The sequence below is a fragment of the Ammospiza nelsoni genome, chromosome 10, assembly GCF_027579445.1.
Source record: "Ammospiza nelsoni isolate bAmmNel1 chromosome 10, bAmmNel1.pri, whole genome shotgun sequence".
Classification (NCBI taxonomy): Eukaryota; Metazoa; Chordata; class Aves; order Passeriformes; family Passerellidae; genus Ammospiza; species Ammospiza nelsoni.
This window is the reverse complement of record NC_080642.1, coordinates 3,333,746-3,445,124: the sequence shown is the minus strand read 5'-3', so window position 1 is coordinate 3,445,124 and position 111,379 is coordinate 3,333,746. Positions and strand designations below refer to the sequence as shown.

The 111,379-nt window shown below is 43.6% G+C and overlaps 3 protein-coding genes across 5 annotated transcripts; 1 reads left to right on the top strand and 2 right to left on the bottom strand.

Annotated features, from left to right (window-relative positions):
* Positions 1-9,495: 9,495 nt before the first annotated feature.
* Positions 9,496-20,135, bottom strand: LOC132077775 (uncharacterized). Its single transcript, XM_059479657.1, has 7 exons — positions 20,029-20,135; positions 14,387-14,537; positions 13,823-13,916; positions 12,722-12,840; positions 12,027-12,169; positions 11,282-11,479; positions 9,496-9,965 (listed from the first exon to the last, which is right to left on the bottom strand). The coding sequence occupies exons 1-7, from the start codon at positions 20,052-20,054 to the stop codon at positions 9,854-9,856; spliced, it is 843 nt and encodes a 280-aa protein (XP_059335640.1). The 5' UTR covers positions 20,055-20,135; the 3' UTR covers positions 9,496-9,853.
* Positions 20,136-36,265: 16,130 nt separating this feature from the next.
* Positions 36,266-81,856, bottom strand: SERPINI1 (serpin family I member 1). Its single transcript, XM_059479593.1, has 9 exons — positions 81,745-81,856; positions 57,219-57,486; positions 55,822-56,052; positions 53,250-53,444; positions 52,278-52,482; positions 44,838-44,935; positions 39,436-39,522; positions 38,192-38,281; positions 36,266-37,053 (listed from the first exon to the last, which is right to left on the bottom strand). The coding sequence occupies exons 2-9, from the start codon at positions 57,466-57,468 to the stop codon at positions 36,977-36,979; spliced, it is 1,233 nt and encodes a 410-aa protein (XP_059335576.1). The 5' UTR covers positions 57,469-57,486; positions 81,745-81,856; the 3' UTR covers positions 36,266-36,976.
* An 81-nt stretch (positions 81,857-81,937) lies between these two features.
* On the top strand, positions 81,938-94,143 carry PDCD10 (programmed cell death 10). 3 transcript variants are annotated; one of them, XM_059479272.1, is made up of 8 exons: positions 81,938-82,126; positions 88,334-88,540; positions 89,120-89,173; positions 90,504-90,621; positions 91,262-91,388; positions 91,691-91,769; positions 92,080-92,162; positions 93,658-94,143. In XM_059479272.1, the coding sequence occupies exons 2-8, from the start codon at positions 88,445-88,447 to the stop codon at positions 93,737-93,739; spliced, it is 639 nt and encodes a 212-aa protein (XP_059335255.1). In that variant the 5' UTR covers positions 81,938-82,126; positions 88,334-88,444; the 3' UTR covers positions 93,740-94,143. The 3 variants fall into 3 exon arrangements, with proteins under 3 accessions (XP_059335255.1, XP_059335253.1, XP_059335254.1); XM_059479270.1 differs by having other exon boundaries at positions 81,953-82,126; positions 88,326-88,540; XM_059479271.1 differs by having other exon boundaries at positions 81,971-81,994; positions 88,326-88,540.
* The last annotated feature ends 17,236 nt before the right edge of the window (positions 94,144-111,379 follow it).

Here is a 111,379-nt window from a genome sequence, read left to right as displayed (position 1 = left end):
GAAAAACAAGGAATCCAAGCCTTGCAGGAAGAGCTTGGTTTGCTTGGCTCCTTGTGGGTAGGGAGGAAAGGTCTGTGCTCATTTTGTGTTACCAGGCTCACACCCAATAACTGAGCCAATCCTTGCAGGGCAGCACCTCCAGCCCCTGTCAGGGTGGGCATTGCAAACCTGCAGGGAGTTCCCCCATTCCTGACAGGATTTGGGCCCTTTTGGGCATCACCTCCTGCAAATTGTGACGGTGCTCACAGGGGTTCTTGGATGAGGGAAGAGATGAGGATCTGACTCCATGTTTCAGAAGGCTGATTTATTATTTTATGATATATATTACATTAAAACTATACTAAAAGAATAGAAGAAAAGGTTTCATCAGAAGGCTGGCTAAGAATAGACTCAGAAAGAATGAAAACAAAGCTTCTGTCTCAGACAGAGAGTCCGAGCCAGCTGACTGTAACTGGCCATTAATTAGAAACAACCACACGAGACCAATCCCAGATGCACCTGTTGCATCCCACAGCAGCAGATAACCATTGTTTACATTTTGTTCCTGGGGCCTCTCAGCTTCTCAGGAGGAAAAATCCTAAGGACAGGATTGTTCATGAAAAGATGTCTGTGACAGCCAATGGATTTCTGGGTCACCCTCAGTGTCCAAACCCCTGAAACGTGCCCAGGAGGTGACAGCTCCTTCCTTGGCCACCCTCCCCAGCAGGCAGCAGCACTGGCAGCCCAGTAATGCAATAGCTAATAAGAGGATTAAGTGGAGGAATTGTGGTTAATATTGCATCAGCAGTGGCAGATCCTCCCCTGCCTGTCCCAGCTCCCTCACAGGATACCATGTCCACGCTTGTAAGGAAAGCTCATTGACATCTGAGCAGCCAATAAATCTGTTCTTGGTTTTTAATGACCCCAAGAGCTGTTTCCACACGCTCACATCATCTTACCAACAATTTACCCTCATTAATTAATTAGTTCCTTTAGGGCCTGTTAAACCCTACGACCTGCTTTAGCTCCTTTGCAACAATTCTCATCTAATTGTGAACCAGGGCTCGGGGCAGAGCAGGGTTAAACCTCACCAGCACAAACAGAGCTGGGCAAAAACAGAGAGGCAGAGACACGAGGCTGCTCTGGACACAAAAACAACAATAAAAAGCTTCTCAAAGCACCCAGGAGCCACAGGGGATGGAGAACAGCTGCTGTGAGGAAAGGCTGGGAGAACTGGAAAAGTTTGGGGTGATCCAGTTGTGACCTTCCAGCACCTGAAGGGAGCTACAGGGGCTGTTTGGGAGGGACTGGAGTGCCAGGACCAGGCACTCTCTGCCTCAGACTCATAGAGAGTGATGTTAGAGGGGATATTTGGGTTAAATTCTTCCCTGTGAGGGGGTGAGGGCCTGGCACAGGTGCCCAGAGCAGCTGTGGCTGCCCCTGGATCTCTGGAAATGTCCATGGCCAGGTTGGACAGGGCTTGGAGCAGCCTGGGATGGTGGAAGGTGTTGGAACTGGATGATTTTCAATGCCTCTTCTAACCCAAACCATTCTGTGATTCTACAGCTTGGGATAAGTGGGTTTGATTCCTCTGTTGCTAAATCCTGCACCTGACATTTACAATAATTTCCCCTTCTGTGCCTGAATTTTCTGCCTGTGTAAACAGGGGGGACAGCCCTCAGTTATCAAATAAGGACCTGATCAATAAGAATGTATTAAAGATTCATCCACAGGTGTATTAAAGCATCCATGCCATGCTAATGCCTCCCATTTAAATACTATAAAAAGCTCAGTGGGCTCTTGACTGAGCCATTAAGTGAACGATGGGCAAATTGGAAATGTCCAAGAAAAAAAAGGAGCAGAATTACGCTGTGCCATGAAACACCAGGCAGCTCCCATAAAAATCAATGGCACTGCATGGCAGTAAATTGCAGGGGAGATGAGCTTTATTTCATGGCTCATAAGTGAGCATGAATCTCTAACCACCTGTCAGCCCTGACAGCTGGGCCTCTGCAAGGAGCTGCATTTTTGGGAGCTGCTCCTGTGGGCAGCACTGCTCCCCAAGAGGGAGCATCACCCTGGAGAAGGGGCGTCCCCACAAGGGTTCAGTGCACGCTGGGGTGGCAGAAAGCTTCTCAAGCATCATCCCCCTGAGGTCTGAGCTGTGCAAACACTGCTGTTGGATTGTTGGGCTTGTTTCTGTGTGTTCTGCTCTTTCTCAAATGCTGGGGTTGTTTCTGAGTGCTCTGTTCTACCTCCAGCTTCATGCAGACAAGATATTCCCTAATAATGTTATGGCTGCACCTTAGGGAGGGAAGGAAAAGAAAAGGAAAAGGAAAAAGAAAGAGAAAAGGGAAAAAAAAAGAAAAAAGGATAAAAAAGGAAGGAAAGGGAAAGGAAAAAAGGGAAAAAGGAAAAAAGGGAAAAAGGAAAAGGGAAAAAGGAAAAAAGGGAAAAAGGAAAAGGGAAAAAGGAAAAGGGAAAAAGGAAAAGGGAAAAAGGAAAAGGGAAAAAGGAAAAGGGAAAAAGGAAAAGGGAAAAAGGAAAAGGGAAAAAGGAAAAGGGAAAAAGGAAAAGGGAAAAAGGAAAAGGGAAAAAGGAAAAGGGAAAAAGGAAAAGGGAAAAAGGAAAAGGAAAAAAGAGAAAGGGAAAAAGGGAAAGGGAAAAAGGAAAAAGGAAAAGGAAAAAAGGAAAAGGAAAAAAGGAAAAGGGAAAAAGGAAAAGGGAAAAGGAAAAAAGAGAAAGAAAAGGGAAAAAGGAGTAAAGGAGTAAAGGGGTAAAGGAAAAAAGGAGTAAAGGAAAAAAGGAGTAAAGGAGTAAAGGGGTAAAGGAAAAAAGGAGTAAAGGAAAAAAGGAAAAAAGGAGTAAAGGAAAAAAGGAAAAAAGGAGTAAAGGAAAAAAGGAAAAAAGGGAAAAAGGGAAAAAGGGAAAAAGGGAAAAGGGGAAAAGGAAAAAAGAGAAAGGAAAGGAAAAGGGAAAAAGGAAAAGGAAAAAAAGAAAAGGAAAAAAGGAAAAGGAAAAAAGGAAAAGGAAAAAAGGAAAAGAAAGGGAAAGAAGCCAGCCTGAAAAATGGCACAAAAACCTGTGACAAGGCTACAGAAGGGAGCAGGAGAAGGATCCCCACCTTGAAATGCTGTCCTGCTCCAGAGCAGAAAGCTGCAGGGTTTGCAGGCTGGATTTATGGCAGGGACATTGCCCACACCTGGCAGTCACCAAATCAGCTTGGAGCAGCTGTGGGGCCAAAACCCATGGGGAGGAGCAGAGCCAGGGCTCAGAGGGGCTTTGGAGAGGTGTGGGTGAGCTGTGCCTGCAGGAGGGGATGGCCTGAGGCGCTGCAGGTCACAGTGCAGGACACTGTGCTCCCTGGCAGGACCTTGCCCCAGACACAGCGAATGCCAATAAATGCTCTCCTTTCTCCTCTGAACTGGCTCTGCACAGCGCCAGCTCCAGAGCAAACAACAGGAACCAGCAGGGGATCTGCACAAAGCAGCACCTTGTGGCCTTACCAGCAGATAAAGGTCTGTGGGAACAACAGATAAAATTCAAATAAGTGACATGAATCCCTCAGGTTATGGGAAAAAAACCCCAGAGTTTTAACCATTGCCCCCTACTTCATCACACACCTTTTATATAACAGTGAAAAGCAGGAACTGCCAAAATACTGAGGCTGAAAAATTTTATTTTCCCTCAAGGCAGGTTCTTCACCTTCTCCTGTCCCCAGACACTGTCCTTGCCTTCAGATAAGGATCTGGATTGGGATCGGGTTCAGGGTTGGGATCAGGGCTGGGATCGGGATAAGGATCAGGATCTGGATCAGAATCAAGATTGGGATCAGGATCTGGATCAGAATCAGGTTCAGGATTTGGATCTGGATCTGGATCAGATCCCCCTTCCAGCTGCCAATCTCCTCACACAACCCGGGCAGGCACTTCCAGCTCTCTCACCCTCATCTTTCAGCCATTTCCCTTTTCCACAGTGTTTTAGTCCCCCTGATGATTTCCTATTATCCTCTAAAAGGCCTTTGAATCTGTTTTCCCAACCCGCCCAGCACAATAAATTATCAGGAATTAAATTAGCTATCAAAGGGCTAATAGACTCGTTCCTTCAGGGGCTAAATTAGTTATAGCAAACTTTATCTGGAAGGGGGAAGGTTTAAAAAATGTATTCTTCCAAAAGATTTTAGTCCTTATTATACACTCTGAAGCTTATCTGCAGCAGCCACTCAAGGGACCACAAGAATCAGCTGCTCAGCACAGATGGCCTTGCACTAAAGGTCAAAGAAAAGAGCATGAAAAACGTGGAAATACTTTAAAACCATTCCTGCTGGCTGGAGTTACCTTTGTGGAGAGGTTTCACTGCCTTTGAAAAGCTTCCTCAGTGCTGCTCCTGCAATTTCATTGTGCAAGAATTTTGTTCTCGTTGTTTGGCTTTGCTTTGTGCTTTAAGCAGGATTTCTCTTATCTCTCAAGAAAGCAAAATATATTTGCTTAATTGTGAAAGGATTAGGGGCTGAGATACTGTGTGATGTTAAAGCAGCACAGACTCTCCATCATACAATAAAAACTTAGCAACAAAAGCCCTCAAGAACTGATTATGAGAGCAATTTTCCCCTGTATATAACAGCCTGATCCCCTCTGGCAGCTGAGGAGATGAAAAAGCTGTACAGGACATTGTTCCTGTAAAAATGGGGAAATGCTGGGTAAATGAATACCTGCTGAGTAAAGTTCATGAAGTGGTACCTGAGCAAAGCAGAATCTGCCATTCCTGGGACAGAGCAGCCCAAATGCTGCTCCCAGAGCCCAGCCCTGCACTGCACAGGCATTTCCAGCACACCCATGGGGATGGAGGGGATGTGGAGGCAGATCCTGGTGGAGCTGGCACTGCCCCAGTGCCCCAGAACAGAGGCTGGACAGAGCTAAAGAATAAATTAGGGATTTATTCCAAGGATCTCCTCCATGGATGCACCTTGGGCAGCACCAGAGCCCAGCCAGGGCTGCACCCAAGATGACCCAAAATGGCCCCAAAATGCACGAGCGCTGCCGGGGTCTGTCCCTGGGATCAGCTCTGCTCCATTTGCACCTTGCAGTTCATTGTCCCATTGCAGCTTTAGCCCAGGCAGTCCCACCCTGCTTGTTTTTCTCTCTCCAGCCCACGGGGTTTGTGCTCCTGGGCTGAGATTTGGGTCATTTGTCCTTGGTGCCCAGCTGGAGCAGGAATTGTTTTGTCTCCCTGCTCTGTGCACACAGCTCACCATCCCCTCATGTGAAGCTCAGACCCACACACTAAAGCAGAACAGAATATGAAACAGAAAAGCCAAAAACTGAGGCACCAACCTTGAGCATTGCTGAGCTGCAGCAATGAAATCATTGCCCCACAATCAGTTTGTGGGGCAATCTGGGCACCTTTGGGTGCAGGATCTCCCCTTACCTGGGTGAGGCTGGTCCCGAAGGATCCATCCCAACCTGACCTGTCCAAGGTGGGCTCCATCCTGTCCATCCATGAAGCAGCACTGAGTTACCCCCACCTGACCACCACAGCAATTTCCAGCAATGAGAAACACCTGGGAGAGGAGCTGAACAACAAGGAGTGATGGCTGTGAGAGCCCAGGCAGCTCCTGGGGCTCCCTGCTAACACCTTCCCAAATCAGGCTCTGCAAATACCCACTGTGCCCCTGCTCAAGGTGAAATTATAGGTGGAAAACTTGAATTTCATAATTTTTATAAAGAAATGGTGAAACAGTTCCCAGAAGAAACAGCCTGGGAGGGATGTGTGGAGTGCTCTGAGTGTGCTCAGCCCCATAGAGAATTTTGGCAGTCTCTCTGCACAGAACCAGCCCATTGTGGCTCTAAAAGGGACCTTTAACATGAACATCTAGGCAATTTGAAGGAGCTCCATAATGAGGGGATGTAATCCTTTTAGAAATCCTGTGAATTGGAATTCTTTGAGGCCCGCAGGAAGCGCTGGAGAATAATTTGCACAACCCAAAAAATTAGCACAAAGAGGAAAAAAGGCCCTTTAAAGCCAAGACCCAGAGGCAGCTCCCTCAGGTGGGCTCTTTCAGGTATGCTGGGTACAACTTTCAGCAAAAACTCAACAACCAAGAGACCCAGAATGGCTTAAGGAAGAAAGAGTGGCAAACTGCAGCTGGTTATTATTGTCCAAAAGTTCAGTGTTTCTCTGTGAAATCTGTGTTTCTTTTGGCTGTAGCTCATTCCGGTGAATAAAAATTTTTTCTTTTTTCCTAATTCATTTGAACTTGTGGCAGCTGCACTTGAGCTGATTGGCCAGGGTTTTGTGGCTGCTCTGCTCTCTCCAGTGCTCATTGTTGGATGGTTCAGGTCATGTTATTTCACCCCAGCCAATATTAATGGCAGGGGCAGCTCCCAGGGCTCAGCCAGACATCCATCCAACAGATGAGCCCCTAATTCTGTGAATGGCTCCTCTTCCAATCCATGGGGTTTGCTCAAACAGAGAAAAGGAGACTCCAGGGAACAGCTGGAATTGGTTCTGAGGCAGGTTCAGAACGAGCCTTGACCCAGCTGAGTTCCCTTCACCCCTGGGACAAGAGCTGAAGATGTCAGGGCAGTGATTCCTCCTCTCTGGAATTGCAGCCTGGCCCTCCTGCAAGCAGCCCCATGCAAATTAGAGGATGCAACTCTGAGTAAATGAGGGAAATAATTTGTTTAAAAGAAAGAGATGAATTACAACTGAATTAAAGCAACATAAGGAGGATGGAGGAGGAGGGCAGAACTCAGGAGGGTGTTTGGCTGATTTGTTTAATCCCACAGAACTTGCTCCACCACCCATTTCCTATTGTCCACACAGCTCCAGAGACCCCAAATGCTCTGGTGGCCCTGGCACGAGCAGGCAATGGGCAAGGAGACAAAAAGCTCAGCTTGGAGGAAATTCTGTCCCAGGATGTTACAGCAAGACTTTGGGAATGCTTTGCTAAATTTTCATGAAATGTCAGGTCCAAAGGAATCTTGTAACTAATTGGAAATTGATTTCATGACACTTTGATACTGAGCTCACCAATGGCAGCTGCTGTTGTACATTTCAGAATGGATGGAAGAAATTCTTCAGGGCTGACCCCGGCACAGAGTTCTCAGAGAAGCTGCCCCTGGATCCCTGGAAGTTCCCAAGGCCAGGCTGGGCAGGGTTTGGAGTAACCCATGGCAAGGCGTTGATTTAAATGAGATTTTCTGTCCCTTCCAACCTAAACCATTCCGTGGTTCTGTGATCTCCTTTTAAACCTCTTCACAGCAAAATGCCTCACACATCACCAGCACATTCTTGCTCCTGGATGCATTTTAAATAAAATCAGAATTACCTCACATTTCCCTGGGATCCCAGAGCCAGAGCATTAAAATAATGAAATGAAAAATTATGAGAGCAGAACCAACTTCCTGTTTGGAGAGAATAAATCAGTGTGTGTGCCTGACCCAGCACTCAGGTGCAAACAGCAGAGCCTCTGAGCCTTTCCCAGGAGAGAATCCTGATTACAGCTGCAAGAGGTGGGTGGGAGCTTTGCCAGGAGCTGGGAACTGAACCCTCTGCCCAGGGGACTGGAGCAATTCCCCATCCCAGCCCCACTTTGTGATGCTGAGTTCGGGGAGGAGAGCCTTGAGTGCTGCGTGCTGTGATTCCAGCGCTGCTGCTCTGAGTGCTCCTCAGGGGCTGGCTGGCACTTGGGGAAAAGCCTGTCTGTCTGTCTGTCTGTCTGTCCTGTCGCCAGCCACAGCCCCAGTGAGGTGGTCACTAAGGGTCAAGTGGTCAGTCAGGCAGGTTCTTCAGGCTCTGTTTTCCCTCTGCTCCTGGCTTGGCCAAGGAAGCCTCAATAAGGTGGTCAGTAGGGGTAAGGTGGTCACTAAGGGGTCAGATGGTCAGTGAGGTGGTCAGTAGGGGTAAGGTGGTCACTAAGGATCGAGTGGTCAGTCAGGCAGGTCCTTCAGACTCTCTTTTCCCTCTGCTCCAGCTCCCTGCCTCATTTCCAAAATCACAGTGTTTTCTCACACATATCTTCAGCTGAAAATAAATATATTCCATCCTTTGTGTTCAACCTTCCACTCCCAGACACGACAGGGGTTCTTTATAAGGATAATGAGTTATAGGGTGTCTGGATTCACTTCTAGACCTGGTGTAGACCACCATCCTCAGTCCACAGAAAGCTTTCATGTTGTCATGTTGTTCTTATCCCCTCCCCAGCAAACATTGCTGCTCTCTGCACCCATTTGCCATGTGCACACACAATGATCTGTTCCCCTGCCCAAAGCCCTGGCTGTGTTGCTGTTTCTGTGCAAATCTCTCTGAACCTGTGAAAGCTCTCTGCTGCGTGTTGTTGACTTTCCCTCCTGATCCTGGGATGTGTTTATGGAGGGGTTTGCCCTGCCTGCTCTGCTCCCAGTGCTGGGGTAAATCCCACTGACTGATCCAGCCCTGTGAGCCCTGCTCTGCTTCCCCACATTTCAAGATTTCCTGAGGCTGACCACCAAGCTGTGCTCCACAGCCTTTTCCTGTCCCAGCTGTAGAAAACCCTCCGAGCCAGATCCTGTAATACATTTAAAATCTGATTTCATTCGTACAATATTTTGGTCCCCTGTTTAGGCTGCTGAGCTGTGGGAGAGGCAAGGGCAGCCCTAAGGGACAGCCTGGAAACTCTGCAAGCTGCTGATTTCTCCTGCCTGGGTGCAGCACAGATGCTGAACAGAGCTGCTGTGACCTCTGTGCTCCCAGCCCTGGCTCTGCAGAGCCCTGCAGGGCTGAGCTCTCATCCATCCCTGCACTGAACCCACCTGAGCTGCCCCTGCAGCCGGCACACAGCACAGGATTTATTGGCTGCCTCTGGAATGAGGCAATTCCCTTAATTGGCTTCATTTCCAGGGCTCTGTGCCTCTCCCCCTGCACTGCTGGTGGCACAGCTATTTCTGTGCTGGGGGGGAAAAAAACCCCAAAGATTGGACAGCAAATCAATCAAAGGAAGGACAGAGACCTCTCAGAGATAATTGCATCCAGAAACCCAAATCCCTGTCAGGGCTCTCCCTCCTGTGGTTTGCTTTCAGGAGCCTCTATTAAGCAACAGGGCATCCCCAAACAATGCCAGCAGAGACAAAAATCTCCTTTCCTTTTCATGATCTCCCTCCCCAGTGCTCTCTGGCCACAACAAACTCCAAAGGAAGATCTTTTCTAATTATTAGGGTCAAAATGGTTGGGGTGGCTGAGCTTTTCCCATGTACAAAGCTCATTAAAGAGCACTTGGACATTGGTGGGGCTTTTTATTAATTTGTTTTCCTTTTCTGTGGGTGTCCATCCCTGTGTCATTTCCCACAATGAGCTTGGGGTCTGAGCCTGGATATGTTCTAATTAAATGCAGTGGGAATCAATAATTGTGAGTTGCTGACACAGAGCTCCTAGATGAGAAAATCACACACTATTTTTAATAATAAATTAAAAATTTGCTATTAATAAATAATAATAATTAATTTTAATAATAAGTTTATTCAACTCGTGATATCCAGTGTAACATTACATCTTATTTACATACCCATACTTACTTGGCACACACTATTTTTAATAATAAACTTAAAATTTGCTATTAATAAATAATAATCAATAATTTTAATAATAAATTAAATAAACTCCATTAATTAAACTCAAAATTAAATTTAATAAATATCCAGTATAACATTATGTCTTATTTACATATCCATACCCATACTTGGTATCACAAATGCACTCAGAAGTGTTTTATTTCTGTTTCAATATATCTTTGACCAGTAAAATAAAAAAAGAAAAATAGAGCTTCCATAAGCAGGATTTACAGTCTCTTTTAAGCAAGGTGGTTGTAGCACAGCTGAGATCCTACAAAAATATTGTTTTAGAGTATAGTACACATTCTGTAAAAAAACCTGACCTCAGGGGGCGAGCAGTCCTCTGGCAGTTTTGGGATGCCATCCAGTATTTTCAGGTTTGGCAAATTGGAGAACACACTTAAAAAGAGACAAAAGAAAAGAACAGAAATTGAGAAAAATAATCTTGGGAAATGTTGAGAACAAAAGAGACACTGATAAAAAAGAAACAGTGGATTCAAACGTATCTAAAATGGATTTGGGTTGGAAATCTTGATTTGTCATTTGATGCAGAATTTATCTGATAAAGAGCTAATTCAAACTCTCAGATTTCACTTCATTGCACCACCTTTATATCCTCAGACCCAATAAAGCACTTCAAGAATCTGTCTTCCAACACTGACAATGAACACAATACCAGAGTTACACCAAATTGCACCAATATTTAATTGCCCTAAGAACAGGCAGATTGAGAGCAGAAACAGAATTAGGAATTGTTAAAAGGTGGTTTCTGCTTTTGTTCTCCTGGACTTGTAGATATGCAAATAATAAAAGGTGAAACCCATCATTTAAAATGTACTTTTTCCCCTTCCATGATGATATCTGCCTCCCTGCCTTTATCAGCACCACACTTCCAAAGGGATGCCCACAGGACTGCTGGAAACTCAGAAAGGTTTTCATTAAACATTTATTTTGAACTTCTCCTTCTTTTTTTCCCCCTCTCAGTAAGCAATGGGAGGAGGTATGTCCCATTTCAGACACACTCTGCAAGGTTTATCTTCAAAATATCAACACCTGGCTGCGTTTGTAGTGGGACAAAACATGCAACCATGCAGATTTTCTAAGAGAGAAGCTTAGAATAGATTATATTCTCTTTAATTTCTTGGATTGTTATGCCTTGGATTGGAATTTCCATTGCCAGGGTCTGAGGCTGCTCTGTTAAATCTCCAGCCCATCCCAAAGGCTGCTCAAGGGACAGAGGGAATCCAGAAAAATCAAATGAAGGGAACTTGATTTTCTGCTGCTTTTGCTCCCATCTTTCAAGATATCCCTCTGATTCCAGCTCTGACATGTAATGCAATTTAGGCAGAAGCCACCGAGGATGCAAGGAGGCTGAAGAGAGTTTGAGTTATAGGTAGTTTCTATTAATAAAAGGGAATCTAATTTTTCTGCCCTGCTCACTGTCTCTGAACTTGATCCATGGGCTTAGTTCAGTTCCAGAACTGCCAGTCATGCCATTAAAAAGCATCACAGGCAGTTTCTGAATATTTGGGGGCTTTTATCACATAATGGCTCACTAAGCCATGTTCCTGGAGCATTTCAGAGCATTAAAACCACAAGAAAAGGAAAACCTTCTTTAAAAAGTTTGTTTGGTTTGAGATCCCATTCCTTTGAAACTCTGGCAAACATTATTTTGTGTTTATCACTTTTGTTAGCCACGAGAGGGTCAGACTTACAGCTGCCTGTATCTTTCCTGGAACTCACAGGGATTCCTCCTGAGGATGAGGGATTCCAGTGGGGTGTGCCTGAAGTCTGAAATCCCACTCAGGCTCGTGATGTTGTTTTCAGCAAGAGATAAGTGCTGAATCTGAGGGATCTTTGGCAGCTGTTTGAAGGATGTAAAGTGGTTTTTATTTACATTTAGCTCTCTGCATCTGTAAAGTACAAAGTGTATGGCATCACTATCACATCTGGGACAGAGCCCCTGCAACAGGGATGGGTTTTATACACTGGTTTATATTTTATTCCCTTATTTCTTTATATTGTACAACAGATGCATCATTATTTCTGTTCTCCACACTGCAACTCTCCATACACCTAAATACACAACAGCAGAGTAGCAACAGATGGATTGTAAAATAAATTTACAGTTGTCACAGCCTCTCTGCTTGGGTTGTGCTCTCCCATCTCTTCACAGAGATTCCTTCTGTGTGCAACAACTTCCCCTTTTGGCACAGATCTCCCTGAAGCTGGCTGGAATCATTAATTATTCCCCAGGAATAAAAGGGTGTGATGTGATCTCCTCACTGGGTATTTTCAGCAATGAACTGATGGATTCTCACTCCAGCACCCCCCAAGAGCAGATTTGGCAGCTCTGAAGAGCCTGCTCCAGCTGTCACTTCAGGAAAAATTTGATTTCTAGGCTATTACATAAAAATAGAAACAGATTACATGAAAATAGAAGCAGGACATTTTGTCTACCTTGGCAACCTTATGGCACTGAGGTCTGTCAGGGAATTGTCCACCAACCAAAGCTTTTCCACCCGGATTAATCTGTGGAGGATTCTTTTGAGGTTTTCAATCTGGTAAAGATCACCCAGGTCCTGGAATGAAAGGTTCAGCTCCTGGGAAGGGAAAAATAAGAGAAATCACTTTTTTCCCCCTTGCTTTGCAATAGCTATATAATTAAATATAGAATTAGTCAGAGGCAGTTAATATGAGAACACATTTTATGCTGCTGCTTTTATAACAATTGGTGGTACCGAGTGCCAAATCCACCTCAGAATCAGAGTGATGGACTCCTTAATTCCTTGAAAGGAAGAAAGAAACCATCTCTCAAGCATGAATTTGAGTGTCCATCTCCTCCTTCCTCCATGAGTGGGGTTACCAGTGTGTGGGAGGGAGCAGGACTGACTGGTTGTGGCTTTTTGGTATGGCCTCTAAACCCAGCTGGCACCAAAGGTCTGTGCAGCAGCCAGATTTAAATATTCATAGAGTCCTCACAGAATGGACTGAATTGGCAGGGAATTCAAAATTCATCCAATTCTACCCCCTGCCACCACCAGGGACACCTTCCTTATCACAGGTTTAAATTTATTAAATGCAGTGAGCAGCCAGCACGTGATTGTTTGGCTTCTTTACAGCTACAGTCCAAAGTGTTAATGAGGAAGTTTTACAGCACAGTTTTCCCAGTTCTCCTGCAGCCTCTTTTCCCATTTCTCTGTGTCAGTTACTTGTTTTCTTCTTTTCAGAGTATATTCTTCTTTCCTGAAAAACAGCTCTTCTTCTGAGGGCCCTGGTCAGAGAAAAAGATTTACAGTTGAGGATTGATACAGAACTGGCACTTAGTCACTTGCTGAAAGAATATACATTTATATTGCTGGGAAGATTCTGTAATGAAGAAATATATATAATATTATAGGTGTGTGACTTTCCAGGCTTCTGAGATTTAAATTAATGGGAAGATTTTTCTACCATTCCCAGGCCCATAATTCAGCCAGCAATCTGCAGTCTTTGTGCATGGTTGGTAAATGACAGATCTGCTACAGATCAGAATGAAAACCATTTCTGAAAGGTTGTTCTTAAGGACCTGAGCTCTAAAATTCTTCTTATTCCTTGCCATGCTGTGAGTTAGCCTTTGATTTTCCTGAGAAAGGAAAATGTTTCAGCTTCCAGAGCAGTGCCAAAAACCAACAGCTCCATTCCAAACCTCATTTGTATTGAGCCACACACACACTAAGACTTAAAGTCTTAATGAAAAGTTTAGAGCTGTGGGCATCTTCAAAATCCTGATTAAAGCAAGGACTGGCTGGAAATCTTCCACTGTTTACTCCCAAACATGCAAATACTGGATTTTAAAACCCATCTGTTCTTGAGAGTGTCTGTAGATTGTAATTGAGCCAATTTAGTCTTAAAATACAAGAAATGTGCCACTGTTTGCAGGGCTGGGCTTCCCTCTTGTTTGGCTGTTTGGCACATGGCTACTGCATTCTGAACAGTAAAATATTAATCAACTCCTGAGAGAAGTAATCAGCAGCACATTAATACTAAAATTTTTCAGTTTGCAGTTCAGGCAGTTGTTTTTCATTTTGGAAATCACAAAGGATAATTTCCTAATGATTAAAAAAATAAAGCGAGCATGGGCACTATGAGTTGAAATCCTGGAGTTTGCCATTCTTTTGACAAGGGGCAGGATTTCAGCTCATCGTTTTTAAGGATGCACTCTTTGATTTGATGGAGTCAGGGCTGAGATGTCAAAGGGTCTTTTTGATCTTTACCTTCCCTCACTCGGGGGCAGAGGAGCTGATTCCCTCTCACACTGTGTTCCTCTATGTCACACCAGCCAAGATACTTGAAGGAGTCAGAGGGAAGCTTAGAAAAAGGGAAAAATAAGGATATAAAAATCAGTAAAAGCTCTTGAGGTTTTGGCACTGCATTTTTTCTTATTTCTGGCCTTATTACAGCAGAAATGCCCCAGTCAGAGCCACATGCAGGAGCTGGTGAATGCTGTGGGAATTCACTGCTCAGTGGAGGTTGCCACAGCTCATCCTGGTTAACTCCAATAAATTGGCTCAAATATTGGAGGGAGCCTCCTCAGGGCTCATTATCCCCCTGCCCAGAGCTGCAGTTTGGTGCTCAAAGACTGAGGCAAATCCCCTGCCTCAGTCCAAAAAACTGCTCACCCCAAAAAACCTTATTTACATTCCACCCCAGTTTTGGAGGATAGAAGGAGGTAAACAGAATCCTCTTCAAAGCCGAGGAGGAGATTTCTGCCTTAGCTCCTCTTTTTCAATGTCTCTTTTCCAGAAACCTTCAATCAGACTGGGAAAACCAACACTTACTGGGAAAGGGAGCCTGGGGTCCCAGCTCTGCCCGAGGGCTCCTCTGTTTTGGGGTAAAACCAGTGGAATATTGTGGGCATCCCTCAGGATGGAGCAGTAGGAGGAGTAGAATTTCAAGAACTTCTGGTTGCTTGTAGTCAGACCTGAGGAACTAGAGAGGAGATGTTGAGCCAGCCTAGGTTCTGTCCAGGGAAACGCAAATTTTGTTGGGTTTGTTTTATAATTACAGAAAATCATTACAGAAAATAAGCATAGCTCAGGGTAGGACTTGCCAGCAGGCAGGAGCCATATCCTGAGGGCAAACCATGGGCAGCCCCCTCACCTGAGCTGCATCTCCTTACACAGGTGTGTCCAAACACCAGAAAGAGGAATTTCCTGGCATTTTTTTAGAAATACTGAGTTTTGGAGAAAATGGAGAGCTGAAATTGTCCAACAGCATGATGTGGTTGTTCCCTTCTACCCAGGAGAACCCTGCTTTTATGGATCTGGGTTGGATGAAAAGATACCTCGTTTGTTTATTTTATTCCATTGTGCATGTGGTTTAACTCATTGTTTTACTAATATTAGTGTATTTATTTTAGTCTTTTGGATCTGTTCTAGGATCTGGAGATCCTAAAACATCAGAGATCTGCAGAAAAGCTGAACTTTGCTCAATAGAGTCTTCAAATCATAGAATCATTATGGGAAAACTCTCCAAGGTTACCAAGTCCAACCTTCAGCTTGAAACCATGTGTTCATGTACTCTCTTAGTCCCTTGCCTAAGAACACTTAAAAGTCACATTTTTACACCCCACTTGGGGCAATTTCTCCAATTGTGCTTCAGAGGGATTGAAGGATGTGCAGGCTGGCAGCTGCAATTTAGGAATTTACCACAGAACAGTTGAAAGCAATGACTTAATTTAGTCAGGGTGTGCATCCAGCACACTGTAATTTGATGTTTATTCTACAGGCTTGGAGAGCTCTTGCCAGGGAGCCTCAGCATCATAAAGCCACTGGAGTCAGGAGCAGAAATTAATAAATAAAACAGTATAAACCAGAATAAAAAATGCAGGTTTGGGGAGGGAGGCAAGGAAGGTCTCATAGTGGGAGTAACAGGCTGAGCAGAGCATTTGTTAAAATGCACAATGACAGATTATTGGCAAACCCTGGTGATGAAAGGTGTCCTGGTGAGCTCAGTGCAGGAGCAGCCCTGGCAAAGAGCTCTGCTCCCTTCTGCTTTATGTTGGGGTTTAATGGGGTCACAGCAGCCCCAGTGAGCTGTAGGTGACTCCCAGTGTCCCAGGGTGACGTTATGATGTTTGTATTCCCATCTGTGTGTTCTGTTCATGCTGGATATTATGTTCTGTGCCTTCAAGACTGGCTCTGAAGGGTGAAAGTTTTATTTGGGTTTTGCGATCAGCCGCTCCCCCACGGCTGGCAGGACACAGAGACAGGGCAGTACATGGTGCTGCTTTTGCTTTTGCTTGGCTTTTCACTTTGCTCTTTCTCTTGCTTCTTCTCATTAGCTAGTTTAGCTAAACAGTCCAAATTTCTTCCTGGATTGTTTCTCTTTTCCTTTTTTTGGACCTACTTGAACCTGCTCCAGACTGGGCCCTGGGAACGCAGAGTTTGCATCGTGTGGCCCAGCGGGGCCTACTCTGGGCAGCGCTGCCTCAGCGCCAGAGGGACTGAGAACACAGCGAGCACCCCCAGAGAGACTTTCTGAGTTTCTCATCTTTTTCAGAGTGGTGTCACTCAGTATTGTTCATTTTGTGTGCTGGGGGGTGCTGTGCCTGTTAAACAAACAGGTTCTTTCCACTTCTCTCTGAGGAATCCTTCCCGACCCGGTTGGGCACAGGGGCCGTGTGGGTTTGCTTTCTGGAAGGGCCCCCTTTGGAGATTCTCTACCAAATTTGCCCTGAACTAGGACACCCTGGAAGCTGTGTGGGCTCAGCATTTTGGAAAATAACAGATATTTACTGAGGGACTTTTTGAGGTCACCTGGAAGCAAGCAGCCCCTTAAGGTGTGTGTGTGTTAGAGAGCAGCAGGAGTTCACTCACAGCAGCCCTGGGAAAAGAGGATTTGCCTTGGGTAAATGGTAAAAAAACCCCAGAAAATAAAAAAAAAATGTGCTGGGAATTCTTGTTTAGTTCTATCTGTAAAAAAAACCCTGAAAATAATTTAAAAAAAAGTGCTGGGAATTCTTGTTTAGCTCTATCTTGCTGCTTGTTTTGCTTTTAGATCCTTTTATGTTAAATGAGATCAGAGCAAAGAAATTTGTAGAAATTATTTTGTGTTTAAGAAAAAGATCTATTATTTTGCTCAGTTTGGAAGTGATCTTTTAGATGTATTCAAATGACTATTTATAACTGCAAGACTTTTCAAAACCTACCTTCCTCTCAGCTAGATACTACCTCCTCTGCTGAGACAGGAATATGCACTCCCAGCCCCTGGAAATGTGGGATAAAACATTTCAGCTGAACCATTTAACATGATATCTATTCTGATCTCCTGGCAGGAAACCCACTCACAAAACTCTGTACTGGTGATGGCAAGTAAAACATAAAGTTCCAGAAAAAAATAAAGATGTGATGGATACAACTTCCTCAGTCAGGTGGGTAGTGAGATTTCCATGGGAAGGAGTGACAGAAAGAAACATCTTTCATCTCAAAACTGCCTGGGTTTAATAAGCACCAGCTGGACCTCCAGATTATGTCACAGGAGATTTTTCTGGAGTGCCACACAGGTTTTCCCTCCCTTGCTTTGTTTACCTTCCTGTTTTGCTGCAGAATTGATGCAAAAGAAGTGGCAATGAAGGAGGCAGGATGCAATTCCAAGCAATTACACATCTCACAATACATGAAAGGAACAAAATTTCCTGCCTTGATTGTGAGGCCCTTTGGCTGGATATGAATCTCCAATGACAGCTCTGGGAGCAGCACACTAGATTATGTCAAGCATTAAGGGAAAAAAAATTAGATTCATGATGTCTGTCCAGGCTGAGTCATTTCCTCTCACTTCGCCTGCAGTGAGAAATTGGTGGTTATCATAAATCATGGGCCTAAATTCTTATGAGAGAAGAATTAATTTCACTAATGGAAAACCTCTGTGGCAATTGCATTCCTCCATTCTCCCTCTTTTTGGGGGCTGTGGGGGACTATTTATGATGTCCTTTAAGCAGAGGTGCTTGACTATATTTTAAGAATTCCATCATAGAGGTTTGGAAAGGAAACTTCAAAAGGTAATGGGGGGAAAAAAAAATCTTGTGTGTGTGACCAGCTCCTAATTTCTGAGGTTGGCCCTCAGTCCAGTTCTGAACACGGCCATAGCTTTGCTGCTGACACCAAAACATTACAAAATTATTTTCCATCTCAGTAATAAACAAAACCCCACAAAACTGTACCAAACAATTCTTTGCAGGCACCTTGAAGTCTGCAGTGCTCCCTGTGAGCTGACAAGAGGGAGCACAGGCTGGGGGGTAACTGGAGGCACTTGTGGCCAATCCCTTGCATTTTACATTATTCTCCTCAGTGGAAGTCCCAGGGAGGAATTCAGTGCCTGAAGTGATTTGCAAACTGTCAGGAATGAGAACAGAACAGCTCCTGCCTTTTTCAGAGCATGACTGAGGAGATATCAGGCTGTACCCTGGAAAATCCTGCACTGCTGAGCTCCCTGATCAAAGCCCAGTTAATCAGGATGTGGGGCTGGGAAATGTTCTGCTCTCTCAGACACCTTGGCCAGGTTTGCAGGGAGCCCAGGGAAAGGTTCTGCTTTCTCAGACACCTTGGCCAGGTTTGCAGGGAGCCCGGAGAAAGGTTCTGCTCTCAGACACCTTGGCCAGGTTTGCAGGGAGCCCAGGGACATGTTCTGCTCTCTCAGACACCTTGCCCGGGTTTGCAGAGAGCCCAGGGAAAGGTTCTGCTCTCTCAGACACCTTGGCCAGGTTTGCAGAGAGCCCAGGGTGCTCCAGGTTTCCTGAGTGCAGTGCAAGCCCCTCTGAGTGCAGCTGCCTTTCAGGGCAGGACACATTAAAAGCCACGAAAAGACTTTGAAGCCAAAGCTGAGCTGCTTCTGAAACTGCACCAGTGAAAGACACTGAGTGAGAAACAGAGTGAAAAGTTCCTCCTGTGTATGTTTTAGCTATTTGGCTGTTAAAAAAGGAGTGTCAGTGAAATCCTTTCTCCTCATGGAACAGCAGCCTCAACAAACAAACATCTGAGACTGCAGCTCAGGTTCAGCTCTGCTGCACAGAAAATGGGGAGCTCAGCTAAAGAGGAGTGAGGATATGAGCAAACTCTTGCATTTGGGTTTTGAAAGGCTTTTGTCCCAGCCTTTTGAGCAGTTTTGGGGTCTGGTCTAGCTTCTCACAGCCTCATACCCAGCTGCTCTTCAGGAATCAGCATTCTCCAGCAGGCTTAGCTTTCACTGCTTTCCCCTTAAATCTGAAATCCCTGGATAAAAGGTTTGGGAACCAGTAGTAGGGTTATTTATAACTCTTCACATATCAGGATTCCCGTGGTGCTTGCTACATCCCACCAAATCACAGCCCACATCTGATGGAAGGGGCCCTGCTCCTGTGGTTGAGCTCAGGGAGCTCTGGTCAGGTTCTTATTTAGCAGCAAAGTGCTCTCAGATCATTCAGTCCTGATGCTGTGGGAGTGAAAAATGTGCACCATTCTAAAGGAAGGAACCAAATCAAATGTGTTTCAAGATCATCTTGAAGGAATAGAAAAAAAATCCAAACCAGAGAAACTAAGAGTGATAAATCCTCCCAAAGCAAAGAGTTTGTACCACTGGGTGAGAGCTGCTGATTTTGTAGGCTCTAAGAGAGGTTCCGGACCTGCCCAAACCACCTGCACACATAAGTGAACACTCACAGGTTCCAAATACCCAATTATTTATGTTGTCCCAGTCAATGGCAAATGCCAAAGCCATAAATGAGCTGCAGGGATAACTTACCAGCACACCTTGTGAAAGTATTTAAGAGATGGCAAACTCAGAATTCAGGCTGTGCTTCATTTCAAATGCACACAATTTACTGCTCCAGAGCAGCTCTGCTTGTATGCAAACATTTATTATGAGAACTCTCTGAACTTAGCAGAGTAGAAGATATGGACACAGTGTTTGCATGCTCTATTACCTTTCAATTATTTTTATAGGAGTTTTAGGAGACATTATGCAACATTTTGAAGCAGTTCTTCTGAGCGTAATTTAGTGACAAACACACCTGTAAGTTATGGCTACAAAGCATCCTTGCTGATAGCTGCAGCATCAATTATCTTGCTTTATGCTTCATAAAATTGCCCCCCCAAGACATAATTAACTTAATTAGGTCCCATCACCATAATGATACACTCTTAGCATATTAACTAACATTTTCCTCTTGGATCCAGCTTGCACCAACACAAAGCCCACTTCTCAATCCACATATTTTCACAGCAAACTCAACATTTTTGTTGGGACAGCTTTTTCCTTCCAGCAATCAGGCATTGACACCAAGAAAAACAGCTCTGTTTCAGCTCCTGTTTTCCCTGCACAGCAATCTCCCTCAGCAATACAGGCTGGTACATTTTAAAAAGACACTCAATCCTGTAACTCTATCTTTGTTGTCAAAGCATGTCAAGCAATGACTACAGGTTCGTGTCTCCTTGCACCCTCCTACCTTTCAGACATGTCTGGCTGCTGCATGAAATCCTCACATCTTGCACAGGGCTATTTGTCTACAGGCAGGGCTTATCTTCCCATCTCTGGCCCTGCTCAGGGAGGGAGTTCCAGGCTCTCTGGAGAGGGGGAACCTGCCGGGATCCCGATGGATGGATTCGCTGTCTCCAAGGAAACGCAGTCACCGCGCAACGCTGCCGCCGCTGTCACCTTAGGAGCTATTGTTACCAACCTCTTAAGCACACCAAACAAATTCCTGGGCTGATCCAGCTGGTATCAGTGAGCTGGCTCTCCAGAAGGTGCCTAAAGATAGGTTGGTGATACCTGTAGCAGGATACGTGATCATCCATTTGAATCTCTGGTCTGCGCGCGCCGGCCGCTTGACTTTCAATTCCTTTCACGGTTTTGCCCACTTGAAGTTGGTATTTTTGTTGCCTAAAAGATCTCCTGCTTCATTAGTGGCTTGTTAAATGCCTTATTAGTGTATCTATCTGTTGGATGAAAAGAAAATACTTAAAGAGGCTCAGGTTTTATGTAATGTTCAGGAAGGTTTTTTATGGGCACCTGTTCGCTCTGTTGGGCGTTCTTGCCTCATTTCAATGTACTCAGCCATTTTAGGAACCTCTTCTAGGCTTCCTTCTTCAGGTTTGCAGCTGAGAATGAGAACAAGAGATTCTTCTCTTGGTGGGAACCAAGAGGCCGGGTTTGTGTCTGTTTTTATATTATATTTTTCTTAGACCATTAAAGCTGTAGGTTCTGAGAATTGGCCCAGTGAATATGAGTTTGATTTTTGTTTGTTCACCCAGACAAGTGCAGGTGCTGGCAGAGCTCCAGGGTGGGATTGCAGCAGCCCAGTGTGGTTGTGGGCACTGGTTAGTCCCTGCTGAAGTTCACAGATGGCTTTTAAACTCCAACAGTGGTGGTGGGACCCAGGTTTTGGGGGAAGGTTACAATGGAGCTGTAAATTGTGCCCTATTGATCTGCAACTCCCGCACCACAGGCACAGCCCCTTCCCCACTTCAGGTCCTGGGCTCTATGCTGAAAAAAGAGGGGGTAAATAGATTAAAATCAATGTGGGAAAAGTCCACAATCCTCTCTGCCCTGGGTTATTCAGTTGGAAATACCTTTTAGTCAAAACCTCTGTGGTTTAGACTTCTACCTCGCAGCTTCTTCACATACAAAACATTCCTTATCCTCCTTTTCCTTCACATTTTTCTCTTTTAGGTCACTACAAAGGCCGATCATTATAAGGTCATTCTGCACAGAAAGGTCTGTACTTTCCCCAATGGTTGCTGAAGGCTCCAAAACCTTCTCTTAGAAATTCTGCTGGCAAATTTCACCGTGCCAGGAAAACAGAGGGGAATAATGGTAATTAGAGAATTTCAGCTCCATGCTCAGGCATTCCATGGTTCCAAATGTTGAGCTGACAGATCATTATGTGAAATTTAACAAAGTAGTCATTCCACCCAGGTTTCATTAAAACTTTATGTGCTAAGAACTGAGTTTATTACTGGGTGGGCGAGGACAGGGTTTTAAGAGATTCATCAGGTCACTTGAGCGAATCATTTCTCTGTCTGCTAAGAATAAAGAAATTAATATCTAAATCAAACAGGATTGTAATTTGGGGCCTTTCTACTTACCATTTTTTCCTCTGTCTATAAAATGAAAGGTATTGGTCCCCATCACAGCCTAATGGGCTTCAGATCTTTTATGGCAAATGCATTCCTCATAAAGCCCATGAAAAATTATCTCTGTGCTATTCCAGAGGAACGACATATTTTACATGGTGTCAGCCTTTCCATTATAAACACTATTTTTCAGATCTTTACAACCTGCCCATAAAAATGTGCTTCTGACAAGAAATTCAGCAGTGTGTCCCCAGCTCTGCAAGAAAGAAATCTTTTTTCCAACTTTATCTAATTTTGACCAGAAATTTTGTCTTTGAATTGGGTAAACACAGGGTGGGTATGGTGTCTCTCTCAACCCTGTGTCTCTCACATCTTTTTTTTGTCCCACTGGATTCTTCCCTGCTTGCACATGAAATTTGTAGGAACTGGGCAGAATCCAGCTCATCCTGAGGTCTGATTAATGACAGAAACAATCCCAATTATTCTCACTGCTGTAGGCCACCAGAGGCCCCGTTGTTCTGGGCACCACAGAAAGTCAGGAAAACAGAGTTTGCTCCAGAGGGTTTGTGCTCTAATTGAACAGAGCACACAGACAAAGCGTAGGAAGAAAGGAAATAATATTAGCCCTCCTCCTTTTATACAGAAATAACTGAGATGCTCAGACCATGAAATCCTGGCACTGTGGGAGCAGAAATTCTGTTCCTGTGCCCAGGGTCAGCATTCACACAGGATTCCCAGCCACTGACTTTGTTCAGACCAGACTGGATGAACAGTCTGGCTTTAAAGTCTGCAATTACTGGCTGAGTTTCTGAGCTGACATTTCTGATCGTCGTTAAAGGATACTTGAAAGAAATTTCTCTATTATAACATTTTTTCTGGTTCAGGGATAAATCAGTTTAGATAAACCTAATTCAGGGATAAATCAAATTATTGACATAATTTTATGTTCTTTATGTAAAATCCTTTTTTTTTTTTTTTTTTGGTGTTAACTTGATACAAATTGTTGATATCAAACCATCAGGTCAATATCACCAGCACAATCAGACCTAAACACAAAACAACACTTCAGCACCAGCAGAAAGCCAACTTTTATTGGTTTTACCTGCTTTGAACATATCCAGGAATCCAGGGCGTTGGTGTTGGATGATCCAGTTAGAAAGAGAGAATTTCTTGGGGCATTTCAGAGGTGTGATGTGCATGGCCCTGAAGAGGAAGAGGAGCTCACTTTTGGTGCTCAAGGGCTGCTCTGTGCCTCGACGGGCAAGCAGCACACACTCACTCCAACCAACAGGTTTGGGTTGTTTTGCTGAGTTACCCAGGCAACACTTTCCTTTCTGGGCTGCCCATTCAGGATTCCAGGAAAACATTTGATTCCCACTTGGAAAGCATTCCCAGGGAAAAGCCAAGGAAACAGAATAAAGCCTTGGGCAGGAGGAGAGCGGAGTTAGTGAAACACTTCATCGGGGTCACCAGACAAAAAGGAATCAACAACTAGCTGCATAAATAATTGAAGGGAAAGCTGTACATGCCTGCTTTTCTGAGGTGTTACAAACCCATGGGTTCCAAGAGGCTTGGAGGGGCTGTAGCCAAGCAACAGGGACTGAAATTTGGTTCTCTCTCCTGGAAAAACAATGGGCTTGAAAGTGATAATGACAATGCCTGGCACTGAAGAGTGAGCTCTTCCTTGGTTTAACAGCCTTTGGATGAAGCTGTAAGAAAAGATCATTGTGGAATGAAGAAAGCATTTTTGTTTTGTTTAGGAGTGGCCTATTCCAGTATCAAATCTACCTTTTTCTAAACAAAATTAATGTCAACAATTTCTGGGTGAATCTGACATTGAGGAAAGCACAAATAAGTAACATCTCAAGGTTTTCTTTCTCAAAACTTTCTTTTCTAAAGAAATAATGGACATAAAACTCACTGCCTCTTCATTTGCCTTCAAATTTCACCAATTTGTATGTAAGAGAAAACATGATTGTATCCCAAGTGGAGTTGGTGGCACACAACACTTCTGGTTGATTATTCTTCCCATTATTTACCTCACTGAAATGAGGTCTATTTTCCCTTTGACCTTAAAGCATGGCTTTTGCATTGAATGTGAATGTAGAAAAACCCCCACAGGGACCTGCTGGGAGCCTGCCAGACCTCCCCAAAGGGAATGAACCTCACACAGGCCATGGTCTGGGGCTCACTGCCACCCTTTTAATGAGTTCCCTGTCACCTCCACTCCCCCAGCTGCCATTCCTGCCCAATCCTCAACATTTCAAACACCCCAAGCTGCCAGGACAAACAGATGAGGCACCTGATGGAACCACCCAGGGGTGGAACCTCCATCCTGGGGTCAGCCCCATCTCCTCCACCCACGTCTTCATCATGGATCTCGTGTCTCATCTTCTCACGAGTTAATTGTTAATGATTCCCCATGGGGTGCAAGATTCATTAGGTACTTCCTAATTTATCCAACATAAATCTCATCAGGTAATTTTAATCATATGAAAATAATTTTAAATTCATTTTGATAGGCAATTTCCTGTTGCAGCCTCCTTTTCCCCTGTGTGGTTGGGAGCAGCATCTCTGGTTATTCTCCTCTAACTTCCCCCATTGCAGGTGCCATTGCACTTCCATAATTTTCTTGTATTTATTTGAAAATCCTGCCAGCTGCTAAAGAGTTATGTTTCCTCTTTTTTTTTTCTTTTCTTTTTTTTTAATTGATTACCTGAAATATATTGAAAAAATTGGTTTATTTCATCCATCAAACCCCTGCTGCCTTCTTGAAAATCAGATCTTGCAAATGTGGGAATACCTGGGAGTCATCAGAGCATTTCTTTAATAAAGTGGCTTTGCCAGGTTGTCATATAGAAGATATTTGAGACAAATAGAAAAAATCTCTTTAAGGATGGGATGGGAAAATAATTGTATTGCTGGGCGAAGGTGGACATAAAACTCACTGCCTCTTCATTTGCCTGTATGAAAGAGAAAACATGATTGTTTCCCAAGTGGAGCTGGTGGCACACAACACTCCTGGTTGATGATTTCTCCCATTATTTACCTCACTGAAATGAGGTCTATTTTCCCTTTCACCTTAAAGCAAAAAAGTAAAAAGTACCCAGCTCTGCAGGAGCTTAGAAAGGAGGAGAAAAACAGGAAAACACAGAAAAACAATGCACTTGAATGACAAACATAACTCAGTTGTTTAAAATTCAGAGCTCCCTGTCCCCATTCCAATCAAAGAAGGAGCTGAAAACTCTGAACATGTATTTACAGACAGAACTTGCTCCTGACATCTCCCATTTTTTTATCCCTATTATTTCCCTATTGCCAAAAAAATTTAAGTTCAAATGAATGCCTGGCTATTCACTGTCTGCAAGGATAACAAAGATGTTCTCTGGCTGAAAGCAGCAAGCAGGGCCTCCCGTGATGGTGGGGAAGAGAGGAGAGGAGCCTGATGAGAAGAATCAAGTGTTTTTATTAAAGGTGTTGTGTTCACGCAGCTTTTGTCGGGAAATCCAAATAATTTACTCCCACTTGCTTTCATTTGGAGCAGAAGGCAGCCTCGTGTTACATGAAAAAAGAATGAGCCTTGCTCCTCTGCAGTGCTTCCTTTCTGGGCAGGAGACAGCCCTGCTGTGGCTGCCCACAGCATTCCCTGTAGGTGCAATCCCTGCATTTACAGCCAGGAGCTGGCACGGCCTGCCAGAAGAAATTAAATGCAATGGAGATGTGTTCCTGCTCAAAGTCAGGGGCTGTGTTTGCTGTATCACATCCCTGTGCCCTGAGGGCTGCATCACCTTTCTCTCCCAGCAGGGCTGGGGGAGCTGAGCCATTCCTGGCTGGTTTTGCACCACTTTGTCCCACAGCTGTAATTATAGGAGTTATGGTAGGCTATAGATAAAAGTTAAGGTACAGATTGGTTCTACTGTATTAAAATGCTCAGCAAAGAAAAGTATAAAATGCACTGTAACCAAAACCAAAGGGTCTCCAGGCCTGCCTGCAGCTGGAGCTGACAGCTGTGGGCACAGCTCTGTCACCCACAGCCCTGGACTGCTGTAACACCTTGGATACAAAAAACTGCATTTTGTATACAATAAACTGCATTTTGGAGAGCCACCTGGAGTCCCACATCCCTCATTATGGCTCTTACATCACAGAGTCACAGAAAAACAAGATTGGAAGAGCCCTCCAAGATCATCAAGCAAGTGCCATGTCCAGTCTTTTTTTAAACACATCCAGAGATGGTGATTCCACCACTCCCTGGGAAGAGCATTCCGGTGCTTTATTATTCTTTCAGTGAAAAACATTTCAGTGGAATGACTTCAGCCAGTGCCTCACTCTGCTTTGGCTCTTTTCCGCCCAAAATCCCCTCTGCAGACAACGCTCTGTTTGCCAGAGGTCATTCCCCACCTCACATTTTTCTTTAACAGAGATGAGCTGACAGGAGAAGCAGCTTTTCTTTAAGGGAAAATAAAAGGGATTAAACACCATGCACTTCACACCCATCCAGATATTTGGGCTTCAAAGGGGCTCCAAGCCCACTGCTGGCCTGGAGGGGCTGTGGAGGTGCTGTTAAACCACTTTGTGTCACAAAATTGCCCAGCCACAGCCTGCCAGCTCACTGAACCGGTCCCAGCCATTGACCACACCATCTTTCAGCTCCATGCTGAACTCCCAGCAGGGAAATCAGAATTCTCTTTTTGCCTCGCACTGGGGGAAGAAGAGGGCCCTGTCTTCATTTATGAACGACTGAGTGGCCAGGTGTTCTTTTCTTGATTAGGGCAGGTTAATATTTCTGCTGATACCTGTTCTTCAAAGTCTCCTTTCAGCCCTCATATTTTGTTTTTGCAGTTGAGTTGTGAAGGATCAGCAGCTGAGCTTCAGTCGTGTTCCTCCTCATTTTTCATGCTGCCTTGGCTGTTTTGGAGAGCTGCTGAATACAGAATGAAGCTGCAGGAGAGTGTTTGCTCCACAGCCAGCAAGGCATGAAGCCCTTTTTTCTCCAGCTGTGGAGTAGAGCCAGAGCATTGCTAACAGAGTCACTGGGGATGTGACTCAAAGGGTGACATTTCCTACTCTGCTCCGTGACACCAGATGATGAATGCTCACAGCAAAACATGGGGCTGGTTTAAATAAACAAAATTAAATCTATTTCTGTGATTACAGGAATCGTGTTACATCTCTGAGGGAGCATCAGCTGCTGCTCCCAAGTGCTGCAGATTTGTCAGCTTGTTTAGAAATGCTCTGCTTGTTCACTGGGTTTTCCTGCTGCATAAATCCATTGGCATTTTGGCCCGAGCAGGCCGGGGAGGGGGGATTTGGCCAGTGGGGGATTTGGCCAGCAGGTTCATGTTCTGCACATCAGCCTTAATCTTGTTTTACACTCAGCAATTTACAGCCTCATATTGTTCCCATTTCCAGCATTAGAGAGACACCATGGGAGTGGATGGGAGCAGGGACCTCAGCCCAGAGCCAGAGCTGAGGAGATTCTCCCATTTCTGGATTCTCTCATTCCTGAATTCTCCCATTCCTGAATTCTCTCATTCCTGGGTTCTCTCATTCCTGAATTCTCTCATTCCTGGCTTCTCCCACTCCTGAATTTTCCCATTCTTGGATTCTCCCATTCCCAAATTCTGCAATTTCTGGATTCTCTCATTCCTGGATTCTCCCACTCCTGGATTCTCCCATTCCTGAATTTTCCCATTCCTGAGTTCTCTCACTCTTGGTTTCTCACACTCCTGAATTTTCCCACTACTGGATTCTCCTATTTCTGGGTTCTCCCATTCCTGAATTTTCCCACTCCTGGGTTCTCCCATTCCTGAATTCTTCCATTCCTGGGTTCTCCCACTCCTGAATTTTCCCATTCTTGGATTCTCCCATTCCTGGATTCTCCCATTGGATTCTTCCACTCCTGGGTTCTCCCATTTCTGGGTTCTTGCACTCCTGAATTCTTCCATTCCTGGGTTCTTCCATTCCTGAATTCTCCCACTCCTGTGTCCTCCCACTCCTGCCACAGGGCATCAGTCACCCTCCCCATTCCATGCAGTTTTCTGGCAATGTGTCCCTTGGGATGCATCCAAGGGGCAGAGAGGAGCCCAGTCCTGAGCCCTGGCCCTGCCCCAGCTGCACCTGGAGCCAATCCCCAAACCCCAAACACCAATCCCCAAACCCCAACCCCACATCCCCTTCCCCCTGCAGTCCCTGCCATGGGAAGGAAATGCAGGCAAACCTGGACTGAGCCCAATTCCAGCCAGGGACTGCAGGAGGGCACAAGGGGAACCATGCTGACAGCCCAGGCTGAGCCAGCCCCTCCCTTGGGCTCCCAGCTCTGAAAAGAGCATTTCCATTCCCCACTGAAGCCGAATTTTAACAGCAAGGGGCTGGTTAAGCTCTGAGATTGAGACCAGCAATAAATTCTGATTTTATCTGCTCTGCCAGCTGTGCTGGGGAGGGATGAGCCCGAGCTGGGCAGGTTCAGATAGGATTACAGCACTGAATCACCACTGCCATGGCACATAAAGGCTCCAGGCTGTCACAGATACCCCCTCCTTCATCAGATGCTGTCTTCAGATGTCTGTGCTCAATGGGAGCACACTTGCAAAATTAATACTCCCCAAGCTCTAGTGGAAAAAAAAGAGCTTTGTACAGAAACCCTAAAAAATAAGGCAGCACTGAGGGAGATAGAAATGTAAAACAACCTTTCCACTTGAAAACCTTTCTCCATGGAGCCATCAGGATGCATTTCCTGGGAAAACAGCAAAGGCTGTGCTCAGCCCTGCTCCTGAATGCTGCTCAGATTATCATGCCTGCCATGAAGGGTGGAAAGCAGGCTGCCAGCTGGGTAATGGCCCTTCTGAAAAATACCCTTCCAGCTTGCTTTTTGGGAAGCCACTTCTCATGGAACTATCAAAACATCATCTCTGTGCTCTCGTCACCCAGAGGAGGGAAGCATATTTTAAGCAAGTGTTATCAAGGCTAAGAGAGCCTGAATTAACTTGTGCTCCAGACACTTAGTGCACTGCCAATAAATCCACCAGAAAGTTGTTCTGTCTGGAAAATACAAATAAATTCCGAAGCAATTCCATCAGGAGAGCTCTGCCAGGGGTTGTGGCTCCTCTTCAGTGGCTGGGGAGCTTTGCCAGTGCCCCAGTGTCAAACCCTGACATCCCTTTATTCCCCCTCTGGCTGCTCCCATTACCTTGCTGCATTCCAGAGGAATTTGCTGCCATCCCTTCCAAGAGGCCAAAATTCCTAATTTAAACTTGGGGCACTGAAGGAGAGGAACCCAGCCAAGGCAGTGACTGAGAAGGGAAGGGGAAAGAATAATTCTGCCTGAACAGAGTGAACAAAATACGTTAAAACTTGATAAGAATTAAAGATATCAGGAAGATTGCCCTGAGACCTGTGAGGATCATGCTCTGGGCAATGCCAAATCTCTCCAGTGACCAGCAGGGTGGCACAAAATGTCTCTTTATTTGGATAAAATAACTCTTTTTCAAAGTCATGTTTTGAACCAAAACTGGAATCCTTGCAGCTGGTAACTGGGTGATAATTTTTCCTGAAGAGAGTGAATGAAATATGTTAAAACTTGATAAGAATTAAAGATATCAGGAAGATTGCCCTGAGACCTGTGAGGATCATGCTCTGGGCAATGCCAAACCTCACTGCTCACCAGCAGTGTGGCAGAAAAATTCTGTTTATTTGGGGCTTTTGTCACTGTATTTTGTAAATGCATGTTTCTAAACGCAACAGCCACAAAATCAGCAGAGCTTAACACAGCAATAATAACATTTCTCATTTCTGGAGTTTATCACAGGACAGATACTGGTCCCAAAATTCTTTGTCTGTGCTGGGGAATGGTGTCCTTGGTCAGGCTGGGATCAGCAGTGGGCAGTGCCAGTCTGTCTTGGCCAGGAGCAGCTCCAAACCAGGGATGTGCCTTCATCAGCTCAGCTCTTTTGGCAGCACACCTGGAGCGAGCTCAGCTTCAAGGTCTGCTCCAACCCAAACCATCCTGAGAGTCTGTGATTCTGTTAAAGCCCCCAGCAAAACCCAGAGAGGTAAAAGGCCAGTTCTGCTGCTGCTGCCTGGTTTTCATCTGTTTGCATTGATTTTTCCTTCACAGAATTTTCTCTTTGGTCTGCACAAAAGGAAAATCAGAGACAGTGTGCTCCAGTTTATAAACTCACTGCAGATTTTTTGATCAGAAATCATTTGTGAGCCATCCCAGTATTTCAGAGCCAGTCTCACTGCTGCAGTTCCATGGGCAGCAAGGCGAGCAGGCTGACTGGAGTGATTAAATTCGTTTATTTTCCAGTGTCATTCCACATTCAATGTGCATATACTCATAGATAAAATTGTTCTGAAGATATGAACTCTGAATTACTGAGCTGTTCAATCTGGACACACATGGGACAGAGAATCTGGGACCTGAGCAGAGCAGCCTTGTGTCAGCCTTACAGAAAGGCAGAGATGTCTCCAGCCCTGGTGAGCACATCCAACACATCCTGAGGGAGAGATGCAGTGAGCTCTGAGCAGGAATTAGTGAATTTCTGCCTCCATAACCTTAAATGCTTCAACTGGGCAGACAATCTTGTCGTTCAGAGCAGAGAGCATCACCAGAAAAAGCCACATTGTCATCTGCAGCCTGTTCCAAACGCCTTTGTGCCCCATCATGAAATATTGCCATCCCTTCAGGCAGCTCTGTGCAGGTTTCTCTCAGGCCATGCCCTGAAAACTGAGTTCAGAGAACTGGCTGGGAATTGACACACTTGGCATTTTTTGTGACTAGAAAAATTTTTCTCAATTTGCCCAATTTTGCCCTAGTTGCCCAATTTGCAAAAATTACTTTAGGACACTTACCTAAAAATATAAAATGAGCTTCTCATCACAGGGTTTCTACAGAAAAAAACAGGATGAAGACTGTATGCATGCAAAATGTGGAATTTAGAAAATTGCATTTTGTCTATGTACACGTGCACTCATTAAATGTGGATGCATTATGGGAACCACAAATCCTGTTATTATTTTGCTATTAAAAGTAAGCAAAACCCAAGCTATTACTGCATGAAACCATGAGATAATGCAAAATAATGAAGCCACTCTGTGCCTCTTGCTTTAGAGGCTGGGGGGGTTTCCTTGGTGCCTCCAAGGGAATAAAAAGATTTTATTAAAAAGGACATCCCTGGTTTGGAGCTGCACACAGCCCTGCTCCTGGAATGACAGACTGGCACTGCCCACTGCTGATCCCAGCCTGACCAAGGACAGCATTCCCCAGCACAGACAAAGAATTTTGGGACCAGTATCTGTCCTGTGATAAACTCCAGAAATGTTATTATTGCTGTGTTAAGCTCTGCTGACCTTTTGGCTGTTGCCTTTAGAAATATGTATTTACAAAACACAGTGACAAAAGCCCCAAATAAACAGAATTTTTGTGCCACCCTGCTGGTGAGCAGTGAGATTTGGCATTGCCTGAAGCATGATCCTAACAGATCTCAAGGCAATCTTCCTGATATCTTAATTCTTATCAAGTTTTAACATAGTTGATTTATTCTGTTCAGGCAGAATTATCACCCAGCTACCAGCTGCAAGGATTCCTGTTTTGGTTCAAAAGGTGACTTTGAAAAAGAGTTATTTTATCCAAATAAAGAGAATTTTTGTGCCACCCTGCTGGTCACCGGAGAGATTTGGCATTGCCCAGAGCATGATCCTCACAGGTCTCAGGGCAATCTTCCTGATATCTTTAATTTTTATCAAGTTTTAACATAGTTGATTCACTCTGTTCAGGCAAAATTATCAAGCAGTTACCAGCTGCAAGGATTCCAGTTTTGGTTCAAAACGTGACTTTTAACAAAGAGTAAATAGAGTGAAAAACTGTTACTGCCTCCAAACTCTTTTGGTAGCATTGGAATACTTGAAGGAAAGGTTGAAGCTCATCTTTTTCCACAGGCAATTCCAGCCCCTTAATGAGAACATTAAAAACATGATTTAGACACAACCCAGATTTCCTCTGTATCTTTTCCCTCCCTTACTTAAAAGCATTTCTGCACAAACACAGAATATCTTTTTCTGCAGGAATTTTCCCTCAGTTTGTCCAAAAGGATCACTCTTCCCCAGGGAGGCTGTGTGTTTATGAGAGCCAGTAAAACACCTTGTTACCAGCAAAGCCTGGCTCGTATCTGAGCCATCATTCCCATTGTGCTTGTGTGCCTGAAAAGATAAAAACCCAGGCTATGGGCTCAATTCCTGAGCTGCAGGGACAATTCCAATTCTCCCTTCAGCCAGCTCTGGGCAGACACAGACTTTTACAATCAATATCTGTATCTGGACTCACACAGTTATCTTCCCCACCTTTCTCCATGACTCAGAGTGACTGAGCATCCTTCACAGTCCCACTGCTATTCTGCAACTCCAGCTGTATTTCCATCCCTCACCCCTGCCCAGCTCTTCCTGCAGCTTGCCTCATGCCCACAGCAGCTGGCCCATGACTTGGGCTTCTAATTAAAAATAACCCAGCCTATGGGTTCTAATTAAAAACCCAGGCTATGGGCCCAATTCCTGAGCTGCAGGGACAATTCCAATTCTTCCCCCAGCCAGCTCTGAGCAGACACAGACATTTACAATCAATATCTGTATCTGGGCTCACACATTTAACTTTCCCACCTTTCTCCATGGCTTAGAGTGACTGAGCATCCTTCACAGCCCCACTGCTATTCTGCAACTCCAGCTGCATTTTCATCCCTCACTCCTGCCCAACTCTTCATGAAGCTTGCCTCATGCCCACAGCAACTGGCCCATGACTTGGGCTTCTAATTAGTGCTGGAAAATGGAAAATGGAAAACATTTTCATTGTGGATGCTGTTGGAAGGCAGGGCTGTGTGAAAAGGAATGTCACTCGAGAAGCCCTTGTGGAGGGGGCCACCGACACAGCGTGTTAATGAGTTCCCAAGTGTCCCCATGTGCATTGAGGATGGTTTCTCATGTGGAACGTTGCTCCACAGCCCTCAGCTGGAAGCGCCAGAAGCTGCTGGATGGAGCAGAGGTCCCAGCGAGCAGCCAGAGCCTCCCCTCTGTCTGGAGCCCTGAACCTGCAGCATCCTGATCCAAACTTGGGAAATCCTGACAGTTTTCCCAGCTAAACCAACCCAGGGGATGCAGGGCAGCTGCCAAGGGAAGGCAGCTCCTTGCTGCAAGGCACAGCTTCCCTCCTGCCTGCCCCTGGGGCTTGGGGCTGCCTCATCCATCTCTAATCCATGAATTCCTGTTTTCCAACAGCAAGCACTGCCCGATAAAAGGGACAGGAACGACTCAAGAATGAGCCTGTAAACACCATTTGTTATTTTAGGGGCAGTCTTGCCTCCTCCTCAGGCAGGGAGAAGCCCTGACAGTGGTGGGACCTCACTGTGCCAGGGAATCCGTTCCGGAATTCCACACTCTGTAAGGCAGAGAGGGAAGGGGGAAATTTAGATGACAACAAAAAGAGAAGAGCACATCGATGAGTCAATCCCAGCTATTTACCTCTTGCAGAAAAGAAATTCTGGGTCCTGTCACAGCAGTGGCTCTCAGAAATAACCCCAGCACAGCTCTGGGGCTGCCCATGGGTTAAAGAACAACCCATTCCTGCCATTTCACACCAAGCACAGGAGGCATCACCAGGACAAAAATTCCCCTGGGAGCAATGAACTCCCTGCAGCAACCCCTCACCAGGGTCAGAGGGAGGTTTGCAACACAAAGCAGGTGTTTGGGGTTTTGTTCTCCCCATCTGTGATTATTAATCCCAGGAACTGGGGATAACTCAGCATCTCCCATGAACTGAGATGTGCCTGAGCTCTGTTCAGGACATCCAGCTTTGCAACACTCCCTCAGGATTCCTGTCAAAAGGAAAGTCCTTCTCAGCTCCTTAGGATAGAGTGACATCTTGTGGTTTCTTCTTTTGTCCACCACCGACAAATAAAAATTAGCCCAAGGAGCCTTAAGTAAGTTTGGGTTTCTCTCTGGTGCAGCACCAAGATCTCATTTCTCTGAGGAGCCTCATGTCCTTGATTCCCACACTGATACAAAAGCTCACTCTGCCACTTGTGGAAGGAGAATCAAAATTTGTGCTTGGAACAGCAACAAACCCATTCTAATTCACACAAATTGGAAAATTTTGGTTGAATACAGACTCTACAAAACCCTCAGGTGCTCAAGGTCACGCACAAGTGGGATCCTAGCAGCCAAATAAATCCATTTTCAGTAGTAGCACCTCTGCTGAAGGGATTCTTGGGGAAAACCTTTCCAAGGGCAGCTCTGGAAATCATTCCCACCTGGGCTCCAGGATGTGTGCAAGGAAGAGAAGAGGATCCCATCAGGAACTCAAATTCCAGCTGCACCCATAGGATTCACACCTGGGTCACTCCATCAGCACCATTCCAGAGGTATCAGGGATTTGTTTTCTGATAGAGCCTCCAACACAAAACAGTTTTCAATTGAAGGCTCCACACCTAAACTCATAGATGAGCAACAGCTGACAAATCCCCTCCACCAAAAAATAAAAAAAATGCCAAAAAAAGACAAAATGATTTTGCTAGTTTTGTAGTGAAAAAGCAATGGCACCTTTGAGAGGAACATTATACAAAATCTGAAGTAAAAACCATCATGGAACAGCATCCATGTACCTATGAACTGGCAACAATATTTAAGATATTATTACTACTGAAAACTATGGAAATAAATCAATTCATGTTGTTGCAAACCAGGTAATTCTCAATTTTCAAGGTTATTTTGCATCTGTAAGGCTTGGGAGAGCAGCAAGTGAAAACACAAGTGTTTGCATTTCTGTGCTCACTCAAGCAGTCCTGGGGATTTGATCTGGAATTTGTGATTCTGCATCATTCCACTGCAGTTTTGCTCAATCCAGCTGCAGGGGCATTCAGTGCATTTGCCTGATATCCTCTGTAAACCCTTCTGCCTGGCAGCTTCCTTCCAAAATCCAAAGCTTTAGCTCCAATCTGTTTTCAGCCCTTCCCTTAGTAAGGAATACATATGTTGCAAGGAATTGATACAGAGAAAAGGCAAAATTGGTCAGGAAGAGTTTTTGATGGACTGAAAATAAACACAACTGAAGGTTTCTCATGTCTCTCTCAGTCAGAGTGAACACCACAAAAAAGAGCCTGAAAAAAATGTTAAAAAGCTTAAAAACCAGGTTCCCCTAAGATAACCCACAGGAGATCCTCAGCATATGGTGACTTTTACAGACATGAGGGATGTCCACAGAGTTATTTAATTGTGAAGAACCAGCCCTTGTGTAACCCACACCAAAGCTCATTTTACCTGCAGTGAGGCAGATTTTGGTAAAATTAGCCCCTGTTCCCTCTGAGCAGCACTCCCCTTTCCCTCCCCAGCATAACACTTCTGGCTACACACAGCTAAAATTACCATTTCCATCTAAATTTGAATACAAAAGCTGCCTCACCCAGTCCAGACTATAATACAGCAAGGTGATAAGCACCAGCAACATACTTAGGGAACCCATTTGTGAAAGAATTCAAGGGGCAGGGCTGGAAATGTGTCCAAAATCCATTTTTTCCAAGGGAGCATTCCCAGCCTGCACACAGAACATCCCTCATGTCCTGCTCTGACCTGCACCAGCAGCAGAAACAGTGAACAATGTGTCAGATTTTGGAAGTTCTCGTTGCATGAATAACTTTGGGAGCAGTTTCTCTGCTGTTCTGAGTGCCAGGGAAGCCCCTAACTGCACTTCAGCCAAAATGCATCTGTTCCTACAGAATTCCAAAGAGAAAACTCCTATTGACTGAGAAAAACCCATTTATTATCCTAAGATTTGTATTTATGATCTGTTTCAAAGGAGCTCCTCCCTCCTTTTCTCCTGTTCTCTCTCACCTTTTTAATAACCTCTGTTCTTTCTGTATTTTGCACAATGAGAGAGGAAATAATTATACATCTCTCTGCTGACAGTGGGCACTGCTCCTCCTCTTCCAAGTGGAAACAGCAACTAATTCCCCTGCTAACATTTCCTTGTGTTGGTGTCATTCTCCTCCCTGCCAGTCTGTTCACAAGGAAAAGTAAGGAAATGAAAAGGATGATGTTATTTACAAACCGAACATTTTTAGACACTTAAAATTAAGTCAGGGTGGGTTTGTATTTTGAGAAAGAACATTCTAGAGCCCTGAAATGAGATATTGAAGAGTAGAACTGCTGTGGGGGATGAAAAATATGTCCACACCAATGGCATTACCAGTGAACTCCTTTACTTCAGTCACACACAGAGCTCTCTACCCTGATAGGTCTGGGATATTCATGGGATCGGGTTTTATTGGCATCATTTTATTTATCAACTCTTCCAAATGGAAACAGCAACTAATTCCCCTGCTAATATTTCCTTGTGCTAGGTGTCATTCTCCTTCCTGCCAGTCTGTTCTCCAGGAAAAGTAAGGAAATGAAAAGGATGATGTTATTTACAAACCGAACATTTTTAGACACTTAAAATTAAGTTGGGGTGGGTTTGTTTTTTTGGTTTTTGTGGGTTTTTTTTTTTTTTTTTGAGAAAGAACATTCTAGAGCCCAGAAATGAGCCCAGAACTGCTGTGGGGGAGAAAAAATATGTCCACACCAATGGCATTACTAGTGAACTCCTTTACTTCAGTCACACACAGAGCTCTCTACACTGACACTGACAGGTCTGGGATATTCATGCGATCGGTTTTATTGGCATCATTTTATTTATCAAACACTCAGGGGAGCAGTGGCAGTCACATGCAGGAGCATCCAGAAAGCAGCACTTGAGAATCACATGGGACAGTTCACACAAAGTCTACCACAGGCAAGAATCAAATCCACTGGGCTCAGTTTGATCCATTTTCTGTGCTGAGCAGGGCATCCATCACAGGCTGTGATGGTCCTGCTCTGCCAGGGACAGGAGGAGGTCACAGTGTCCACATGTGCTTCTTCAGCTCTAGAAATGCCCACCAAGCTTTGCCATTTGCATTATTCAGAGCTGCACACATTCTGCTCCTGGCTCATTGATCAAGTCAGTCTTTGGACTGTAAAAAAATTACAAATAATGGATTTGCAGTTTTCTGCTTTACAACTCACTAGAACAAGAAACAATTGTTGACATGTACACAACTTTATTTTAAGGACACAGCAATCACAATGACAGAAACAGAACCATTACTTTAATACTGTAAGCTTTCCTCTGGGAACTGACTTGCACACAGTTAGATCCAAAAGCGTTTTGAAACAGTGTCTTGGGGGAAAACACAGCAAACCTTAAATATATTAACTTCAAACTTTATGTGCTTATCTCCTCCTTTTGGTTGCTGGTGGCAGTTAAAGCTTTTCGAAGTCGTGGCCGCTGGAATTCATTGCCTCGGGGTGCATCACCCTTCCCATGAATAGCACGGTACCTGTGGAGAACGTGGGGAAGGAGGGAGGGAGGGAAAGGTGTCAGAAGCAGGAGGAGCTGGGGATTTAAGGTGATGAATACCTTAAATCATAAACAATAACAATCTGTGTGATTGTTACAGGAACAAACGTCTCAGAACCCGGGACAGGAGATGGCTCAGGAGCCCTGTCTGAAGAGAGCAACCAAACCTGAGCACCTGGGCTTGCCTGGAGAAAAAGGGCAACCAAAAGGATTTTTTCAAAATTTTCCACTTCTTCCAGCCCCAGATTTCTGCATAAGTAACAAGCTTTGAGGCTTTAGCTACAGTTGTTGGCAGCTCCTCTTTCTACATGCAACAAGGGTTCTGCAATTTTAAGAACTGTCCCAAAGTGACCAAGTTCCACTCCGTCCTGATTAGAACTTTTTTTTGGGTGGGGAGATTTTTGGATGTTGAGCAGCAATAAAAATACCCTTCTCCTGATATATTTTCTGTCTAATGTGTCTACAACAATAATAATATTTAATTTCATTATGGTTAAAAAAAAAACCCTAAGAATTGTTATCCTGCCTTGCTGGGAATGAAGTTTGTGAGAATGAAGTCCCACAAAGCAGATCCATAAAAACCCTGTGGGTGCACAGCAATGTTTTATCAGCCAGTCACATCCACATCATTACAGCAAATTACAAGTACCAGACTCAGGAATTACTTAATCCTTGCCCCTTTTGCTGGTGAGTGCTGCTCTCATCCCTCAGCTGCCACAGAGCACTTGGAGAGCACAACAGGATGATTCCCAGCTGTAATGTGCCTCCATTATGCAAATCATTTGGTACTGGGAGCACATTGCACTGGGCTGACTGCAGCCAGGCTCCCAGGGAGTGCAGGATTATGGATACTCAGGGCAGTCACACTCTGTTCTCACTGCAGAAATTGTGAATTTTTCTTTTCTGGGAGGGTTTTTCAGGGTTATGTCGGATGTTGGTGTTTTATCTGGAGAAAGGTTCAAGGCCATGGAAAAGGTGAGTCTTTCAATATTGGGTATTTTAAAACAAACTAAGGAAATGCATAATAAAGCCCAGCCCACTGGTCAAAACATGTAATCTTCTTTGACTGCTTGAGGATGTGCTGTGAAGAACTCAAGAGAAGTCTGCAATATTCTCACCTGTTCTTCTATTTCTGACCAAAAAGAAGAAGGGATGGTCCACTATGACCTGGGGGTAGAGCACTGCCATTCTGCTGATGGCAATCATCCCTAGAGGAAACAGAACACAGCACCTTGTCAACAGCTCTGCCCCTTCTCCTGCTCCTCCCTGAGTCCCACCCTCACCACCAAACCAGCAGGAAAACATTCCCTGGAAAGGAAAGAGACCTGCACAGCAATTGCCTGTTCTGGCCTTAGGAATGATTAACAATGCAGAGTGCTGCAATCTCCCAGGCTGAGGGAGCAGCATATCAATTTTAAGATGCAGAACCTTCAGAGGAGTTGTGAGTGCTGCTCACTCTCAGAGGGAAGTGCACTGCATTAACCAGCTCTGCTGCCCTGCTTTACACAGTGGAGAGGCAAAGGGACCCTTAATAACCAGGGAATATGCAAAATTAAATGGGCTGGTCCTGCAGCTTTTGGCTGGTGTTTTTAAATACTGCAGAGCTGAAGGTAAAATTAACTGTGAATCAGGCAGAATTTGGCCCTTTGTTATTTTTCTTTGGAGGTTCATGGGTTTCTCCAGGATGTTATTACTAACTTCTAGTGTTTCATTTACTTCTAAATTTTTCCTCCAGTTCATAAAGACTGGAGCATGGCCACAGAGAGAGTTGGGCACAATTCAACCCAGACCTGGCCAGCAATTCTTCCTTTCCTCACAGACTGGCAAAGAAGAGGCAATTAGAAATCACCTAATGATATATGTGGGCAACAAATGCAACTTATTTTCAATCTGTAAAGCAAGCACCAGCCCCCAGCATTGACAGGGGACAACTCTGGTTGTGCATTCAGCACTTCCCATCTTGTTTTTCTGCCTATTAAAATGCAGCTGCCACAACCACCCTCATCTCCCTCTAACTCTCCTGGATCAAATGCCTCTGACCATCTCAATTAGCAGGTGAAAAATGATGAATGCTCAAGTTCCACGAAGGAAACATAAATTGCAGTCTGTATTCTCTTGACAATCAGAAAATAGAGGAGAGGTTTTTCACGGGATGCTCAAAACTCTTGGTAAAATTAAAACATGTTACAAAATTGCCAACACTCGTGATTTTCAGAATTCTCTTCAGCAAGCAGCACACTTGCTATGCTGTGTCTCCATGCTGCTATTTAGCTTTCCTGCCTGTACAGCAAATCAGTTGTAAAAAATTAATTAGCACAGAATACCCAGACATTTGATTTAATTCTGCTTTTCAGTCAGGTACCTGAGGCAGCAGCAGCTTCTGATCCTTCCTCATTAACTTCTAGAAATGCCTTGTGAAGGGCCTTTGCAAGGTAAAGTTCCTTGTTATCTGCAGAGGAAGGGGGAACACATTTCAAGAGGCTCAACAATAAGATTGAAGCATTTAAAGAACCCACCCCAAACACCATTATCCACCTTCTACAGCAGGCAGGGAAGGAGAAAAGATTTCTTGTATTAAAGCACTTTCTGCCAATGCCTTTTAACAGCAGCATTTACCTCACTCAGATTTGTAGTGCTGTCCTACACCATGGATATTAAAATAGCTCAGGACAGCCCAGAGCCCAGTATAGTATATAGAAATAGGGTAAAAACAGCCCTCGGACACAAGATTTTAAACTCAATTAGTGGGAAAAAAAGGTATTAAAACAGCTCAGGACTCCCCAGCACTGTATATAGAGAGAGGGAAAAAACAGCCCTTGGACACAAGATTTTAAACACAATTAGCAGGAAAAAATTATAGGCAAATACTAGACAAAAAAATTCATTTCTGCACTAGATACAACACAGGCTTCCTCCAGGAAAATGAGGTCTTTTCTTTCTTCTGCTATTATATATTTACAAGAAGCTGAAGAGAAATATTTACAGCAAGAACCACCACAGAGCTGCTTTTTTCAACCTTGTTTCTGTTCCATCCTTCTCTGTCAGTGCTTTAATTTCAGTCCCGGGCTGCTCCTGCTGCATGTCTCCCAGGGTTTTGGGGGATGCTGAAGGATCAGCTCTGTTGGAAAGCTCAGCAGCTGCAATGCCAAAGCCAGCCAAAGGCAGGAGGAGCAGCAGCTGGAGAAGCCTTTCCCCAGCAGAGCTCATTTGCTGCTCTGTACGCTCAGCACTGAATTAGAGCTCCCAGTTCAGCTGCTGCACTTCAATCACACCAACAAAAGCCCCAAATCATCCCCTCAGGGACTGTGTGCAGGAAAACAGAGGCTGCTAAAACTGATACCAGGTCTAGACTTCAGTCCCAAGCCTTCAGCAAGGACTGGGTTTCCACCCTGTTCCTTTACAACATGGCACACGCAGCACCCGCTTGTCATAAATATTAACCAAAAATCTTAACTCCAAACACACTTTTATGTTCAATAAAAGATAATAAGTGGAGAAACACCCATTAAGCCTAATCATGGATTTTAATCACTTCTTTATCACTGCAGCACTGAAGCCTGATGCTGTGCCCTGTAGTACTCACAGAAATATTCCACGTTTTTGCTCCCAGTGCTTTATTTTGCATAGTTTGGTGGTACTGATGGAACTCCAAGGTGTATTCCTGATGAGAAATACACCCTAGAAGATTGCTCTCCATCTGGTGGGCTCAGAGCCCCTAATTCTGAGAGCACAAACACTGCCTACAGTTGCCATCAGGTATAAAAGGTTGCTATCTGTGAGAGCTTTCAGGACCTGAGTATTAAAACCAACATTTTAGGTTGACAGGAACACAAAAAGTGCCACTGCAGATGAGACCAGTACACCCAGTACAATTCCAGCTATGGAATTGCTGCTTCCCAAGAAGGTACAAAAAGCCCTGAAAATGGAAACTGCAGCACAACTTACAAGAGAAAAATATCCTCTCACCAGCATGTACCTTATATACTAACCCAAGTTTCCATCCACAGAGTGCCTTTATTCAGTGCACTATAGAGACTTCTGATTGCTCTGGAGCAATTTCATTTTTTTCAGTCCTGCCAATCTCGAGGAACACCCAGCAAAGATCCCTGTGGTTAAGTTTTCCATGAGAGAAGCACTTTCTATTTGTTTTCCATTTGTTGCCTTTCACTTCATTGGATATCTTTGTCCTTGGATGATGAAAAGAGCAATTCCACATCCCAAATTACCTTCTCTAGATTCTTCTCTTTATATTGCTGCTATCACATCCTTCTCATTCATCTCTCCCTGCAGTGAATGAATCTATTTTCCTGTGAAAGCATAATGTTGTGCCTGAGAGTTCAGGCAGCTTTTCCTTTGCTGCAGGTTGGGACTGTCCCAATCTCCTCCATCTCCTCAGGATTATCCACATTCCCTTGTGGCTTTCACAGGGAACAAGGTGGGGTTTTCCTGAGCATCTCCCATCACTTCATTTCTCTGCAGGAGCTTCTCTGAATGTGGATTTCCATAAGAAAATGTGGATTTCCATAAGAAAATGTGGATTTCCATAAGAAAATGTGGATTTCCTGACTCGGTTGTGGGAAGCCCCCTGTGGATTTGGTGGCAAATCAGAGCTTTGTGCAGGGATGCTGACCCCTGGGAGTGGGAGGGAGCTGGAGCTGCCCCCTAATGAGCACGACTCTGCTGGCACCACACTTCATTTGTCACTATCTCCATATGTCTGCACACTCCCACTCAGCTGCCAACTGGCTGCTCTGCAAAAATCTCATTTTTTTTTTAAAAAATACCATGTGGGTTTATTGGCTCTTCTCGCTTAGGCTGTCCCAGAAAAATTATATGGATGTCAGTCAAGATTTCCAAGAGTTATTTACTGGGCTGATGCTCTTCTAACTCCTTCAGATTGTGAAGGAAGTCACTGAGATCCCTTCATTGCTCACCCAGGTCACCTTGCATTAAAAGCAGCTGCTTTTAAGGCTCTATAAAACAGCCAGAAATATTATAACCATTTGAAGGAGAAGGGGAGTTTTAGCACTGAAATTAGTTCCGTGCTAAGTCTTCAGTGGTGTTAAAACACTCAAGCAGCAAATTTATGTGATGTGATAAAGTCACAATGGTAACATCTCAAACAGCAGAGGTTGTTTCAAGATGATTTTGGACACTTGATGGAATCAGATGCAAGTAAATACTGTCAAAGTCTTTGCTGAAAGTGAGAGTCAGAATAGAGGAGAGCTGACAGCCCAACGGGAATGTCCTCCTACTCACCTGTGTCAAAGAACCAATTCCTGCCAGGGAGTAACATTTGTGCAAAATGCACCTCATTAACACTTTCCCTTTGGCTGCTCAGACATTCCAGAGGGTGCACCTGCTCCTTCTGGGTCCATTTTGCAGATTGAGGGGAAACAGCAAAAAATTCTGAATATTGAAAAATAATCCTGCAGTGTGGCTTGTATCCACTAAAGCCACAGAGGATTTTGCTGAGCTCACCACTCTGCCTGCAGCTGATGACAGGATTTGGGTTGCTGCTGAAATTGCAGGAGACTTTTCCTGGCAGCAATGCCAGAGCAACAGGACAGCAGGGGGAGAGGATTTGTAAATACAACCAAATATCTCAAAAATCTCTTTAGATTAAATTTGATTTGTATCTTCCTAAATTAAGTGTCCAATTAAAGATTTTGTTAAAATATCTGCATTTAAGATTTCATGAAGTGCCAGATTTTCCAGAGGGGTGACCCTGGGATGCATATAAACTTCCAACTTCCATTTCCTGATCTCCCATTCAGGTGTCTGTAAAAGTCAGCTTTAAACAATTTGTCTTTGTGACTTATTTCCCCGTCCTCCATCCATATTTTAAATGATGAAAATTAGAAAAAAGGAAAGTATTCTGTATTTTAACTACCTAAAACTTCATTTAGGCAGCATCAGTGAAATGTCTTTAGTATGGTTTAATGTTTAATATCTTTAGTGAAAATTGTGAGGTTTTCACAAAAGACATTACTTCAAAACCATTTTTTCATCCTTAATTTACAAATAACCTTTTCATGCCCAGGTAGAACAACCTATTTTCAGTGAAAATCAGGAAAGATACAGTAAAACTCATGAATTTTCTCTATACACTGCTCTATACTTAAATAACAGGTAAATCTTTAAATGGCAGAGCAGTTAATTCAGCCAGGCAGAACACGGGGTTTATTTTGTACAGTACAATTGTCAAAAATACAAAACTTTAAATAAATCATTAGTCACATGGATTAAGACTAATGTGGTTCTTTCTGCCAACCCCTTGATAAGTAGATGTCCCTGATATATAAATGAATTTTACATGGAACTAAATAAAAGCCAGGTGCTGCCTTTGTGGTTCCCTGTGCATTTTCCAGTATCCTTGGAGCTTTTTCTCAAGTAAATAATTTCCTATAAATAGACCAGAATTTAAAGGGAAGCTGACTTTTCTTTGAGCTGGCAGAGAAAATAAAGGTGTTTTTCTCCAGAAAAATGCCATTTCTTTGAAAAGGGGGTTTTTCATTTACTTCAACTCTTTTCATATTAGCTAAAGCCAGTTTTTCCTCAATTTCACTGGAAAAGTGAAGGTGGCAAACCAGTGGAATAAGCTACATGATAGACTATAAAGAATATTTCAAACTTAGCAAGAATGAAAGGCTGTGAGCATCACAAACATTGTGAATGAGGGAGGGAGGTTTGCTTTATGAGCAGTGCTTGGACCAAGGCACACAGGAGTGACTGTCCCAGGGTCAGACAGTGGGAACAGCATTTCCCACCAGCCAGGGAGCTGCTAAAAACCCCAGAAATCACACAGGTGCCACTTCAATACAGAGCAGCTGTGCCTGGCCCATCCCTGGCAGTGCCCAAGGCCAGGCTGGACAGGGCTTGGAGCAGCCTGGCACAGTGGGAGGTGTCCCTGCCATGGCAAGGGGTGGAACGAGATGTTCTTTAATGTCTCTTCCAACCCAAACCATCCTGTGACTCCACGAACAGCTTTAGGAGGTATTAAAAGCATAAATATCACTTCCACATGGATTTTTGAAGGTATTGGGTATTTCGACTTCTGCTGAATGCACGTGGCATTTGTGACTAAATTGCTTTTATCCCCAAACTCTTCCTTCCTGTGCTGCTTCCAGGTATCTGGGGTGTCACAGAAAAATCTCTTCCTTAGGATTTTTCCTCCTGAGAAGCTGAAAAGCCTCAGGAACAAAATGTAAACATTGATTATCTGCTGCTGTGGGATGCAACAGGTGCATCTGGGATTGGGCTCATGTGGTTGTTTCTGATTAATGGCCAATCACAGTCAGCTGGCTCAGACTCTCTGTCTGAGCCACAAACCTTTGTCATCATTCCTATTCTATTCTTAGCCAGCCTTCTGATGAAATTCTTTCTATTATTTTAGTATAGTTTTAATATAATACATATAATAAAATAATAAATCAGCCTTCTGAAACATGGAGTCAGATCCTTGTCTCTTCCCTCATCCTGAGATCCCATCACACTGGGGAGAGGAATTAGTGGTGCAAGAGCTCAGTGCTCCCCATGCTGGGGACAAAGAGCCCTGGAGACCCAGAGTGACCCCCCTGGGGAGTGAATCCCACCCAGGCACTGCAGCCATGCCCTGCTCCAGTCTGCACCTGCCTCTTGCAGAGCATCCCACTTTGTCCCCGTCTCTAACGAGAGCCAGCTCTGAAACACTCAGAGTGAACTTTCCCAGGTGAAAAATGTATTCCCTCATCTGCCTTGAGAGACAGGACAGGAAGTTCTTACCAGACATGGCAGTGAGGTCAGCACTGCTGCTGAACAGCTCTGTAATTCCCAGACCTCTCCAGACATCCTTCAGATCAATTTCCTGCTCTACTGTGAACCTGCAGAATGGAAGGGAACATTACAAAAAGCCAGATGTAAGCACTGCTTACTGTTATTAGAAGATTAAATTTTCTAGGTGAAAACACCAAGATAAATAATGCAAAGTGGGAGATCCAGTGCTAGTGACACCTTCCAAAAAATGCTTATAAACAAATGAGTTTACTCACAGCTGGATTTTTCCTAATACAGAAGCAATCAAAAATATGCTAATGGTATGTGCAGCCCCCTGCCCATAAAACTGCAGAGCAAAATTATGCAGCAGCTAATGGAAATGCTTACTTTTTACACAAGAGGTTTTCTCTAAAACCTGAATTTAATTGTGCAGATACCAGAACAGAATATCAAATGAGGCAAAGGACAGCAGAACTTCCCAGAGAGCTGCTGGCAAAGCAGGAGTAAGATACATACTCCATTTTCACTTTGATAATACAAGAAAGACCAGCTATTAATATGAATATGAAGCATTGCTGATTCAGCTTCTAATTAGTGTGGTGGCACAACTGTAATTGGGTTTTGATTGTGAGTAAAGATCAGGGAAAACAAATAGTTGTTAGTGTAAATGCACTGAGTGTAACCTGGAAAAAGCCTGTTCCATGCTGGGTTAGTGTGCTGGAAGGACAAACTGACATCTGTCCTGAGGGCAACACACTGGGCAACCTGGGAGAGTGGAAAACAAGCAGAAGCTTGTTCCATTTACAAGCTGATTTTCAAACATTGTAAAAGCTATGCCTGGTGTCAGGAGAACAAAAAAAATCCTTCATACATGGCCAGACTGAGACTGGACAGCTGGAGAAACACAGAAACATGGCAGAACAATATTAGTGATGGCAGCCCCAAGCACAAATACCAGATGTGTACAGCTGCCTCAGGAGAGTGGCTGCAATCCTTGTGAGGGGTGAGCTCTGGAGAGTGAGCAGTGAATTATTTGTGATTTACAACGTGCTGGCTGGAGCTGTCCAACACACAGCACGCTCTGCAGGAGGCTGCTCTGCCTTCTTCTGGTTCCTGCAGCCACTGAGTCAGCCCCAGCCACAGCTCAGCCCTTGGGGATGGGGCACAGAAATGCTGGAAACAAATAAATGTGTTTCTCTGGGATTGAGCTCCCCAGCTCCATGAAGAACAACATGTTCTCTTCTAGTGAAAGGCTGGCCCAGAGCTGTGGGCAGGGCACAGCTGATGGAGAGCTGAGATGTCCAAGCTTGGCATGCACCAGCCTTGGCAGCTTGAAAAGGAATCATCTGGACATCAAACAGAACTGGATGAGAGTCAAGTGATCTTCCTCACTTACACAAACCTGAAAAAAGCCCAGTACATAATCTACTTTCATAATGAACTTAGAAATGCCACTAGACGCCAAAAATCTGGGGTGGAATGGATATCATCCAGAATTATCATTATCCAGAGAATAATTTTAGGACTTAAAAGAGGATCTGGAGATAGCTCAGCACTGATAAATCACTGGTGGCATCAGCAGTGTTCATGCACTCTGTCCAGACCAATCCCAGGGCATGCATGGAATAAAAACACAGGAACTGATTCTTGTGGTTTTATTGCCTTGAAAGTTCTCAGAAGAATCAGAAAAATTGTGAGAATCACTAAAAGAGACCAACAAAACTTCAAGTACTGGAGAAGCTTCCCATGGTGCTCTAGCAGATCCTGCATCAGTTACTGTGGTAACAACTCTACAAGTTGCTCATTCAATCAAATTTCACTGATCTGTAGGATCCAAAACTAAAACCACTTTTACTCTCACAACACACTTGTAAAACATGTCCACAACTACTTTAGAGACTTTGGTAAAAACCCTAAAAAAAGCTGAATTGAGACTTGATTCCTAATGCTAGAGTTAGTACAGTCCAGAGGTCCTGTCCCTGCACATTAAAGAATTCCACAGAAAATAAACTCAGAAATATTTCCTTCTATATTATATTTACATTGAAACATTTTGAAAACCACTTCCAACTGAACCTACTTTACAAAGAATGCAAATCAATGTTAAAATGCATTTTACAAAAGTTTCAGAGCTGTCTGTTTCCCTTTGTGGTTTTTATTTCACCCCAATATTAAATGCATCAAACTTTCAACACGATTTAGGTAGGAGCAGCGCCGAATTTGCAAGGAATATTAGGATAAGAAAGCAGCAAGTAAAGTCTGCATGGAACGCAAACTTTGAAGTAAAAAATAAGAAAAATAACTGCATAAAAAGCATTTTTTTCAGAGAAACTGGGTAAGATAGAAATGGGAATCAGGTGGGTTTAAGCCTCTGGACCATTAGACACAAACACCCATCTGCTCAGAGGTGCAGGTGACCCAGAAAGCAGCTGTGGCACAGGATGCTCTGCACTGAGCCAAGGAGAGGTTCAGGGAAAGACAAACCTGGGAAGGCTCACTGAGCATGGATGTGAGGAAAGGGAAAGCAAACAGATGGGCTGTAAAGGCGAGGAGGGCCTGGGGGAAGGACAGCACAGCCACGGGAGATGGAGGCTCCAGCCCTGCCTGGGAGCTCTGCAAAGGCAAATCCTGAGCAGCTGCACGAGTGAGGGGCTGCCCAGCACCTGCAGAGGTGAGTTCCTGCTTTTTGTGACCAGCAAAACAATCCAAAATACCACATCAGCTGGACAAACATCAAATGATCCCTTTATGAAAGCAAACCTCATTACTGCCCTTCTTGGAGTTTTGTCTGGTGGTAAAACCCCGCTCCAAAGAGATCTCCCCTCTTTCCTCACATGCTCTGAAAAGCAGGCAGAGTTACAGATCAATTATTAATGATATGGCCAATATTTCAGCTGACATCAGGACCAGCCTCTTCTCAAAAGTAACAGGGCAGCTACCACACACAGTCTGAAATTTAATTTCAGGCTCTGCAGTTGGACATAAACATTCAGCAGGAGTTACCCCTCAGTCAGATCTGGATTTCTGTGCACTCCTCACAGACAGAGAGGATGATATTCAAAATCAAAGCTGACAACCCAGAGCACAGAACTGACACTCCAGCTCATTTCCCACACTCTGGGAATGCTGAGCTCCACCACACTACCCCTGGCACTTGGTTATTTGCACTGTTTGCTGCATATCATGAACCAGATGGTCATTTTTTATTTCCCCCACCATCTTTTAGGTGCTCCTGATGCTAAAAATACTCTGAAAAACTGATTTAAATACTTCAGTATCAAAAATCATGGAGCACAAGCAACTGAGAGCTTTAAAAACCACAAAGGGAAATCTGAGAAACAGACACTGAAGAGAAGATTAGGTAGAGAAACCAGCAAGTCTCTGGAGATTTTAGCAGAGAATCAGGACATTTTAATGAAATTTAAAACTTGCACAAGCATTAGAATAAAATGATGCATTTATGTCACTGACATTCTGTAGCTAAGCATTAACATTCCACATCAGGCCATCTTTCTTCTACTTTACAGCCTTTTAAGAAAGAGAAAAAGATGTGTTCATCACCCTTAAAACACTGAATTGTCTGTGATTTTTAGGTGCTCAAGAGCCAAGGAGGATGAAGGTACAGGGTCTACTCATCAGGAGAAGGAACTGCAGCCTGGAGTGATTCATTCCAAATGCCATCATTTCAAAAATCCCTGAGGGTTCTGAGTGAGCCAAAGCAAGACAATTCCAGGTTTTCAGATTGGTTCTAAGGGATGGAATCCTGCACAAGGACAGGCAGAGCAATGGCTGCAGAGCCTGACACCAACATTCCTGCTGCTGCTGCCTTGTGCAGGCTGCCCTGGGGCAGAGGCTGGGCAGAGTCCCAGAATAAAGCAGGGATTTACCCAAAGGATCTCCTCCATGGATCCACCTTGGGCAGCACCAGAGCCCAGCCAGGGCTGCACCCAAGATGAACCAAAATGGCCCCAAAATGCACGAGCGCTGCCGGGGTCTGTCCCTGGGATCAGCTCTGCTCCATTTGCACCTTGCAGTTCATTGTCCCATTGCAGCTTTAGCCCAGGCAGTCCCACCCTGCTTGTTTTTCTCTCTCCAGCCCACGGGGTTTGTGCTCCTGGGCTGAGATTTGGGTCATTTGTCCTTGGTGCCCAGCTGGAGCAGGAATTGTTTTGTCTCCCTGCTCTGTGCACACAGCTCACCATCCCAAAATGTGAAGCTCAGACCCACACACTAAAGCAGCACAGAATGTGAAAAATATAAAAGCTAAACCTGAGGCATCACCTGGAGAAGAGGCCCTGGGGACTGAGGCACTGTTGGCACCCAGGCCCCAGTGCCAGCTGCTATCAGTTCCAGCATCCTGGCTGGAATTTCAGCCAGCTTGTCCCCAGGTGCTAAGAGCAGCCTCCAGGATTTAATACTCTGAAAACAAACAAGTGAGAGAGCAAAAAAAACCCCAGTAACAGCAAAACCAGGGGAAAAAACACCCCATTCAGCTGGAGGGGAAGCAAAGCAGGTTGTGGGTTTTTTTCTGGGAAGTTCCTTCCTTCCAGGGCTCCATGTGCAGGAATTGGCTGGGAATGTGTTCCAGGGGATTTTTGTGCCTCTTCTGTGGTTGTGTCTCAAGGACAACCAGCACTGGCCCATTCCTCATCAAAAGGGCACTTGAGACAGCAGGTTAAAAAGTAAAACCAGAAAGCTCAAGGATTCTTTTTGGTCTGGATTTATATTGAGTTTGAGGACTGATTTTAGTGCTTGTTGTTTTTTCTTTTAAAGAAAACAACCTTCAGCTAACACCACTTATCATTGTGGCACCATCTAAAGATTTTAAAGCTATTTTAAATGCACAAAAAAGAAGCAAGAAGGTTGTTACAGAGATTTGGGCACGCTGGAACAATCCTGAAGAAGGGATCTGCAAACTGTAGCACCACTATTAGGTACCAGTTCCTCCCATGCTCTTCAAGTAATTTATGTTGGAGAGACAGCTTTGTAAATTAGATTCATGGTCTGTTTCACTCCTATGCAAAAAGTGGATTAAAATGTTGATCATTTTAGTCTGGGTTAAGCTGGAAACAATGATTTGGAAATGAAAATGAGGAAGTATAATTTAACCATTCTGTACAAATCTCTCCTTTGCCATTAAGAGGAATAATACACAATTTCATTTGCACACAGATAATGCAGACAGAAATTGCAAAGTTGTGATTAACTCTGCTTTGGCAAGTCATTCAGTCCCATTACAAATGTATAAGTTTAAAAAATGTTCACTTTATAATTGGATAGCATCTCTCAAGATATAAAAATTTAATTTTATTCCATTGCTGCTTTCAATTTCTCAGTGGACAGAGCCTGGAGGCCACATTTCATAATATGCCTTTCTGAGTCACAGCATCAAATATTTATGAAGTGTTTATTTAGAGCATTGACAAAATCCTGTAGATCACCTCTGAATCCCTAATGGAATCCAACACCTTGGGAGCATGCAATTAATTCCTGGAATTTTGTAAGGAGACTGCAGAATTCCTACACAGAATTCCAAGCTCAGGATAGTTATCCTTTGTAACCTGAAAAGGATTATTGAAGGTGATCAGCATGTGTTTCTACCTGGTTTGCCTCTGTACAGCCTGAATTTGCAGGTGTTTATCCCATTCTTTGGGGTTCTTGGGTAAGAACCAAGCAGCCTGAAGGCAGAATAAATAAGGACATTTTATGATCACACAAACCCCCAGGCCTCAAATTCCCATGTGAGAACCTGGCTCCAGAGAACCCTGGAGTGTCTGCAAACACAACCCCAAATCACCAATATAAACTGACTCCAAGTCATAAATATAATTAATTATGTTTTCAATGCCATTCATGTGTTTAGATACCCAAAATACTTCAATATGGAAACTAGTTTTTACAGATTTTTTCCATAATCAATGGAGGATCTCCATAATCTGCTGTAGATCTCCCACTCCAGAAATTCTAGGAGAGGAGATGCCAAACTTCAGTGCTTGTTGCACAGGCTGCTGTCCCAGGTACAGAAGGAAAGTTAAGGATGGAGGAATCCTCAGATTTCTCTTATTCACACCCCTAGGTTCGCCCAGGCCTGCAGGAAAAGCAGCTAAGGGAAAAATCCCCTCCCATGTGTCTTGGTGGACTTTCTGAGGGCTCTGGGACGTGAAGCTCCAAGAGAAAACAAACAAGAAACAAATCCCAGGAACGGAGAGCAGCAGGTTCAGTGTGTATAAAACCTGCAATGCAGCTCCTTGCTGCTCCCTCTGCTTCCTCAAAGGAACTGGGGCTTAAAATCAGAGAGAAACTCTTACTGAGGGGACTGAAAACCAGCCCCAGAATGCTGCTGGACCCTCAGCACTCTGCCCTTAAGCTCTACAGAGGAGTGGATTCCATCTCAATTTGGGATCAGGCCACGCTGACAGCACCAGCCCACCTCACCCTAATTTATCCTGGCCGGCCCTGTTTGTTGTGCTCAGCTCCTGGACAGTGTTCTCTGCTTTGGAAAGGGAGCTGATGGACTGCAGGGAGCCTGAACCTGTGAAATGGAACAAGCTCACATCTCCAAGGCACCTGAAATCAAAGAACTGTTTTAATCATTTAAGGATTCACCTGAGTTTATTTTTTCCGCAGCCACGTACCCACTGCACAGTGCCACAGAAACAGAAGAAGTGGAAGTGATTCCTTTCAGAGATGGGCTCTATTGTGACAGAAACACTTCCATGAAATCATCATGAATCACTTGAAGGACAGTGTGAGCCAGCTGTACATTATTAGTGACATTTAGTAGTAAACAACTCTGCTACCAAGCCAGGCAGAGCACGGGAATGAGAAATATCTGAAGGTGGAAGAAGCAGGATTCCAGGAAAGATCCAAATGCTGTATGTGGGCAAATGTGCCCTGAGCACACAGCCAGTGCCTGCAAATGGACTGACACACATTTCAGCCCTTCTGGTATTGATGTCTTGTTGTTCTTTGCTGCTGTAAGGAGGAAAAGCAGAACTTCTTACAGCTGGGGAAAAAACTAACCCAAAATTGACTGGAATTACCCCTCAACCATTTGTATCTGCACAGACACCACTAGAACTTCTGAAAATAGCAGCACATAGAAACCTAATTAGCACCTAAATGAAACATTTGGTAGCTCAGACTTCCAATATTTCTGTGGCTCCTGTCTAAATGGAACTTATCCATAATGAGTTCTGCACTACTCTGAGCACCATTCTGGTGGATGAGGGAACTTTCCTTTCTGCAGAGCTCTCCTCTCTCTGAAAGGGGTGCAGGTGCTGAAATAACCTCACCCTGCACTGCATCCCCAGGCCCTGCTGCCAAAGCCCCTCCTGTGGCTGCTGCACCACTCCAGGCTTGAGCAGGACAGCTCAGGTGTTCCCTGCTCTGCTCCTCCATCAATGGGGATGCAACTGCCCCTTCCAGGACCTGGGAGCACGCTCTCACCTGGGCAGATACACTTCCACTTTCTGCTTCTTCACAGAGTTAGCCCACTCACTGATCAAGGAGGCCTTGACCAGGGGCTCCAAGGTGGCCAGGGGCACCTCCTGCCTGGAGAGGACAATCATCATGCTGATCTCATCCCCCTCATAGGGGATCTCCAGGACCTGGTAGATCCCTCCTGCTTCGTTGGAGCCATCACTGAACTCTCCTAGAGGGGGAAAACAACAAAAACCATGTTAGAACTAATGTTTTTGTCTGTAGTGTATTTACTAGATACTGGAATTAAAAATCCTCTTTATTCTATATAAAATTTTATATAAAATTGGTGTCTTCATCACAGAATTTCAGGCTTACATTTGATTTCTTAAAGAATACAAGCTCAAGCTATCACACAGTTTGTAGATAATCACAGCTCTGGGACATAACTTTCAGTGGTTAGGCAGAGAAGAGCCTGAAATTTAATGCTGCTGAGACTTTCAGGGAAATGGGCAGAGATCTTATTCAGAAGAGAGGATTTTTCAGTGATGAGATTGAGCAAAATGCTGCCAGACATTTTAGAACCCTCTTGGAGCTCAAGCTCCAACTAAAAATGATCATTAGTTCTGCTGTTCAAAGAACCTCTATTATACCAGTCCAACAGTAAAGAACAAACATTATTCATTTGAATGTTTAGCACAGCACAAGAAAAATATTTTTGTGATAAGCAGGACTAGCTCAAGAATTGCAAAGAACTCCAATCCAATGGATAAATATTCTGAAATCCATCCTAAGGCACCAAGCAAGTCATTATAAATGTTGCTACCAGCTATAATACACACATTAAGGAAAAAAACCAAACTCTGAGTCCCTTCTTTGGGCAAACAGCACATTAAAAATTCCAGGTGGAAAAAGAGACAACAATACAAGTGGATATTACTGCAACAAAGCCATTAAGTGAAGATTTAGTAGCTCTAAATTGCTGAAGGTCTAACTCACCATAGTAGAACTCTCCCTGTTGGTACATCATTGGAATTTGCACTTCACTTTCATCATCTTTAGTGAAAGAAAAAGTTCTGGTATTTTCAGGCCTGAACTGTGACTTCCAGTTGCCTTTAAAGTAGATTGCATTGATGAGAGCCAAATGAGTTAGAGCACCAAAGTCTCTTGAAGACACAAAATCTTTGATCATGCCTAAAAAGAAACCCAGCTGTCAGTCTGCATGTCAAAGTGAGCATTAAATCCAAACTTAAGGCAGCTTGAAAAATGCAAGAAAATAAAAAGCAGTGTTAACATGTAATTTCCAATTCAGATGTTTCATTAAATCTCCAATTAAAGTGCCAGTGTTTTGTAAACCTAAATCACAGTGTAGGTGTGGAAACCCTTCCATCGAGGACGTGTTAGGCAACTGTTTCTTGATCACTGCTAAATACACCCTACAAGGAAGCCACGTGGAGAAAGGGTCACATTTGGAATGTTTACCCTGCTGCTATGGAACTGTTCAGCACTTCCACCTTAAGGTCAGAACTTGTACAAACTTTGGTTCCAATCCAGAGCAGCACTTAAATGGGTGCTTGATTTAAAGCTGCACCCATTGCTCCTCCACCAGTTCTGAGGGAGCTTCAGTGATCTCCTGTTGAATTCAAACACCAGAAATCCACATAAATTCCCAGCATTTGTTCCAGTGGCATAGGCTCTTGAAAAGCAAAAGAGGAAAAGCATCCAGCATCTGCTCTATTCATGGGAGGTACAGCAGCTGAGCATGGCAGCTGCTTTGCTCCTACTCCTGAATAAGTAATTTACATCAGAATGCAGTCTGGTACCTGCTGTAGCTCATCTCAGAGCTCTCCATTTCACCAAAACCGTTCCCAGTTTGGTAAACGGGGTGCACTGACCAGCTCTGTCACTGTTCTTCAGGAATTACAGCCTCCTTCAGATTGCTTCCTTGCTCACTTCTATTTTTAGCTGACATTGCAATGCAAAGTGTTAAAATAAACACATTCCTCCCTCTGATTATTACTCCTTAATCCATGGTTTAAAAGACAAATTAATTCTGCTTTCTGGAGCATATGATCCTGACTAACTGGTGTGAAATTTGTGTATCACAGGGCTGGATTTCTTCCGGGTTGCTGTTTGCACTTCATTTTATCTCGAATGCTCTAAGGAGGGAGGTGTGACCAACACTCACTTGGTGTTGGGAAAAAACAAAAGGGAAACGTTTCCAGATTTCTAGTTGGTACTCATATTTCTTTGTGTTTTTTTCAGCCACATCTTGTTAATACATTAATGAAATGTTAAGAGTTTTCCTGCCCAGAGGAACCTTTGATGGTTCTGTTTCTGCTCTGAACAGGGTGGAACTGAAACCTGCCTGTGCTGTGCTTCTTTCCCCAGGGGGAAATCAGAGAGAAAGGGACCAGCTGAGGGACTGGAACCACCCCAACCTGACACCAAGAGCCCCCAGCTGCCCTGGTGGGCCCTGATTTTCCTTCTCCCTCAGCCAGACACCACATCCATGGAAACCCTCTGCAATCTGCTGCATCACTTCCACCCAGCTATTTCTGCAGCCTGAGAGAAAGGGCAGTTTGTTAGGAACAGAATGGCTGCTTGGAACAAACCAGGCAGTTTTGAAAAGGGAATAAAAGCATTACAGAAGGTGCTTTTCCACTCTGGAGCTGTGCTTTTCCAAAAGGAATTATGGATTCTTAAGTGCTCAGACTTCATGGGGATGTGTTAATTCCTTCCAGGTGATTCCAATCCCTCCAAATTCCCAGTGGTACAACTGTGTCAGAGCCAGACTTCCCTGAATTACTCCCAAAATCTCAACCTTCAGAGTGGGGAACCAGAATGAGAACATGCTTTGATCCCTCCACCAGGAGACTCCCAGATATGGGGGCTCTGCATGGCTCCAGGAAATGCCACCTCTCTGGGAGCTGCCAAGCCAAGCAGCATCCTGCAGCTCTCAACGTGCATATTTACAACAGTAATTTTGTGCTTAACTCCCTTGCTGCAAATTTGTGTTGTGAAACTGTTGACAGCGTTCCTAAAATCAACTACCCTCTCAACATGCTATCTCGTTTCCTCACACTGCAAAACATTACATTACACACTCTGATTTTGTGGTGCAAAATTAGCTTTTTATTCCCCACTATTCTATTTCTCAGTACCTCGTGAGTATGAGCTCCTCAGAGGAGGAGTGATACTCCACACATGCAAAGCACAAGCCAATAACCCCTCTGCAGACAACTTTTCTGCCATTAGTAATAATCCTTTTGTAAAAAAAAGTTTAAAATACTATTAAAATGCCTGCCATTAAAACAGTCTCATTCAATAAATGCTACAGATGGTAAGACCAGAGAACAAATATTCAAATAGATGCCACATGATTAACAATGACTAATATTACTTATGACAGATCATTCCTACATAGGAAAAAAATAGAAATACTAGAATTCTTCTCTTCAGCCTCAGACAGAAGAGATAACAGCCAAAGCTCCAACCCAACACCACTGCACAAGTCTGGAAGCAGAAACACTTCCTGCAGGAAGTGCACAAAAGGATCACATGCACTTACTATTTGTGTGATTCTCCACCCATTTATTGATCTGAGTAGCAACAGCTGCACTTTGGCTGAAATCTACATTCTCTACTTCAGCTTTGAAGTATTTCTTCACCAGCTGCAGGAATTTGTCACTGACGTGGAACCCGTTCTGCACGTAGAGGGAGTTGGCGATGTCCAGCACGTAGTGACTTTCCTCAGCAGTTGCCATGTCAGAGAGCTCCTTCAGGAAGGCAAACTCTTCACCTGGGGAAGGAAAAAACACCTTCAGTGGCTCAAAAAGGAGAATTTTTCCATGGCTTTTCTGCTGAAAATTCACCAAAATGTTTTATGCAAAGGAAAGCCATTTTTTTAAACAAACTTGTTTCTAAACCTACTACACACACCTTCAGATCTGAGGGAATAATCTCCATGATCATATTACTTAGAGCTTGTTTTTTCTACTAGCTATAATTAGTCTAATTAATGAGACATTTGAGTCCCACCAGAAGCAAAGCTATCAATGGAAATTCTTTCTACACCAAAAAAGCAATTAAAAAATTCTTCTTGCAGGTTCCATTTCTAAATCTTGCCACCAGAAATTCTTAAGAGAACTTTTGTTCCATCTTAAATGCCAGTTGATTAAGGAAAAATGAACTTCAAATCTAGAAACTAAGGCACTCTTCTATGCCAAAAGTAGGTCTAGAATTTCCCAGGATCTTTAGTGGGACAGTACAGAATTCTTAGTGGGTAATGAGGAATCCTGAACAGGATTAAAGCAGTCCGCTTCAAAATAGGAAGCTGCATCATATGCTTAAAGATGAAATTTTTAATTTAAAACACAACAAAATAAACCTTAAAACTGATGGCAATTATGTGTTTCAAGCAGAAATCATGGGAGCACTTTCCCTGAATATCACATTCATATCCCAGAATAGTGAGCAGCCCAGAAAACAATCAACTGCACAAGAGGCAAGATGGAGGACAAGGAGGACAAGAAGAAGAAAGACAAGACATGCCCAGATTCCTCCACCTTGCCTCTTGAACCCCCATTCTAAAAACCCCAAAATTCTACGTTTTTACCCTGTGACAAGTTAATTATCATTCTACTCAAACTCTTGTGAGTTGTAAATTTTCACACAACATTAGTAATTTTTTCCATGGGTTAAAACCAAAGGCACAGGTGTTTCTGACTCCATGCCAAGGTCTCTGAGCCCCCTGCCAGGGTCTCAGTCCTCCAGGGCAGCCAGAGGAATGTCCTGGGCTCTGACATGTCAGCACCTCTCAGCTCATGCAGAACCCACACTTTTGAGCCTGCCCAGAAATCCACCAAGAAACCCAGTGATTTATAACCCATGGACACCAGCAGGCTGCTCCCACCCCTGCTCCTGTTTCTCTAGGACAAAAAGTAATAAACGATGCGAAGGCCTCACCATTTTTCAAGCTGTCAAAGCCCATGGAATGTCGGATTTCCTTCAGGGTGGTGCCGTGGGCTCCCAGCTCCACCATGCCCATGGCTATGGCAATGCTCAGAGGGGAGAACAGGATGTTCTCATCCTCCCTGCTGGCTCTCAGCTGGTTGTAAACGTTCACAGACAGCTCAGCGATGGTTTCATCGGGAAAATTGGTCTTGAAGGCTTCGCTTTGCAAAGCAAGCAGGGACAGCAGCCCAAGGAAATACATGACTTGAGATTTTAAGGTCTGAAAGGTAAATTTGAGGCAAAATAAGGTTGTTGGATAATATAAAGTTCAACTTGAAAGAAGAGTAATCAACTTTTTAATCTTAAATCTGTGGGGGAAGAAAATCCCTAGAGTTCAATGCACAGTGCAGTTAGTTGGAGGAGACACTATTAAAAGAGAAGTGATGATGTATTTTCACACAAAAATAACCTCTTCCCTTGTGTAATGGTATGTTTATGAAATCTTCCAGCCCCAGACCAACAAAACACTCACAGCTTCTACATAAAAGACGCCAAAGACAGCAACCCCTTCCCTCCTTCCCTTTGGAAATGTGGCTGTTTAGCACTGCTGACCTGGAACTGGCTTGTGTTTCTGCACTTTTCCACAAAAAAACCCAGAAATCTGCTGTTTCTTTCATTTGACCTTCCAGTAAGATGGAACTTATTTATCTAAGTCACTTGAAGCCCCCAACAGGTAAAACAGTTTCAAGCACTGTGAGAGAGCTCCCTGACACCCGAGACAAAGTTACTGTTCCGTGATGTTGCTCCGTTGCAAAACATGTGGCAAGCAGCCAAAAATTCTTTGAAAGAAAAAAAGAAAATCAATCATGCCTTAGTTACCAAATAAACCCCCTTTTGTTAGTAAATAGCAGTGAGAAGCTGGGCAGCTCTGCTAGCTGGGAGTCAATCCCCACTCAGAGGATAAAGGCACTGTACAGTGAGAAATAACACCAGAGGGAACAAGGAAGGAAACTAAATTTAAAAAAGGGTGATGCCTCTGAGTAATCCATCCCCCAGGCTCTGCTGAAATGCTCTGGGGTAAGCAGCAGTTCTCACTCTACCCAGTTTAGCTCACACAACTACTGATAGTAGAATCCCAGCTCCTGGAGCAGGGAATGTGTAACTTCATCCTTCCTTTTTTTATTTTCCTTTAAACTCTGCTACCTTGGCATGAGACCCACTACTGCTGCAAGCCTTGGGTGAGAAACAGCAACCAGCAGAGCTCCTGTTTCAGCTCCTTCCCTCTGCCTGCAGGGCACAGCAGAGCAAACCCAACCCTCCTGCAGCAGGGCTTGGACGGGACAAGGCTCAGAGCTTCACCACAAGTGTTTACAGGTTGCTGTGCCAGGCTGCAGGGCTCGGCAGCACAGCCCAGATTTGTGTGCATGCTGCTGCTCCACACCATCAATTTGCAATGCAGGCAGCCCAAGTGCTTCTCCTTATGCTTCCCAGCAATGCTGGGGCTGCAGCACCAGGTTTTATAGACATGGCACAAAGTGAGCTTTATACAACATTTATATTCTGCATTTCATCTTCAAAGGCCTGTGTAGCATTATCTAATTCACTCACACGGCGCTGAGTGATCCATAATTTAAGTGTTATTACTGGCATTTTATAGCTGGGAAAATACAAAGAACAACAGGGTACACACACGTGCCTTGGCAGCCACTGGTGCCAGCACTAGTTAAGATTCCTCCTGTCCCCCAGCCTCCATCAGCCTTTTGTTCAGTCCTGAACTGAGAAAACTGGAGATGAACCAGTGCAGCAATCCCACATGGTTCAGGGGACAAGGAGAGCCTTGCCTCTCATCTTTCCACATATATAAGAAATACTCTCCTTCCTAAATATCCAATAAAATATCTGTGGTGGCATCACTTCGCTTCTGTGGATTACTTGATCAAGCTTCCTCTGATTCTTAGTAAGATAGCAAAAATGTCCACTGAAGGCTCTTATTCTATTTAGGAACAGCACAGAAAAGTCATAGAAGGCTAAAGCACCAGCTTTAATCCTGTCTGCATGTTCCAGTGCACTGACAGAACTACCCAGCACTCCACTGCAAAACATCAGTCTGACCATCATTATTTATTCCAGAAACACTGAGACACTATTTATAACCCCAAACATTATCAACACACCACAAACTTCCCCAGCAAAACTGCTTAATAGCAGTACTCTTTTTTTAACCTGCCCGTGTATAAATTATTGACTTAAGGATATTAAGGTTTCTGCTACAGAAAATAACTGGATTTCTGTGTGATCATGGGCATTGTAGATTTCTTTATTTAAAAGCCCTGGAGCATGCCTCTGCCAGTGTTACATAAGACTTGAGCCAGCACATCCCCGTGATAGACTGAGCCCAGGTATTATTCTCTTATCCTAAAAGCTGCACAAGGCAAGAAAAGCTTAACAAAGCTCCATCACACAGGCCTATAGTGGCACCAAAAATGGTGCTCAGGAAATAGATAAGCAGGAGCTCATCTTGCTTTTGTGGAGGATGAGCCCAAATTTGGGAGCTCTCCCACACTAATCTATACAAACAAGTTGTGCAGCTCAGTGTGGATGCAATTACACAGAGAGTGAAGCTTTCCACTCCTGCATCAAGAGCAGCTTGAGCTCACTGGGAGACCTGATGTGGTTAAAACAGATGTGAAATAATCTGCAATTTTCAGAAAGGGAAGTTCCCCAGCCTTGCAGTGGCAGAGGCAGCTGCTCAGCACTCCATCACTGATCTCTGTCCTATGTGCCACTGCCAGACAGGCTTAAATAACTGCACAGGGGAAGGAGGGGAGAAATTTATACATCTTAATTAAGTGTTTAACATGCAGGTCAGACTGTCTGAGAGCTAATAAAATATTTGTTATTAGACAATGCTGGAACCCCAACATCATATACAAATCAAAATAATTTTTCTTTGTGACCACTTACCAAAAGCTCCTAATGTGAAATAATTATATTACTTTTCATTATTTAGTTGGACAGAAAATACAGTAACTACATAGATGGAGAGAAATAAAATTTAAACTGAAATGCTCTTAACAAGACAAAGTACCAAAGTTATGTTTTTAACTAGGAGCCTAATCCCACTGGTGGCAACACTGTGCAAAATAGATGTTCCCAGTAGGAATGAATTAAACCCAAACAATTTTGATTTCCTCCCCAGCCCTTCCACATCATTTTAGTCTAGAGAGGCTTTCTAATGAAGCTTACAGTGAAGTTCCCCACACAGACACCAAGGGGAAAGGAAGATAGGGAGGCAGGAATGAACACATGGATACAGGCAGAGAATTTATCCGCTCCTTTGCTGGCAATGCTCTCCAAAGTGAAAATACATAAATGAATTAGTCCAATGGAAGGGAAGGTGCTTTAAAGCAAACTAAAGATCTGTGGGTGCTGGTCAGTGGGGAAGGGCTGTGAAACACCACAGATCAATCCTTTTCCCAGTGTGAAAATGGTCTCATCTCATCCATCTAATGGGAAATGTCTGTGGTAAATTCCTCAGTTCAATTCCTCTCACACTTCTGCTTCATGCTCACACTGCTCTGCTGACAACTGGGAATCCAGCTCTTAATTATCATTCCAGCCAGAGCAGCTCCTGCTCCTCTGATCCTGCCTCACTGCAGGCTGGATTATTTGGGGTCTGGCCTCAGGCAGGAGGGCTGGGTCCCACCAAGAGCTGGGACTGATTCTGGAGCAGCAACTTCTGAGCATCCCTGTCCAGCCAAACCCTGGACTGTCACTGCAGCAGCACTGAGAGCATCTTTGGATTGCCTGGACCCTACTCACAAACACACTTCAAGTTGAAGGAAATGAAGCTGAACATTATGTAATGCACATCCAGAAACTTAAACAGTCCCTGGGAGTATCATCAAAATTTTACTCAGTCTTTTCTGTCTCCCTCAGACATCCCCAGTACAGTCTGTCACTGCTGATCTGCATCAAGGCAATCTGGTTAAATAATCCTGCAGCAGTGGGAAAGGAGTCAATGTCCCCACTGAACAATGTTTAAAAATCAACAGTCATCAGTTTCACATGTTACTGGGTACGCTTTGCTTTCACTGCTAAATATGAGAATAAAAAAAAAAAAAAAAAGCTGTTAAAAATGCTTTCACTCCTCAGCCATACAGTTATTAAGGCCAAAGGTATGAACTGCTCATTTGAGGGTGCGTCAGACAGATTCTGAGTTTTGTTTGATTTCATCAATTGATGCATGAACACCTCTCTCCTACCAGGCAATCAAGGAATCAGTGCAAACAAATTTTTCTTGCCACAGCCTCCTCTTGAACAACAGTTGTGTATCACAAATCCTCACTTGCTACAGAGGTTTGTCAGAGCATATCAGTTCTGTTCTGGCTTGCAACTGTTCTCAGGGGAAAAAAACCAGTGATGGAACACTAAAACAAGATTCCAGATATCCATCCTTCAGCAGGTGTTGGCACTGAGGTCCATCTGGTTCAATTCTCAAAAAACTTTTTAATTCAGCATTTCAGAAAACACCTGGAAAGATATCAGCAGCCCCAAAACTCAGCCCAGCACATTTCCCCAGGTGGCCACAGCCAGCTCAGGGCTGCTGCTCACCTGCCCTGGGGCCAGCCCAGATGTGCTCCTGTGCATGGGTACAAGGGACACCCATCCTTGTGATGGCTGAAGAAAAACATTCATCTGATAAATGCAGGACTGCTTCTCCAGCTCTTGCCTCTCCCCAGCAGAAGGCTGGGATGACTAAGAGGAAGCAGAACAAATTCGCCCCCTCACACCCACAAACTCTGAACTATTCGGTTCCAGCAAAATGCAGAAGGGGCAGGCGCTCTCTGGAAGCTGAGATATTTTGAGATATCCTATCAACAAACTCCAACTGAGTTCACAGACATGAGGTAGCACGGATTTTGAAACAGCGAGACCTGGACTCGGCGTAGGAAGGTGCCAAAAATTCAATTAAGGGTTGAATTCTAGTACCTTGTACTTGTCAGACAGGTTGAAAAAATGGGTTATAATTGCCTTTTCTTTTACACCTTTACAGAGGGTTTTATAAAGAAACTAATTTATGGCTTTAAAAACCTACAAAATAAAGCTGTGATACATTGCCTTGGTTCCTCAGCACACAGAGACTAAACTAAGATTAGTTGCCTTCGAGATTACTCTTGGCTACCTGCAAGCTAAACACCAAAGGTGTGGGAAGTACAAATGAGAAAAACTGCTGATTCCTGATCAGTGAGTTAAAAAAAAACCCTGGGAGGAAAACAAGCGTGGTAAGAGCACTGATTACATTGTCTCCTGTAAAGAGCAGCTGCAGGAGCAGACAGAAGTCTGGCAGGACAATTTGATAAAGCAACAGACGGATTTGCTCAGGGAACAAGACCTGCTGGGTCAGGGGAAAAACCCACTGGGGATGCAGGCAGGAACTGGGGGATTCTCCTTCCCCCAAACCCAATCAGAACAGTGCCATGCTTGTGGCAGGTGAATCTTGGAAGGATGTGAGGTTGGTGAAATTTCAGCCACTACTGAAATATGACAATTGTTGCAGGCACCTTTACTCAGAATGATTTCTTGTTGGCAATAAATACCAGAGAGAGGCACCACCTAACTAACAATAGCAGCTCAGAAAATGAACAGAGCTTAGACAAGGAACCCAAGTTCCCCTCCCAGAGAGCCCCGGCCCAGCCCAGGGGAGGCAGGAGCAGTTGGTGAGAGCCTCAGCTGCTCTCCAGACCAGGCATGGTTGTCATGGCTACCCTGAAGGATGTGCAGAGGAGGCTCCAGACATGTCCACGATTTGCTCCCAGCTAGTTCAGGCTTGCCTCGGGCCCTACAACAACAGGGGAATGTGGCTGCTACCACAAACCTCAAGCTGCTCACAAACCCTCCTGATCCACTGCAGAACAACACAAGAATGGCCTTTCCTCTGCTTTGTCCAGCAATACAACCTCTCAGATTTTTATTTAAAGACTGGGCAAAAATTGCACCTCCAGCCAGCACTACTGGAGCAAAAGCATTCTCACCTCCAGAACCTTGAGGTTTTACCACAGCAAACCCCACAGAATTAATGTGACGCTCCCACCAGCCGCTCCCTGAGTTAATCCTTGTTCTCCTCCCCAGCACTCAGCCCCTCTCTCACTCCAGAGCAGAACTGAGAAATAAAGCTCAAACCTGAGCTGGCTCCACCTGAGAAATAACTTTCTTTTCCAGAGCCAGGTGTGCAGGGAACAGCAGTGCCAGGGATCACACATCCTGCTGGGATCCACAGCCAGCAGTGCTCCCCCAGCTCCCTGGGATGTGCTCGCACCTGGGGCTGCACACAGAGCCTGCCTGCAGGTGACAGCAGCAAATCAAACACCAACATCCTCACATGCACAGTTCAGGAGGTGCCGCTGCTCTGAACCAGCAGAATTCAGCCAAGGAAATGGGAAAATAACTAAATAGCCATTAAATGCTTCAAGCTACAACTGAACAGATAACTGTGGGATCTCAGCACCTCAGGATGGAGGTGCAGAGAGGCCGAGACCACCCTTGGGGGGCTCGGGAATCCTGGAATGTTGCCAGAAGTGTCTGGTGGCAGGATTTTGATCCTACACAGGAGATGAGACCTGTATGAGGATGGGAGGAATTCACTGGGTGAATGGTGAAGGGATAAGTTAGTTAAAGTGTAAAACACAGGGTTTAGGATTTTGGTACAGGGGGGTCTAAAGAAGTAAGATGGAGGAATTGGGGCGTGTCCTGTCCTTCTTCTTCTTCTTCTTGGCCTCCATCTTCTGTGGTGGTGGTGGCACTTTGGGATTGGTCATTACTAAAAGTGCACCGGTTAATAAGGGTAGAAGGTATTGGGGAGAAATGATAAATATTGTACACGTAACTTAGGGTATAAAGATAAGTGACCGCCCGGGGGCTCACAGTGTGCCCATGGCTGACTTGCTGTGCAGACCTCTGTCGGGCTGAAAGAAAATCTTTTAGATAAACAATTAATAAACACCAAGACCGAGACAAGATCAGAAGTCTCTCCTCGTCCTTTGAAGCGTCGGCTCTTCAAGGCCATCCCTGGGCCTTTCCAGGCCACCTAAACAGCTCACAGAAAACCCTACAGATAACCAACTGGCTATCAGGGCCAGTGCAAGCAGCACAGGAAGGGATCTACAAAGCACTTTGGGTATCAGTAGAAGTGGTGACAAGCCTGGGGAATTCTGCATTCCTTGGACAGCAGGCAGGCACATCACTGCTCACTGTGACATGTGTTCCATTTAGCCAGCAAGGCAGCTCCTTCATGTTAGGGGATGTACTCACATTTTCTGTGCTGCAAAAAATGTTTATCCCTAAAAAATGTTTGCCCTTAGCCTGTGTGAGCATCTGACCTCGTCAAGCAGAGACTCTACAGACACATGTGGAACCTTGTTGGAATCAGTTTGTCTCAGTGCAATGACATCTCTATCTCAAGCCGCACAAACATTTATTAATAAGTTAAGGGATTTTGTCACCATCTGTCAATTATGGTGTCATTGCCTTCTGGAGCAGGAAACCTGGAGGTTAATTTCATTAGAGAGCAGCACAATAACGATATAGGAAATAGAGGAGTGTTTAAAACTCCAGCGTAGAGTGACTAAGACAAGGAACAGTCATTCCATACAAAGTGTTTGGACCACACTAAAACCTTGCTCTCCAACACACAGCCAAGTCATGCCCTTCAGGATTCTTTATTCCTGTTTTTTAAATGACCCCATGGCACCAGGAACATTGAGAAAACCTGAAAGACAAATGCTACACTGAAAAATTTCATATTGACAATTTTTTTCCATTGAATCCCAAATGTTTTTAAACTTTCATGGAGCTTGGCACTGACTCACTAACCTGCTGAGGCAATTATGCAAGCCAAAGTTGTCTTAATTGCGCTTCCTCAAGCATATTCCCTCAGCTCTAATTAAAAAATAAAAAGAGATGCTGAGAAGCCATGTCCAAAATACTTAAATCTGAATAGCCTAAAGCGAACATCTAAATACATGTCTAGACAATTAAAAAAGGTGGTCTTGTTTCCAAATCTACTGCTCTAAGGCCTGCAATTGGGAGGCCTCATGTGCAATTTCTCCGTTTGTTTCTTCTGTCTAGGAGAAACAAATTTTTAGAAATACTTTGGCAGAATGCCTTATTTCTGACAGCTCCAGTGTGCCCCACAAAGTAAGAGCTATAAATGAGAAAACACAAAACCCACAAGCTCTGTGAAGGAGAAAAATTGAAGCATTATGGAACTTGGGGATTCTAAAAGGTTCAGAACTGGGGGTGTGCCTGTGGCTCATCTGACAAAGCCAACACAGTTTGATGGGGAGAGCTTCAAGCTTGAGACTGAAATACTACACAGGATCTGCTTCCAGCGGACCAAAAGGCGGTTTACCTGGTGAGTTCCACAGAATTACCTCAGTTGGGCACAGCCTGTTTGGTTTTGGTGGTTTCAGCAGCCATTTCTGTCCCAGGGAGGGCTGTCAGTCCTGCACAGCTCTCTGAAGGAGGTCTCTGTCAGGTGCATTGCTCTGGTGGTGAAGATGCTGACCTGACTGCTGGAAGGAGGGACAATGCCCACACACAGGAGGGGAAGGTGGCTCTCAGAGGCTCTCCAGAATCAATTCTAACACATTCTACCTCTGCAATGACTTTTCAGTGAAAAGGCCAATGCAGGACTCCACTCAGGGTGCAACCATCCAGGGAAGATCCCCCAAATGAGACAGCAGCATTCTTTTTCCTCCCTCAGATTTCCTCAGGGCTATCTGGGAAAGGAAGGGTGAGATCTAATTCTGTAACAGTCTCTTTCCATCAGGAGCAGCAGAGATAGAACACTGCAATCAGTTATTTTAGACACAAGAACAACTTCTTGTCTGCTCTTGCACGTACCACGAATTTCCCTACTTACACTAAGTCCCATTTCTGTTATTTTCCTGTGAAACTCAGCTGATCATCAAGCTCCCACTATAATTTAATTAAAAGGGCAGTAGCTAAGTTTCACCATATGCAACTGCCAGATGCAATCACTGCAGTTGGAGTGTAAAGGCGAGATCCCTGCATGTACTGGAGCCTAGTTGGATAAGTGATGAAAGCTGTCACTTATGTCACAGATATTGCTGTAATGCATGGTGATATTACAGCTTCAGCAGCACCAAAATATATTAATAATACATCCTGTGGAAGCATTCCCAGCAAGTGAGTTTGGAATGCAGTGTTTCAAGCATTTTTCTTGCAACTCCCTATTTATGCATAAAGTCACTTGAGATACATTACATTAGTCTGTGTACTTTGCCTGGCATTATACAAGCTCTCACAGCCAATTTTAAACCTTCCAAAGTAGGAGGACTAAAAGACACAACTAATTAAGGAGAAACAAAAACAGAACAGGAACCCTTCACTACTTAGGGTTGCTGGAATAGGGAACACTGCAGGAGAAGTAACTAGAAATTGTGCATCTCTGGAGGAGATTTTGCTGAATGTCTTTTAAAAGCCCATCAACCAACTCAGGAAAGTTTTCAAATATCCTTAACAAAACAAAATGAACAATGACAATCTTTATATCATCCCTGAATAAGTAAATAGAAAAAGCACACAGTGTGAAACAGCATCTCAAAAGATCAAAGCAGAAGTTAATTCTTCCTTACCTTGTCCAGCTCCCTTCACAAGGACTTCAGAAGAAAAGAGATCAGGCTATGGTATAGCTATGTCAAGATGATGAAGAAAGTTAATTAAAATGCATCAGGATTTCAGAAGAGGAGTCTGTCAGTGCATGAACTGAAAGCAAGTGTGACATACAAACCAGCTTGTTTTCCTACAAAATAATATTGGCTGCAGCCTTGCAATCAACACCGGGCTCCATTTACATTTGGGTAACGTCCCTCTTGCCAGGAGAGTTATTATTCACTTCTGTTAACACTTCTGAGATCAGAATTACTTTCTTACATACAGTAATAAGGCAGAGATTACTTTAGAAAAAAAACCACAACAAACCCAAAACAATTAACCCCAGCATTCAGAGTAGATGTTATACCCTGATTAATTACCAGCAGCAATTCCTCGTCACCAGGACTGCTGTTTGTAATGCATGGACACCATTCCTGCAGGGCCTAGGAAAGCCCAGGTTTAAAACCAGATGAAAGAGCTGTCCTGGCACAGCCAGGAGCCAGGCAGGACCTAGAAAAACCCAGGTTTAAAACCAGCTGAAAGAGCTGTCTTGGCAATTGTGCCCAGCCTGACCAGCGAAGCCACGGCTGAGGCACAAAATGAGAATGGAAAAATGCTCTAAAGCTGGTCTAGCACAAAGTCTCCAGAGACAAAAGGGTGAGAAAGAAGAGTCACTCAGAGGGGGTTCAGCTCTGAACCAGCAAAATGGACTCACTGAGCAAGGAGATTTCAGCAAAATCAGGAACTGAGGGAAAAATTCAGCATTAAGCCTCTCCAAATATTTCTCTAACATAGCAGAATAACATCTGTTACAAAGTACAGATTTTTTTTCTAAAAACTACAGAATAATCTCGATGCCAAATTCAGCCAGTAGCAGGATTTTTTCACTCTGTATTTTTCACAGTGGAAAAAGCTCAACAAGGCATTCCATAAGAATTTCTTTTTGATCTGAAGGATGTTGATCACTGATCTTCCCAAAGGAGTGAGAAGCATGGGAATTCCATGTGGAGAAGAAAATTAAACTCTTCTTTCCTCCCACCCTAAGGCCAGTTCCAATTCTTGCCTCTCAGGCCTCAGCATCACTGCTATTTACTTTCCTGCTATTTTTCATATATTCTCAAATATTCTCAATTGTCTCCCTTATCTCCATGGTTTCTACAACCCCACAACTCTGGTTTTATATTGCTTGCACTTGAGAGCAGCTCTGCAAATATCTAAAAAAAGCAAGCAACCAGGACATCTGCCCATGACAGACAAGACTGCAGACACCAATACAGGCAAGTCAGATGTAGGCAGGAGGAGTGAACCACCCAGTAAGGCACAGTGGCCAGAACTGCCACTAAAATCCTCATGCTTTTATCTCCACATCATCATTCATGTTCTTCCTCCCTCCTGTTTCTTCACAAGCATCCATGAACTTACCAACTAAAGGAAAAAAACCCAAAAGCCAACAAATGGGACAGGAGCAGCCTCATGCTGTTCCAACTGGGAGAGCTGGCAGGACATGAAAACAAGATGTAAGCTTGATGCCCTGCATGTGTTTCTGAATTGTTCAGAGAGAATATCTGGAACAGCAGCAGCTTTAAGGGATAAACTGGAAAGTTAGAAACAGAAAGGCAGGGAGGAAAAACAACTTCCTGCTGTTCAGGCATCTTATCCACAACAGAAGATACACAAGCACAAAATAGTTTTTTCAATCAGAGTAAAAAACAAGCCTCATTTTACTGACGGGGAATAAAATCCCATTTTTGTTTTGATAGCTTAATTTATCCTGGCCTTGGAGGCTTGTGGCTATTGAAACATCACTCTTGGCCCACCATGGACAAAACAGCTCAGTTCAGAGTCCAGCACTCAAGCTGTGCCTGGAAGGTGGGATCTGGCCTTGGAGCTCACTTGTGTGCTCACTGTTCAAGCCTCATTGCTTTGTGTTTATGGGAACTGACGCTGCTCCAAGTACCCACTCCACGATGAGCCATTGAAACACCACATGCAGGGAGCTGAATTTGTCTTAATCCTGCTTATTCTCCCACACAGAGGAGTTTGCAGCACGTTAGAGCCGACTGCAAGCGCTGCAGCAATTCCCATGAACAAGAGCAATCACAAAGCACTGGGGGAACAGAGCTCTTGTGCTGTGCTCTGCTGCCTCACATCCACACACCCTCCCTGAGGCTCCAGAACACGCTCGTGCTGGGCTCTTCTGAGGATGGCTGGGGTGCTTTTGGTTGGCTGGTTTTGTTTTGGTTTTGTTTTCTATTCAGATTTTTATAATTTGAAAGCTCCGATACCTTAAAGAAAGGAATTGAATCTGAGGATGTCTGGGGTTTTTTTTTTTTTGGTTGGCTGGTTTTGTTTTCTATTCAGATTTTTATAATTTGAAAGCTCCGATACCTTAAAGAAAGGAATTGAATCATTTCCAACACCCAGAATGAAAACTGAAAGTTGAAACCTCATTGTCTCCCATGAACAATTCAGATCTCCCCTCCCCAAACCAAACTGCCTGCTTTCCAGTGAGTCTCAGATGTTTTCTTATGGCAAGTTCATATTAATTCCACCTTGTTCTAGAAAGACTCTGACACTGCTCCCAGCTTTTGTGTGATGAGCTATGATTCATGGGCGTCCAGTATTTTCCATTGGTGGGGAACACACACACTTATTTAAAATGAGGTTAATCTTTTTAATTGGCGTGGCTTTCCAAACTAAGTAGGTTAACCTGAATTCTTGTGCCTATACAAAGAGCCCAAATTTCAAGCTTTACATGGTTTATCTGATTTTTATGTCTAAATTAAGTTGTCAAATAGGCAAAATGGACAGCTGCAGCTCAAAGCAAGGAATTCAGACCCAGTTTGTGCCAAGCAGTTCCATCAATATGGTCACAGAAGAAGAAAATATATTTTAATTTTCAGTCAATCTGCCTCAGCACCAAACCCATTAGGCAACAAGCAGGCAGAACGCCTTGCCTCACACAGACCTCCCAGAGCTGGTGCAGCTGGCTGAGCAGCAGTGCTCAGATGACACACATTTCTTTAGTTAGTCACCACAGGACAGTTATTCCACTGCACCCAAACACACCCCCAGGTGTCAATGGGCAGCAGCTCATCCCTCACTGCACCAACTCTGCTAATCCTTGAGGCAGCACACAGGGATCAGCTGGGCACTTGTGGACTGCAGCACAGCCACCTCTGTCTCAAAGTTCATCACTGGGACACATGAGACACTAAAATTACAGCTGCCCCCTTCAGAGCATGGAATCATCCACCTAAAGTTACTTTTAGCTTGATTTCTTCTTTGTTCAAATTCATCCATGGCAGAATACACAGACTTGTACTACCCTGAAGTGAAGAACAACACTGAGTTTTGCTGTCTGAAGCAGTGAAGGGCCTGTGCAGAGGTGACAGCAGCTCCACTGGATCAGGTGTCCAAAGCTGTGGGACATTCAGTGCCATGAATTTCTGCACTTAGCAACCAGCTGAGACATCAGCGCTTGTTTCCCTAAAAACACAGGGAAGCCAACAGCAGAATACATCCAGCCTTCACCAGGAGCCATCTCTTATCGAGCTCCCAAATCCCACAGTAACCAAGGCTGCTAATAATGGGCTAGAAATTCACTACATTTTCCCCCCAACGCTACATTAAAAAGATCGACTTTGAACAGCCCAGTGTTCACCACACAGAGCTGTAATATTTGCGTGCTTGCTGTGGCTCCCAAATACAACATTAGTGATGTCAGACACGGCCATGCACTTGCCCAGGCAAGACTCGAGTTTATGTCTCTATAGAGCCAGAAATTAATAGCCTAACACTTGTTTTCCCATGATTCAGAAGATTTCAGGAATTGTTACAATGTGCTAGGAGGAGCAATGAAAGGCCAAATAAAATAATGGATTAAGAAAACTCTTAGTACAGCAAGACTTGAAAACACACTTATCACAGCTGTAATTACAAGCCTGAATGGCCACAGCTGATCCCTAACCTCAAACACTTCTGCTCTCCCATTCAGCGAGTTTGCATGAGGGAAAAAATCTTTACTGGGGCCTTATTAAACAAACATTTCCTTGTTCTCATTTTAAAGGTCCTACTCGTTTAACCTGTCTCATGCAGAAAGAGTCAAACCATGCCATGACAAAATTAGAGCTTAACTGCCTCAAAGTCCTCAGGTTGTTCAGATTTCCAGAGGTCTTTTTGCTGAATTGTTTCAGGGAGAGAAATATTTACCTCCTATTTGACACTGGCAACTCCCCACTCGCTCCCTCCAGGAACTGCTGAGATTACTTTATCCAGAAATCCAGACTAGAAATTTTCCTCTGTAATGTCCTGATCAAACTGGGGATTCTGCAGTGTATTTATTTGGTTTATGATACTGTCAAAGAGGTCAAAGTGGTTACTGTGGGGAAAAAAGCTTACATTTGGCAGGCACTCAAGCACAGCCTTTCAAAACCTGGAGTATTCCCTGTGCCTAAGGAATTTTCCCCTAGGATTGAGTGCGACACAGCCTGGCTGCAAATTCTTTAGGGCGGGTGTTTATTTTTTAATTGCACTAACAATGATGCCAGCTGAGGTAGCCAAGTATGAAATTAATATGGATTTAAAAGCTCAAACTTGGCCAGTTTGGGGATGTTTTATTTCAGTCTCTCTCTTTGATGTCAATCATGGAGGGAGAAGAAGAAAGGCATTAAAATATTGTTCTGATTGTGTATGCACAGTGGATGGGACAAACTGAGTTTCACACTCTATAAACAACACATCAGGCTCAAACAATAGAATTTTGCTGGCAAACACAAGAAAGCTCTGGAAGAGTTTGCTTGGGGGGGGTCTCTACCCATAGCCACTACATGCCATGGGTTTGGGGCAATAATTTTGGAATTCTTGGCCAGCATGGTTCAAACCTCTGTTCAGTGCCAGGGGTGGGACCACAGAAATTATCCCAGGTTTAGGAGTTTTATGGCTGGCATAGAAACTCCTCAGGACCCCAGTTCTGTTCACTGTGCAGCTCTGATTTTATTCAAAAAACCTGGAAAATCAGAATTATTTTCCCTTGGCTTAAACTAACACGACAAAAATAATTTGAGCTGCTCAGAAAATGTTGTGTGTTTAGCTGCTTGATCTGTAAGTGGAAAAAAGCTAATTACACAACCCATTTAGGCATTTAATGTCCCAGGGCCAAGTCACTCTGCGGCCACAGAAAACATTAATAAACATGGCTTATCTCACTTTATGAAAGTTGTGATTACCATTTTTCAATAACTGCAGCTATCAGCAGCATTTCACCTCTCCTACCTTATGAAACTGAACCCAAACAGCAAAACCTATTTGAATTCAGCTCAAATGTGAATTTATTGGGAACGTGCTCTCTTTTTTGCTCCTGTGTAAAATGTCAAAATTCAGGGCTGGATTTCTCAGAATGCAGCACATCAGGGCTCAGCTGGGAACAAACAGGAGCAGCCAAGCACATGAGATCAAATAAGCCTCGAGTTTGATGCCTAAATGGGAAATAAATATTCAAGGGTAAAAAAAAAAAAAAAAAAAAAGAGAGAACACAAAATAAGCCTGCCTGCTCATTTTCAGAATTGTTACATTTTAAATCTATCTGTAGAAATGGTCCACTTTGCATTTCAGCTACAGAACACACAAGAAATATTTAGGAAATTTCCTCAATGGAATAAAAATCATCTTAGTACTATGTAGTTATAGTCCAAATCCCATTAACATCAATGGAAGGACTTTATAATATTTTGCATATATGACATTATTACATAATATATACGTGCTTTAAGTCATATATGGGTTATTGATATCCTACTTTTGAAATGTCACCAAGTGTTGGCTCCCATTCAATACCAACCAACTGCCTCTTCCTTGTTCTCAAGGCAGACAAAATAATTGTAAATTGGTAGCAAACCCTCATATTTCAATTATGAGTGAAAGGGAAGAGATTCCCAGAAAGAAAACAAAATTAGTAACTTTTCATGCCACAGAGAAATAATGGTTACAGTATAATGTAGCATACAGGTAAGCTTTATGAATGATGTGATAAATGATCTTCAAATGTACATTTTCCAACAATATATATATAAATAATTACATATACAAATTATCTTCAAATGTACATATTTCAAATATATATATAATTATATATACATCACCAGCCTTTTATATGCTTATTTTGATACAAAATCATGCTGGGTAATTCCGGAAGGTCTAAATATCAACTTACCTTGCAATACCTGTCTGCATTACCAAATTATGACAGGAATTTCTAAAGCATCTTTACCACATTAAAGCCACTGCTAAGATCACCATGGCAGCTCCTTTTCTTAGAAACTTCCAAAACTTAGAGTGGTTCATCCAATGTAGGCACACAAGATAAGTCTTATGGTTTTAAAAGTTTTTCAGATCAAAAATATTCAGATTTTTATCAAACTCAAGAAGGAGATCTCATTCCCACAGGAACTTTAATCTCCGGTGAATCCATTTCAGAATCCACACTTCTCAAGCCTAGAAATATTCCAAAGCAAATGAAAAATAAAAAAAAAAAGGGAACTAACAAGAAAAAAATAAGCAATTTCCCTAAGCATTTCCATAGCTTGCATAAAGACATCAATTACCATAGCTTGTCTTCTAAATTAATGATTCACAGTGATGGATTATTCATGCAAGTCGGCCAGCTGAACATTATACTTTGACTCTGGGGAGAAAGTATAGCATGTCTTAATTAACTGGATTTTGTATATGCCAAAAGATACCCAGGAAAACTTTATTTCTCTAGTCAAGCAGGTAAAATGCGAGCAAAGAGAACTGATGGTAATCAAAATATGCAAAAATCTTCCACAGTCTCAGAATCCACATTTAAAGTGAACTAGGAAGAGCACATTGCCTCGAGTGAGCTCTGTAAAATAGATCCAAATTGCCATTTTGTTGAATGAACTGACTTTAGATCTGCTCCATTTAAGCGTGAAAAAGATGGAAATTTCACATTAATATGCTGCTTCCTGTCTCAGCACAACCTTGCAAGGCTTCAGTGATGGTACAATTTCTTGTTTCTAAAGGATATCAAGTATTTTCTTGACTGAAACGCCACCCAACACTGAAATTTTCCACGAGTGAATGATAGGTTATTATTCCAAATATTTTCCAAATGAATGCTGTGTTCTAATGGCCTCCTTGAAAATACATAACATTTATGTGTTGTGCAAGTCCATTGATGCCATTTGTTACTTTGATCACGATGGTGCACAATACCCTTTACAATTCTTACAATATCTGAGATTTGCACTTATTGGCTTTCAAAGTGTTCTTCAATCACGGTATTGAAAGATTTACAAAATAAAAATGGGAATGCCATGATAAATGGTGCAATTTGTCCTTCAAGTAAGTAATAGGAACGATCCAGTGTCTCTAAAAATCTATACCAGGCTGTTCTGAGCCAGCAAAGATCACCCAGCCTGATGAATGAGATGCCCAGTTAGTTGCTTACATGGCTCCTATAGACTGAGGTTGTTAAATCACTGTCAAATATCCCTTTATCTTTAACAAATTAACCCCACATGCTTCGCAGCCATTATGAGTAGGAAGAGTCTGTTTTCATTTTATACAGGTTAAGTAAAGATGAAGTGACTTGTCCACTACCAAAAGATGTAAAAATAAGGAATTTTTTTCCCCTTCTTCCCTTGAAACTACCCTATCCATTGGTGTTACCTTCTCTGAGTTCCTGGGATAATCCTAGAGCCTTTGAAAGGAAAAAAATAATTTTGTCCTTGCTCTCTCAGTGCTTCAGCAATATTCCCAGGGATTCCTCCAAAGCCCTGTACTTCCTAAGGAATTAAGTAAAAACTCCAGGATAGGATAGTTACATGGATAAGGATTAGGAAAGGATGGTGCAAATCAATTTAATTGGTGTCTGCCAGTGCCGAGATGACAAACAGTGGGACACATTTCCATACCTCTATCTCCATAGGGCTTTCACTAAAGGTAACAAAGATCCTTATGAGACCCAGCTCCTTGGAACAGTTCCGAGATGCAGATTTGAATTTCTGCTGCTTTTCTCCCCTTCCAAACATGAGATGTCCTCATGTTCTTCTTGGGAAATATGCTTCCATCACTTCAGGAAGTTGTCTGCATTGTGACTGAGTGAAAGCTGGTCCCCTTGCAGCTAAAGGGTATTTTGCTGTCACTTCATATATGGGGACCTGCTATCTGTTATGTCAAATCCACAAGTGCACCGTGTTTTAATATTGCATGCACATTTTCCTCCCTCACATTTCTTCTATATGATAAACTACTAATGGCATTTTTTACTTCATGCATATCATCCCCTCAAAATAGGTCTACTTACAGTCAATTTGATTCTTGCTCACTGTCATGGGTATCTTATCTGCCCTGCTGCTCCGTATCCCCTATAATTAAATATTTCTGCTTGCTTTTTTTCTGATATTTGTTTTCCTTAGTATCTTCCCCTATATCTAATTTCCTGCTTTCTTTAGTATTTTAAGAGAGGCATGGTAGGAAAAACAGATGGGAACTGTCAGCTAGAGAAGATGCCAAGCTTCTGAGCAAGAGGAGACTCCAACAGCTCCAAAATCCCCGTGGGGTTTGGTGACACCAGGACATTCCCTGTGCCTCAGAGATGTGGGGAGGACAAATCCAAGGCAAAGTCCTGCAGGCAGCTCAGAGCAAGCAGAGCTGGTGCCTGCAGTGACCACGCAGGGGACACAAGCTGGGGAGCTGCAGCCAGGTGTGCACAGCACAGGGCTGCAGGAACAACAGCCATGGACAAATACAGCCACAAAGCACCACAGACACCGCTCTGAGCCCTTGTGGTGGTGGCAGAAGTCAGAGCCCTGCGGGATCACAGCAGCAGGGATTTGTGAGCACAGCCTGCAGGAGCACTGTGGGCACAGCAGAGCAGGGAAGGGCAGAGCCCTGGGGGTGGAGGGAGGAGGATAAAGCAGGCCAGCAGCTCAGATGCAGAGATGACCCAGGAGCAGATCTCTGGGGATGGAAGAGCATCCAAGGCCATGGAGGGAGGAGGATAAAGCAGGCCAGCAGCTCAGATGTAGACCATGACCCAGGAGCAGATCTCTGGGGATGGAAGAGCATCCATGGCCCTGGAGGGAGGAGGATAAAGCAGGCCAGCAGCTCAGATGCAGAGATTAGCCAGGAGCAGATCTCTGGGGATGGAAGAGCATCCATGGCCATGGAGGGAGGAGGATAAAGCAGGCCCACAGCTCAGATGTAGACCATGACCCAGGGGCAAAGGCAGAGGAGCCCTCCCAGCTTTCACTATCACCAGTTGGGGACAACACATAATCCCAATCTGCCACACTTCAATCAGCATTACTGCAGGATGGAAATGAGATCACAGCCACCACAGAGCAGAGCAGGGCTGAATTAAAGGGTTCAGCTCTGAAGCTCCCAGGTTTCATCTCCAGCTGCTGCATTATTGGAATATGTGTTGCATGGCTGCTCTTCCCAACCCTTGGCTCTCTTCTCTCCAGGTCCTCAGACCCTTCTGTCTCTCCCCTCCTTCCCAGCTCCCCAGCCTGCAGACCCACCAGCGGCTCCCTTGGACAGACACAAGCAGCAGAGCAGATGTGCTGATGGATCCTGTGACTGCACTAATCACAACCAGAGTCCCCTGGCACAGAAAAAAGAAGCTGCTCCATAGCACATGCAGCCATGAAACAAGATCTTGTTTGTCACTCTAGACCAAGGAGGTGTAGCAGGCACATTAAGCATTAATCTAAAATTCTTCTGTCATCTTCAACTCAAACTCAAGCTTTGTCAAGTGTTATCTGAGCCCTTATTTTAGAAGTGTGGAGTCAGCTTTGGTTTTTTAATTTTTTTTAATCAAAATCCCACTCTCTGCCTGTAATGTTACTGTGAATAAACAATGTTACTTTAGGTTTTTATTTACCATATGCAATTGCACATGTTTTAAAGATAAAATAGAATTACTACAGTTTTTTAAAAGTCCATATCCAGTTTAATAGGAGACTAGTTTATTCCTCTTTAGTACTTGCAAGAGTCATTAGACATCTTTCAACTCCCACTAATTACTTTGTTTTTGGCAGACATTAGTGTTTCCTCCTCCTGCTTTTTTGAATAAATCTGAAATTAACAAGTCAATAAACTGACATATTTACAGTAAAAATAACTCGGCTCCCCTGTCTTCGTCCTCCCACTTCTCATATCTCTTAGCAGATGAAAAGGTCATCATTCACCTACAGGCTTTACACACACTGCTGGGGACTTGGGCACTTTCCCTTTGCATCAACCTCATCTCAAGTTGAGGACCTGATGTTACAGAAGCTGTTCCTGTCATCTTACGTTTTGATTAATTACTTTAAATAGTTTAGAAACTGGAGCAAATGCTTCTTTTGAGAAAAAGATATCTGAGAGAGAAAACATGAGTTGCTTCAGTGAACTCCAATTGCTGTGTGAAGTACACAGTCATTAAATGCTCCAGGAGCTGCTTTAATTTAAACGTGGTAAAAGAAAAAAAAGAACATTGAAAAAGGGCAGTTTTGGTGTACCAATTAAAAAATAATCCCTTAAATCTTTAGACCTTTCTTTCCAACTTACATAACTGAGATGTATGGGGAAAAGTAGGGCAGCAAACATCACCTCAGCCACGGAGACAGTCCCCAAAGCCTGGCACTTTGCTGCTGTGCCAGGGAAGGAGGCAGTCTCCAGTGGCTGAGTGATGCTGAGCAGCACTGACAGGCTGTCTTTGGCAAAGAACCCACGCTCTTAACACTACCTTGACATGCCAAGGGCACTTAAAAAAAATCACAGTCAAAAGGAGATGTCCAAGTCCTCCAGCTCACTCCAAAGTTCCACAGGAGAATCAAGGCTGGAATGGAGCTGCTGCTCAAACAGTGCCAGATGCAGAATGCAACTGGTGAGCGGCGTTTGGGCGTTTTGTCTTGCTGCAAAGGGAATTATCTGAGCAGAATTCTCAGAACTGCAAAAGCAAAACAAAGCCTACACTGTGTTGTGCAGAAAGGTTAAAAAGGAAATGAGAGTTCTCCTTTCTGAGATGAGGAAATCCCCCCAAACGCACTGCACACACAAACATGCATGAGAGAATTAGAGGAAAGGAAAAGCACAGGGACTGCAGTTCTTCCACAGTCGGGGGAGATCACTGCTGGCCAACAAGAGCTTGGTTTGTACATCTGACACCCCCCTGCACATATGGCACAGCTTCAGCTCTGGTTGGGACAGGATAGATCTTTCTAGAAGCAGCAGATTGTCCATTAGGCCACCAAGGCATCACGGGGCTGGAACTGTCAGACTCACTGCAGAGCAGGAACAGAGAGCATTATTAAGCAATTATTTCTTTAGTTGTAATGATGAAAGACTTCAGGGCTGAAGAACACAAAGGTCATAAATAAGTGCAAAGACAGCCAGCCTATACATTGGAAGCTATTTGGTTAAAACTAAATACAATACATTGTTTTAACTTTCTTCTTCTTGTTGTCATCATTGAGTCTTCCTGAAAGAAGAGTCTCAAGGTCTGCAAAAATATTTCTCAAGAATTATCATAATATTTAAACACTGAACTAAACCAAAAATTCTTTACAACACACGAGGTCAAATCTCATTAACCCAAAAGCCATACACACATTTAACTCATTAGCTTGTATGAATAAGAAATTTCCTCTTTTCCCATCTCACAGCTCCAGCTGCTCTGCAATGACTCCAAAAGCCCAAAAAGGACATGGATAACTCACACAGCTTTTATCCCATTAGCCACGGCCTGCAGTTCTCATAATCATTAGCTTTGAAGTGTATTAAACAAACCAGAACACGACCTTAGAGCTGATATTTTAATCACACCACATAAGAACAATTCTTTATCACAGATACTTCATTAAGGCCACCAAACGAGATGCTATTGAGAGCTACCCAAGCCACAAGCAGGCAAGGAACAATTCTCACATTACTTAAGAGCTACAAACCCTCTCCAACACAACCTGTTTAGTGACTGCTCTGAGGTATTTACACCTGAAATAAAGACATTCTTAATGGGATCAATATATCTGTACATCACTGCTTCAAATGCCAAGTAGAGAGGGAAAATAAGCACCAAAAACTTCACCGTTATTAATGAACTGTGGAATTAATTTTTTTGTCTTGCAGTAGCTACAGCTTTATGTCCAGGACTATTTCACAAAGAAGTTGACAGAAAATGTGTCCTCCTGTCAATTCAATAATTCAAGACTCAGAAAGTATTTCCCTGCCTCCTGCAGGAATACATGGTATGTTATTTCCCCCACCTCTACATTCTGCTAATGTTTAATCATCCAGTGCACAAGACCATGCTGGGAAGGCAAATTAAACCCAAAAATTTTAAGGGATTCCCAAATTAAACCACTCTGTTTTTTCATAGATACAAAGTATGTATATGTTCATTTTTCATAGATACAAAGTTTGTATATATTCATAAAGACACATTCATCACTAATTACAGCTGACTATACAGTCATCTTTCCCTACCATCTGCCCATTATATTGTATCAGAGACATGCAAACCACATAGAGAAAACCAAACATTAACTTTGGAAACCATGCTTACACACCAATTTTTAACGTTATTTTCAACACACAGCTTAATTCAGATAAGGACAGCCTGAAGACTCACTATAGGACAGATGTACCCTATATTAATTCAGCCTGTGCTTTACACAGACAGAATAATGTATTGCCCACACAGAACACAAATTGCTAGAAATTATTTTAAAAGGTATTCAGGCATGCCAACAATGTGTCTTCAGTGATAACGAGCAGCCCAAAAAACAAATCTGAAATTTTGAGAAGTAAAACATTAGTTGCAAAAGCCTTTAAAGAGCAGGGAGTAGTCAGATCTTGCTGTGAAGAATTCTACCAGCACTAACCCATTTTCATGGCTACGTGCTGTGATACACAAGGTTATAAACTGAGCCAAGCTACACATAAATACAACACTGACATCAACAGAATAAATTTCAGGAGAGTTGTTACAACAATAGTGCTCCCAGAACTGTTCACCCTGAATATGAAAGGGGATGACTGACACGTTCATGAATAACTTTCATCGGCGTGTGAGCAAATCCCTGACAATGGCAGGTGAAGAGACAAACTCAGAACAAATTTAAAAATCCCAACTCAAATTGGACTAGGGGATGTGAAAACACAGGACAGGCAGTCTCATGAGGTCAAATTTTGGAGCTCATGACTGCCTTTAACAGGAAACTTTACACTGCCACAAGCCTGCACATTGCATTACATCTTAGGCTGCTCTGTGTAATTCTGTAGACAACCCACACCTTAAAAAAAACCCATCAACCTTTTCTGCTCCCTCCCTTCCCTTGGCAATTATTCCTCATCACACTCAACCAAGCCAGAGTAATTCCAAAAAATATAATGGATGTAAAATAACAAAGGGTGAATCTGCTTCAACCCCAAGAACTCCAACCAAGACCGGACAGAATCTGCAAAAGTATCACAAAACTGATGGAAGATCTTAAGTTTTAGCAGCTCCATGACTGCAGCTTTGTAGCTTTATTTAGAGCTAATGAAATACTAATTTCACTGAAAGGATAAATAACCATTAAGCAGACATTTAGCTCAATCTATGCTACATAATTTTAATAAACACCTCCCCTCTACACAGAAGGGCGTAATTTTCCGTTAGACTAAATCACCAGATCATAACAAAAATTAGGAGAAAATTGAAGATTTTTAGGTGATTAACAGTACCAAACTCATACACATGCTGCAGGTTTTAAGCAGCCCTTTAATACCAGGATGCATAGAGTACTTGATATGTGAGAGATCACCCATCGATATGTGAGAGATCTGATTAAAACAAAACAGGGCGGTGTGGGAAGGAGAAAATCCACACGTGTGACAACCCAGGTGCCTTTTTTCCTATTTTTTACCCCACCCCGAAGGAGGAGATGCGGATGGGTGATACACACGGACACCTGCACATCGTCCCTCTGTCCCCAAAGGCACCCAACTCTTCCCACCCAGCCAGCAGCACCGCAAGAAGTTACAGCCAAAGCCTGACAAGTTTAATGCTTCATTCCCACGTTCACCCTGGGGAATTCAGTGCCTTAACGTTAGGCAGAAACGAACAGCATTTTTTAAAAGTGAGCGATAACAGGGACACATCAGAAATGCAAATTCGGATCTAGAACTGAATTGATGCTTTAATATTAATATTAAATTTTAATCGCTGAGCTCTTCCTACGATGTAATTCGAAACTCCAAACCTCGAAGCTCACTAGGAGCAGAACCACCCCGACAAATAACGCCCAAGTTTAGTTCTTTTAACGGCCAGCACCCGGGGCGCACAGACGCTCTGCGGCGCGCCGAGCGAACCGCCGGACGGGGCTGCCACAGGCGGGCGAACCCCTCACGGGCGGGCTCTGGAAGCCCAGGGCGGGCTGGGAAGGGTCTGGGCGGCCGCAGGGAGCCGCGGGACAGCGCGGGCGCGTTCCGGGGCACGGCACCGCGACCCCTCCCTCACCCGAGCCCAACTCCGCCGGGGCGCGGGCTGAGCTCCGCGGGGCCGGACGGAGAGCGCGTCCCGCCCCGGCCGCCCGCAGCAGCCGAGCGAGCACCGGAGGGTTCCTGGGCTCGCCTGCCGCTCATCCCACGCCGGAGAAGCAGCTCTGATCCCGAACGCCTCCTCTCCCGCCGCAGCGGGCGCAGCCCGTCCCTGCCTACCTCCCTCCGGCGCCGAGGGAACGGCGGCGACCCCCGCACGGGCAGCGGCTCCTCCGCACCGCCGCTACTCCGGCACGGTGTAAGAAACAAACCGGAGCCGCCCGGTTTATTCGGTCCCACAGCCCCACGAAGGGACGGGCGCACTCACCGGCACTCCCGCCGCCGCCCCGCCCGCTGCCCGGCGGTGCTGCCGCCGCTCCGCGCTCTGCCGCGGCTCTGCCGAGCAGGGAGGGCTGTGCTCGGCTCCTCTGAGCCCCGCTCCGCCCGGGCGCTGTCCCCGCCCCGGCCCGCCCCGCCGATCGCTCCCGCCCCCGCTCCGCTCGGCATTGTGGGGCTTGTGGTCGCGGAGGGCGGACTACGAGCCCCAGGGCCCCGCGCGCGGTTCCGGACAACGCCTGGTGTGTGGTAACACCGCGGATCTTCCTCCTCCTCCTCCTCCTCCTCCTCCTCCTGCTCCTCGCGGGCGCTTCCGGCGCGGCGGCGGCGGCGAAGCCCCTCGGGAGCAGCGGGGGCTCGGCGGGCCGGGGCAGGTGAGGTGCCGAGCCCAGCCCTGCCCGGCTCTCGCGGGCTGGACGCGGGGCCCGCCGCGCCCTCCGGGGCTGCGAGAGGGGCGGCCGGGCTGAGGAAGCGGCTGAGGGCGGCCTCGGCGTGCGGGGAAGGTGCGCGGGGTGTCCCTTCCCCTCCCGGCCGGGACGTGACCTCCTTCCTCCGGCCCTGAGGCAGCGCCCGGGGCTTGTCCTTCTGCCCGCCCTTCCCGCGGCCGCGGGGCCGGGGCCTGGCCCCGTCCGGGCTTCCCGGCCTGGTGCTGGTTCGCTCGGGCCGGGCCCGGCGGGCGCAGGCCCGGATGTGTTTTATTTTTGTGTGTATTTATTTTTAGCTCGTCCTCTCGGAGCGGAGCGCTGTCAGGTGGCTGCGGCGGGCAGGGAGAAAGGGCGCCTGGGCTCCTTCCCCCTTCCTGCGCCAGGGGAGGTGTAGGGTGAACATTAGGGAGAAATTATTCACAGAAAGGGGTGATTAGCCATCGGAATGGGCTGCCCTGGGAGGCGGTGGAGTCACCGTTCCTGGAGGTGTTTTAAGGAGAGGCTGGACGTGGCAGTGGGTGCCATGGTCTGCTTGACAAGGTGCTGTTTGTTCAAAGGTCGGGCTGGGTGATCTTGGATGTCTTTTCCAGCCCGATTGATTCTGGGGTTCCTCCTCCGCAGGCTCCCCCCGGCTGTGCCCCCCTTGGGGACTGAGCACTCAGGGCTGGGGTGTTCCATTAAGTTGCTCACTGAACTGGTGAGTAGGGTTGGTGTTTTTCCTGTAGCTCGCACATACTGGGTGGCTGAAACCTTGTGCTGTTCCTGCTATCAGAGGAACTAATTCACCTCTGGTATGTGTTCACACGCTGGAATGTGTTTTTGTACCTTTGGAGCTGTGTCATACCTGTTTGTGTTTTGGTAAAGTAATGGCTTCACTTTCACATTCCCAAAGAGGCGAAAAAGAAAGAGAAACGGGGATATGTTGTGGCTATGTATTCCAACATTCATGACCTGTTTCAGGTGTGCTGTATAACAGTTCTGGTGGTGCTGCCTGCTGGAACTGGAGCACAGGCTGTGGGGTCTCTTGTGAGACACACACCGGGTGTTCTAGGACAGATTCAATCACTTCCATTTTGAAGTCCAGCAAAAGAACACAGACTAATTATAAGCCTGACTTCAGGCTAGGCTTGGTTTTTGTTTTTTTGAGTTGATATGGTTCTAAAAATAGACATCTTGGATTTATCACAGGTCTGTGTCATTTCTGAATTAGTCATAGAACTGCTCTTACAGTAATCAAATGCACAAGCAGTTCTGCTTTGCCAGAGTGAATTTCACTGCAGGTGACTGTTACACGTGTGTGGAGATGTTTGGAAACTGCATTTCTGTTCTGGTGAGAGGAATTAGAAGGCACTAGATAAACTTCAATACTGGTGACATTCCTTTTATTGACTCTGCAGTGAAACTATTTGGTGTAAGAATCAGCAGGATGTGGAATCAGTTCAGTAGGATGCCTTTTAAGTCTCTTTTTATCATTGCTGATTTTAAAATACAGATTGTTATCCTAATACTTGATCTGTATGCTAATCCCAGTGAATCCACCCATACTCAGCTTTAAAAAGAAGGAAAGTAATTCTGTATCTGAAACACAAAGCTTTGAAGCTTTGTATCAAATGATCTAAGTTGTACAATGGGAAATAATTGCAATTGATAATTAAAATACAGTGGCAGGTAAGGTAACATCTGACCAAGCAAAAGAAGATGTGTGGGTTAAGGTCTTTTTTTTTAATTCAAGTGACCGTTAATGATAGAAAGAGTTACCAAGACAGGTTGTGTGGGTGTGTATATAGTTAAAGGAGCAAATTCTACAATTTTTTTTTACTTCCATAAACTTTACAACAGCAGTAGTAAATTATCTACACTCCCTCCTCCCATGCACATTGCTCTTACATTTTGATTCAAGCTCTGCCTCTGGATTCAGATGGAATTTATGCTGTTATTTCCCTTCCCCCACTCTCTCTTCCAGGACTTGAATGAATTTTCTGGTAACTCAGGGATTTCAGATCAGGTTAAAGGTGAAAACTCTTCTTGAATCCTCCCTGCAAAAAGTGGAGCAGAACCTCCTGGCAGTAAGGTCTTTTCTAGCAGGAATGGAGCTCTGATTTTTGCTAGAAGCCAACCACTGAAATAATAATATTTGTAATCACTGCCTTGGGCCTTGTTCCTCTGTAGTACTTTTCTAAAAAAGAATATTAATGTCTAAGCACTTCCCTGATCTGGGGTAGATGGAGCCCGGAGAAGGGAACAGAGACAACATCAGATCTGCTGATGACAGAGCTGAAACCCTGCCAATTGATACCAAATATTTCTGTTGGTTTAAAACTTGAAAAGTTGAAATCATGAGAGTCTGCTCTCTTTGCTTTAAGCACTGCTTCAGAAGGTTGTGCTACACAAACACCTTTCTTTGATCAAACCTCTTCAGCCTGGCCTAGGAGCAGGTGTGGATTTGGGGAGGATCCTGGGGATGTTGTATTCTTGTTAAGCAGCTCTGCTTGATTTGACTGCATGACCCAAAGTCTGTCAGTAAATGACACACATAGAGAAAGCAGATTGTCACCTCAGACACTGACAATGGTGGTTGTCCATCTGGGATTTGTGGTGGTCTGTGCTCTTCACCCTTCTTGGCAGGACTTGGGTTTTTGGGGTTTTTTTTCTGCTAAAGTTCAGTTGAATGATTTAAAATGTCATTGGGTGGCTGTGGGGGAATAGGCCTGTCAAAGAACCTTTCCAAATCTGTTCCTCATCTAAAATATACCAGCTCTGTCCATGTTTGCTGACTGGCTGGGATCATATTTTAGTGCTGAAACTTAAAGGTTAGAATGTAAGATTTATCCTGACAGTGCAAGCACGTACTCCATGTTAGTGCATCTCTTGGAATGCAGCCTGCTGTGTTTGATGGGCCAGGACTGAGCAGTCAGGGCTGTATTAACTGGATTATTTTGGCACAGTTGGCAAATCCAGATTCTGTTTCAATTCCTGTCTCATTCTGTCTGTTCCCTCATGGCACACCCAGAGATTTGGGGTCCCTGGAACACAGAGGGGCATCAGGCTGACGCTGAGCTCAGTGTTTGGCTCTGTCCTGCTGCCTTCTCCTCACCTGCCCCCTCACACCAATTAACAGCTTTGCCAGCACAGTAACACCTTTTCTGCATCCTACAGTTTTCCAGGATTTTCTCAGCTCTACCACTCCACTGTGCTGTCCTAATAAATCACCTTCTCATGGAATCTTATTTCACCTTTTGTGAGAATGTCAAATAAAGCAGATGACAGATGAAACTAGGGTAAACTCCTCTCAAAGAAAAGGCTCTTTTGGGATTGGAGGCACTGAAGTTAAGCTGTTGCAAGACACTGTCAGGGAGTCTGGCAGCTGTGCAGAGCTGCTTTTGATCACATCCTAAAAGAAATGCTGAAAGCTCCTCCTTGCTGCTGATAATGTGCATTAAACTGGCTTGAGTCAGGCCATTTGGAAGGTTAGTGGGCTTGCTGATAATTGATCTAATTACAGAAACTTCAGTTTTCATGAGGATTTGGTCCCTCATCAGGATTGAGACCACCTTCAAGGGCATTTGGATGTGCTTTATGATGACAAACTGACTTTCAGTAACACAATGAACACAGAGTTTTTGTGAAGATAATTATTCTTTCTATTTAACACTAGCAAAGACTGAAGTGAATAAGTTGCATCCAAAAGATGTGAAGTTGATTCCTAACTGTAAAGATAAACAGTTTGAGAATTTTAGCAGTCAGGTCCTGTGATACTTCCTAGTGTATCTTCTGGAAAACAGGAAGATTTCTGAAATAATGAACGAGCAGTGTGATAAATTGAATATATTTCTTTTCATATCTTGGCACCACAAAGCATTTGGTGTTCTTAAATATTTCTTATGTGCACATATATATAAACCCACCTCTTCAGTTGCAAAATTGGTATCCTTTGTGTTAATATAAATCCAAGTGTTGTAATTTTTATTTTTAGGAGTGTCAGTGTCTGGAAAAGGGGTAATAGATAATGTATAATTGTTTTTATATGAGGGTTTTAACTGTACCATGGATTAGTAACAATAGCTTATGGTTCTTCAGGAGAAAATGAGTTCTTCATGGTAGCTCACAGTGTAATAGGTTTTCATCATCATAAAAATCCATCATTTCACTTAGTATTTCCTTTTGTGTGTGTGTGGATACTGCTAACCCATAAAAACAAAGTAATTATATCTAATGGCAGTTTTGTCCTTTTTTGCCCTTCTTCCTGTGATAAAAATCTTTTGGGTAGAACAATGTTCAGTGACCTGATTTAACTATTTAAAAAACTTACTCTGAGACTACAGATGAAAATGTGCTATAAATTCATCTGTGAATGCAAGTGTGTGAGGGGACACTCACTGAACCTCCAGAAAGGAGGAATTCAACAGCAGAAAAACAAATCTCCATCCAGCAGGGAATACACATGGATAATAAATGGGACAGCTTGTACCTGCAGTAGGGAGTGCAAACTTGTTCAGACAAGTTCCCTCCCCCCATGTGAGCAGACCTGGCATGAATTTCTGTAACTGAAACAAGTTCTTGGGAAAACACTCCACTTTTTGAGGAATGATGAATATTCACTTGTGTTCCTCCATGTTCTTGACAGCTGTAAAATACCAGGGGTGGGTGATAAAGTGTGAGACCCCTGATTATTGCAGAATATGCATTTCATCCATCCAGACCTTTTCTAAAGCCTCAGGAATCCTTTTCTGGGGCTGGAGGAGTCAGCTCATCTGTGGCACTTTGAGCTGGAGCAGCAGGAGGAACAAAGTGAGGTTTTGCAGTGAGCAGTCCATGTTAGAAGGTTGTATAAAGTTTTTACTGTAGTCATGTTGAATTTTTTCTTCAGCTTTTACTGTTCCCAAAAGAGAAATGCACAAGATTTGTAGTCATCCCGTTTCTTCTCTGTGCTGACTGTCATCAGTAACAAATTTCACTTGTGTAATTATGGCTAAGCAATTATAGATCTGCTCTGGACAGAAAATACCTGTTCTTCTGTTTGAACAGCCTGAAGATCTTCAGCCAGTGCAGAGCACAACGAGGGATATGGCTTGAAGAAATGTCCTGGCATGTTCTTAACCTGTTCATGCTCTCAGGAAGTGATATTGATTGCTGGAGTAGTTTCTGCTGTTTCTTACCATTTCACTCTTTTCACTTCTTACTAAAATGTCAGTGAATTACACAGACATGCAAATGCCAGGTGTCTGGAGCTTGCTAGGAGAAAAAAAAATCCCTCCTCTAGTGCATTAAATCCTCCAAGCAAATCTAAAAATTAAAACCCTTAATATCTTTCTTTTTATCTTTATTTCTGACTTGGACTTCAGGTCTTTAAACTCAATTATGTCATATAAAATATTTTTAAAAGAATCTGATTAAGAGAAAATACAGCAGGCTGGAACAAGGGCTTTTTATCAACTGTAAGGTGACCTTTTTTCTTTTCCACATAATTTCTGGGTCTGGGCAGTGATGGATATGATGAGCTGGGCTGGGTGGAGAACTTCTAAAACAGAGGTTCAGTTACTGGAACAATAATTTTCCATTGAGTTAACATAGCTGGTGGCACACCCTGAGTGGAAACATGACTTCAGCTTATATTAAACCAAAGATGCAGTGTTCACGTTCAGAGGGTGGAAAGCAGGCGCTGATCTCCAGCAGAATCACAGCTTGATGCATGTGCAAGATGGAATATTTATAAATATACCTATTTATAGGTAGTTTTAATAGTCACAGTGCATCTGGATGGGGCTTGGGCTGCAGCATGGAGTGCTTTCCAAGTTTTTCCTGGATGGGAGTTGTCAGGAACCTTATGCTGCTGCCTGTGAGTGGTGGCAAGATTTTGGTAAATAGCACATAAAATCCCTGCTTTAAGGAGAATTGATTCCATAAGAACTTGAAGGGGAAAACACTTGGAGCAGCACCTTTTCTTTAAAATATTCATTTAATAGATTTCAGTTAGAGTTTTGAAGTTACACCAAGTGGTCATTCCATGTTTACTTGACTCGTGTAATAGGAAATCCCTGGTTTCTACACAATAAAACTCACACTGATCTGAGCCTTGTCATTTTTAGATCCTGTCCCTCTCAAGATTTGTAATTGTGTGTTTGTTTTCTCTTTTCTCACACACCCTAAGGACAATAGATTTCCCAAGTTCTTCAAGTATTCTTGCACAACGAGGAAAAAGAGGAGACATTTCAGTGAATGAGGAGTTTTTTGCTTCTATAGTGTTTTCCTTGAGAAGTGGCTCTTTGAATGAGGATGACAATGGAAGAGATGAAGAATGAAGCAGAGACCACTTCTATGGTTTCCATGCCTCTCTATGCTGTTATGTACCCTGTCTTTAATGAGGTGAGCTTCAGTTTACCTTGGAATGCAGTAATCCCCTTTATTTTGGGAAATGAGGCCACAGGAACATGCTGCTCATCTTGGGAAAGCTTTGTCTAACACATCTTCTCTCTCTGCATTGGTTCACCCTTCTTGCCATCAAAGCCTGCTGGTTGTCTTGGTCCTGAGCTTTTCTCTTGCCTTTAACAGAGGATTTTGATAAAAATGCCAGCTCTGGTGTTCTCTGGCAGGAAATGACACACAGTCAAACCTGTGAACAGCTTGATGCATTTTAATTTTACTGTTAATGGTTGTAATTTAATATTTGTTTTTCTTTGAATATCAGAGATTGCCAAGATGTTCTCACAATCTTCTGTCAGACTTTTGCTGCAAAATGCATCCAGTGATTTTTGTTTTCATTTGTGGGGGGAACTCTTTCCTTTGGGATTAACTTTATAGTATCTCTGAAGCGAGACCAGCAATTTAAAAGCTTCTGTCAATCCCCCTTCCCATTTTGCTTTATGGAGCAAGGTGTGATTACTGAATTTGTTTTGTTCTGATAACAACAGAATGCTAATCATTAATTCTAAACTTTTATTGCAGCTAGAAAGAGTAAATCTGTCTGCAGCTCAGACACTGAGAGCAGCTTTTATTAAGGTGAGAAGTAACTTGCATTGAAAAATGGTTGTTTCAAAAGTAACCTGTGTAAGATGAAGCTAAAAGGTCAGCTCTCTTGTTTCTTTGTCTTTTTATCTGAGACTTCATCCTTGATCCAGTAGTCTAAAAATAAAATGGACAATTGCATGAACTGGAAGTTTGAGATGTCAGCAGATGTCATGAGTAGAAATCTGAATGAGCAATTTTAAACAGACTCTTCTCTTGTCCATATAGAACAAAAGCTTAAATGAGGGAGCAGTCAGTGAATAAATAATCAACTTAATCTAAAATCCACAAGATTTGTAGAATAGGCTCTCATGAGCAATAGGCACGGAGCAGACTTTGAAATTGGTTTACAAAGTGAGTGGTAATGGGATTTTTTTGTGGATGAACTTCAGTGCTTGTGTAGAAATCCAGCAGTAAATGGAAAAAAAAGATTCTTCTGACTTTTCCATTGTATTCCTAAGGAGTGAAAATACAGATATTCCTTTACATTGCTTCATTGAAGTGGTGATCTTTTCACACATTGAAACAAAGTAATGGCAGGCATGAGATATCTGAGCTGTGCAAATCTGGGATAGTTCCCTGATCCTGCACTGAAATCTGAATGTACCTTGATGGGCTGAAGTCTCAAAGTGAGCTCCTACAAGTGTGGGTTGGTTTTGTGTGTTGTCACAATTGGTGGGAAGGAGCTAAGCTGGATGCAAATAATGTAAAACTGAGATGATGGTAAAAATGGTAGTGCCAGCTAAAAACCCACAGAGGCTCATTTATCTTCCACACAGAGCAGTTTCTGGTAGCAGCACAGGTGATGTGAACAGCTCCAGTGTTAATCCAGCTCTCTACTTAGATATGTCATCAATCAAAAGCTGGGTTTCTTCTGAAAGAGCAATTCCCAGATGATGTGTGAGCATGTGATGTGATTCATGAGGGGCACATTTATAAATGTCAGGGGAAGGTGGGGGAGTAGCACCTGTGTTGGAGTGAGTTAAATTCCAGGGGATACCATATCTTTGTCTTAAAGCTTGGTGTTTATGAAAATATAACAGGATTGAGGCATTTATTAAAACCTTTCTTACTCAAATTAGAGTGAGTGCAAGGGCTTATTGGAAAAGTTGCTTATACAAAAATCAATGATGTAGTCCAAGAAAAATGAATTTTGTAGTGGACAAATGTTTTTAATGTAATCTACTTGAATATCTAAAGCCCTTAGACATTCAAAATTCCTAGCAAACTCCAGCAGTATCTGAAACAATTTACATGAAAATCTTAGTGTTTGAAATGTCCAGGTCTGGCTTATTTAAAAATATAAAATTTCTCTGCTTTACAGGCTGAAAAAGAAAATCCAGGTCTAACACAGGACATCATCATGAAAATTCTGGAGAAGAAAAGTGTGGATGTGAATTTCACAGAGTCTCTGCTGCGTATGGCAGCTGATGATGTAGAAGGTAACAAAGCCTGTGTTGGATAACTGTATTTTTAATTACACTGCTAACTAGGAACATGCAATTCTCTATATCTTCTTTTTTCAGAAGAGATTCTTTGTTTCTTAGTAGAATTTTGTCAGCATGGTAGAAGAAAATTTGTATTTTTGAATACTGCTATTGGAGAAGTTAAATCTGCCTGAATACCACACTTGACTAATAAGAGAAGGAAAGAAATAAAATGAATGTTCAGAACTATGTTTTTATGGGTGCATAGTTCACCTTTTGCAACACTAACAACAAAGGAAAGGAAAAGGCAAATATGGATTATAACACCCTCTTTTTTTTTCCCCTACTTCAAATTAAAAGCAGCAGTTACACTGTCACAGAAGGAGAATATACTGCAGGCTTTAAGTTATTTTAATACTGAATTTGATGACTTTAATGTCTCAAATAAAGTAAGATGGGCTCTTTTTCCACCATGCAGTAATGAAGGTGATTGTTGCACTGTCCTGATTCACACAGGGGTTATTCACTGCAGTTCTGTGCTGTTCACCTTCAAATTCACCCTGGCAATCCTGCTGCATTTTGTGTCGTGCTTTTAGCTGTCACTACTGACTTCAGGACAAACTAATGGTGGTTTTGAATATGTTCTTTTTGCCAGAGTATATGATTGAAAGACCTGAACCTGAATTCCAAGATCTTAATGAAAAGGCACGAGCACTTAAACAGATTCTTAGTAAGATTCCAGATGAGATCAATGACAGAGTGAGGTTTCTTCAGACAATCAAGTAAGTACAATATGGTGGATTTTGCTGCAGGTGGAGAGGTCAAACTTCCTGTATTTAGGTCTGAATGTTGAAATTCTGTAGCTGTAGCAGCATTGTTCCCATTGCCAGAGAGCCTGATCCTACTTAGAAATGATGAGGATGTTACTCAACCAAACTTGCTGAGTTTGGCCTCCTCCATCATGTCTGACATTTCCTCTGTAGGGACTGCCCTGAGAAATACTTGACTGCTGGAAAGGGATTCAATTCCAGCATTTCATGGCATCTCCTGAGGATATTGAAATTCTCTTTTTCTTGCCCAACAGGGACATTGCAAGTGCAATAAAGGAGCTCCTTGACACAGTAAATAATGTCTTCAAGAAATACCAGTACCAGAACCGGCGGGTACGTGCACCAGCTCTCCATCCAGTATTTCTGATAGCAGCACAAGAGGCATCCTTTGATCCAAGGATGAACAGCAGAGCCTAGCTGGTCAATGAAACCATGCTTTAACAGCAGAATGGTTGTGTGATAGGTCTCGGGAATTCTAGAGAAAATAATTATTCCTCTTTGTTTCTTCTAAAGAAAAAAAAACCAAAATTTTTATTCCTGATGTAACATTAATTAATTTTCTGATCAGTTAAACCTTAAGGTTCTCACTGTACACAGAAATATGTGAACTAAGACTCTGCTCCTGGTGTTTTTGTTTTTGTAGGCACTTGAGCACCAAAAGAAAGAGTTTGTAAAATACTCCAAAAGTTTCAGTGATACTCTGAAAACCTATTTTAAAGATGGAAAGTAAGTATGCTTTTGTCCTGTTGTTTCAACAATTTACATAATGACTAACAGGAAGATAGGACAGGCATAATCTACCTTTTTTAGGAGTTGCCTAATTATTTCCTTACCTATGTCCTCTCATTACCATGGCTGCCTTAAAATGCTGCTTTTTTGCCTTTGAGGAAAGGGAAAATTGTTCAATTCACCAGCATGTAACACCCATGTGTGGTGTTAGTTTTGAATTTGAATGAGAAGTTCAATTTCCTGGCCCTGTGTGGGTTTTCTCAGTGCAGATACAAGGACAAAGAAATTATGGGGATTTTTTTGTTGAGAAAAGTAATTTACCTATTTGAAGTATCATTTGCAAATACAAAACATCTGTGCAGGGTTCTCTTTGATTTACATTTTTATTGACCTTTCTTTATAGACCCTCACAGTATCTGGAATGATTCAGCTGAATTTTTTTCTAGCTGAGCATTTTAGCCCTCAAACTGAGGCTTTTCCAGGTCTTCACCTTGGGTTTTGCAGTCACTATTCCTGTATAATTCACTGTAGTGATTCTTTTGGAGGATGAATGGATCCCCCTCAGATTCTGACAGTGCCAGAATGTTCTGTTTTAAAGATGGAACCAACTTTGATGTCAGCTCTTGTTGAGCTTGGCAAAGGCTGAGAGCACCCAGGAGATGGTGCATTATAAAGGAGAGAAAAGTCTTGAGACCAGCTGGGAGTACAGTCCTGCTCCCATCAAAGCATTCTTGTTTTTCTCTCCTTTTCCTGAAATTGGGACTAAATTTGATACCAAAATGAGAAGTTTAGGCTTTAGTAGCTTTGATTCCTGGACAGAAGTAACTGTGTGGGCTTAATTTAAAGTGTGTTAATAATTTGCAGTAGTGTGAGAAATTCCATCCTGTGTTTGCCATCCTTGGGAAATCAGGAGGAATTTCTGTCTGAGCTGCACATGGGGTGAGATCCCTGCTGCCCCCAGCACTGCTCAGACATCTTTGCTGAGCTGAAAACTTCTGTGACCCCACACCTTTCTGTGCAGAAAGGTAACTAAAATAGCATTGCTGTCACATGTGGGCACGTTTAGTATTCCCTGAGGGAAGAGTTGCCAATTCTGGAATTCCTAAAGGGTGAAGAGCTCAGCTTTGGGAAGGTGTTGAACAGTCACAGAGTCAGAAAATGGCTGTGACCTTAAAGATCATCTGGCTCCAAACCCCAGTCATCTGCTCCATGGTTTTCCCTTGCTTATCTGAGTCCCAGAAGGAAAGGATTGAGATGTCAGTGATGATAGAGAGCCAAATTCTTTTTAAATTCCTGCCAAATCAACACAGCCTTCCTGGGATTAGCCATGCAAATGAGGCTGGCTGGCTGCCAGCAGGGAGCTTCGGGTAGGTCAGCACAGGGTGGGACATCCCTGTGCTTCCAGTTCTCCAGTTGTAGAGGCCAGTGATGCTGGCTTTCTCCCCTGCCATGTTTCTGGAGTGTCTGAAGCAATATTCTTCTCTTTCCACAGGGCAATAAATGTGTTCATAAGTGCCAACCGACTAATTCATCAAACCAACTTGATACTCCAGACCTTCAAAACTGTGGCCTGAAAACTGTATATGTTGAGAGTTGTACTTTTCAATGGTGGATAGGGTACCTTTATATGTAAATTTTAAAAGTTTTGACTGTATAAATTATCAGCCCCTCTCGAGGGGCCTAATGCAGGATTTTGAATGGGATTATTGCCATCTTACACCATATTTTTGTAAAACATTGTAGCTTAATCATAATCTCACAAGAAAGATTTTGCATCACTTTTTGCTATTATCATTCTTTTCAGAATTATAAGCCAAAAGAATTTACGCCTTAATGTGTCATTATGTAACATTCCTTACAAGAATTGTAAATATTTGGTGTTCTGTTTCTGACATTTTAACTTGAAAGCGGAAAACTGCAAGATTATGTATTTAACAATATTGGTGGCAAATATTCAATAAATAGTTTACATCTGTTAGACTGTCTTTTTGTATGTGAACAAAAGTGCATAACTCATCTTTCTAGAACTGCAGAACATTCATTCAATAGAAAAAGAAATTAAAATTATTTGGGTGCTTAAAGCTACTGGGAGTTCAAATCAGTGTACAATGAGGGGTTTTCCTTAAAACTGAGATTTTGGCTGTTATCTAGACCAGAATATCAGAATAATTATATTAAAATGTCTTTGAGAAAGTAATAAATAAACCCAGAAGTGAGATGTGCTTTTGTTTTTGATAGAAACTAGATCTCACTTCTTTCTTAGTCTTCTGTTAGTGGCAAGTTAACAGGTTTTTTTACTCCTAGGCTATTCCAAGGTTTGGAGCACAGGTTTATTTGAAATATATGCAGCAAAGATTGAATTTAAAACTCTTCAGATAAGTGGGTTTGAATTTGTCCCCTTTGGGAGGGAGGAGGATTGGAGCCAGAACTCTTCCAGGTAGCACTAGTGATATCTATACTATGCATGCCATAAGGCAACTTTGTTTTTTCAGGGAATTGAAATCATGTGAGACCTCGACTGACAAACCTTGGCTGTGTAGGTGGTTTAGAGCTGCTGCTGGACAGGTGGAAATTTTCCCTTTGTGATTTCCTGGTGATGTTTCACAAGTTCTGACAAATCCCTTGGAAGTGCACCTCGAGCTGATTTGGAAATAGAATAAACCTCTGGAAGTTTGCAAAATCCGTGGCCATTACTAGGAAATTTAGGGGAGAATGTGAAGCAGCTTCTGAAAGCTGTTGCAGGAGGAGCACTCCAGGCTGAAAGAGCACAATTGCTCCAGAACTATTCCTTGTTTGGCTGTAAGTGGTGAAGAAAAGGTCCCTGCAGATTGTCTGGCACACTGGCCTGGTGCTGTACTGCTCATCTGGGGCAAGTGCCTTATCCCAGGTACAACAGCTGGGTCCTTGCATCTGCTGCTCTGAAAGGATCAAAAAGGGAGGAAATACAAAGTGCAGCCTCCCAAATAGCACTGGATGTTCTGCTGTCCATTTGTGCATGGAATTGTTTCCTGATGAGAGCACTGACTGTAGTCAAATAGAACAATGTGAAGGAGAGTATTGTGTAAAAATGAGTTCTTTGGGAATGTATGTTGTGCAATTTTTGGTTACACATAGAGCTATAGGCAGGACGTGGTCCTTAAAGCTTGCTGGTCAGCCTGTTCTCTGTTCTGACAGTGGTGTCTTGTGTCCTTAGCAAAGTGAGCTTAGTCAAGGGATGCAGAATCAATTTATAGTTCAAACTTTCTGGTATTTCTTAAAGCTTGGCCTGCTGGACTGTCATTTTTGGCAAGTGGTAGAACAGCAATGTTGGAGCTGACGAAATTTGAGTGATGTTTCATTTGCATCTTTGCATTCTGTAACTAAAAGGGTTGAGTAGTCTCCTTGTGGGTGATTCTCAGTTAAGTCATAGCTCCAGAGGGCTTCATGAAGATCCATGAGTCAGGGAGAAGGAAGGGAAAGGCCCCTGGAGTTTGTGATACTTCATCTGTCCTGGAAAGAGTGTTTGCTACTGGAGAGGCTGCAGCAGTGGCTGTGGAGAGAGAGAAACACAAAAGATTGGGTTGTTGTTTATGAATTGGACCTGATTCCCATAATATTCTGAGTTTTCTCTGTTTTCTTGGATTGAGCAGGACAATAATTACTGCTGGCAATCATAAGTTGAATGAGACCATGTCTATGGGTGGTAAAAAATACATATAAAAATCCACCTATGACCTGTGTCCCACACAAGCTGCTGTGTTGTGTCCTGCCAGCTGGTTCCTTGTGAAATCAGAGGCTATTTCATCAAGAAATGAACTGTTCCTGTTCATCAGTTCTTCCCAAAACCTTTATTGGGTAAAAGGTACCAAATACAGGGCTAAGCTTCAGGTTGTCTGGCCAATGTGTTCTGTTTTATTTATAACCTCATTGTGATTTCTCTATGTTACCCTTAAAACTAATGGAAAGTTATTCATTGTAATCCATGTCTGGTAATGGGAAAACTTGAAAACTGGTGTCTTCAGGTCACACTCTTCTGTTGTGTGCAGTGAATCCATATCTAGTGGTCTTATAAACCTTTCTTTTCCACTGAATATGAGCTGGGACATATGTCTGTCAAATTTTATTGTGGTTTTGCACTTTATTATTCAAGTTACCTGAGTAGCTAAAAGATAAGTTTCTCTTACAGATTTCTGATACAGCAGTTAGTGTTGCAAAATGCTCTTAGAAAATTTCTGCTGTGAATGTGGGTTATAACTGCTATGATAATGTTAACATACAGAAAACCAATCTAATAAACAAAATAAAACTTTGTATATTTGTTAATGAAGCAAAGAACCGTCTTAATCACTTGTTTTGATTTTCCTCAGCCTATAAAGAAGTGAAGGAAAGCTTAGGCTGGCTTGGTTTTGGCTGGAAGCTTTAATCCTGATCCCCAGATTTGTGTCCAGGTGTGTGAGAGGTGCCCAGCTCAGAGCAAGGTTCATCTTGAGCTGAGGGGAAGTGGTGAGTATGAAACCTCTCAGTGTCCTGGTGCCAGACCTTCCCTGGCTCCAGCCAGCACCTGTCACAAACACATTTTCTGAAAAATCCTTTCCTTAGGGTTTTTTCTCCTAAGAAGCTGAGAAGCCTCAAAAGCAAAATGCAAACAATGGTTATCTGCTGCTGTAGAATGCAACGGGTGCATCTGGGATTGGTCTCATGTGGTTGTTTCTGATTAATGGCCAATCACAGTCAGCTGGCTCAGACTGAGACACCAACTTTTGTTATCATTCCATTCTTTTTCTATTCTTAGCCTTCTGATGAAATCCTTTCTTCTATTCCTTTAGTATAATTTTAATATATATAATAAAACAATAAATCAGCCTTCTGAAACATGGAGTCAGATCCTCATCTCTTCCCTCATCCTGGGACCCCTGTGAACACCATCACAAGCACCAGCAGATAATGCCAGTCTGGATTAAACATTATTTTATCTAGATCTCCACCAAAGTGCTCCTTTTAATAACGTGCTGTTCAGATCTCACACTGTGTGTCCAGGGCAGTTTGTTCTGCAGGTGTTGCCTCCTCATTTTACAGAGGCTCTGCCTCTCTCACTTGGGTGGGGAAGGAAAGGAAGGTTCTCCAGACAAACTTGCCACAGATCTAAGCTTTAGATTGCTGCATTTATTTGATTTCCCCTTCAGACTGGAGTAATGCAATGGTAATAAGTGGATTGGGCAGAGCAGTGATTATCCCTTGCCCTTGGAGGAGGCCCTGGCAGTTGTGCCTGAGTTTCTTGCTTTGCCCTGCTCAGCCTGGCTCATCCTCCCCCAGGACTGCCCTGTGGGGAAGCACTGCAGGCACAGAGTGCTGGGAGCTCCCTGAGCTCATCCTGGCCGTGGGCACTGTTCACTCTTCTGCTTTTCCTCATGCACATCTGGCCTGATGTTGCTTTTGAAAGAGAGCTGTAGGGGAACAGGGTTCCCTAGCAGCAGCCTTGGTGCATGAAAACAGGACTGAAAAGATGCTCCTGGGTCATTTGGCTTCTCTTACAGAATTCTTACATGGGAGAATGTTGGTCCAAAATCTGCCCAGTTCTCTTTTAAATCCATCTTCTTTGTCCTCATTCCTTTTGTTAGATGTCATTTTAGAACAGTGTGCAAGGATAAAAACACCCTTCAAAGATTGAAGTTTAATATGCTGCATAAATTTAATTTATGATGAAGAATTCACTAACCTTGGCCATAACCAACTGCTCTTTTCCTCTCTTCTTCACTTAGTCCTGGAGTGAATTTTGTACCACCACGGGCTTCATTTCTTACAGATGCACAATCCCAAGGGTTTGGACCTCTAAACTGAACAAGGTCTTGGGCAATGCTAAATTTGCTCCTTTGAGGCTGAGACAAAACAATTTTTTCCTCATGCTGTAACACAAACTTGAATTTTGCTACAAAACCCCACAGTGCTTCTGTCTCCAAGGCAGAGGAGAAGGTTTGTCTCACCTGGAGATGTCTGGGGAGGGGCTGTCCCTGGGCTTCTCTGTGCCTCTCCTGGCTGTGACATAGACAATGCAGGATGATTCCCCCTAGGTTTGCTTGCTGGATTTCCTGAGCATTTACTCCCTGACTCCTGATTTTGCACCTTGTCCCCCTTGTTCCATCCAGCTCAGGGAGCAGCAGGGGCTGGGGCAGCACAGTGTCACAGCAAGCACTCCTGCAGTGAGAGGACAGCACAGCACTGACTCCTTGCTGGTCACTGGCATCTCTCCCCCAGTCTAGCTTGGCATCCTCACAATGATTTTTGCCAGATTTGGGCAAGTTCATCCCTTTAATGTTCATTGAAGGGTCAGGAGTGGAGCTCAGCAGCACCTGAGGTGCAAGGCTGTGGATTTGGGCAGCACTGCCACACCTGGGCACTATCCCAGTCTGTGAATAATTGATAAAAGGTGAGTCTGTGATTATTTGATAAAGGGTTTTATCTCTTCCCTCTCTCTCCCACCTGGCAGTGCTGCTTATCACCATGTGAAGATCACAAAGGCTTTTCCTGGCAGCACAGAGCCACAATTTGCAGTTCAGGAGTTGAGCATCCCAGGGAACCTTGTTGGGTAAAGATCACTGTGCTCAGACAGCTTCGGTGAAAAGTTTGGCTACACTCTGCTGCTGCTGTTCCTTTGGAATTTGTTCCTTCCTGTTAAAGGTTTATAAATCATGAGGATTCATTTGCTGATTCCAGAGGTGGCCATGGGGGCAGGTGGAGTTGTTTTGGGGGGGACTGTCAGTGACACATTAAGCACTGAGAGGAAAAGACATTAAATTCCTCCAAGAACCAAGAGGAAGGGAAATTGAGTTCTGCTCTCTCTGGACACAGAACTGTTCTACTTAGTGTATCCAGAAGTAAAAATGTTTTTTTTAGTGCTGTAATCCCATTATTGGTGACAAGGTAAGCAAAATAGATTTTCAATTGCTGATTTCTAACGCACGCTCAGATCTGCTGTGTAAACACTTGTGAATTTGCATTTGGTATCACAGTCAAAGGAGTGATTCCAGCTGATGGATGGAGAAATTGCAGAGAATATTTTGTACTGTTTCACTAAGCTGAGTATAAAACCCTATATCTAAATTAGACATGTCTTTGACATTTTATTATTTCATAATTGTAACTCCTAGACTTTCCATAGCAGGTAATTGCTTTTTTCCCTGAAGCTGCCTTGGTCTCCAAGGATAAATTATGGGTGAAATGGATGCCTGAGTTCCTGAAGTTTTAAAGTAAAGAGAATAAAGTATGAGGTAAAAGGATAATTCACTTAGTTTCCCTTCTTGCTGCTGGGTATCTAATCTCCAATAGAGCCACAGTGAAAAAAAATTAAAAGACTGAGCTACAACCTTTAACAAAAGGCATGGTGAGTGAATTTCTTAACTAAAATGTTAATTGGAAAGATTTTACCTTGCTTGTTGAAGAAAATGTGGTAACCAATTTTTCCCTGCTGTTTGCACAGTCCTGTGGTGTTAATAATTTTGTGTGGTTCTCTACAGCTGCTTCATCAGTGACAAACAGAATTTTCTTAAGTGGTTTGGAATGGGAGAGCAGAGATTCCTTTCAAGGCTGTAATGCAGTAAGGATAATAAATATTGCCTGAGAAGGTTTAGAAGAAAACCTCTCAGAATCACAGAGGTGATGAGGTTGGAAAGGAGCTCCAAGGTTGGACTCAATCTTTGAGTGATCCCCACCAGCCCAGGGCACCAAGTGCCACCTCCAGGGATGGGGAATCCCCTCAGTCCTCTGGATCTGCACAATCTCTGCAATAGCCAGATCTAAATAAAATCCACCTGTGATCCTCCAGCCCAGCCCCAGTATTTAGGGAGCCTGGGTAGAGTCTTGTCAGACACAAATTTAATGCACTCTGAAGCCCCACAAAGAGCTATGATTGCTGCAGGTAATGGGAGAAAAAAAAATTCCCACCTTATTTCTATTCAGTAAGAATTACAAAGCATAAGGCGCAAAGAAAATGTAATTCAGCTGAGTTTTCCTGCCTTTTTTACATGACTTTAAATATAAGCCCAAAGCAAACGTTTAACAGTAAGGCCTTGTGCGAGTCAGTATTTTTTATTTGAATGAGAACTGAGCTGCTCTTTTCAAAACCAAATGTCTGCATTACCAAGACATTAAAGCAAAGTATGCTTTTTTTTTCCTTCCAGCATAAGGAGAGACTTTTTTGTCATGAAACACGAGCAGTGCCAACTGCTGACAGTGCCAAAGTAAGTGAAGCTCAACCTGTTGACCTCTTGCTATCTGGAGCTTTTTCGCATGAACATGCAATAATGGTTCTGTAATTCCCTGCCAATAGAAGGCAGCGAGTTGCATTAGCAGAGTAATGCATGAGGAGAGCAGAGCTGAGGTGTGAAAGCTCCTGTTGTACTCTGTCTGGCAGACAGGAGTTAACAGCAAGGCTGGCACCCGCAGCAGTTAAGGCTCAAAGCTGCTCCCTGGCCAATTCTCATTTCCTGAGGTGTCAGGTGTGATGTGTAACCTTGTCCCAGGGTGTGCTCCACAAGGATGAGGAGCCCAGGGGACATTCCTGGTGTCCCAGTGAGGGAGGAAAGCAAAAACTCCCAGTGTGAGCTGGGGCTGCTTTGTTACCACAAACAAGGAGCATCCACATCCTCCTCCTGCAACTTGAAGTGGTAGAGAAGGATCAGACGCAAAACTCCCTCCTGACTCAGCTGAATTACATTTTCTTTGCCCCTTATGCTTTGTAATTCTTACTGAATAGAAATAAGGTGGGATTTTTTTTTTCTCCCATTACCTGCAGCAATCATAGCTCTTTGTGGGGCTTCAGAGTGCATTAAATTTGTGTCTGACAAGACTCTACCCAGGCTCCCTAAATACTGGGGCTGGGCTGGAGGATCACAGGTGGATTTTATTTAGATCTGGCTATTGCAGAGATTGTGCAGATCCAGAGGATTGAGGGGATTGCCCATCCCTGGAGGTGGCACTTGGTGCCCTGGGCTGGTGGGGATCACTCAAAGATTGAGTCCAACCTTGGAGCTCTTTTCCAACCTCATCACCTCTGTGATTCTGAGAGGTTTTCTTCTAAACCTTCTCAGGCAATATTTATTATCCTTACTGCATTACAGCCTTGAAAGGAATCTCTGCTCTCCCATTCCAAACCACTTAAGAAAATTCTGTTTGTCACTGATGAAGCAGCTGTAGAGAACCACACAAAATTATTAACACCACAGGACTGTGCAAACAGCGGGGAAACACCTGGAGGGTGCCCTGTGTCCCTGCTCTGCCCTCAGCCTTAGCTCAGGTCACAACTTCCAGCCCAGAATTTGTGTTTATTTCCAAAGCCTTTGAGGCTGCAGAGGATGGATGGGGCTGCTTTGCACAGGAACACCTCCACACACATTTATTTCCACTGGGCTGTGTTCTGTGCTCAGCTCCCATTCCAGCTCCTCCCCAAGCCATCAGTCACTGTCCTGCCAGCCCAACTTCAGCAGCAAGTGGAAAAGTTCATCATCAAAAATGCCTCAAGTAAATGGATTTTGCTGGGGACGGTTCAGCTGCAAACTGCCGTTGCTTCTGCTCATCTCTGGATTGTCTGTCTCTCCAAATTGAGGAGCCAGAACTAAATTTTACCAGCTGGCAGCTTTGTGGGTTTTCTGACTCCTTAAAAGCCAATTCTAAACCTGCACCTCCTGCTGCTTGTCTGCCTTGCAGGCAAGACTTGTTACTTCTCCCTTTCCAAAATCCATTTGGAGGAGAATTATGTGGTAGAAATTAATTAAAAACATGGACTTAACATTTATTTTCTTGACCTCTGAAAACTATCCCAAGTGGTGAGCATTAGTCTTGTGGGTTTGTTTTTGGGTTTGTTGCTGGGGGAGGAGGGGATGATGATTACAAATTAGTTAAACATTTAAATAATGTCTCAAGATGTTTCCATATTAATTAATAAATGTGGGGTCACTCGCCACAGTGGGAGATGGGTAAGAATTTTGGGTTTATTTATATTACATATGGTTCCTGTTGTTGGGGTGAGATTGCTGTCCCTGCTTTGCTGAATTCTCCCCCTCCATGGAGCAAAGGAGTTGTAAAAGCTGTTGCATCCCTCAGATTTTTGTATTTTACATATATATATATATATATATATATATATATATATATATTGTATTCAGCTGAATTAGCAGCAGCAAGCAGGGAGATCATTCTCTATGAATTTTATCCCTGAGCTATTAGAGCTGGAAAAGCCAACCCTCAATCTGCATCTCTGACACATAACACACCTACAATTCTCTTTCAGTCTCCATGGTAAAAATCTGCTTTTAGGCTGATTTATCTCAGTGAAATAACTTCAAACTGGACACAGGGACTCCCACTATGGGCAGTGGAGCATGGAAACCAGAAAGGCAGTGCTGGAAATTGTGTAATTAAGTACTAAAATGAGGTTTGACATTTTCCTTAGACCAGGTGTGGCAGTGGAACATCATTCATGAGAGCTGCTGCTGTTGGGATGGAAAGATTGAGGGGTTTTCAGGGTTAGGAGGAGAGTGTTGGGTGGAAAGATTTAGGGGTTTTCAGGGTTAGGAGGAGAGTGTTGGAGTGTGGGGAAATCTGCTCTGGTCACAAGTTTTCATTATTATCTTGTTAAGCCTTCTGTGAGTATCCATTCTCTATTCTTTGATATAATATAGCATCATCAAATAATAAATTAGCCTTCTGAGAACATGGAGTCAGATTCATCACTCCTTCCTGCCACGGGGCACCCTGCAAATGCAACAGGGGATGTGTGGGACAGGGGATGTTTGGAACAGTGGACCTGTGGCTCTCCCCCTGCTCCACAGGATCGTCGTGACCGCAGTGGGAGCCAGAGAAGTGCTGCTAACGAGATCAAGGACCCTGATTAATCTTTATGTGACGAGAGATTAAGCCCTTGGCTCGTTCAAAATCTATTCAAGCTCAGAAGAGAGATTGTGAATCTCCCCTCCAACATTTGGGGCGGATAAAAGGGGAGCTGCTGGGGCCAGGAGCTGATGGGATTGTGGGCTCGAGCTGCCATGCCCGCAGCTCCTGGCACAGGGAAATCCTCCTTTTCCTGGAAGAATTCTGCGTTCTGCTGGGAAAAGGAGCCCAAATGGCTCAAAGCTGGGATGGGAGTCCTTGGGAACCCTTGTGTGACTCAGGACAGGAGATGAGATCAGGTCTATAAATACCTGGGGCTTATCTCCACCCAAGGCAGGAGGTTTAAAGGCTGCTGAGCCACTGGAAATATTTATTCTGTGCCCATCACACGCCTCAGCTGGGCACTGCTGGGGCCACCCATCTGCTTCTGCCCTCCTCGACTGCTGCAATTTATTTTTTATTTATTTTAGGGCTCTGTGTGTGTGGCAGGGGGGGGTGTCTGGGCTTTTCTCACTTTTTCTGAGTGACAGGTTTGGCTGCAGGAGTCAGGGCTGAGGGACAAAGTGCAGCAAATGCTGAAGCACCTGGGTAAAATAAACTCATTTTGTGTGTGTGCATTACAGCAGCAATTCCCTTCCTCCCCCTACAGGCATCCTGGAAATTGTGGATTGCTTGGAAGGGGCTGGGACCTGGGGGAGTGCTGGTGTAATGTAGGGATCAATTGAAGCTTCACTCTTGGTGAGCTTCTTCAGCACAAAATTCTTTTGGAATAAAAAATGTGACTCTGGACAGATTGCATCTAGCTCTAAAAATGGATCAAAGCTTGTAGTTAACTAGAGAAACAGAAGTGTGTGTATGGGGAGAAGATTAATAAAAAAATCAAGATTACTTAGCTCAACATTTGCAGAAGAAGGTTTTATCCCTTTTTAAAAAACTATTAACTTTTAGGCATTGGTTTTTAGTTCTTTAAATCTGATTTAAAACATCTCTAGCAGAGGAAAACTCCTAATTCAGCTTGAAGATTTTTTTAATACATTATATATAACATTAAATATAGTATGATATAATATAAATAGTATGATATGATATATGATATAATATAAATAGTATGATATAATACAGTATAATATATATTATACAGCATAGTGTATATTATATAATAATAACATTCTATATTTTTAGGATATAAATATATAAAAATATAAATATAAATTATTTTCTTGCCCTTTTTTCTTGTATTATTTTTAAACATAAATATTTTTTTGGTAAGTCTTTCCTAGGCTGAAGGAGGTTGTGATTGCATTCATTTACATTTTTGGGTAATAAAGGGTATGAGGAAAATGTAGCCAGGTAAAAGTCCAGCACTAGTACAGTTATATATATAAATATAAACTGGCCCTGAATAATTTAGGTGGGCAATTCTTATTAGAGCAGCTTGTCAGTGCTCCAGCTGTCCAGTGGGAACTGTAAGAAGAAAATTGAAATTACCAAACAGCAAGAAAATATCCAGTTGATGTTGGAGCCGAGTGAGAGATGATTAACTTTTGGGGAGGACTCTGTATTTTGCTGCTCCCAACATCAGAGGCTGTGGAGGTTTGTTCTGGTGCTGTGTCTGTGCATGACCTGCATGAAATGCAGAGGTGGAAGGGAATTTATCACTGAATCATGAGGTGATGGGAATTACCGGAGGAAAAGGAACTCTCTGCTGTCATTTATCCTTTCCCTTGGCACATGAGCATGAATTCAGTGTTTGAGCTGTTTCAAATATTCAGGGTGAATTCTCATCCTTGCTGCATGCATTCCTCACGTTCAGAACCATTGTAACACACCAAACAGGGTTTTTCTGTTTGTGCTGGCTGCCTGCAGTGACTCCCAGGCTCTGTCCCACCCAAGCTGGGCACACTGAGCTCCTGCAGCCCCCTCTGCCTCCTTAGGGAAACCAACCACAGCAGTGACATTAAAACATTAAAGTGCAGATTTCAATCTGCAGGGTGAGGATTGCTGTAAGATGGGATCTCTGTGCTGCAGTTGTGACTGCAGTTTGATAAATGCCCTGGTTGGAAACGCCAAGGCTGACAAGTCAAGGTTTTCCTCTTCAAGCCCAAATCGGCGTGGGCAGGTGAGGGAGATTGGGTGGGAGATTGGGAATTGGGAATTGCTGGCTGGGATGGGATTCCCAGAGCAGCTGGGGCTGCCCCTGGATCCCTGGCAGTGCCCAAGGCCAGGCTGGACAGGGCTGGAGCACCTGGGACAGTGGAAGGTGTCCCTGCCATGGCAAGGCTAGCACTGTGTGATCTTTAAGGACCCTCCCAACCCAAACCACCCCAAATCAGCTCTTGCTGTCTGGTCTGAGCTGTGCTCACTGCTGGGGCTCCCTTTTGGGAGAGCAATGGATGAAATGCTCCTTCCCCCTGAGTATGCCATTACTCAGAGGCAGTTCTGGTTGCTGGAGCCCTGGCAGGTCCAATCCTCTCCTGACCTGAGAGATTTGCTTTTTGCCTTGCTTGAGATGAGAAATCTCTGGGGGCAGATCCCCCTGGGGAATTTCCCAATCAGGGGCTGAGCTGCTGTCCCTGCCAGGAGCCCGGAGAGCTTTGCAGGGTGTCTGGATGCTGTGAGAAATGGCTCAGGGATGAAGGCAGTCACTGTCAAACAGCTGAAAACCCAAGGCTGTGCTTGTTCCCAAGCAGCTTCAGCACTGCAGGTTTCTCAGCATTTTCTGAGTGTTCTCAGCACTTCCATGAAGGAATTTGTTCCATCTCAGCTCCTGCTCCTTTCCCCCACTTTTCTCCTCTATGAAGTTTATAATTTTTCTCATAGTTTGATGTTATGGAAATTACTTTAACATCACCTTTTAGTCAGATGTTCCCTGAGGAGCCTGACTTACAATACAATTTAGTCAGAAACGAATTTGTCTTTGTAACAAACTGCAAATTACCAAGCTCATGAACCACTTCTCATAAATGCCTCTTACAGCCTTGCAGATTTGAGTCCTGGAGCAACAATCAGGCTCCAACCCTTCCTTATTTGTCTTTCTGTACAGACTGCAGAGCAAAAATTACAAAGGCACTTGGCTTTTGAGTGGAAAGTTGTGCATTTTTAACCTGTTGTGATCATCCATAGAACAGCTGTGCCTTTGTGGGAGAATAAGAAATGTTTGTTGTAAGAGCCAAAATTAGGGAACAGAGGAGCTCCCACACCTTGGAGTGCTGGTGCCACTGGGCTCCCCCCGGTTCTGAGCACCCACTAGCCAGGGCATTGTCAAATTCATGTCCTTGCACCCAAATCCTGCAAGAATCCCTGGCAGCTCTCCAAGAACAGATTTCACCACCTGAGCTGTTTGGCATTGGAGCAGGAGCACTGGAGCAGGAGCTCCCAGGATCCAACATCCCCAGGTGTAATTCCCACTAAATGCACTTCACCATGGGCAGATTCCTCCATGGCCTTGCTGCCAGCCTGCAGTGAGGTTTAATATCTGTTAAAGTTATGTGCCTGCTTCTGTAAGGATCACATTTCTTGAACTGCTTTATGGTTGCATGTAGTTCTTCCTTAAATGCCTCCATTTCAAGTGCAGCCGGGGATATTAATGCACTCCTGCTGCTGTGCAGAGAGCCTTCTTTACAAAAATTGGTTTTCAGGATTGCCCAGGGAATTACACAGAATCACAGAATGGTTTGGGTTGGAAATTACTTAAATATCCCCTACTTTCACCCTGCCATGGACAGGGACACCTTCCACCAGACCATCCAACCATCCAGAGCTTCATCCAACCTGGCCCTGAGCTCTTGCTTTCCACTCTCCTCTATCTCATCTTAATTGTTATGCTAAAAGCTTGAAAATTAGTTCTCCCTCCTAATTTACCATGATTTATTAAGATGACTTTGTGGTGTTGTGCCAATATTTTTTCACTTGTGTCTGTGTCAGCCATCAGAGTGAATTATTGCCTCAGTTAGAGGGTGGCTGTGATTTCATCTGATAAATCAGCTTGAAAGAAAAGAGAAGATGGAGCCTGGAAAACAAGCTGGGTGAAATTACACATAAATGAAGGTAGAATTAAAAGAAATAAAATTACATATTATTACCACTGTAAAAAGTGGTTGCATTTATATAATAGATGAAAGATATCGTCCACTCATTTAATGAGAAATGGGGTAAGGTAAAATCTCTGTCTCTCTGGACAACAGAATGTGATACAGGAAAGGTGAGTGGCAAACCCTGTTTGATTTCTGTGATTGCAGGTTTATTCCTTGTCTAATCCCAGTTATTGATCCCTGCCAGCCTAGGGAGTGCTGCAGGAATGTTCCAGGAGTGCTGCAGGAATGTTCCAGGAGTGCTGCACAGATCCCAGCCCACCCCTGCAGGATTCCCTCTGCTCCAGCAGCTCCCTGAGAGCTCCTCACAGCACACCCAGTAAACACCAGTCTGTCTGTCCCTGTCTGTGCACACAGACCACGAAATTCCCACCTGAGCCTCCTGCACCACCCCTGGGTGATCCCACAGGGGATTTTTCCTGGATCTCCTCCTCAGGGGCTGCACAGATCCAGCTCTTTGGAGACCTTTCCAAAATTCAGGTCTGTGCCAGTGCTGATGCTCCAGCTCCTCGCTGATAATTCTGATTTTTCTGATTTCCTTCTGAGTCTATGAGCCACAGACACAATAGAGGCTCTACTGCCTCTGATTCACCTGATTATAAAAAAAAAAAAAAAAAAAAAATAGGTTTTAATGCAGACACATCACGTGAGAAAGGCACAGACTGTGGGCAAGGAAACGAGTGTGATTGATGAGCTGAGATGCACAAGTGTTGCAAGGCACAAACATCCCTGCAGCTCCTTTCTTCTTTTGTAAAGGAATCTGAAAGCCAGAGAATAAAATGTGCTGGAGTAGGAGCAGGGTACTGCTGGAATAAATGTGTGTTTATGCAATGAATAATGGTACAGCAGGACCCTGACTGTTGACACAAAACAAATAACAACTCTGTATAGAGCCAACCAAAATGTGTTTAGTTGCAAATGAGGAAAATAATAAGCAAGGCAGACCTTCTGCTGTGTGAGCTATTTGCTCCTGAATCCCATTCTGAGGCAAGACCTGGAGATAATTGGTGATTTCTTTGTTATGTCCACAGGTGTTGAGGACTGGGGGCACTCAGCATCAGCTGTGCACCCAGAAGACTGCTGGTTTCTTCCCAGAGATCTGAAATCCCATTCTTCTCTCTGTGCTAATGAAGCTCAGAGGTGCCCCTTCATCTCCCCTAATAATGAGCTGATGCTGCTGCAAATGGAGCAGGGAACTTGCAGCAGGGTCAGAGGCAAAGCCCTGCTTGGGTCCTGGGTAACTCCATTCTGAAGCAGCTAAGGGGAAAAGGCAAACTGATCTTCTTCTGAATTCCCCTGGAAAACAAAAAAAAAAAATAGAGATTGAAAGTGTGTCACTGGAAAGGATTTCAGAGATGTCAGAGGGGTGAAAAGAAGCAAGCCCTAAACTTAACAGGAAATTATCTCATGATCATAAATCATAGAATGGATTGGGTTCAAAGGGACCTTAAAGCTCACCCAGTGCCACCCCTGCCATGGCAGGGACACCTTCCACTGTGCCAGGTGCTCCAAGCCCTGTCCAGCCTGGCTGAGAACATCCCTGGTGTCACAGACATCTTTTATGAAAAATCATTTCCTTGGGATTTTTCCCCCTGAGAAGCTGAGAGGCCTCAGGAACAAAATGCAAACAATGGTTATCTGCTGCTGTGGAATGCAACAGGTGCATCTGGGATTGGCCTCATGTGGTTGTTTCTGATTAATGGCCAATCACAGTCAGCTGGCTTGGACAGAGAGCCTGAGCCACAAACATTTGTTATCATTCTTTGCTATTCTATCCTTAGCCAGCCTTCTGGTGAAATCCTTTCTTCTATTCTTTCAGTATAGTTTAATGTAATATATATGATAAAGTAATAAATCAAGCCTTCTGAAACATGGAGTCAACATTCTCATCTCTTCCCTCATCCTGAGACCCCTGTGAACACCGTCACAGAATTGTTCTCTGTGAGGGAGGGCAGGGCTGGGATGGAGCTCCCAGAGCAGCTGTGGCTGCCCCTGGATCCCTGGCAGTGCCCAAGGCCAGGCTGGACATTGGGGTTGGAGCAGCCTGGGACAGTGGAAGGTGTCCCTGCCATGGCAGAGGTAGAATGAGATGTTCCTTAAGGTCCTTTCCAACCCAAACCATCCCATGAACCCACAACTCAGAGAGGAACCAGGTAAGATGTTGCTTCGTGGTGGTTTGGGAATGCCACCATTAAATATCACCGTCAAACACCACAGCTAATCCTGGCTGGAATGAGCATCCCGGCTTTGACATGAAATGTTGGACTTTCAGTTCATTTTTCTGAAATGAAATATTGCTCCAAGAAAGCTGGTAATCAAGTAATACCCACGTGAAGGAGAACAGAGTCATCTCAGCAGAGCTGTAAATACAAGCCTGGTAGTTTATTTAGATGAATCAGCTCCTTCTATAGAGCAAATCTGTCTCCCATCTATAAATGGATGTGATTTAGATTACAGATTTATTTCCCTCAGAGGTTTATAGTTCTTAGTATCGAGATTTAAACCTATTTTCTTGCCCTGTGGCCTGTGTTTTTTATTACTAAAGCTATTTTTGCTTTTTAGTATCTGGAACCATGGTTGTGAAGATGATAAACACATCTAGGGCAGGTACCTGTGAAACTTGTGCTTTCTGGGCTGCAAATGGGCATTTTTCACCCTCACTGCTCTATTGGGTTTTGATATTCTCTGTCCTGTGTTTTATTTTCCCCTCTGCTGTTTAACATTCCAATTTGAGATGCTGGTTTTCCTGAACTGAGCAGTGCCTGTTGAGTTGGGCATGTTCAACAGCACCCTTTGGTGGACTCAGAGCTGGATTTTGTCAGAGCTCATTTCTGCCCAGAGCCCAGATTTCCCCGTGCTGTTCTGGCTGTGGCTGTGCAGGAGCTCTGTCCTTGCTCAGGGTGTCCTGCTCACCTCCTCTGCTGGCAGCCCACTAACACCATTATGTTATTCCTGATTGCTTTTATTTTTTCCTGGATGGAAATAATGCTGTCATCTTGTTCTGTCCTCCCTTTGCTGGCAGGCAGGGAGAACAATTGCCTTTTTCAATTTCCTGCTCCTGGGCTGTTTTCCATGGTGCCTCAAAGAGCTGTTGGGGTTTGAGGTTCAGTGCTCAGGCTCTGTAAACATCTGTCTGCTCCCATTATGGTCCAGGCACGGCCCTCACCCTCCTGTCCTTGCTGGTAACTCCCTGCTTGACATCTTTAATAGGACTAATTAAATAATGGATTGAACATTCTGGCCTTGGCGCTGCTGAAATCTTTCTCCAAAGAACCAACATTTCCCCTTGGTTTCCCTCTTGTCTTTGCTCTTGCTTTACTTTGCCTTGGAATATTTTTAAATTATTTTTGTATATATATTAAAAATATGTGTGTATGTATATATATATATATAGATATATATATAATTACATGTATATGATATAAATATATAATATATAACATAACATATAATATATAATATATAATATATAATATATAATATATAATATATAATATATAATATATAATATATAATATATAATATATATTATATATTATATATTATATATTATATATTATACTATATATTATATATTTGTATTATATATTGATATATTTTATATTTTTATTATGAGATAATTAATTTTATTATATATATTTATGTTATATATAAATATACTATATATAAACATATAAAATATATATTATATATTGTATATTATATATGATATATTTTTATATATTATATATTATACTTTTATATAGATTTTATATATATAGAATCTATAATATATAAATATATATTATATATTATTGTTTATATTGTTTATATTATATATTATTTGTTATTCATGTTTGTGCAATTCTCCTTTTCAATGCTCTTGATTCTGCTAGTTGCTCATAAAAATTTATATCTATATAGATATATATATATTAGACCTTCTGAAATTAGGGATAATATCATAGCTCCCATTATTTTTTTAAATAACTTTTTTTCCCCATAACTTTCCCAGCATATTTTTGCAAAAGGGCATGATTCCTTAGTAGATCAAATAATATTTTCTCTTCTTTTTCATCTTCTTTTTGCTTTTGAGCACCCTGTACCCTCTCAGTATCCTTCAATAATCAGCAGAGAGCTCAGAATGCATTAGAAAATACCAACATTCATGTAAAAAGGAAATTTAATTATAATCAGAGCTTAGTTTTGGCTCTGCTTGAGATTTTTTTTAATGGCAGAATCAGACTTTGTAATTGGGGAAGTATGAAGTGTATTGCTTCTCAA

Bases quoted from the DNA above. Each gene is read 5' to 3' on its own strand.
- SERPINI1 (XM_059479593.1), bottom strand. From the start codon at position 57,468: ATGTATTTCCTTGGGCTGCTGTCCCTGCTTGCTTTGCAAAGCGAAGCC. The intron at 56,053-57,218 runs GTGAGGCCTTCG...TTCCTTCCCCAG, and splicing joins CTTTGACAGCTTGAAAAATG to GTGAAGAGTTTGCCTTCCTG. The intron at 38,282-39,435 runs GTACCTGACTGA...TGTTTCCTCTAG, and splicing joins AGAAGCTGCTGCTGCCTCAG to GGATGATTGCCATCAGCAGA.
- PDCD10 (XM_059479272.1), top strand. From the start codon at position 88,445: ATGAGGATGACAATGGAAGAGATGAAGAATGAAGCAGAGACCACTTCT. The intron at 88,541-89,119 runs GTGAGCTTCAGT...CTTTTATTGCAG, and splicing joins TGTACCCTGTCTTTAATGAG to CTAGAAAGAGTAAATCTGTC. The intron at 92,163-93,657 runs GTAAGTATGCTT...CTCTTTCCACAG, and splicing joins ACCTATTTTAAAGATGGAAA to GGCAATAAATGTGTTCATAA.
- LOC132077775 (XM_059479657.1), bottom strand. From the start codon at position 20,054: ATGCAGCAGCCAGACATGTCTGAAAG. The intron at 12,170-12,721 runs GTAAAACTTCCT...TTCCCTTCCCAG, and splicing joins AGAACTGGGAAAACTGTGCT to GAGCTGAACCTTTCATTCCA. The intron at 9,966-11,281 runs GTAAGTCTGACC...TCTCTTTTTAAG, and splicing joins CAGGAAAGATACAGGCAGCT to TGTGTTCTCCAATTTGCCAA.